The 139,591-nt window shown below is 51.1% G+C and overlaps 3 protein-coding genes across 4 annotated transcripts; all 3 read left to right on the top strand.

The window, feature by feature from the left end:
• Positions 1 to 4,960: 4,960 nt before the first annotated feature.
• On the top strand, positions 4,961 to 12,611 carry LOC103126303 (interferon-induced protein with tetratricopeptide repeats 1-like). The gene is made up of 2 exons (XM_007537198.3): positions 4,961 to 5,155; positions 10,679 to 12,611. Exons 1-2 carry the CDS (start codon positions 5,151 to 5,153, stop codon positions 12,138 to 12,140), a joined length of 1,467 nt encoding a protein of 488 aa, XP_007537260.3. The 5' UTR covers positions 4,961 to 5,150; the 3' UTR covers positions 12,141 to 12,611.
• Positions 12,612 to 20,722: 8,111 nt separating this feature from the next.
• LIPA (lipase A, lysosomal acid type) lies at positions 20,723 to 77,581 on the top strand. Of its 2 annotated transcripts, XM_060185208.1 has the most exons (10): positions 20,723 to 20,880; positions 26,552 to 26,663; positions 30,413 to 30,530; positions 43,393 to 43,591; positions 46,108 to 46,217; positions 46,684 to 46,820; positions 65,075 to 65,221; positions 66,658 to 66,729; positions 74,751 to 74,822; positions 76,001 to 77,581. In XM_060185208.1, the coding sequence occupies exons 1-10, from the start codon at positions 20,834 to 20,836 to the stop codon at positions 76,232 to 76,234; spliced, it is 1,248 nt and encodes a 415-aa protein (XP_060041191.1). In that variant the 5' UTR covers positions 20,723 to 20,833; the 3' UTR covers positions 76,235 to 77,581. The 2 variants fall into 2 exon arrangements, with proteins under 2 accessions (XP_060041191.1, XP_060041139.1); XM_060185156.1 differs by lacking the exons at positions 20,723 to 20,880; positions 66,658 to 66,729.
• Positions 77,582 to 85,774: 8,193 nt separating this feature from the next.
• Positions 85,775 to 117,175, top strand: BMS1 (BMS1 ribosome biogenesis factor). Its single transcript, XM_007538740.3, has 23 exons — positions 85,775 to 85,907; positions 90,390 to 90,571; positions 91,094 to 91,284; positions 92,466 to 92,545; positions 95,378 to 95,566; positions 96,442 to 96,584; positions 97,181 to 97,302; positions 97,582 to 97,772; positions 98,896 to 99,035; positions 102,144 to 102,631; positions 102,748 to 102,849; positions 103,881 to 104,035; positions 106,325 to 106,406; positions 107,669 to 107,742; positions 108,550 to 108,726; positions 110,995 to 111,183; positions 111,266 to 111,446; positions 111,603 to 111,661; positions 112,424 to 112,546; positions 113,165 to 113,312; positions 113,546 to 113,721; positions 115,424 to 115,585; positions 116,672 to 117,175. Exons 2-23 carry the CDS (start codon positions 90,396 to 90,398, stop codon positions 116,900 to 116,902), a joined length of 3,579 nt encoding a protein of 1,192 aa, XP_007538802.2. The 5' UTR covers positions 85,775 to 85,907; positions 90,390 to 90,395; the 3' UTR covers positions 116,903 to 117,175.
• Positions 117,176 to 139,591: the final 22,416 nt, after the last annotated feature.

Raw genomic sequence — 139,591 nt, 5'->3', positions numbered from 1 at the left:
CTACAATCCACAGGGACAAGGCATTGTCGAGAGGTCCCATCAAACTCTGAAGGCTCAACTAAATAAAGATAAAGGAGGAACATATCCCCCCAATATCCAGCTAGCAAAAGCCCCCTCACCCCCCCCCCTCTCTCTGGGCTCTCAGCTCTCCCTCTCTGAGGTCTCGTTCCCTGCTCTCCCCCCGCGGTCAGGTAGTGGGGACGGCCATTGCCGGCTGGCTCCACGTGGTCTGAACCAAACCCCCCCCATCCTATAATAAAGATTTGTGTACCCCTTTGCTCTGGATGTCTGCTCTCTTCTCCACGGTGCAGCCCGACACCAGACTGCCACAACAACATCTGGCGCCAGGGAAGAGAGTAGCTCCCAAATATGGGAAACGTGTATAAATGTTGTTGACTGTAAACCTCATTGATATGATCTGATCTGGGGCCCATATTCAGCTTAGGAGTCTGTGTGACCTCTGCATCCCTGTAGGTCTGAGCTCACATTCTGTGGTCATGAGTAGGAACATTCCAAGCTGCCCCAATATCAACCCATCCTCCTCAGGTGGAACAGAGTATGTTGTCCATCCTCCCTTCAGAGAATGGAACATTCTCTACCATTGTTGATCCAAGTTGAGGGCACGGTCCTATGAAGGGGCCCACAAGGGGGTCTATTTTGTTGTTCCTGATGGAGATGGCCGGTAACAAGGCAAGAGAGTCTAGGCCCATCATGTCTGTTTGGGAATCTCAGGACTCCCCGATTAGGGCCCCAACTGATGGAGTGGCCTGATAGTGACTAAAGAGTCATCCTTAAAGTCTGCCAGTCTCTTGCTCTTATTCAGCTTTTGCAGTCCTTGCTTTGCTAAGGTTAGCTTTGGAGTGAGTGAGAGAACTGTAATAGGAAGTAGGTGAGGAGGGTATCTAAGTCTAATTAGATACAATTTCATTAGTAATTTTATACAGATTCACTGCAGACTATTGTGTACTTCTGCTTTCAGGTATATATTTTGCCCTAGTTTATGCATACATGTGAACATATGCTCTATCTCAGGAGACCTGGACTATATCTAGGTTTTGGGACTCTGTTAGGAAGTGAACCACCTGGAATGAAATTAGAGAATACCATGAAAGGAAAGGTCTCACCTGAGTAATGAGGGTGAAGGGTTGACATTCCAAGTCTGATATCTCCAGACACAGTCTGAAGTGAAGCATGCTGAAACGGTACTGGTTGCATTCATTAGGTTGGGATTGGTGGATGCAATATCATTTGGTATGAATTGAGAGAAGCCTGCAGGAAAGTGAGCCCCACACTAGAGGTTCCAGGACTGGGGGAAATATAGGCTCTAAAGAGGAAGCGGGTGGATCCTGCTGTCTTAGGGTTTAAGAAGACAACAGATAGTTATTGCTATAATCATATTATTTGGCAATTGTGTTAACTTTGAAAAATCCCTGTTAGGATTTGCTGTATCATTCACAATATCACCATAATTTATGTCCTTTGACATTATTTGTGTATAGCTGTGCCACCGGTTGCTTCTGTCTCCCTGGTCTAGTGTTTTGAGAGAGTCAACATATCAAAGACTCAGCCTATGTATTAAAAAGACTCAGTCTGTGCTTTAAAAAGTTTGAGACATTCAATCGATTTTTCTCCTCTCATATTAATTAGTGATTTGTATGACTACAGATTAATAGGAGTGTACATAAGCACCATTCTCACCACCAAAAGACTGAGCCCTATCCCATTCACAACCACCACCACCACCCCACCCCACCCCACCCCAGGAAGCCAAACATCCACCCTCACCCTCACCCTCACCCCAGGGTTTTTACTTTGGTGCCCTACTCCAAATTCAGTCAAATCCTGCTTTTAGTTTCCCTTTCTGTTCTTCTTTCTCAACTTCTCTTTATGCGTGGGATCATCCCATACTGGTCTTTGTCTTTCTGACTTAGCTCACTTAACATAATTCCTTCTAGCTTCATCCAAGATGGGTCAGAGAAGGTGGGTTCATTGTTTTTCATAGCTGCATAGTATTCCATTGTGTAACTATACCACAACTTTCTCAGCCACTCATCTGTTGTTGGGCACCTGGGTTGCTTCCAGGTTTTGGCTATTATGAATTGTGCTGCTATGAACATAGGAGTACACACATCTTTTTGGTTGGGTGTTATGGAGTCCTTGGGGCATATCCCCAGGAGAGGAATTACTGGGTCATATGGAAGGTCCATGTCTAGCCTTCTGAGAGTTCTCCAGACTGCTCTCCACAGAGGCTGGACCAATTTATATTCCCACCAGCAGTGCAGGAGGGTTCCTCTGTCCCCACAGCCTCTTCAGCATTTGTTGCTGCTGTCCTTTTTTATGTATGCCATTCTCACAGGAGTGAGATAGTATCTCAATAATGTCTTTATTTGCATTTCTCTGACAATCAGTGACCCGGGGCAATTTTTCATATGTTTGTTAGCCTTTTGGATTTCCTCTGAGGTGAATGTCTTGTTCATATCCTCTGCCCATTTTTGGATGGGGTCATTTGCTTTTTTGGTGCTAAGTTTGCTGAGCTCTTTATATATTTTGGTGATTAGTTTCTTGTCTGATGCCTGGCAAGTGAAGATCTTCTCCCATTCTGTGAGGGGTCTCTTTGTTTGTTTAATAGTTTCTTTGGCTGTGCAGAAGCTTTTCAATTTGATGTAGTCCCATTGGTTTGTGTCTGCTTTAGTCTTCTTTGCAATTAGGTTTATTTCATCAAAGATGTCCTTAAGGTTGAGGTGGGAAAATGTTCCACCAATGTTTTCCTCTAAGTATTTGATAGTTTCTGGTCTAACATCCAGGTCCTTGATCCATTTGGAGTTCATTTTTGTTTCTGGTGAGATAAAGCAGTTCAGTTACATTCTTCTGCATGTTTCAACCCATTTTCCCTCAAGAGAGGAATTACTGGGGCAATTCCAGCAGCATTTATTGAAGAGAGCGTCCTTTCTCCATTTAATACTTTGGGCCCCCTTAGCAAAGATCAGATGCCCATAGGTGTGGGGCGGTCCTGGTCTTTTCATGTGGTGATCCTGGGTAACGCACTTGCAGACTTTGAACTTTTGCCTATTTCCTTAGCAAGACTTCTCCCACTATACAGCCCCACCTCTAGCCCACTGGGGTGTAGCTCTTCTCCTGAGTTTCCTGGTCAGTTCTCTGTCCCCTGATGTCAGCATAGGATCCTCCCCCTGCTGCTCCAGCTTCTGAGGGGAAGTAGCAATGGAGACTCACTGTTGCATTTGGTGAGTCTTAGGGGATCCCCTCCTCCCTTCAACCATCTTTTTGTTGGTGAAACAGACCGGAGGTAGCTCCTCAAACGGCAAACTGCCAGAATGTTACCAGTGCCCCAGGAGTCCCTCCTTAAGCTCCTCTCTGTCCATGAACCACATGTGTTTGCACTCACCGGTGATTTGGTGGGTTCCCAAGTTAGTTCTAGCTCTGTCTTATTGTGGCCCAGGTGGTCTCCTTTCATATTCCTAGTTGCTCATCTGTTCTATTCTTACCATAAAGGTTCCCGTTTATTGAAAATTTGCTCCATATCTTGGCAGCTTTCAGCCACCAATTTGCAGATGCTACTATGACTTCCTGGGCAGAGGCCCTCACCCATGTGTCCTGGAGCCTCCCCTCCCCAGAGCCCTGCCCCACTAGGGACAGACAGACACAGGCTGGGGGTGTGGCTCCACCTGCCAACACCCATGTCCAGCAGAGAAGCAATGACAGAAGCCACAACTCCCACCTTCTGCTCCCCATAGAGAACCTGGGTCCCTGCTCCCAGAGGGATAAAGAACAGGGAAGCTTCCAATAAAGGGGATGGGACAGGGGACTCTGGTGCTGGGAACTGTGTGGAGTTGTACCACTATTATCTTACAATATTGTTAATCGTTATTAAATCACTAATAAAAATTGAAATAAGGTAAAAGTCCTGAAAATCCACATTTCTTCAGTAAACTGAAGTGGTGCTTCTCCTGGCAGCCAGCCTGAAGGGCAAAGATACAAGCAGTGGGCATTGTGTTCGTCATGTGGGCTCCGGGCCACCGCCATCACTTTCCTGCTACTGCTGGCTATCTTGGGAGGTGAACAGACCACGGAACCGTGCAGAATGTATTCTCAGAAACGCTGTGGAGACTATGGAAAATTCAAGGAGGTGTGTCTGCAAAGGAAGAAGAGCTTGGTTCAGCACCCACACACGGTGCCAGGCTAACTGGAGGGACTGTCCACCCAGCTCTGTGGGCAACAGTCTAGGAAGCAGAGCAGAGCTCAGGGACAAGATGGCGACGGTCTCTAAGGTCCCCAGCAGTGTCCTCCAGTTGGGAGATGCACAAAGATCGGCTGTCTCCCCTCCCACTCCGCAGAAGTAAGACAAACAAACAAACAAAACCCCCCGGGGGTGTCAATGAGTTCCCTCTCACCTGTGTAAAGGCAGAAGGCGCTGCACAGAGGACACAGCTCTGCAAGCTCACGTGCTTCCCACTGGGAATCTCTAGACAAAACTGGTATCCACCCAGTGATCCACGAGCAGGGTTTCACGGCACGTGGTTCTGCAGAATCCCAGTTTCGGAATCCCCTACTCTTTCAAAAATGTTATTTTGGGGGCATGGCAGTGACACACCTGGCTGAGTGCACACAGACCCCAGTTTAAGCCCCTGGTCCCCACCTGCAGGGGGGAAGCTTCCCAAGGGTGAAGCAGGGCTGCAGGGGTCTCTCTGTCTCTCTATTTCCCCCTTCCCTCTCAACTTCTGGCTGTCTCTGGCCGATAAATAAATACAATTTCATTTTTTTTTCAAAGTACTTGTAAAATAGCACTACTGGAAACATGTCCAGGGACCCCTGTATCAGGAGTCAGGCTCCTGGGCCCCCCAGGTCTCCACCACTTCCCCCAGGGTCCGCCAGTCTGTCCTCACCCCTCCCCGCCCAGAGCAGTCAGAGCCTGTGTGAGCAGCCATCCAGCAGCAGGGCTCTGAAGGCTCAGTTTCCATTTCCCCCGCTCGCTCCAGGGATCCTCAGAGCTCAGCGGTAGTTTTGGTTTCCTTTTCTCTTTCATAAAAACTCAGAGGAAGGGCTGGCGCCCAGGGCTGAAACCTCCCCACTGTTTGTTTGTGACTGAGAAGCAGAATCGAGGAGCCGGAGCACAGCTGCCTGGAGCAGCCACCATGAGGTGAGCGCCCCGGCTTTGCTGCAGGCATGCGGAGAGCCTCTCAAGTCCTCTGCACAGGGCTTCCAGGCCCAGGCTGTTCCCTGCACGCTCAGACGTTAGCGTCATGGATCTCATCCAACCACGGATCTAACTGGCCTGTTCAGGCATTGTTATTCTCGGGCACTTTCTTTTTTTTTTTTTTATAGACAATTTTCTTTTTTTAAAAAAAATATTTATTTATTTATTTCCTTTTTGTTGCCCTTGTTGTTTCCATTGTTGTTGTAGCTATTATTGTTGATGTCGTTGTTGTTGGATAGGACAGAGAGAAATGGAGAGAGGAGGGGAAGACAGAGAGGAGGAGAGAAAGACAGACACCTGCAGACCTGCTCCACCGCCTGTGAAGCGACTCCCCTGCAGGTGGGGAGCCGGGGGCTCAAACCAGGATCCTTATGCCGGTCCCTGCACTTTGCGCCATGTGCGCTTAGCCTGCTGTGCTACTGCCCGACTCCCACTTTTTTTAAAACATTTTTTTGTTTATTTATAAAATGGAAATATTGACAAGACCATAGGATAAGAGGGGGACAATTCCACACAGCTCCCACCACCAGAGTTCCTGTCCCATCCCCTCCATTGGAAGCTTCCCTGTTCTTTATCCTTCTGGGAGCCTGGACCCAAATTCTCTATGGGGAGCAGAAGGTGGGAGTTGTGGCTTCTGTCATTGCTTCTCCGCTGGACATGGGTGTTGGCAGGTGGCTCCACACCCCCAGCCTGTGTCTGTCTGTCCCTAGTGGGGCAGGGCTCTGGGGAGGGGAGGCTCCAGGACACACGGGTGAGGCAATGTCTTGGGCACTTCTGATATGGAGTCAGGCAGCTTAACAACACATGTATAGACAAACATATCCCCAGTTGAAAAACAGAGAAGGAAGAGGAGGAAGAAGAGGAGGAAGAAGAGTAGGAGTAACAGGAGGAGGAGGAATAGGAGGAGGAGGAGGAAGAGAAGGAGGAGAAGGAAGAAGAGGAAGAGGAGGAGGAAGAGGAGGAGGAGGAAGAGAAGAAGGAAGAAGAGGAGTAACAGGAGGAGGAGGAAGAGGAAGAGAAGGAGGAAGAGGAGGAGGAGGAAGAGGAGGAAGAGAAGGAGGAAGAAGAGGAGGAGGAGGAAGAGGAGGAAGAGGAGGAGGAAGAAGAGGAGGAGGAAGAGGAGGAGGAGGAAGAGGAGGAGGAAGATGAGGAGGAGGAAGATGAGGAGGAGGAAGAGGAGGAAGAAGAGGAGGAGGAGGAAGAGGAGGAAGAAGAGGAGGAGGAGGAAGAGGAGGAGGAGGAAGAGGAGGAGGAGGAAGAGGAGGAGGAGGAAGAGGAGGAGGAGGAAGAGGAGGAGGAGGAAGAGGAGGAGGAGGAAGAGGAGGAAGAGGAGGAAGAAGAGGAGGAGGAAGAGGAGGAGGAGGAAGAGGAGGAGGAAGAGGAGGAGGAAGAAGAGGAGGAGGAAGAGGAGGAGGAGGAAGAGGAGGAGGAAGAGGAGGAGGAAGAGGAGGAGGAGGAAGAGGAGGAGGAGGAAGAGGAGGAGGAAGAGGAGGAGGAGGAAGAGGAGGAGGAGGAAGAGGAGGAGGAGGAAGAGGAGGAAGAGGAGGAGGAGGAAGAGGAGGAGGAGGAAGAGGAGGAGGAGGAAGGGGAGGAGGAAGAAGAGTAGGAGTCACAGGAGGAGGAGGAATAGGAGGAGGAGGAGGAAGAGGAGGAGGAGGAAGAGGAAGAGGAGTGGGGTGGGGGAGGAGGAGGAGGACACCGAGGGTCCCCACCCAGTGACCAGTAACCAGTGACCAGTAACCAGCTGCAGCAGAAAGAGGACTTTTCCTTGGGCCTAGGGGAGGCAGCCAGCAGCAGGCACTCTGACCACCAGCCAGATGCGAGCAGCGCAGGCCGGGCCTGAAGCAAAGTCGCCAAAAGCCCCACTGCTTTCCTTTTTATTTGTTTTATTATTTATTGTTTTTTATTGTTGTTGTAGTTATTATTGTTGTTGTTGTTGATGTCATTGTTGTTGGATAGGACAGAGAGAAATGGAGAGAGGAGGGGAAGACAGAGAGGGGGAGAGAAAGACAGACACCTGCAGACCTGCTTCACCGCCTGTGAAGCGACTCTCCTGCAGGTGGGGAGCCGGGGGCTCGAACCAGGATCCTTACGCCAGTCCTTGCGCTTTGCGCCACCTGCGCTTAACCCGCTGCGCTACCACCCAACCCCCTCCTTTTTAATTTTTTAATTATCTTTATCCATTATGGGATAGAGACAGCCAGAAATTGAGATGGAGGAGGAGACAGAGAGACAGAGAGACGCCGACAGCCCTGCTTCACCACTTGCAAAGATTTCTCCCTGCAGGTGGGGACCAGCGGCTTGAACCCCGGTCCTTGTGTGCTGTGATGTGCGCTCAACCAGGTGCGCCACCACCCAGCCCTCTGCTGCATTTCTTTCTTTTGTTTCATATGTCTGATGAATCTGAATTAGAAATTCGTTTCTGTGGTTATTTCAAAGCCCGCTCACTGCATGTACAGCTGCAGCCACGGGTGGCTCAGCCCTGCTGTGGGGAGCCGCTTGTCTTTCAGAGCTGGGAGGACACTCGCCAAGGCTTCTGAGGTCCCGCAGACACTTCCCACGTGTGTGCTGTGACCAGGGAGGCCCGGCTGCAGGCGTCTGTGCACTGTGCTGACATGCCCTGTGTGTCACGCCCAGCCTGAGCAGCCTATCAGCAACAGAAAGAAGACGGTCTAGAATAAGTCCTATTAGAGGAGACCTCACTGGGGTGGGGACCTGGGGTGAGGACACACCAGGTAGAGTGCACGTGTTACAGTGTGCAGGGCCAGGGCTCAAGGCCCCACCTCAGGAAGGGAAGCTTCAGCAAGGGGGAAGCAATGCCACAGGCGTTTCTGTCTCTCTCCCTCTCTGTTCCCTCCCCTGTCTTTTTCTCTCTGTATGTCTCTGCCCAATAAAAGCAATCAATAAATAAATGAATGACTTTTGGGGGGTCAGGCAGTAGTGCAGCGGGTTAAGCGCACATAGTACAAAGCACAAGGACCCGCAAAAGGATTCTGGTTTGAGCCCCCGGCTCCCCACCTGCAGGGGAGTCGCTTCCCAAGTGGTGAAGCAGGTCTGCAGGTGTCTGTCTTTCTCTCCCCCTCTGTCTTCCCCTCCTCTCTCCATTTCTCTCTGTCCTATCCAAAAAATGGGGGCAGGGGAGGAATGGCACAGAAGCAGTAGATTCATAGTGCAGAAACAGAGTCACAGCTATAACCCTGGACGCAAACATAAACATAAATAAATAAATAAAAATAACTTTTCTAAAAAGGCTGCAGGCACTCTGCATGGGAATGCTTCGTGTGTGGCTGTGTGTAAATCATGAGGGATGCTGGCATACAGCTGGTTACCTGTTCAAGGGACATTTTGAGGCGGAGAAAATGACACTGGAAATCACTGCCAAGACAGTGGAGCCTTCCTGGGGACGTCCCTAAGTTAAAAGTATTAACTTCCTCATAAAAATGTCGGTCACATAAATAGATACGTCAAGTACCATGTAGTAGATGTGCAAGGAAATTATATCAGTACTAGCGATCTTGATTTGTTTTTGTCGTAAGTGAGTCTTCAATGCTCTGGGCTGACTTTTTCAGGTAGAAAGAGAGAGGGAGAGGGAGAGGGAGAGGGAGAGGGAGAGGGAGAGGGAGAGGGAGAGGGAGAGGGAGAGGGAGAGAGAGAGGGAGAGAGAGGAGGGCTGGGCAGTGGCACACTGGGTTAAGCACACACACTACCAAGCACAAAAACCCAGGTTCCAGCCCCTGCTCCCCACCTGCAGGGGGACACTTCACCAGCAGTGTCTGTCTTTCTCTCCTTCGCCATCTCCCCTTCCCTCTCAATTTCTCTCTGTCCTGTCAAATTAAAAAAGAATGATGAAAGAAAGAAAGAAAAAGAAAGAAAGAAAGAAAGAAAGAGAAAGAAAGAAAGAGAAAGAAAGAAAGAAAGAAAGAGAAAGAAAGAAAGAAAGAAAGAAAGAAAGAAAGAAAGAGAAAGAAAGAAAGAAAGAAAGAAAGAAAGAAAGAAAGAAAGAAAGAAAGAGAAAGAAAGAAAGGGCTGCCAGGAGCAGTGGATTTATAGTGCTGGCACCAAGCCTCAAGGATAACCTGGGAGGCCAATAATAATAATAATAATAATAGAATAGAGAGAGAGACCACAGCACCAGAGCGTTCTCCAGTGCTGTGGGAGCCGGGCTCGAGCCCAGACTGCACACACAGCAAGCCAGGCCTGCAGGTCAAGTGGGCTGCCCTGACAGCCTGGGCCCAGCGCTAGTCTGCGCAGCCATTCTGGGGCTGGCCTTGTGACGGGCACGCGCTGGCGTCTGCTGTGGCCTCAGCGTCCGGCTCCCTCATGAGCACAGCCACGTGCCCCCTGCCGGACTCCGACCAGACAGGCTTGGTGCAGAAGGTGCTTGACGCTCACTGCACGCCCCCGTCCATCACTCGTTACAGCGACGTCACACCAGCCAGAGGCCCAGGACATTGGGCCACTTCCCACCATGAGAAAAAAATATACTGGGGCCAGGTGGTGGCGCACCTGGTTGAGCGCTCACATTACAGCGCACAGGGACCCTGGTTCAAGCCCCCATCCCCACCTGCAGGGGGGAGAGCTTTGTGAGTGGTGAAGCAGGGCTGCGGGTGTCTCTCTGTCTCTCTCCCTCTCTGTCTCCCCCTCCCTCTCAACTTCTGGCTGTCTCTATCCAATAAATAAATAAATAAATATAACTAATTCAAAAAGACCTTGCAGGAGCAAAGGCTGCAGCTCATGTCGGATTGGCACAAGCATTCAGTGCCCAGTGAGGAAGGGCCCTCTCTTCCGTGAGGGCTCAGAAGCAGTGTGTGGAAGGTGATGCAGGCGAGACTGGAAGCTGTCTTGACCCCTGAATCACCTGACAGTCAGGATGCGGGTGCACTTGGCCGAGCCTGGGTTCAAGACCCCAGTCCTCACGCGGGTGGGACGGAGCTTCACAAGCAGTGAAGCAGGGCTGCAGGCGTCTGTCTCTCTCTCCTCTGTCTCCCTACTTCGTTTCAGACTCTCTCTGGCTCTACCCAAGAAATGAATATTTAAACATTTGATTAAATAATAACTCTTGTCGGTAAAGAACCTGCCTGAAGAGAGCCGCCTTCAGTAAGGAAAATAGATTTTCCCTCTTTGTGGCCATCGAACTCGGAGCGTCAGTAGAGGCTGGGTGTCGGGTGGGAGTCATCAGGTGAGGTGCTCGGTCCCAGCAGACGCTAATGGCGGGCGCCTGGCGGTGGCACACGTAGCTAAGCACCTGGTACCCACACTGGCACCTGGGCTCGAGCCCCAGTCCCCCCCCCCCGAGGGGGAAACCTTCACAAGCGGTGAAGCAGGGCGGCAGGTGTCTCTCTTTCTCTCCCCTTCTCTCTCAATGTCTCTCTGTCCTGTGCAATAAAATGGGAAAAAACGGCCTCTGGGAGCAGTGGATTCATAGAGCCCCAGCGATAACCAAACCGTTGTGGCCTGTCCCCACAGTGTGGAGTCAAACAGGAGCCGCCTGGAAGACAGCCTGCATCAGCTGAGATGTCACTTCACTTGGGAGTTGCAAATTGAAGACGATGAAATGCATGATCTAGAAAACAGAGTCTTCGACCAGATGGAGTTCTTGGACACCCAGTGCGGCATGCACAACCTCCTGGCCTACGTCAAGCACCTGGAAGGCCGGGATGAGGAGGCTCTGGGGAGTCTGCGGGATGCCGAGGAGGCCATGCCACAAGAGCACGGCCATGGGCCAGATGTGAAAAGTCTGGTTACCTGGGGAAACCTGGCCTGGCTGTGCTACCACACGGGCAGACTCGCAGAAACCCAGAGTTACCTGGACAAGGTAGAAGCCATCTGCAGGAAGTTTTCAGGTCAATCCAGCTACAGAATGGAGAGTCCTGAGATGGACTCTGAGGAAGGATGGGCTTTGCTGAAGTGTGGAGCAAAGAATTACGAACGGGCAGAAGCTTGCTTTGAAAAGGCTCTAGAAGCGCAGCCTGAGAATCCTGAATTCAGTGCTGGGTATGCAATTGTCATCTACCGTCTGGATGGCATAAACAGGACATCGCTGAGCCTGCAGCCCCTGCAAAAGGCCCTCCGCTTAAACCCAGAAAATGTGTATGTTAAGGTTCTCCTGGCCCTGAAGCTTCAGGATCTCAGACAAGAAGCTGAAGCAGAAAAGCACATTGAAGAAGCGCTCAGCAGCACATCTTCACAGACCTATGTCTTGCGATACGCAGGCAAGTTTTACAGAAGAAAAGGCTTTCTGGATAAAGCTCTTCACCTCTTTAAAATGGCCTTGCAGGCCACACCTTCCTCCGCCTTACTGAACCACCAGATAGGGCTCTGCTACAGGGCACATGTCTTGCGAATCAAGAAAGCCGCCAACTGGAAGCCCCGAGCACTGGACAGAGAAAAGGTTGAGAAAATAGCAAGGTTAGCCATACGCCATCTGGAATTTGCCGTGGAGCAAAAACCCACTTTTGGGATTGCCCACGTGCACCTGGCCGAGATGTACACAGAGACAGGCAACTACAGAAAGGCTGAAGAGACTTACCACAAAGTCCTGAACATGACGTCACTCAAAGAAGAGAAGCTGCAGGAGGTCCACTTCCAGTATGGCCGATTTCAGGAATTTCAAAGGAAATCTGAAGTGGACGCAATTGTCCACTACCTAAAGGCAATCAAGATAGAAACACCGTCGTTTTCAAGGAATAAGAGTATCCAGTCTTTGGAGAAACTGGCTCTAAGGAGACTTCAGAGAAATGCATTGGACGCAGAGGGTCTGAGCTTCCTTGGGTTGATCTGCAAACTGAGAGGAGACTTGAGTGAGGCCGTGGGGCAGTATGAGCGAGCCCTGAGGCTGCTGGCCGGGAGGCCCCAGGAGGGCGACAGTCACAGCCCACAGGGGGAAGGTCCACCTGCCCGGGACCGGTCCACCGGGGGTGGCCGCTGAGGTCAGAAGGGCGGGAAGGGCCTGGGGCTCCGAGACCCTGCTGCACCAGGCCAGGTGCCACACAGGGGTGGGGGTGTCGCAGGTGTGGGGGTGTCGCAGGTGTGGGTGTGGGCGTGGCTGGGGAGGGAGGGGCTGGCGGGGCTGCCAGGGACTAACACACCTGTGGGCTGGAGGGCTGCCTAGGTGGGCCAGCCATCACCTCCCTCTCCCTCTTTCTTTACTTCCCTACCCCTCTCTCTCTCCCCATCTCTCTCCCTCCCTCCCTCTCTCCCTCCCTCTCTCCCTCCCTCTCTCACTCCCTCTCTCTCTCCCTCTCTCCCCTTTCTCTCCCACCCTCTCTTTCCCTCTCCCTCTCCCTCCCTCTCTCTCTCTCTCCCTTGCTCTCCCCCCCACATGCACTCCAACATGTGGGGGCTCTCCATTTTTGTGAATAAACTTTAAAATTCCTGAAAACCCTGTTTTCTGCTCAGCTCTTTGTTGGGATTATGCATGAGGAGGCTTTGCACAGGTGGGAGCACTCGTCCCCCCAGTACAAGTCTGTCAGTCGCTCCTAGGAAGGAACTGTCAAAGGGCAGCAGGGGGCCGGGCCATGGCGCACAGGGACCCAGGTCCCATCCCCTGCTCCCCACCTGCAGAAGGGACACGTCACACGTGGTGAAGCCGGTCTGCAGGTGTCTCTGAGCCTCTCCTCCATCTTCCCCTCCTCAATTTCTCCCCGTCCTAGCAAAATAAAATCATTTACATTTTTTAAAGGACACTAAAATAAATAAAAACAAAGCAAGTTGCTCTGATTAAAAAAATAACAAAAGAAGAAGGCAATCATCAAACAGTAAAAGGAGGCTCCCTCCTGTCCAGGGCAGAGGCCTGCGCTCACCAGCTTCATGGGGAGCAGGGACAGTGCAGTGCTGTGAGCAGCGCCTGCCTCCTCAGCCTTGGTGATCCAGGGAGGTGTGTTGTCACAGAGCAAGATGAAGACTGTTTCTCCTCAGCCTTGGTGATCCAGGGGGTGTGTTGTCAGAGCAAGATGAAGGCTGATTCTCCTCAGCCTTGGTGATCCAGGGTAGTGTGTTGTCAGAGCAAGATGAAGGCTGATTCTCCTCAGCCTTGGTGATCCAGGGTAGTGTGTTGTCAGAGCAAGATGAAGGCTGATTCTCCTCAGCCTTGGTGATACAGGGGGTGTGTTGTCAGAGCAAGATGAAGGCTGATTCTCCTCTGCCTTGGTGATACAGGGGGTGTGTTGTCAGAGCAAGATGAGGGCTGATTCTCCTCAGCCTTGGTGATCCAGGGTAGTGTGTTGTCACAGGGCAAGATGAAGGCTGATTCTCCTCAGCCTTGGTGATCCAGGGTAGTGTGTTGTCAGAGCAAGATGAAGGCTGATTCTCCTCAGCCTTGGTGATCCAGGGGGGTGTGTTGTCAGAGCAAGATGAGGGCTGATTCTCCTCAGCCTTGGTGATCCAGGGTAGTGTGTTGTCACAGGGCAAGATGAAGGCTGATTCTCCTCAGCCTTGGTGATCCAGGGTAGTGTGTTGTCAGAGCAAGATGAAGGCTGATTCTCCTCAGCCTTGGTGATCCAGGGTAGTGTGTTGTCAGAGCAAGATGAAGGCTGATTCTCCTCAGCCTTGGTGATCCAGGGTAGTGTGTTGTCAGAGCAAGATGAAGGCTGATTCTCCTCTGCCTTGGTGATACAGGGGGTGTGTTGTCAGAGCAAGATGGAGACTGATTCTCCTCAGCCTTGGTGATCCAGGGTAGTGTGTTGTCAGAGCAAGATGAAGGCTGATTCTCCTCAGCCTTGGTGATCAAGGCAAGTGTGTTGTCACAGAACAAGATGAAGACTGATTCTCCTCAGCCTTGGTGATCCAGAGTAGTGTGTTGTCACAGAACAAGATGAAGGCTGGTTCTCCTCAGTCTTGGTGATACAGGGAAGGGTGTTGTCAGAGCAAGATGAAGACTGATTTTCCTCAGCTTTGGTGATCCAGGGAGGTGTATTGTCACCGGGCAAGATGAAGGCTGGTTCTCCTCAGTGGGTCATGCGTTCTGAGTGCGGCCAGGCAGCAGCTGCTGTTCTGCTGTTCCAAGCTACTCACAGCCCTGTGCTCATGGCTCCATTGCTCACGCCCCCAAGGAGAACAGCACCTACACATGTTGTGGGAAGCTGGGTGACCAAGTCATGGGGTGAGGTGGGTAGCGGCCAGGTGGTGGCGCACCTGGCTGAGCTCACATTGCAGTGCTCAAAGACACAGGTTCAAGCCCCTGGTCCCCACCTGCAGGGGGGAAGCTTCACAAGTGGTGAAGCAGAGCTACAGGCATCTCCGCCCTCCACCATTCTTTCTTTTCTTTTCTTTTCTTGCCTCCAGGGTTATCACTGGGGCTGGGTGCCAGCACTACAGACCCACTGCTCCTGGAGGCCACCTTCTCCCATTTTATCGGACAGGACAGAGAGAAATCGAGAGCAGAGGGCGATATAGAGAGGGAGAGAGAAAGACAGACACCTGCAGACATGCTTCATCACTCCTGAAGCTTCCCCATGAAGGTAGAAAGTGGGGGCTCGAACCCAGGTCCTTCTGCAGGTCCCTGTGCTTAGTACTGTGTGTGTTTAACCAGGTGCACCACCTCCTGCCCCCCATTCTATAGATATAGATAAAGATATACAGATGCAAAAATGGGCCAAAAATGTAGATGTAGATATAGATAGGAAGTGATAGATCAAAAGGCAGCCCATATCTGTGACCTTGGGAGAGCCACTGCAGTTCCCAAAGGGGAGAACAGGACACAGAGCTCAGGTGGTGGGAATGGTGTGGAGTCAGACGCCTCTAGCCTTATATCTTATAAATCAGTATTAAATCACAACAAAGGAGATTTGCGTTCACAGCACAATCAAGAAAACAGTATAGATTTCTCTGGCAGCCACTTTTTTTTGCCAGATTACACTTTTAAGTATTTTATTTTTGCTGGCTTATTTTCCTGCTCAATAAACATTAACAACAAACTCTTAAATAGAACTGCCCTGGAAAGCATTACGTTGGATCTCTGAAACTCTGTGTCAAAGAGAATGAACGGATGTTACAATGGTTAAAAACAAAACAAGAAATCTAGGTCTGGAAACGGTTCTCTGTCTCTGGTCCTGCTCTGGTCTTCTGTCACCCGTCCTGTTCCCACCCTGGCTGAGGACGCTGGCCTGCTCAGAGGGATGAGACTGCGGGGACACACCCCTGCTGCCCTGCCCAGCCAGGACCCAGCCGAGAACAGAGGGGCAGCTTCCTGAGCTGGAGTGTCAGCACTTCCTGTTGTGCCTGACACGGGTGGGTCTTGAGGATTAAGCAGGTGAGCTCCACTCCGGTCAGGGTCAGGGCACTGAAGTGGCCATGCTGGGCTCCGGTTCTCTCTGCTTTGTCTTCCTCCCTAAACATGCCCTGCATTCCTGACTCGGGTGGCATCTGAGAGCCAGGTCTCCAGGGCTGCTGCCCCTTTCTCTGACTGAGAAAGGACAAGGCACAAGCCCGGGAGGTGGCGCAGTGGATAAGGCACCGGACTCTCATGCAGGAGGTCTGGAGTTCGATCCCCGACAGCACACGTACCAGAGCGATGTCTGGTTCTTTCTCTCTCTCTCTCCTATCTTTCCCATGAACAAATAAATAAATCCTTTTTAAAAAAGGACAGAGCGTCTCACCCCGGGCCAGTCTGTCCTTCTGACTGCAGTCTGTGAGTCGGACATCGGGACATCACAGCAGTCTGCCTTCCATGAGGGAGAGATGCAGACATGGCAAAGGACCCCAGCCCGGTCACCTTTCGCTGGGTGGTCCCGGGGTCCGCAGTGTGGGACCAGGGCCACATGTGTCAGCTCCAGACCCATCTGCGCCCATCTGTGGCCTGGGGTGGGTGCCGGCCAGGCAGGCAGGGTGCCGGGAATGCGGGAATGCAGGCGGCGTCACGCTCAGGGCCCGGGGACCTGGGCGACCTGAACACTCGGACTTTGTTCCCGTGGGCTAGTCAGGACGCACGGCGCCCGTCTGCAGCTCTCCTGTGGACACGCAGGGTGTGGCCGGGGGCTGGCAGAAGGGCTGCGTGGTCTTGGAAGGGCTGCGTCCTTGGGGACATAACAGACCAGCCAAAAACCAATTTCATTCAGCCAGTCATTTTGTTCCGGTCAGTTCACTGTCGACGCGATTCCGTTGAATCTTCTCAGAAGGGCCACATGTGTGGCTCGTTGCCTCCAGGGCTGTCTCTGGGGCTCGGTGCCAGCACCATAAATCCACTGCTCCTGTGGCCATTATTTTTTTTAATTTTATTTGACAAGACAGAGAGAAATTGAGAGAGAAGGGGAGAGAAACTGCAGGCCTGTTTCACCACCCATGAAGTGTGCCCCCTGCAGATGGGGAGCTGGGGGCTTGAATCCAGTCCTGGGATCCCCACACAGACATGATGGGCCCAGGCCTCTCACAGACCCCTCTCTCCACCATCACTGTCACCTCCCTCAGGAACGTCAGCACAAGCCCTCCTGGGGCCTCTCCAGGACCTGCCCTCACCTGGCAGAGCAGCCATGGTGGGGACTCCCCACTCTCTGAAGGGAGGCTGGTCAGCCTGCTCTGCCCCTCGAGGAAGACGGGTCCTGAAGTGAGAGCAGCCTAGAATGTTCCAGCTGTGACCATGATCTGTGAGCACTTTAAAAATATTCAGTCCCAGGCGGGGGAGACAGCATAATGGTTCTGCAAACAGACTCTCATGCCTGAGGCTCCTAAGTCCCAGGTTCAATCCCCAGCACCACCATAAGCCTGAGCTGAGCAGTGCTCTGGTGTTTCTCTCCCTCTCTCTCTCTCTCTCTCTCTCAAAAAAAAATTAATAAAAAAATTTTTTTTAATAAAATAAAATAAATATTCAGTCCCTAATTTTAGAAACATGTGCATGTTGGGGAAAAAAATACATTGTATTTCACTGATGGATTTCACTTTCTGTCTGTTGTGTCCAATTACAAAAGAAAAAGTTATTGTTATGTGGAAAACTGGGAAATGTTATGCATGTATAAACTATTGTATTTACTGTCGAATGTAAAACATTAATTCCCCAATAAAGAAATTTTTTAAAAAGAAGAAATAGAAATGTGATTCCTGTGCTTGGGAACAGTGGGAACAGGTGTGCTTAGCCAGTGTGCCCCTGCCTGCCCCTGCATGATGCCTTTTTCTATTTTGAAAGTAGTTTTACTTAAAGCGACAAAAAGCAGTTAGGACTTCAGGACCTGACTATAACAGCAGCATCATAGCCCTCCTTGGTCAAACTCTCCCAGGGCCAGGCTGCCGCTGCTGCCGGTGGGAAGGCGCCCTGACCAGGGCCTCTCGGGGCTCCCACAGCAGAGGCTGCAGGGAGCAGAGGGTCCAATACCGGTCCGGCCTTTGGTGCTTTTTTGCTGGGTCATAGCAGCCTTTGACACAGTTTCGACAGGGAATGGGCGGTTAGTACTATTTAGTGATGCTTGTCTTGTGAAATCGCTAGATGGAAAAATGGACTTCAGCTTCTATTTTGATCGGCTGACTTTCAGCGTGGTGTGGTGTGGTGTGTGAAAAGCACGAGTCATTCTGATGTGGAATCCTGAAATCTGATGCACGTGAACCTGCCCCCCCAAAAAATCCAAATTAGACAGAAGCAAGAAAACAGTTTTTAAGAGTTTTGAGAACTCTGGTGGTGACCTCTGGGCGTGGGGCACAGAACCTCAGTGGTGGGCGTGGTGTGGAACCACATACTGGCACCTCACAATCTTATAACAAACTATTAATAACAAAAAAGGGAGCCAGGCGTAGCGCAGCAGGTTAAGCACAGGTGGTGTAAGGATCCCGGTTCGAGCCCCCGGCTCCCCACCTGCAGGGGGGTCACTTCACAGGTGGTGAAGCAGGTCTGCAGGTGTCTGTCTTTCTCTTTCCCTCTCTGCCTCCCCTCCTCTCTCCATTTCTCTCTGTCCTATCCAACAACAACATCAATAACAACAACAATAACTACAACAATAATAACAAAAAAGGTCAACAAAAGGAAATATATAAAAAAAAAAAAAAACCATGCGTCAGGGACCTGCTGGTAGTGCAGCGGGTTAAGTGCACACAGCACGAATCACAAGGACCTGCACAAGGATCCTGGTTCAAGCCCCCGGCTCCCCACCTACAGGGAGGTCCTTTCACAGGCGGTGAAGTAGGTCTGGAGATGTCTCTCTCCCCTTCTCTGTCTTCCCCTCGTCTCTCCATTTCTCTCTGTCCTATCCAGCAATAACAACAATAGCAATAACAACAAGGGCAACAAAATGGGGGAAATGGCCACAGGAGCAGTGGATTCGTGGTGCAGGTACCGAGCCCCAGCGATAACACTGGAGGCAAAAATAATAATAATAATAATAAATCATGAGTCATGGTAAAACTTACTGAGTTAGGGTGGATGGCAGTTTCTTTCTGCATGGGTGTTGGTGGTCCTATCTGTCCCTGAGCTGAGCTGTCTTGGGTCACACCGTCGAGGAAACAGACTCTGAGATCAAGAGCTGCTAAGCAGTCTGTGTGTGTGGGGCGTGCCAGGCCTCCTCGGCACGTGTGCTCTGCAGGCCCGCAGCCAGCGGTCCCACTGTTGTACTCGGGCAAGACCACGGGAGGAGGAATTAAGTTTTCACACAGCCTCATAATGTTACTTTCTAAAATCAGTTTTACTGCCATGCCTTAGGAACCTAGTCACTTTGCAATCAGTTGGAGTAGTAAATAGGTTTCTGTTTCTTTGCTTCACTTAGGAGGTCCGCAGGCTGACGGTCTTGGCTGGTCACCTCACCCCTGGTGTCTCAGTGCTCCATATTCAGTAGTGAAAAAAAGATGCTAGGAAGATGGCTTTGCATCAGTCAGGCACAGTGCTACTCGCTCTCTATGGAACACACAATCTCTTCTCAGCTGTACAGGCCACGGGCGTTAGGCTAGGTGTAGGAGGTGACGGGACTGGGGGGCTCACCTGGTTAAGTGTGCACATTACATTACAGCTCACTAGGACCCAGGTTCAAGCCCCCAGCCCCCGCCTGCAGGGAGGAAGCTTCACAACCAGAAATGCCCATCTGCCTCTCTTCCTCTCTGTCTCCTCCTCCCCTCTCAATTTTTCTGTCTCTATCCAATGAGAATAAATAAATACATAAATAGGCCAGGCAGTGGTGCACCTGCAGGGGGAAAGCTTCACAAGTGGTGAAGCAGGGTTTCAGGTGTCTCTGTCTCCCTTTCTCTCTCTCTCTCTCCCTCCCTCCCTCTTTCCCCCTCCTCTCTCAATCTCTCTCTCTCTCTATCCAATAATAAATAAGTGGGCCCCTTGGAATATACCTAAAATAAACTTCCTAGCTTCTTCCCACAGGAAAACGCCTAATTTCAACTTCTCTATTCCTACCTATGGGTTCCTGTTTATTAAACAATTTGTCCTGCTTTATATTTTACTGCCTTTCAGCCACCGAGTTGCAGATGCTGCCATGACGCCATCCTGACTTCCCTGGGCAGACGCCCTCACCCGTGTGTCCTGGAGCCTCCCCTCCCCAGAGCCCTGCCCCACTAGGGACAGACAGACACAGGCTGGGGGTGTGGGTCCACCTGCCAACACCCATGTCCAGCGGAGAAGCAATGACAGAAGCCAGAACTCCCACCTTCTGCTCCCCATAAAGAATTTTGGTCCAGGCTCCCAGAGGGATAAAGAACAGGGAAGCTTCCAATGCAGGGGATTGTACCTGTTATCTTACAATCTTATTATTCATGATTAAATCACTAAGAAAAACTTTTAATAATAAATAAATGAGCCAGCCAGTGGTGTGCCCGGTGGAGTGCACACATTACCGCGCACAAGGACCCGGGTTTCAGCTGCTGGTCCCACCTGCAGGGGGGAAGCTTCATGAGTGGTGAGTCTCTCTGTCTCTCCCTATCTCCCTCTTCCCTTTTAATTTCTCTGTTTCTATCTAATAATACATAAATTTAAAAGAGGAGGAAAAGAAGGAGGAAGAAGAAAAAGAAGAAGGAGAAGAAGAAGAATGGAAGGAGGGAAGGAAGGAAGCAAGAAAGAAAAAAAAAGAAAGAAGAGAGAGATTAAGAAAGAAAGAAAGAAAGAAAGAAAGAAAGAAAGAAAGAAAGAAAGAAAGAAAGAAAGAAAGAGAAAGAGGGAGTCTGGCGGTAGCACAGCGGGTTAAGTGCGCAGGTGGCCCAAAGCGCAAGGACCGGCCCCGGTTCAAAACCCCCCCCCCCCACACCTGCAGGGGAGTCGCTTCCCAGGCGGTGAAGCAGGTCTGCAGGTGTCTGTCGTCTGTCTTTCTCTCCCTCTGTCTGTCTTCCCCTCCTCCCTCCATTTCTCTCTGTCCTATCTAACAATGACGACATCAATAAAAACAACAATAAATAACAAGGGCAACAAAAGGAAAAATAAACATAAAATTAAAAAAAAAACTGAAAAAAGAAATAGAGAGAGAGAGAGATTAAGAAAGAGCGAGGCAGCCATGCAGGAAGTGCAGGGACCGGCCCCAGCAGCAGGGAGCCCGCAGGCCATCTGTGTCCCCAGGAAGCAGGGACCCTGTGGCCTCGCCCCCAGGCCCGCCCAGCGCAGGTCCTGCTGGTCCGGGGCGGAGTCGGCCCTGGGCTGATGGCTGATGGATGGCTGGTGGCTGAGCTCTGAGCACACTGCCTGGGCGGCCTGCTTCATCCCGCAGCCTTGCTGTCCCCATGGCGTCTGGACCGCAGAGAAGTGCCGAGAAGGCTCTGGGCTGCAGGTGAGCACGGCCAGGTGAACGCTGGCCAGGTGTGGGGTAGCAGCTCGTGGCCCCCACCCCCAGGGCCCTGGGGGTCTCAGGGGCTCTGCGGACGGTGGCCTGGCAGCTGCACCCCGCTGGCCCCCAGGCTCCCGGCATCTGTCCGCAGGTGCCTGTTCTGCGCAGCCCCAGCTGTCCTCACTGACCTGGAGCTTCCCGCCTTCCCCAGATGCCTTGTTCTCCTGGCAGCCAGGAAAACATGGGGTGCTCTCCGCAGTCTCGGCTGACTGTGCCTTCCTGGTTTCTCCTCCTCCAGGCTATCATCTATCCCTCTATCTGTCTGTCTGTCTATCTATCTAGCCTACCTCTTGGCCTTGAAACAGATGGCATGATGGACAGCTCACTTTGGCATGGGTCCCCGGGAACACTGTAATGCCGGCCAGACCAGGCCATCCTGAGTACTTAAGCAGTTGTCACTTGTTTCCAGTACTTCCCTGACCTTGGATGAATCCCAGTTTCCTGTCAAGGGCATGATTGCAGGGTCTGGTCTGGTGGAGACGTGATCAACACAGCAAGTCGGAGTCACTGCCCCTGTCGCCCGGCTCTGGGCAGAGCTGAGACGGCAGCTGGCACTGCCAGCGCCATGAGTCTCACCATGGAGGGTTTGCCTGTCTCCAGGACTGCGCTTTGTGGTCCCAGGGTTCAAAGTGTGCATTCTGTGACTCAGGCGTGCCTGAAACTCAGGTCCTGGAGGTTGAGCCGAGAAGGCACTGGCTCTGCTCCAGACCAGGGTGAGGTCAGCGCAGAGGCGTGCACGGGACTGTTAGGCTGCAGAGAGCATCCCCAGAGCGGCTGTGGCAGCCCAGAGAAGCACCCTGAGGCTTGGGATTCTTAGGACAGCCGCTCGGCTCTGGCCGGCTCTGGCCTCTCCCCAGATGCCTGCGGACAGGTGGTCAGGCCTAGGAGGGGCACTGAGTGGGGGTCTCTGGCAAATGCTCCTTTGCTTTTCAAGTGTGACTGCATCTTTGGTTTTCCCCCGGCAGTCTCCTTCTCCCGAGTAAGTGGACAGTGGGGGTGTTTTTGGACAGTGGACAGTGGACGTGGGGGTGTTTATGATAAAGGTGGCCTAGACCTCCACAGCCCTTCCATGAAGAAATGTCGGTTAATAAGTAAAAGAAGTGGATTTGTCAGTGCAGACTCAAGACAACTGTGTTATTTTTATTTTTTCCTTGATTGGGGGGATTAATGGTTTATAGTCAACAGTAAAGTGTTTTTTAATTTTTCTGGTGTTATATTTATTTATTTATTTATTTATTTACTGGCTAGAGACAGCCAGAAATCAAGAGGAAAGGTGGTGGTAGAGATGGGGCGAGCCAGAGAGACACCTGCAGCCCTGCTCCACCGCTTGTGAAGCTCTCCCCCTGCAGGTGGGGACCAGGGGCTTGAACCTGGGTCCTTGTGCATTGTAACATGCACTCAACCAGGTGCACCACCTGGCCCGACTGAATAAAACATTCCCTCCCCCTCCTGCCTAGAAGCCCCAAGTCCACCACTGCTAAAGAAATAATTTCAGCACCAGTGAGAATTGCATCAAGAAAAGAAAATAAATTTATTTGCTGTCTCCTGAGAAACCATTTCTTCAGACCTGTAGAAACTTCAGCTTACGCAGGTGTCTTTTAAAAAACAGCTGTATTGTGTTACTGACAGAAGAGCTGACATTAGTCCAGTTCTGTGGGCTCTCCTACTTGTCCGATGTGAAAGCGCCTGTACATACAGTGTAGTACATACAGGCCATCACTCCCCAGAAAGTCACTGTGTCTAGTACCCTCTGGAATGCTTTTTAAAATTTGTATTTATTTTATGGTTGGAGAGAGTCAGAGAGAAATTGAGAGGTGAAGGAGAGATAAAGAGAGACAGACAGAGAGACACCTCTGCAGCCCTGCTTCACTACTCATGAAGCTTTCTGCCCTGCAGGTGGGGACCAGGGGCTTGAACCCAGGTCCTTGTGCCCTGTGACGTGTGTGTTCAATCAGGTGTGCCTCCGCCTGGCCCCAGCCTCCCTGTAAGCTTTCCCCCTTTTCCTCTCAGCCGAGACCGTCACTGATCTGCTCTTTGTTGGGCCAGATCGTGTGGTTAGTCAGAGATTAAACTGTTGTCTTCCTCCTCTTTCGTTATTATTGCTGAGAAATGGCATAAGCTGCCATCTCACCTACTTGGAGCATTTGAGCTTTCTCCTTTCTGATTATCACCCACATGTTGTTGTAAACACTTGTTTTTTTATTATTTTATTTATTTATAAAATGGAAACACTGACAAGACCACAGGATAAGAGGGGTACAATTCCCACCCCCAGAACTCCGTATCCCCTCCCCTCCCCTGATGGCTTTCCCATTCTCTATTCCTCTGGGAGCATGGACCCAGGGTCACTGTGGGATGCAGAAGGTGGAAGGTCTGGCTTCTGTCATTGCTTCCCCACTGAACATGGGTGTTGACAGGTGGATCCACACTCCCAGCCTGCCTCTCTCTTTCCCTAGTGGGGCAGGGCTCTGGGGAAGCAGAGCTCCAGGACCCATTGGTGGGATCGTCTGTCCAGGGAAGTCTGGTTGGCATCATGATAGCATCTGGAACCTGGTGGCTGAAAGAAGAGTTAACATACAAAGCCAAATAAATCGTTGACTAATCATGAACCTAAAGGCTGGAATAGTGCAGATGAAGCTTTGGAACACTTGTGTTTACGTCTTTGCATGAGCATCCTGGAATTTTGCATATAGTGATCAGCCAGGAAGAGAAAGATGCAGATGGCATGGTCTCACTCACGACAAAGTTGAGTAATAAGAATGGGGGTGGGGGGATACAGAGCAGAACTGTGAGTGGGTTTGGTGTATTGCACCAAAGTAAAGGACTCTGGGGGGGGGGGCTTTCTGGTGCCTAGTGGTGGGGGAGGGATTTTACACAGGGACCAAGGACCATGTTCACTGCTGACTGTAAGCCATTTTAACCCCCAATAAAAAAAGGAAATTTAATAGTATGTAAAGAAAAATAGTTGTAATACCTGAAGTAAGAACAAATTAGAACTGGAATGAACTAGGCTTTGGGGTGCTGGCAATGTTTTTTTGTTTTTGTTTTTTGATTTCTTTATGGGAGGATTAATGGTTTACAGCTGACAGCAAAATACAGTAGTTTGTACATGCATAACGTTTCTCAGTTTTCCCCATAACAATTCAGCTCCCACTAGGTCCTCCTCTGCCATCCTGTTCCGGGACCTGAACCCTCCCCCCACCCACCCCAGAGTCTTTGACTTTGGTGCAGGACACCAGCTCCAGTCCACGTTCTGCTTAGTGTTTGCCCTTCTGATCTGGTTTCTCAACTTCTGAATGTGAGTGAGATCATCCCATATTCATCCTTCTAAACAGTTCTGCCAATATTTATCCAAGTCCTTGATCCACTTGGATTTACTTTTGTGTTTGGTGAAATATAGTGGTTCAGTTTCATTCTTCTGCATGTTTCAAATCAATTTTTCCAACACCATTTGTTGAAGACTCTGCTTTCCCCATTGAATAGTCTGGGCCCCTTTGTCAAAGATTAGATGTCCATAGGTGTGGGGCCTCACTTCTGGGCTCTCAATTCTATTCCACTGGTCAGTGTGTCTATTCATGTTCCAGTACCAAGCAGTTTGGATGACAATGGCCCTATAATACAGTTTGAGATCTGGGAGTGTGATACCTCCAGTTCTGTTTTCTTTCTTCTCAAGATTGTTTTGACAATTCTAGGACTTTTCTGGTTCCAGATAAACATCTGTAGCCTTTGTTCTATTCTAAAAAATGTGGTTGAGATCTAGATGGGGATAGCACTAAATTTGTAGATGGCTCTGGGTAGTATATTCATTTTGATGATGATATTAATTCTGCCAACCCATGAACATGAAATATTTTTCAATCTCTTTGTGTCTTTTTCAATTTCCTTGAGTAGTGATTCATGATTTTCAGTATACAAGTCTTTCACTTCTTTGGTTAGGTTTATTCTTAGATATTTTATTGTTTTTGTTGCTATAGTAAGAGGAACTGATTTCTGGATTTCAATTTCTTCTGACTTAGTGTTTGCATAGAGGAATGCCACTGACTTTTGAATGTTAATTTTGTAGCCTGACACCTTACTGTATTGCCTGATGATTTCCAAAAGCTTCTTGCTGGATTCCTTAGGTTGTATGTATACTATCATGTCATCTGCAAATAGGGAGTTTGACTTCTTCTCTTCCAGTCTGTATCCCTTTAATTCCTTGCTCCTGCCTGATTGCTATGGCAAGAACTTCCAACACTATGTTGAATAGTAATGGTGATAGAGGGCAGCCCTGTCTAGTGCCTGATCTGAAGGGAAATGCTTCCAGAGTTTCCCCATTGAGTATGATGTTGGCTGTAGGTTTGCTAATATATAGACTCCACTATCTTGAGAAATTTTCCATCTATTCCTATTTTTTGTAGCGTTTTGATCATAAAGGGATATTGTATTTTGTCAAAGGCTTTCTCTGCATCTATTGATACGACCATGTGGTTTTTGGTCTTGCTTTTATTTATGTGGTGGATCACGTTGATTGATTTACGTATATTACGCCAACCTTGCATCCCTGGGATAAACCCCACTTGGTCATGATGAATAATCTTTTTAATATACTGCTGTCTAGAATTTTGTTCAGTATTTTAGCATCTATGCTCATCAGAGATATCAGTCTGTAGTTTTATTTTTCTTTCTTTCTTTCTTCCTTTCTTCCATTATTTTTTTTTTCTGTGTCCCTGTCTGCTTTTGATATCAGAGTGATGTTGGCTTCATAGAAGCTGCAAGGCTGGCAATGTTCTCTTGTGATTCTTACCAGTCTTCTTGTGGACATATTCTCGTTACATTATGTAAATTCATTTGCTTGCACACTGGAAAACTATGCAATTTGTCATATACATTTCAATTAAACACCAACAAGACATTGAAAAATAAATAAACATAAAAATGAAAATGGGTAGCAAACCCAGGCAGTCCCCTCAGCTGAGGTTCACCAGCGAGTGGTGTGTACCATCACTTCCCTTTGGGTACTTGCTGCCTGTGAGCTTTGAGGCATCGCTTCTAGAGACTAGGACTTTGCCGAAGGGGGAGGGTCTCGGCAGGAGAGAGGGTGGTCGTCTCCTTGCTTTCCTCTCTGGCTCTCTTTCATTTGACCTTTGTGGCTCCGGTGACAGGTCTTAATCCTGAGTTGTGGTTTTGGTTGAAAGAAGTGGGTGAATAAAGGAAGATAATTGCTCTTGTTGACTGAATCCAAAAAGGTTTCAAACACGGGAGGCGAATAACAGGGAACTATCAGGGGCAGGAATTTCGCAAATCTCTTGTCTTTCTTGGCCATGGCTCTTTTGTGTTCCCCCAAATCTCCAATCTCTCCAATCTCTCTCTCGGATGAATCTTGTGGGGAGGAGATATGTGGGAGTGCTGGATTTCCATATGACCATATGAGCTGGGGGTGGGTGACGGGTGGGGACGCTTCCTATAAAACTCATTCCTCTTTTCTGTTTCCAGCTATGACTGGAATCTCTTGCCTCACACCAAGCCTTTACCTAACCTTTGCCTGCACCAAACCTGGGCCGGGACTTGCAATGGGAGTGTCAATCTGCCAGTGTTGTTTTGTGCAACGGGGCTCAAAAAGCTGTCTTTACAGAACGGGAATGCAGCTCTTGGGGCTGGTGGTCTGCGTGGTCCTTGGGACCCTGCCTGCCCGGTCATCAGGAGAGGTGCTGACACACGTGGACCCCGAGACACAGATGAACGTGGTGAGTCCCTGAGGCTGGCTGGCTTTGAAAATGCATCTGTGGCAAATGTCAATAATGTCTTTTTTTCTTATTGGGGAGTCTAGTGGTTTACAGTCCACAGCAAAATACAGTCGTTGGTCCATGTGCCTCATTTCTAGTTTGCACATAACACTCTAACCCCCGACCCAGGTCCTCCTCTGCCATCACGTCCCAGGACCTGAACCCCTCCCCCCAGAGTCTTTTTCTTTTTTTAATTTCTTTATTGGGATATTAATGTTTTACATTCGACAGTGAATACAATAGTCTGTACATGCATAACATCTCTCAGTTTTCCACATCACAGTACAGCACCCACTAGGTCCTCTGCCATCCTTTTCCAGGACCTGGACTCTCCCCCCCACCCACCCCAGAATCTTTTCTTTTGGTGCAAAACACCATCAATATATTTTTTTCATCTCATTTCTGATAACATGAAGCCACAACTCTAATATTTTTATATCCATCTGCTCTCTGACTCATGATTCAGTTTGCTATACTCAATATTTGTATATTTTATAAATATGTATTTTGTTAAAAAATGTGTATTTACGAATCTCCATTTACTATTGAAACTACTTCTTAGTGAGATAAACAGCCCTACCATACACATACTGATGTTTTTTTTAATTTTATTATTTTTTTAATTTTATTTATTTACTTTCCCTTTTGTTGCCCTTGTTTTTATTGTTGTAGTTATTATTCTTGTCGTTTTTGGATAGGACAGAGAGAAATGGAGAGAGGAGGGAGAGACAGAGAGGAGGAGAGAAAGACAGACACCTGCTTCACCGCCTGTGAAGCGACTCCCCTGCAGGTGAGGAGTGGGGAGCCGGGGGCTCGAACTGGGCTCCTTAGGTCGGTCCTTACCCTTCGTGCCATGTGTGCTTAACCCGCTGTGCTACTGCCCGACTCCCCACATACGTATGTTTTTCCACTGTTAAGTCTCATTGAATCTGTACACATAAGTGTTAAATCTTTATAAGATGTCATTACAAAGAGCAGCTTTAGTGACTCATTGAGCAAAGACCGCAGTTAACTATGTTCAGGGTACGTAGTTTAATGTGAAAATCAAGGGGGGTGAGAAAGATCTTAGAATAAATAAGCAAAATTGATGACGGTAATGCCCAGAGACTGTTTTATCGTTATTATTATTTATTTATGACACCAGGGAATGAACTCAGGCTGTCACTCATGATAGCGCTACTGGGCTCAAGGTATCCCTTCTCCTTCCTCCTGTCTTCCTTCCTTCCTTCCTTCCTTCCTTCCTTCCTTCCTTCCTTCCTTTCTTTCTTTCTCTCTTCCTTTTTCTTTTTTTGAGAGAGAGAGACCTCAGCATCTCTCTAATATCTGTGGAGCTACCCTGGTGCTGTCCACGGGGTCCCCTTGTGGAATCAGGGCTCAAACCCAGGACCTTGTAGAAAACAATGCCTTTTCTCTACCAGATGAGCTATTTCTTGGCCCCAAGAAAACAACTTTTTTTAAATTTTTTTTTATTTAAGAAAGGATTTATTAACAAAACCATAGGGTAGGAGGGGTACAACTCCACACAATTCCCACCACCCAATCTCCATAACCCACCCCCTCCCCTGATATATTTCCCATTCTCTAGCCCTCTGGGAGCATGGACCCAGGGTCATTGTGGGTTGCAGAAGGTAGAAGGTCTGGCTTCTGTCATTGCTTCCCCGCTGAACGTGGGCGTTGACTGGTCGGTCCATACTCCCAGCCTGTCTCTCTCTTTCCCTAGTAGGGTGGGTCTCTGCCCAAGAAAACAACTTTTAAAACAGACACTGCAGTGAGCTAAGTGCAGAGTCTAGCAACCTTACAAGTGTAGTTGTATGGCAGTTTGTTGAAAAGCATTGTTTTTATTTTTAATGGAAATAAATTCATCATGGGCTCAGAGAGGGTGGCTGCTATCAAGGTCTTAAGGTTGAATTTTATTTCCTTTTCCAGTTATCTTATTTTATGCACTTTATGGATTTTTGCCTGTAAGAATAACAAAATTGGGGTCAGGTGCTGGCACACTTAAGTTGAGCACACAAGTTACAGTGCTCAAGGACCTGGGTTCAAGTCCCCGGTCCCCACCTGCAGGGAGAAAGCTTCAGAAGTGGTGAAGCAGGGCTGCAGGTGTATCTGTATCTGTATCTCTCCCTCTCTGTCTCTCCTCCCCTCTGTATTTCTCTGTCTCTGTCCAATAAATAATAAAAAATAAATGTTTAAAATACTTACTGAAAAGTGGTAAAGTTAAATTCTTTCAGGTACTTATGGTAGAGAGCATAATGAACACCTGTTTCGATCAAATCACAGGGGAGCTGAGGGCCTCTTAGCTCATTAATCTCCTGTGTAGCCGCTATCCCACAGACATTCCCTATCAACAAGTGAACTTTATTCTAATTTCTCATCTATTCTTCATAAGTCCACTCTAGTGTACGTTTATTAGGCCACTGGGAAAACTGATAAGTGTCTCATATGCTTTAGTAGGCTAGAAATGGTGAGTTGTAATAACACTGAAGAAAAGTGACATGTTGCAATGTTATGTTAAAAAAGTAAAAAAAGAAAGAAAGAAAATAAGGAACGAACGGTGATGTGTTTAAAAACCAAACGGAACCAACCAAAAAATACGGTGTGTTTATCTGTACCTGGGAGGCAGAGGGGGGACACAGGTGCTCCAGGCTGAGGTCAGACCAGACACTCTTGGCAGAGTGCTGAGAATGGCGGGAAGCAGGTGGATCCCAGCGGGCCGGCCGGACCCCTCTCGGGACACATGTGGAGGACTCACACGGGACAGAGGCCGCGTAGTAGGTTGAGCAGGCCGGAATCTCTTCTTTGTCTTTTTTGCTATTTAGACGTAGAAATGATTCATTTCATGAACAAGTGTAGTCTTAGAGCAATGTATTGAAAGGTGCTATTGTATTTTTGATGTATAAAACTGTTCTGGATTTCACAAAATATTAGCAACTTTAAACAGTGTTAAACGGTTGGCGTTTTTCCCTTCATCGTAACAAATTATTACCGGAAAAGAAACTGAATGGTTTTTTGATGCCAAGGACTGACCTTTATTATTTAAATAATATTTAAATATATATTTATTATTTAATATATAAATATATATATTTATTATTTAAATAATAAATATATGTATTTTTATTTTTTAGAAAGAGCGTTCAGTGGTATGGTTCTCTTTTATGTGTGATTTCATGGTAGAGAAAAACTGAGCTGTGAATTTCACTTTCGTAAAAAAGTTTGTTCTTTTGGGAAACCAATCTATTCTTTCAGTAGCAGCCCAGCCTTATCATTTCAGGTCAAAATATTCTGTTTTTAAGATTTTATCTATGCACTTATTAATGAGAAAGATAGGAGGAGAGAGGGAAAGAACCAGACATCACTCTGGTGCATGTGCTGCTGGGGATCAAACTCAGGACCTCAGGCCTGAGAGTCCAGTGCTTTATCTACTGTGCCACCTCCCAGACCACCAGATCAAAATATTCTTAGGCTTATCAAAAAAAGCAATACAGGTTTTTTGTTTGTTTGTTTGTTTGTTTTGCTAAAAGAATCTATGTTAAAAATATCCTTCATTCCCAAGTCAGCTGAATCAAGCCACCCAAGTCGAGTGACAAGTCCAAGACAGTTGGTCTCCTACTAAAGCCTGTCATGGGGCCGTCTTCTCCCTTGCCTGGTAACTTGGGAGGTCTTGCTGGCTTTTGCTCCTAGATTTTCATGGCCCTTTCTGTCCCTAGAGTGGAATCATCTCTCACTGGGGCTTCCCCGTTGAGGAGCACTTCGTTGAGACAGAGGACGGATACATTCTTTGCCTTCACAGAATCCCTCACGGCAGGAAGAACGGAGCTGACACAGGTGCGTGCCTCTCCTGCAGAGTTTGCAATGTGGCTGACTGTTTTCCCTTCACTTTATTGGAGAAATGATTGGCTAGACTGCTGTTGCCAGTTCACAGGCTGGTAGCCCCCCCATGCCTGACAGATGTCGGCATCTCTCTCTCTCTCTCTCTCACACACACACACACACACACACACACACACACACACACACACACACACACACACGAGGTGAGGGAAGGGTCTGTCTGTCCACGTGCCATTTTGTGCTTCTGGGGAAGACTCCATGTGCTCGACTGAGCTGCCTCCACAGCCCCCTGCACGGCATCATTTTTAGACCTCAGTACTATCAATACAAGTACCACACTTGTGGTGGGGGAGACAGCATAATGGTCACGCAAGCAGACTTTCACGCCTGAGGCTCCAAAGTCCCAGGTTCAATCCCCTGCACCATCATAAGCCAGAGCTGAGCAGGGCTCTGGTTAAAAAGAAAAAAGGGAAATAAAGGTATCACACTTATATGAACCGTAAAATATAAAATCCATAAATTATAAAATACTACTTCTTTAAAAGCAGTAAGGGTAAAAGTCATCTGCTTTCATATTTTCCATAAGGGGTCAGAGGTCATATTTGTGTCAGGAAATACCAATGTCTTTTATGCATAATAAGAAAATATTTTATTGGTGCATGGTAGACAGCATAATGGTGATGCAAAGAGACTCCAAAGTTCTCATGCCCGAGGCTCCAAAGTTCCAGATTCAGTCCCTGCACCACCATAAGCCAGAGCTGAGCAGGACTATGGTTAAAAAAAAAAAGAAAGATTTTATAATATAGGTTGGTGTATTGCATATTAATTGCATATTAAACTTATTGACAAAAGTATCAGGGAAGGAGTAATTTTATTCTCTCTACTTGGATTTGACAATATGACAATAAACCAACTTTTCTCCTTGAGTTCAGTAACTCACATTCGGTATTTATGTTAAAGAAATAATCAGAAAAATTCTTAAAGATTTCAGTACACCTTTGTTCATATCTTTGTTATAATAAAATTTTGAGAATTTAAAAAACAACATTTTATTATTTAACCAATAGTGTTCAGTTAAGTAGATAACTTTTATTATCTGCTGCTTAATTTTTTGAATATGCGATGAACTCTAGCAGTTCATCAATCAAGGTTAGAAAGACACACTGTGGAAGGGCACTCTTCTGTCTCATCTTCTACCTTTCAGATTCATTTTTAAGTTCTCTAACTCTGAGAAATCTCCTTGGAAAGAAACCTAAACATATGTAATCATTTCTTTCAGGCTTCCTTCCCTTTTATCTTTTTTTTTTAACTTTTTTATTAGTGTTTTAATAATGATTGACAAGACTGTAAGTTCACAGGAGCACAATTCCACACAGTCCCCACCCCCAGAGCTCCCTGTCCCATCCCCTCCATTGGAAGCTTCTCTGTTCTTTATCTCCCTGGAAGTCTGGACCAAAGATCTTTATGGGGAGCAGAAGGTGGGAGTTCTGGCTTCTGTCATTGCTTCTCCACTGGACATGGGTGTTGGCAGGTGGCTCCACACCCCCAGCCTGTGTCTGTCTGTCCCTAGTGGGGCAGGGCTCTGGGGAGGGGAGGCTCCAGGACACACGGGTGAGGGCGTCTGCCCAGGGAGGTCAGGATGGCGTCGTGGCAGCATCTGGAACCTGGTGGCACCTGCTCTGCTTGTCTTTCTCAGCACAGTCTCCCCTTTTATCTTTTTAAAAATGTATTTACTTACTAATTACAGAAGAGGAGGAAGGGGGTGAGGAGGAGGAGGGGTGTGGGAGGGACCAGAGCATCGCTCTGGCAGATACAATGCCAGGGACCAAACTTGGGACTTTGTGTGGCTGGGCTCTGGCACGGATGGTCCTTGGATTGCGCGTGGCGTCTCTGGGCCTCCGACAGTGGGTCCTGTGCTCGAATGCCGCCCTGCCTCCCTGGCCTCGAGCAAGGCCTTTAATACACTTAATGGCCAAGATAGCCAGTGCTGCTTTGAAACTTGATTTCTGACTCGAGCTATTTGTGGTGTATAGATAATGCACTATCAGCTGTCCTCCTCACAGCATTCCACAAGACGAGTAGTGACTTACACTGAAAGCTTCCTCTTTCTCTCTCTCAAAACATGTTTTATTCTGGGGTGAACATGTGGCCTCGGCTTCCTTCCTAAAACAGACTTGAACCCTGGTTTCACATCCCTATACAGAAATAAATGTGCTGGTTTTATTTCCCTTTTTTCTTTGTGGAGCTGGGACCTTGAGCTTAGACTGTCCCCCTCTTCCCCGACTGTGTGTGTGAAAGGTCAGAGCCTACGCCCTCAGCCCTCTGGCGTCATCCTTGGTTTTGTCCTTGGTTTTGTCTTTGGGGCGGCAGGGCACACGGATCCCCAGTCACTTCCAGTTTCCAGGAAGAGGGTCTGGGAGCCCCTGGCACTGCGTCTGCACCAGTGCCCCCGTCCTGTGCCCTCCATCTGTGGACACGGCCAAACGGCCAGGAGGAGCTCACCATTCTCCTTCTTTAGTCTTTACTACTAAAAAGATCATTTCCTCTTTTGACTTTGGTGAAAGCCTTTACTAAATACCAGTTATATTTTTCTTTCCTTTGTTTTTTTTAGATTAGTATTTATTTATTAAGGAGAAATATAGGAGGAGAGAGAGGAAGAACCAGACAGCACCCTGGTACATGAGCTGCCAGGGATTGAACTCAAGACCTCGTGCTTGAGAGTCCAGTGCTTTATCCACTGCACCACCGCAAGGGGGAAGCTTCATGAGAAGGGAAGCAGGACTGAGGTGTTTCTGTTTGTTCCCTCTCAACTTCTCTCATCCTGTCAAGTAAAAAAGAAGAAGGAGGAGGAGGAGGAGGAGGAGCAGGAGCAGAAGGAGAAGGAGAAGGAGAAGGAGAAGAAGTGGAAATTGACCTCCAGGAGCAATGGATTATTAGTTGGTAGTGCAGGACCCGACCCCAGAGATAACCCTGGTAGCAACAGGAAAACAGACAATAGCAGCAGTGTATCATGAGCGCCTTCCAGCTGCCCTGGCCGCACAGAGACCTTGCGGAAGTTGAGGGGCACTGGGAGGCTGCCGTGTCTGCCAGCTGTGTCAGACATTGCCGTTTGTCCTGTTGACTGGGCACAGGCTTGCGTTGACTCCACAGTCACAGTGTCAGTGATACCCACTTTCTTAGTAAGTACTGCAGAACTGTGGTCTGGCATTCTCAAATCTGAATGAGGCAGGTCCTTTTGTTAAATACACCTTGGATTTCAGCTAGTGAACACCACTCCAAAATGAAGCTCTCGGGCTGGGGAGATAGCCTAATGGTTATTCAAAAAGATTTCCACGCCTGAGGCAGCAAACGTCCCAGGTTTAGTCCCCAGCACCACCATAAGCCTGAGCTGAGCAGGGCTTTGGTACAAACAAAAACAACCCAACAACAACATAATGATGCCCTCTGCATACTACCTTGGCTTCTCTTTATATATTGCGATTCGTGTGTGTGTGTGTGTGTGTGTGTGTGTGAGTGTGTGTGTGTGTGAGTGTGTGTGTGAGTGTGTGAGTGTGTGTGTGAGTGTGTGAGTGTGTGTGTGAGTGTGTGTGTGTGTGTGTGAGTGTGTGTGTGAGTGTGTTGTGTGAGTGTGTGTGTGTGAGTGTGTGTGTGTGTGAGTGTGTGAGTGTGTGTGTGAGTGTGTGTGTGAGTGTGTGTGTGTGTGAGTGTGTGTGTGTGTGTGTGAGTGTGTGTGTGAGTGTGTGTGTGTGAGTGTGTGTGTGAGTGTGTGTGAGTGTGTGTGTGTGTGTGTGTGTGTGTGTGTGTGTGTGTGTAAGAGTGTAAGAGGGAGAGGGAGAGACACTCGGGCCTCCTGCCCACATGATCTCACTGCTCAGTGTTCTGGATCATTTCTTCTTTCATCGCATGGGGAAGAGAGAAAGAGAGAGAGAGAGACAGCACAGCACCCAGGCTTCCCCTGCTGCTGGACCTGCACCTGGGTGGCAATATGGCAGTGCAGGTGCCCTACGTGATGGGCCCTCGCCAGAGCCTCTCACTCATGCTAGTCCTGTGTGTATCTGCTATCTTATCTCCCTTGAGTGCCTGAGCAGGAAGGAGACAGGCTTTTCTAACCCCCCTCGATTCTGCCTGGGGCTGGCTGACTTCCCTGTGTACCCCCACCCCTTTCTGCAGCTGCTCTTTGCAGTCAGATGGGTGTTCCACTCCCTTCCTAGCAGCTGGGGGTCTCTTGGCTGCCCCAGTGACTCCCCAGGCTCACCAGGCGGTGGTCTTCACAACCATGGTTCTTAACCAGGGTGAGGCAGCAGACCTCTGGGAAAATAGCGTGGAACTCACACTTCTGCTCCTGCAGATTCTACGAGTTGTAGGGAGTCTGTGAGCCCAGTAAAGAACCTCTCCATTGGGCGGAGTGTACATAGCACAGCGGTTCTGCAAAGAGACTCTCATGCCTGAGGCTCCAAAGTCCAAGGTTCAATTCCCCCCCGCCCCCCCCCCCCCCCCCCCCGCACCACCGTATAAGGCAGAGCTGAGCAGTGCTCTGAGTAAAAAAAAGAATTCCTCTAATTACTTACCTGGTCAAAGTGCCACTAGCCAGGCAACTGAGAACAGGCTCTTCTTGGCTGTTGGTAGAGGGGGGCTGTCCCTGGAGGAGCGGCATCTACTCTGTGCAGCTTCCTCAAGGCTCTGGCCTACAGCAAGGACTCCGTTTGCATCTGCAAAGCCTTACTGCAGAGAGTCCAGGGGCATCAGCACTGGCTGGACGTCCCAGTCCTGCCCAGCCCGGGGCGGAACTATGGATTTTGCAGGCTTCACACATTCCCCATGGACTTCAAGGGGACCACCGTGGACTTGCGAACCGTCAGTACCCTCCTTATACTAAGTCCACGTCAGGTTCAAAGGCGGAGGGGTAGAGAGGAGGGCAGGGAGACCAGCTGAAGGCCTGGAGCGGGGGCGCTGGCCAGGCTACCTCCAGACGCACTGTCCTTGTGCCGGAGAACCCAGCCTTGCGTGGTACACAGCTGACCGTCATGGGTCCAGGGGTCATGTAACGAAGATGAGGAAGTGCATGGCCAGGATGGTTGGGGCCGTGGCTCTGTAGAATTCAGGCTTTGAATTCCTGTGTGAGGCCCTGAGCAGAGCCCTGGTGCTCCATACAGCAGAGTGATAGCTCTGCCTCTCTCATCCAAATAAAATTTAAAAAAATAATTGATTGTAAAATAATGAAGCAAGGGGATACATAAAGGTCTTGCCTAAAATACAGCAGCTAGAGAGACTTAGTACTTTCCCCTTATGGTCACTTTATTTTATTTTTAATTTTGTGTTAGTGGTTTAATCATGATGAACAAGATTGTAAGATCACAGGGGTACAATTCCACACAGCTCTCACACCAGAGTTCTGTGTCTCATCCCCTCCACTGGAAGCTTCCCTGTTCTTTATCCCTCTGCCCTGCCCACTAGGGAAAGACAGACACAGGCTGGGGATGTGGATCCACCTGCCAACATGTCCAGTGGAGAAGCAATGACAGAAGCCAGAGCTCCCCCCTTCTGCTCCCCATAAAGAATTTTATGTCTCCCAGAGACGTGATTTACTCTTTCCTGACTAGGAAATAAGTGGCCCAGTAAAACACCAGCAGTCGAGCATTTTTATTTGAGGCTCTGCATCTGCTGGGGTGCTGAGCGCAGCGACACTCTGCAGCGCCAGTAATGGCCTTTGGCACACGTGTTCAGGCCTTAGCACAGACTGCCACAGGTGGCCTTTGGCTGTTTAAATGAGAATCGAACATAGCCAGCTTGTTTGAATAAGTCTTTGAAGTGTAGAGCCCTTGGCCTGTCCTTCCCTGGGCCTGTTTAGGATTCTAATCAATTTCTACATATTTTGTTCTTCCTTTGTGGTTTCGAAAGAGCTTGTTTTTCTCTTAAATAACTGCAGCTCTCTAACAAGCCCCACAGGCCTTGACAGGCCAGAGACCCCTCCCTCCCAGCAGCAGTGGGCACACGTGGGGTCGGCCGTGGGGCCGGGCTGCTTGTCTGAGGCACGGTCTCCTGACGGGACTGTGAACGTCAGTGTCCTGAGGACGCTGGTGTCCTCTCTTCAGGCTGAGACCGGAGGCAGGCATCTGATTCCTGCTGGTTGAGGACTCTGAGCCGTCTCCCTCCTCCAATTCCCCCTCACCTCACACCTGAGCAGGCCTCTGGCTGCGTATTCTCACAGCTCACTGACGTTTCCTAAGAGCAGCTAGACAACTAACAGAAAATAATATCGATGTACTATGTGCTATGAATTAGTACACAATTGAAATAGGTCAAAAAGTTAGTCAAGGGGCCAGGCGGCAGCGCAAGGACCGGCCTAAGGATCCCGGTTCGAGCCCCCCAGCTCCCCACCTGCAGGGGAGATGCTTCACAGGTGGTGAAGCAGGTCTGCAGGTGTCTGTCTTTCTCTCCCCCTCTCTGTCTTCCCCTCCTCTCTCCATTTCTCTCTGTCCTATCCAACAACAATGACATCAACAACAATAACAACAACAAAGGCAACAAAAAGGAATAAACATTTTAAAAATCTTAAATTTAAAAAAATTTTTTAATGTCTTTATTTATTTATTGGATAGAGACAGCCAGAAATTGAGACTAGGAGGGGAGAGGGAGAGAGACAGAGAGACACCTGCAAACCTGCTTCACCTCTTGTAAAGCTTTCCCCCTGCAGGTGGGGACTGGGGGCTCAAACCTGAGTCCTTGTGCACTGTAATATGTGTGCTCAATCAGGTGTGCCAACACCCGGCCCCCTAAAATTTTTTTAATTCACACCTGTTAATATTAGTGATGGAAAAAAGAATCCTAGCCTACTGGAGTTTAAATATCTATTGGTATTGACTGGAGTTTAAATATCTATTGGTGTTGACTGGAGTTTAAATATCTATTGGTATTGACTGGAGTTTAAATATCTATTGGTTTTGACTGGAGTTTAAATATCTATTGGTATTGACTGGAGTTTAAATATCTATTGGTGTTGACTGGAGTTTAAATATCTATTGGTGTTGACTGGAGTTTAAGTATCCATTGGTGTTGACTGGAGTCTGGATATCTATTGGTGTTGACTGGAGTCTGGATATCTATTGGTGTTGACTGGAGTTTAAATATCTATTGGTATTGACTGGAGTTTAAATATCTATTGGTGTTGACTGGAGTTTTAATATCTATTGGTATTGACTGGAGTTTAAATATCTATTGGTGTTGACTGGAGTTTAAATATCTATTGGTGTTGACTGGAGTTTAAATATCTATTGGTGTTGACTGGAGTTTAAATATCTATTGGTGTTGACTGGAGTTTAAATACCTATTGGTGTTGACTGGAGTTTAAATATCTATTGGTGTTGACTGGAGTTTAAGTATCCATTGGTGTTGACTGGAGTCTGGATATCTATTGGTGTTGACTGGAGTCTGGATATCTATTGGTGTTGACTGGAGTTTAAATATCTATTGGTATTGACTGGAGTTTAAATATCTATTGGTGTTGACTGGAGTTTAAATATCTATTGGTATTGACTGGAGTTTAAATATCTATTGGTGTTGACTGGAGTTTAAATATCTATTGGTGTTGACTGGAGTTTAAATATCTATTGGTGTTGACTGGAGTTTAAATATCTATTGGTGTTGACTGGAGTTTAAATATCTATTGGTGTTGACTGGAGTTTAAATATCTATTGGTGTTGACTGGAGTTTAAGTATCCATTGGTGTTGACTGGAGTCTGGATATCTATTGGTGTTGACTGGAGTTTAAATATCTATTGGTGTTGACTGGAGTCTGGATATCTATTGGTGTTGACTGGAGTTTAAATATCTATTGGTGTTGACTGGAGTCTGGATATCTATTGAAAGAGAACAGTGAAAACACCTGGTTTCAATATCTTTTGTTGACATATGGAGTCCGACATATAGATAAGCAGAGAAAACTACGTGACTGAGAGAGACAAGGGGGGAGGAGAAGAGATGTGAGAAGGGCCTCTCCCTCCCCCTGGCCAATGGTCTTCTCTTTTTCTTTTTGGTAAAGTTTTACTTTTTGTTTTCCTGACACAGTTGTGCATTACCATTTGTTCTAAGGATATGTTATTTTCAGACTCTTTCTTTCACTGTGACAATCTGCTCAGTGCTCCTGATGCGCATACATGCATGCCTACGTTCACGATTCCCTGAAAAGCCAGCACAGCCCCTAGCAACCTTTTGATGCCAGCCAGAGGTCAGACAGGGGCGCCTCTCCACTGATCACCCCTCTTTGGGCACCTGCAGTTTGAGCACAGTTGTGGCTTGGTCGCAGATCTTGTAAAACATGAGTGTTCCCAGTATCCCTGCTTCCTTACTCAGGGCGAGGGCCTGAGTTAGACTTCAAACAAAAACAGGTTATTTACTTCTGAGAGCGAGAACCAGATCATCAGTCTGGCACCAAAGATGTCAGGGATTGAACTCAGCACTTCACGCACCAGTTCAGCCCTCGGTCACTGTGTCACCTCTGGGTCCGTGGGATTTGTCAAATCAGCCAGTTTGAGGAAACACTGACTAAACACTGACTAAGGCTTGGCTTGCTGGAAAGACTAAGTGCTAGCAGCATGCGTGATGGTCTTGCTTGGATGTGAGAGCAATCTGGGCGCAGGTACCCAGATCCCAGCCCATCATCCAAGTCCTTTTGACGGCTGAATATCAACTTCCTGTTCTTAGGATTTCGGCTCCGTGGTGGAGCTCCCCAGAGTTGCCCTTCACGTAGGTGTTGTGACACCTTCTGTCCTTGCCCAACAAGGTGACCCTGCTTAGGGGAGACTCCTAATAGGAATGCCCTACATCCACTCCAGTGGAGTGATGAATCTTGTCAGGAGTTATTATTTGTCGTGGTGTGTTGCGGGGGAGAGAGAAGAGACCGGAGCGGAGCGGGAACACAAAGCTTTATTCACGCGGACGCCCCAGAAATGGGCGAGAGCAGAGTGGTTTAGGCCACATGGAGCTAGCAAAATGGCCGCCTCCCACTATCCTAGCAGCCCTTCTCTGGGTCAGGTCCCGGAGGAGAAAAGGGGAGCGAGAGAGAGAAAGCGGAAGCAGGAGGGCTTTTATGGGAGGAGAAATTCAGGAAGTGGCAAGTCAGACGGGATTGGCTAGGGAAGGGGGTGGAGAAAGGCAAAAGGCATGCTGGGAAGGTGGAGGCATCCTTAGCAACTGTTGTGATGGTTTTAACTGAATTAGCAATGCCCTGAGGGGATAACGTGGTGGATAATAATATAATCATTAAATAATACTTGCATGGAAATAGAGTGGTTTGAGGGTCCTGCCAATGTTCGGCCACATCTGCACAATCCCCCAACAATTACTGTCACCGCTGAAGTTTGTGTTTTTGAGCTTTTTGTGAATTCTTTTAATTCCCTCAACTGGTTTATGTTTAGAGAAGGCAGGGAGCCCACTTTCCTGTGAGCCTTGGACATGAAGTTTCCACAGGGAATTTAGTCAGATGGACAAACTGAAACTAGCCTTTGCAGGCAGGGAGCACACAGAACCCCCCACTTTAGGTCTGTTTGCATTCTGTCCCTCCCCTGCTGAGCAAGTCACCCACACAGCCCGGACACAGCAAAGGGCTCCCACCCCACCGCATGGCCTCCCCTTGAAGGGTGCACCCTTTCCCCCACCAGGGGACAGTGGCGTGGCGTCCCACAGCGCCTGACTCTGAGGTGCTGTTCATGTGGTCAAGCTTGTGAACAGTGTTTTCTGAGGGTGTCTAGAGAGACCGTCTTGCATCAAACTGTCATTTAAAAGAAAGCGATCTTGGATGGACCTTGAAAAAATCATGTTGAGTGAAATAAGTCAGAAACAGAAGGATGAATATGGGATGATCTCACTCTCAGGCAGAAGTTGAAAAACAAGATCAGAAAGAAAACACAAGTAGAACCTGAACTGGAATTGGCGTATCGCACCCAAGTAAAAGACTCTGGGGTGGGTGGGTGGGGAGAACACAGGTCCAAGAAGGATGACAGAGGGCCTAGTGGGGGTTGTATTGTTATATGGAAAACTGGGAATGTTATGCATGGACAAACTATTGTACTTACTGTTGAATGTAAAACATGAATTCCCCAATAAAAAAATAAATAAATAAAAAGAAAGCGATGTTTTGATTGATGGGGTGTGCAGCAGTGCATGAACAGAAGTGAAAAGGGTTGACTCACTTCTTATGCATCCTGGCAGATCATTCTTGCCATTCTTTCTTGGTGCTTTCCACTCCTCCTCACCTGGAGGCGTCCTTTCTGCGCTTATACGGCGTCCACAAGTGGCCCTTAGCTCGGGGCTTTGTTTCTTCTCCCCTTGAGGTTATGTTCTGTGCTGCCCCCGCCCTTGTTGTCATGACTGGCTTAGTCACTGCACTGAGAGGAGTGTCACTGCACCATGCTTATCTCCAGGGTTTCTCTACTATAAAGACTGACACAAGGCAAAGTGAGCTTGGTCAGTTGGGCCCCTGGGTCCGTCACCAGGCCAAGCAGTTATCTCTCTTATCCCGCCCAGTTATTATTACTCATGGGCCTGAAACTCAGACTAAGCTGCTTGAACTTCTGAACTTCTCTTGCACGCAAGACATTTTACCAAAAGCTCTTCATAAATTTTTTTTTAATTTATAAAAAGGAACCATTGACTAAACCATAGGATAAGAGGGGTACAGCTCCACACAGTTCCCACCACCAGAACTCCGTATCCCATCCCCTCCCCTGATAGCTTTCCTATTCTTTATCCCTCTGGGAGTATGGACCCGGGGTCATTGTGGGATGCAGAAGGTGGAAGGTCTGGCTTCTGTCATTGCTTCCCCGCTGAACATGGGTGTTGACAGGTGGATCCATACTCCCAGCCTGTCTCTCTCTTTCCCTAGTGGGGCAGGGCTCTGGGGAAGCAGGGGCTCCAGGACACATTGGTGGGGTCGTCTGTCCAGGGAAATCTGGTCAGCGTCATGGTAGCAAGTGGAACCTGGTGGCTAACAAGAGAGTTAACATACAAAGCCAAACAAATTGTTGACTAATCATGAACCTATAGGCTGGAATAGTGCAGATGAAGAGTTGGGGGGCCATAAAATATTTTTATGTTCTTGCTCACTGTTCCCTATGAGGCATGTATTACATCAGGAATGTGATGAGTTTCAGAGGAGACTGAGACACATTGCCTGTGGCGTAGCTCCAGTGTCTGGAGAGGGCAAACATGAATCCAGGTCTGTCTGCGAGTAAAACTCACAGCAGCGCAGTGCCAGCAGGTGGCTTCTGATTTCCTCCTGTTTCTCTTCTCTGCTGTCAAGATGCCTGGCACTCAGCTGGTGCCCAGCCAGTGCCCACTGGCCAAGTGGGGGTGTGGTCTCGACCCCGTGCAGGCAGCCCAGGGACCGGATTCTTCACTCCACTCTTTTCCCTGCCACATCCTTATTTCAAGCGCAGTTTGGTGGAATGCAGTCCGTGTGTGTGTGTCTTGACACACGTGTTGATACACGAGTATGTCTGTGTACTGAACAACGCAGGCACGTGAACACGTGTGTCTCATACTGACGAACTTGCATGTAATCTTGTATCTTTGTTGTTGTTTTTTTTTTTCATTAAGCTTGATTGTGGAAAATACAATCACTGGAGCAAAGTGTGAAGAAGGAATATATTGGGGCTGTGTGGTGGTGCAGCTGGTTGAAGACATGTCACAATGTGCAGGGACCCGGGTTCAAGCCCCTGGTCCCGACCTACAGGGGGAAGCTTCATGAGTGGTGAAGCAGGGCTGCAGATGTCTCTCATTCTCTCTCCCTAGCTCTCCTTCCCTCTTGATTTCTCTCTATCTCTATCTAACAATAAATAAAATCTTGAAATAAATAAAATATTTTAAAAGAATATATTATAGTGGTCCATGTGGTGGGGCAGTGGATAAAGCATCGGGCTCTCAAACATGAGGCTCCAGGTTCAATCCCCAGCAGCACATATATCAGAGTGATATCTTGGTTCTTTCCCTCTCTCCTCTTATCTTTCTTATGGATAAATAAGTATTTTTAAAATATTTATTTATTTATTCCCTTTTGTTTCCCTTGTTGTTTTATTGTTGTAGTTATTATTGATGTCGTTGTTGGCTAGGACAGAGAGAAATGGAGAGAGGAGGAGAAGACAGAGAGGGGGAGAGAAAGACAGACACCTGCAGACCTGCTTCACCGCCTGTGGAGCGACTCCCCGTGCAGGTGGGGAGCCGGGGGCTCGAACCGGGATCCTGACGCCGGTCCTTGTGCCTTGCACCACGTGCACTTAACCCGCTGTGCTACTGCCCGACTCCCAATAAATAAAATATTTTAAAGAACATATTATAAATTCTTTTTCATGGTTAAGTCAGTGTCTATGACTTCTGGACACACAAAAGCAGTCTCGTTTCAGTGCCTCCTGGGCAACACTATTTTAAGGAATTCTTTTTACTTTATTTCTTTATTGGGGAATCAATGTCTTACAGTCAACAGTCAGTACAGTAGTTTGAACATGCACAACATTCCCCAGTTTCCCATTTAATAATACAACCCCCACTAGGTCACTTATCATCCTTCATGGACCTGTATTCTCCCCACCCACCCACTCCCACCCCAGAGTCTTTTACTTGGGTGCGATACACCAATTCCATTTCAGGTTCTACTTGTGTTTTCTCTTCTGATCTTGTTTTTCAACTTCTGCCTGAGAGTGAGATTTAAGAATGTCTTGACCGACACCGTCTGCTTGCTCAGTCTCCTAGTCGGCTTCCGGCTGCCGGGCCTTAGAGCCTGGAGCCTGGAGCCTGGAGCAGCTGCCATGCGGTCGCCCTTGTTCCGAGGGCAGCTCTGCTCACTGCCAACGCGCGTGTCCTCCAGGCCCCAGGCCTGCGGTCCTCCTGCAGCACGGCCTTCTGGCGGACGCCAGCACCTGGGTCACCAACCTGCCCAACAGCAGCCTGGGCTTCCTCCTGGCCGACGCCGGCTACGACGTGTGGATGGGCAACAGCCGCGGAAACACCTGGTCGCGGAGGCACCGGAGCCTGTCCCCCGACCGGGACGAGTTCTGGGCCTTCAGGTACGTGGCGGCCTCGTGGTGGGGCTCCGCTGTGGGTGTCCCCACGGCTGGCGGGAGGGGCGCAGGGTCCGGTCCAGGGAAGGTCTGGGGCCTCGCTATGAATGCAGCAGGTAGCAGGCCAGTTGTTCGTAAGCGGCTGCCTTCTGCGACTTCGACGTGGTCGGCAATATCGAGCTCTTTGGGCATCCCTGCTGGCGTGGGGGCTGCTGGGAATGTGTGTGCCGTGGCCTCCTTCCTTTTATCAGTTAGCCTCCTTCCTTTTATCCTCCTTCCTTTTATCAGTTAGCCTCCTTCTTTTTTTTTTAAATAAATCTTTTTTTGTTGGCTTTTTTTATTATCTTTATTTATGTATCAGATAGAGACAGCCAGAAATTGAGAGGGAACGGGGTGATAGACAGGGAGAGAGATAGAGAGACCCCTGCAACACTGCTCCACCACTCATGAAGCTTCTCCCCTGCAGGTGGGGACCGGGGGCTTGAACCTGGGTCCTTGCGCACTGTAACACATGCGCTTAACCAGGTGCGCCACCACCCGGCCCCAGCCTCCTTCCTTTCATCAGTTAGCAGCCGGAGGTTGGCGTGGCCATACCCGGATTCCCCTCTTTCAGGGCTCCCTTCTGTCTGTGCCGAATAACCGCCCAGCCAGGGCACATGCTCATAAGTCCCGTGTGTCTGCTTCCTTTGTCCAAATCGAGGGTGACCAGTACCGAGCCATGAGTACCCACTGGACGGGGGACGGGGTGCAGAGGCAGAGGCAGAGCCTGGCGGGCTGCCCGTGGCGGCGGCTTACCCAGCTCGCGGTGCCAGGTGCTGGGATGGTCACCCCGTCACCCGGTCACCCGGTCACCCCGGGGAGCCCGCAGGCTCTCCTCCCCCTGGCGGCCCAGAGCCGGCCTAAGGCTGCAGGACGCGGGACGGGAGCGCTCACCAAAAGGCACCTGCGGGAACATTATGGCTTCCATTTTAATAATAGCGAGAAACATGTCAGAGCAATAGGAGGTCAGCTTACTAAACAAGGACCAGTCCTGGGCAGATGTGTCCAAGAGTGGAGCTTCAGCAAACATTAAAGAAAGGCTGCAACTTACACAAAAATACCTTGGTGGGACAGACGTATTCTAACATTCTATGAGATATATTTATATATGTCCCATTTCTAACCATTTACAAAGAAAAATAACGCTCAGTCTGAAGACTTGGACCTGAATGCTTATGATGACTTTATAGTCCATGACTGAAACCAAGCACATATTCATTTTAAATAATTGAGTAAACAAATTGTGAGAGAGAGAAGAGAGGGAGGGAGAGGGGGAGAGAGAGAGCGCAGAGCACTGAGCCAGCACAGGCGGTGCTGGGAATTGGACCGCAGGCCTCACGAGAGCACGTGCTGTTCCGGGAAGCATCCCCACAAGACGCACCGTGGCACACGCTGTGTGGTAGCAGACATTGGGGAAGGACAAACTGTCCTCTGGTGGTGAGCGGGCAGCTCCTGGAGAGCATCATGGACACCAAGCGCAGCCTGAGAGGGTGTGGGGCAGCACAGGAGGAAACCTTCTGCTTCCCCAGACTTCTAGAAACCTCCAGACAGGTGAAGCCAGCTCAGGGTTAAATACAGTGACAGCTGACTCTCAAGGCTGAGGGGAGACAGGCCCGGGAGCTTCTGCAGAGGCTGAGGAGAGAGAGGCTGAGGAGCTTCTGCAGAGGCTGAGGAGAGAGAGGCTGAGGGGAGAGAGGCTGAGGAGCTTCTGCAGAGGCTGAGGAGAGAGAGGCTGAGGAGCTTCTGCAGAGGCTGAGGGGAGAGAGGCTGAGGAGCTTCTGCAGAGGCTGAGGGGAGAGGCTGAGAAGCTTCTAGAGGCTGAGGAGAGAGAGGCTGAGGAGAGAGAAGGAGCTTCTGCAGAGACTGAGAAGAAAGACTGAGGAGCTTCTGCAGAGGCTGAGGGGAGAGAGGCTGAGGAGCTTCTGCAGAGGCTGAGGAGAGAGAGGCTGAGGAGCTTCTAGAGGCTGAGGAGAGAGAGGCTGAGGAGCTTCTGCAGAGGCTAAGGGAACAGAGGCTGAGGAGCTTCTAGAGGCTGAGGGGAGAGAGGCTGAGGAGCTTCTGCAGAGGCTGAGGGGACAGAGGCTGAGAAGCTTCTAGAGGCTGAGGGGAGAGAGGCTGGGGAGCTTCTGCAGAGGCTGAGGGGACAGAGGCTGAGAAGCTTCTAGAGGCTGAGGGGAGAGAGGCTGGGGAGCTTCTGCAGAGGCTGAGGAGAGAGGCTGAGAAGCTTCTGCAGAGGCTGAGGAGGGAGGCTGAGGAGCTTCTGCAGAGGCTGAGGAGAGAGGCTGAGAAGCTTCTGCAGAGGCTGAGGGGAGAGGCTGAGGAGCTTCTGCAGAGGCTGAGGAGGGAGAGGCCGATGAGCTTCTGCAGCAGGGCTGCTGTCCCCTCATGTGTTGGGTGTGGGGCGTCCTCAGGTCACAGGGCAGCCCGCCTGCTCTCCAGTCTGCACGCAGTATCCCCGGGAGAGTCCCTTTCTGTGATTTCAGCTTCGATGAGATGGCCAATTATGACTTACCGGCCTCGGTCGACTTCGTGCTGAGCAGAACTGGCCAGGAGCAGCTTTTCTACGTGGGCCACTCCCAAGGCACCTCCATCGGTATGTATGTGAGAGACGGCAGGCCAGCTGGACAGGGAGCCCGGCAGTCTGCACTAGACTGAACAGGAAGTGTCACACAGGAAGTGCAGAGGTTGCTGCTGTCTGTCCTCCTGAGCTGAAATGGCTGCAGGAAAGGAGTCCACAGGTTGACCGCTGTTGAGATCAGGGTGAGCACAGCACCACACCGGCGGGTGTGGAACCAGGTCGAGACGCAGCCGCTCAGACTGAAGCGGGCTGGGTGACAGGGTCGGGGAGCAGGAGGGCCGCCTCGGCCGCCTGGTTCCTCCCTGGCACATCTAGGTGGAGACTCTACACAGCTCAACTGACCTGTTTAGTGCGACTCTGCGTCTGCACCCAGGGCCGCCCTGAGGGGCTGAGGCTCCCGGCTGTGGTGGTTAGCCCAGCACCAGCCCCCCTTCAGAGAAGACCCCAGAGCCGCAGCTGCTGTCCCTCCTCTCACCCGCAGGTTTTGTGGCATTCTCACGGAAACCAGAGCTGGCCAGAAAGATCAAGCTGTTTTTTGCCCTGGGTCCTGTAGCCTCACTCGACTACTCCACGAGCCCTCTCTCTAAACTGGCATACCTCCCAGAGTTTGTCGTAAAGGTACCTGGACACCCTCTCCTTTCCTTGATCTTCTAGATTTCATGTTCTTGTCTAAAGACTGATCACCACAGGAGATTCTGCTTGCAGCCTCCTCTGTGTTTTTTGAGCAGACCAGTGGGCTTTCCTGTCTCCAGTAGACCAGTGGGCTTTCTCTCTCCCCAGTAGACCAGTGGGCTTTCTCTCTCCCCAGTAGACCAGTGGGCTTTCTCTCTCTCCAGTAGACCAGTGGGCTTTTTCTCTCTCCAGTAGACCAGTGGGCTTTCTCTCTCTCTAGTAGACCAGTGGGCTTTCTCTCTCTCCAATAGACCAGTGGGCTTTCTCTCTCCCCAGTAGACCAGGAGCTTTCTCTCTCTCCAGTAGACCAGTGGGCTTTCTATCTCTCCAGTAGACCAGTGGGCTTTCTCTCTCTCCAGTAGACCAGTGGGCTTTCCTGTCTCCAGTAGACCAGTGAGCTTTCACTCTCTTCAGTAGACCAGTGGGCTTTCTCTCTCTCTGCAGTAGACCTGTGGGCTTTCTCTCTCTCCAGTAGACCAGTGGGCTTTCTCTCTACAGTAGACAAGTGGGCTTTCTCTCTCTCCAGTAGACCAGTGGGCTTTCTCACTCTAGAAGACCAGTGGGCTTTCTCTCTCTCCAGTAGACCAGTGGGCATTCTCTCTACAGTAGACCAGTGGGCTTTCTCTCTCTCCAATAGACCAGTGGGCTTTCTCTCTACCCAGTAGACCAGTGGGCTTTCTCTCTCTCCAATAGACCAGTGGGCTTTCTCTCTCTCCAGTAGACCAGTGGGCTTTCTCTCTCTCTAGTAGACCAGTGGGCTTTCTCTCTCCAGTAGACCAGTGGGCTTTCTCTCTAAAGTAGACCTGTGGGCTTTCTCTCTACAGTAGACCTGTGGGCTTTTTTGTCTCCAGTAGACCAGTGGGATTTCACTCTCTCCAGTACACCAGTGGACTTTCTCTCTCTCCAGTAGACCCGGAGGCTTTCTCTCTCTCTAGTAGACTAGTCGGCTTTCTCGCTCTCCAGTAGACTAGTCGGCTTTCTCTCTCCCCAGAGGACCAGTGGGCTTTCTCTCTCTCCAGTAGACCAGTGGGCTTTCTCTCTCTCCAGTAGACCAGTGGACTTTCTCTCTCTCCAGTAGACCAGTGGGCTTTCTCTCTCTCTAGTAGACCAGTTGGCTTTCTCTCTACAGTAGACCAGTGGGCTCTCTCTCTCTCCAGTAGACCAGTGGGCTATATCTCTCCAGTAGACCAGTGAGCTTTCTCTCTCTCTAGTAGACCAGTGGGCTTTCCTGTCTCCAGTAGACCATTGGGATTTCTCTCTCTCCAGTAGACCATTGGGCTTTCTCTCTCTCCAGTAGACCAGTGGACTTTCTCTCCAGTAGACTAGGAGGCTTTCTCTCTCTCTAGTAGACTAGTCGGCTTTCTCGCTGTCCAGTAGACTAGTCGGCTTTCTCTCTCCCCAGTAGACCAGTGGACTTTCTCTCTCTCCAGTAGACCAGTGGGCTTTCTCTCTCTCCAGTAGACCAGTGGGCTTTCTCTCTCTCTCTAGTAGACCAGTTGGCTTTCTCTCTACAGTAGACCAGTGGGCTTTCTCTCTCTCTAGTAGACCAGTTGGCTTTCTCTCTACAGTAGACCAGTGGGCTCTCTCTCTCTCTCCAGTAGACCAGTGGGCTATATCTCTCCAGTAGACCAGTGAGCTTTCTCTCTCTCTAGTAGACCAGTGGGCTTTCCTGTCTCCAGTAGACCATTGGGATATCTCTCTCTCCAGTAGACCATTGGGCTTTCTCTCTCTCTAGTAGACCAGTAGACTTTCTCTCTCTCCAGTAGACCAGTGGGCTTTCTCTCTCTCTCTAGTAGACCAGTTGGCTTTCTCTCTACAGTAGACCAGTGGGCTTTCACTCTCTCCAGTAGACAAGTGGGCTTTCTCTCTCTCCAGTAGACTAGTGGGCTTTCCTGTCTCCAGTAGACCATTGGGCTTTCTCTCTCTCCAGTAGACCAGTGGGCTTTCTATCTCCAGTAGACCAGTGGGCTTCCTCTCTCTCCAATAGACCAGTTGGCTATCTCTCTCTCCAATAGACCAATGGGCTTTCTCTCTCTCCAGTAGACCAGTGGGCTTTCTCTCTCTCTAGTAGACCAGTGGGCTTTCTCTCCAGTAGACCAGTGGGCTTTTTCTCTCTCCAGTAGACCAGTAGGCTTTCTCCCTCTCCAGTAGACCAGTGGGCTTTCTATCTCCAGTAGACCAGTGGGCTTTCTCTCTCTCCAGTAGACCAGTGGACTTTCTCTCTCTCCAGTAGACCAGTGGACTTTCTCTCTCTCCAATAGACCAGTGAGCTTTCTCTCTCCAGTAGACCAGTGGGCTTTCTCTCTCTCCAGTAGACCAGTGGACTTTCTCTCTCTCTAGTAGACCAGTGGGCTTTCTCTCTCTCCAGTAGACCAGTGGGCTTTCTCTCTCTCTCGTAGACCAGTGGGCTTTCTCTCTCTCCAATAGACCAGTAGGCTTTCTCTCTCTCTACAGTAGACCTGTGGGCTTTCTCTCTCTCCAGTAGACCAGTGGGCTTTCTCTCTCTCCAGTAGACCAGTGGGCTTTCTCTCTCCATTAGACCAGTAGGCTTTCCTGTCTCCAGTAGACCAGTGGGCTTTCTCTCTCTCCAGTAGACCAGTGGGCTTTCTCTCTCTCTACAGTAGACCTGTTGGCTTTCTCTCTCTCTAGTAGACCAGTGGGCTTTCTCTCTCTCCAGTAGACCTGTGGGCTTTCTCTCTACAGTAGACCAGTGGGCTTTCTCTCTCTCCAGTAGACCAGTGGGCTTTCTCTCTCTAATAGACCAGTGGGCTTTCTCTCTCTCTAGTAGACCAGTGGGCTTTCTCTCTACAGTAGATCCGTGGGCTTTCTCTCCAATATACCAGTGGGCTTTCTCTCTACTCAGTAGACCAGTGGGCTTTCTCTCTCTAGTAGACCAGTGGGCTTTCTCTCTCTCCAAAAGACCAGTGGGCTTTCTCTCTCTCCAATAGACCAGTGGGCTTTCTCTCTCTCCAGTAGACCAGTGGGCTTTCTCTCTCTCTAGTAGACCAGTGGGCTTTCTCTCTCCAGTAGACCAGTGGGCTTTCTCTCTACAGTAGACCTGTGGGCTTTCTCTCTACAGTAGACCTCTGGGCTTTTTTGTCTCCAGTAGACCAGTGGGATTTCACTCTCTCCAGTACAGCAGTGGACTTTCTCTCTCTCCAGTAGACCAGAGGGCTTTCTGTCTCTCTAGTAGACTAGTCGGCTTTCTCGCTCTCCAGTAGACTAGTCGGCTTTCTCTCTCCCCAGTAGACCAGTGGGCTTTCTCTCTCTCCAGTAGACCAGTGGGCTTTCTCTCTCTCCAGTAGACCAGTGGACTTTCTCTCTCTCTAGTAGACCAGTGGGCTATCTCTCTCTCTAGTAGACCAGTTGGCTTTCTCTCGACAGTTGACCAGTGGGCTTTCTCTCTCTCCAGTAGACCAGTGGGCTTTCTCTCTCTCTAGTAGACCAGTGGGCTTTCTCTCTCTCCAGTAGACCAGTGGGCTTTCTCTCTCTCTAGTAGACCTGTGGGCTTTCTCTCTCTCCAGTAGACCAGTGGGCTTTCTCTCTACAGTAGACCAGTGGGCTTTCTCTCTCTCACAAGTAGACCTGTGGGCTTTCTCTCTCTCCAGTAGACCAGTGGGCTTTCTCTCTACAGTAGACCAGTGGGCTTTCTCTCTCTCCAGTAGACCAGTGGGCTTTCTCACTCTAGTAGACCAGTGGGCTTTCTCTCTCTCCAGTAGACCAGTGGGCTTTCTCTCTACAGTAGACCAGTGGGCTTTCTCTCTCTCCAATAGACCAGTGGGCTTTCTCTCTACCCAGTAGACCAGTGGGCTTTCTCTCTCTCCAATAGACCAGTGGGCTTTCTCTCTCTCCAGTAGACCAGTGGGCTTTCTCTCTCTCTAGTAGACCAGTGGGCTTTCTCTCTCCAGTAGACCAGTGGGCTTTCTCTCTAAAGTAGACCTGTGGGCTTTCTCTCTACAGTAGACCTGTGGGCTTTTTTGTCTCCAGTAGACCAGTGGGATTTCACTCTCTCCAGTACACCAGTGGACTTTCTCTCTCTCCAGTAGACCCGGAGGCTTTCTCTCTCTCTAGTAGACTAGTAGGCTTTCTCGCTCTCCAGTAGACTAGTCGGCTTTCTCTCTCCCCAGAGGACCAGTGGGCTTTCTCTCTCTCCAGTAGACCAGTGGGCTTTCTCTCTCTCCAGTAGACCAGTGGACTTTCTCTCTCTCCAGTAGACCAGTGGGCTTTCTCTCTCTCTAGTAGACCTGTTGGCTTTCTTCTACAGTAGACCAGTGGGCTCTCTCTCTCTCCAGTAGACCAGTGGGCTATATCTCTCCAGTAGACCAGTGAGCTTTCTCTCTCTCTAGTAGACCAGTGGGCTTTCCTGTCTCCAGTAGACCATTGGGCTTTCTCTCTCTCCAGTAGACCATTGGGCTTTCTCTCTCTCCAGTAGACCAGTGGACTTTCTCTCTCTCCAGTAGACTAGGAGGCTTTCTCTCTCTCTTTAGTAGACTAGTCGGCTTTCTCGCTGTCCAGTAGACTAGTTGGCTTTCTCTCTCCCCAGTAGACCAGTGGGCTTTCTCTCTCTCCAGTAGACCAGTGGGCTTTCTCTCTGCAGTAGACCAGTGGACTTTCTCTGTCTCCAGTAGACCAGTGGGCTTTCTTTCTCTCTCTCTCGTAGACCAGTGGGCTTTCCTGTCTCCAGTAGACCATTGGGCTTTCTCTCTCTCCAATAGACCAGTGGGCTTTCTCTCTCTCCAGTAGACCAGTGGGCTTTCTCTCTCTCCAGTAGACCAGTGGGCTTTCTCTCTCCATTAGACCAGTAGGCTTTCCTGACTCCAGTAGACCAGTGGGCTTTCTCTCTACAGTAGACCAGTGGGCTTTCTCTCTCTCCAGTAGACCAGTGGGCTTTCTCACTCTAGTAGACCAGTGGGCTTTCTCTCTCTCCAGTAGACCAGTGGGCTTTCTCTCTACAGTAGACCAGTGGGCTTTCTCTCTCTCCAATAGACCAGTGGGCTTTCTCTCTACCCAGTAGACCAGTGGGCTTTCTCTCTCTCCAATAGACCAGTGGGCTTTCTCTCTCTCCAGTAGACCAGTGGGCTTTCTCTCTCTCTAGTAGACCAGTGGGCTTTCTCTCTCCAGTAGACCAGTGGGCTTTCTCTCTAAAGTAGACCTGTGGGCTTTCTCTCTACAGTAGACCTGTGGGCTTTTTTGTCTCCAGTAGACCAGTGGGATTTCACTCTCTCCAGTACACCAGTGGACTTTCTCTCTCTCCAGTAGACCCGGAGGCTTTCTCTCTCTCTAGTAGACTAGTAGGCTTTCTCGCTCTCCAGTAGACTAGTCGGCTTTCTCTCTCCCCAGAGGACCAGTGGGCTTTCTCTCTCTCCAGTAGACCAGTGGGCTTTCTCTCTCTCCAGTAGACCAGTGGACTTTCTCTCTCTCCAGTAGACCAGTGGGCTTTCTCTCTCTCTAGTAGACCTGTTGGCTTTCTTCTACAGTAGACCAGTGGGCTCTCTCTCTCTCCAGTAGACCAGTGGGCTATATCTCTCCAGTAGACCAGTGAGCTTTCTCTCTCTCTAGTAGACCAGTGGGCTTTCCTGTCTCCAGTAGACCATTGGGCTTTCTCTCTCTCCAGTAGACCATTGGGCTTTCTCTCTCTCCAGTAGACCAGTGGACTTTCTCTCTCTCCAGTAGACTAGGAGGCTTTCTCTCTCTCTTTAGTAGACTAGTCGGCTTTCTCGCTGTCCAGTAGACTAGTTGGCTTTCTCTCTCCCCAGTAGACCAGTGGGCTTTCTCTCTCTCCAGTAGACCAGTGGGCTTTCTCTCTGCAGTAGACCAGTGGACTTTCTCTGTCTCCAGTAGACCAGTGGGCTTTCTTTCTCTCTCTCTCGTAGACCAGTGGGCTTTCCTGTCTCCAGTAGACCATTGGGCTTTCTCTCTCTCCAATAGACCAGTGGGCTTTCTCTCTCTCCAGTAGACCAGTGGGCTTTCTCTCTCTCCAGTAGACCAGTGGGCTTTCTCTCTCCATTAGACCAGTAGGCTTTCCTGACTCCAGTAGACCAGTGGGCTTTCTCTCTCTCCAGTAGACCAGTGGGCTTTCTCTCTCTCTACAGTAGACCTGTGGGCTTTCTCTCTCTCCAGTAGACCAGTGGGCTTTCTCTCTCTCCAGTAGACCTGTGGGCTTTCTCTCTACAGTAGACCAGTGGGCTTTCTCTCTCTCCAGTAGACCAGTGGGCTTTCTCTCTCTAGTAGACCAGTGGGCTTTCTCTCTCTCTAGTAGACCAGTGGGCTTTCTCTCTACAGTAGATACGTGGGCTTTCTCTCCAATATACCAGTGGGCTTTCTCTCTACTCAGTAGACCAGTGGGCTTTCTCTCTCTAGTAGACCAGTGGGCTTTCTCTCTCTCCAAAAGACCAGTGGGCTTTCTCTCTCTCCAATAGACCAGTGGGCTTTCTCTCTACCCAGTAGACCAGTGGGCTTTCTCTCTCTCTAGTAGACCTGTGGGCTTTCTCTCTCCAGTAGACCAGTGGGCTTTCTCTCTACAGTAGACCTGTGGGCTTTCTCTCTACAGTAGACCTGTGGGCTTTTTGTCTCCAGTAGACCAGTGGGATTTCACTCTCTCCAGTACAGCAGTGGACTTTCTCTCTCTCCAGTAGACCAGGAGGCTTTCTGTCTCTCTAGTAGACTAGTCGGCTTTCTCGCTCTCCAGTAGACTAGTCGGCTTTCTCTCTCCCCAGTAGACCAGTGGGCTTTCTCTCTCTCCAGTAGACCAGTGGGCTTTCTCTCTCTCCAGTAGACCAGTGGACTTTCTCTCTCTCTAGTAGACCAGTGGGCTATCTCTCTCTCTAGTAGACCAGTTGGCTTTCTCTTGACAGTTGACCAGTGGGCTTTCTCTCTCTCCAGTAGACCAGTGGGCTTTCTCTCTCTCTAGTGACCAGTGGGCTTTCTCTCTCTCTAGTAGACCAGTTGGCTTTCTCTCTCTCCAGTAGACCAGTGGGTTTTCTCTCTCCCCAGTAGACCAGTGGGCTTTCTCTCTCTTCAGTAGACCAGTGGGCTTTCTCTCTCTCCAGTAGACCAGTGGACTTTCTCTCTCTCTAGTAGACCAGTGGGCTATCTCTCTCTCTAGTAGACCAGTTGGCTTTCTCTCGACAGTTGACCAGTGGGCTTTCTCTCTCTCCAGTAGACCAGTGGGCTTTCTCTCTCTCTAGTAGACCAGTGGGCTTTCTCTCTCTCTAGTAGACCAGTTGGCTTTCTCTCTCTCCAGTAGACCAGTGGGCTTTCTCTCTCCCCAGTAGACCAGTGGGCTTTCTCTCTCTTCAGTAGACCAGTGGGCTTTCTCTCTCTCCAGTAGACCAGGGGGCTTTCTCTCTCTCCAGTAGACCAGTGGGCTTTCTCTCTCTCCAGTAGACCTGTGGGCTTTTTCTCTCTCCAGTAGACCAGTGGGCTTTCTCTCTCTCTAGTAGACCAGTGGGCTTTCTCTCTCTCCAATAGACCAGTGAGCTTTCTCTCTCCTCAGTAGACCAGGAGCTTTCTATCTCTCCAGTAGACCAGGGGGCTTTCTCTCTCTCCAGTAGACCAGTGGGCTTTATCTCTCCAGTAGACCATTGGGCTTTCTCTCTCTCCAGTAGACCAGTGGATTTTCTCTCTCTCTACAGTAGACCACTGGGCTTTCTCTCTTTCTACAGTAGACCAGTGGGCTTTCTCTCTCTCACAAGTAGACCTGTGGGCTTTCTCTCTCTCCAGTAGACCAGTGGGCTTTCTCTCTACAGTAGACCAGTGGGCTTTCTCTCTCTCCAGTAGACCAGTGGGCTTTCTCACTCTAGTAGACCAGTGGGCTTTCTCTCTCTCCAGTAGACCAGTGGGCTTTCTCTCTACAGTAGACCAGTGGGCTTTCTCTCTCTCCAATAGACCAGTGGGCTTTCTCTCTACCCAGTAGACCAGTGGGCTTTCTCTCTCTCCAATAGACCAGTGGGCTTTCTCTCTCTCCAGTAGACCAGTGGGCTATCTCTCTCTCTAGTAGACCAGTGGGCTTTCTCTCTCCAGTAGACCAGTGGGCTTTCTCTCTAAAGTAGACCTGTGGGCTTTCTCTCTACAGTAGACCTGTGGGCTTTTTTGTCTCCAGTAGACCAGTGGGATTTCACTCTCTCCAGTACACCAGTGGACTTTCTCTCTCTCCAGTAGACCCGGAGGCTTTCTCTCTCTCTACTAGACTAGTAGGCTTTCTCGCTCTCCAGTAGACTAGTCGGCTTTCTCTCTCCCCAGAGGACCAGTGGGCTTTCTCTCTCTCCAGTAGACCAGTGGGCTTTCTCTCTCTCCAGTAGACCAGTGGGCTTTCTCTCTCCCCAGTAGACCAGTGGGCTTTCTCACTCTCCAGTAGACCAGTGGGCTTTCTCTCTCTCCAATAGACCAGTGGGCTTTCTCTCTCTCTAGTAGACCAGTGGGCTTTCTCTCTCTCTAGTAGACCAGTTGGCTTTCTCTCTCTCCAGTAGACCAGTGGGCTTTCTCTCTCCCCAGTAGACCAGTGGGCTTTCTCTCTCCCCAGTAGACCAGTGGGCTTTCTCTCTCTCCAGTAGACCAGTGGGCTTTCTCTCTCTCCAGTAGACCAGTGGGCTTTCTCTCTCTCCAGTAGACCAGTGGGCTTTCTCTCTCTCTACAGTAGACCAGTGGGCTTTCTGTCTCTCCAGTAGACCAGTGGGCTTTCTCTCTCTCCAGTAGACCAGTGGGCTTTCTCTCTCTCTAGTAGACCAGTGGGCTTTCTCTCTCTCTATTAGACCAGTGGGCTTTCTCTCTCTCCAGTAGACCAGTAGGCTTTCTCCCTCTCCAGTAGACCAGTGGGCTTTCTATCTCCGGTAGACCAGTGGGCTTTCTCTCTCTCCAGTAAACCAGTGGACTTTCTCTCTCTCCTGTAGACCAGTGGACTTTCTCTCTCTCCAATAGACCAGTGAGCTTTCTCTCTCCAGTAGACCAGTGGGCTTTCTCTCTCTCCAGTAGACCAGTGGACTTTCTCTCTCTCTAGTAGACCAGTGGGCTTTCTCTCTCTCCAGTAGACCAGTGGGCTTTCTCTCTCCCCAGTAGACCAGTGGGCTTTCTCTCTCCCCAGTAGACCAGTGGGCTTTCTCTCTCTCCAGTAGACCAGTGGGCTTTCTCTCTCTCCAGTAGACCAGTGGGCTTTTTCTCTCTCCAGTAGACCAGTGGGCTTTCTCTCTCTCTCGTAGACCAGTGGGCTTTCTCTCTCTCCAAAAGACCAGTGGGCTTTCTCTCTCTCTACAGTAGACCTGTGGGCTTTCTCTCTCTCCAGTAGACCAGTGGGCATCTCTCTCTCCAGTAGACCAGTGGGCTTTCTATCTCCATTAGACCAGTAGGCTTTCCTGTCTCCAGTAGACCAGTGGGCTTTCTCTCTCTCCAGTAGACCAGTGGGCTTTCTCTCTCTCTACAGTAGACCTGTGGGCTTTCTCTCTCTCCAGTAGACCAGTGGGCTTTCTCTCTCTCCAGTAGACCTGTGGGCTTTCTCTCTACAGTAGACCAGTGGGCTTTCTCTCTCTCCAGTAGACCAGTGGGCTTTCTCTCTCTAGTAGACCAGTGGGCTTTCTCTCTCTCTAGTAGACCAGTGGGCTTTCTCTCTACAGTAGATCCGTGGGCTTTCTCTCCAATATACCAGTGGGCTTAATCTCTACTCAGTAGATCAGTGGGCTTTCTCTCTCTAGTATACCAGTGGGCTTTCTCTCTCTCCAAAAGACCAGTGGGCTTTCTCTCTCTCCAATAGACCAGTGGGCTTTCTCTCTCTCCAGTAGACCAGTGGGCTTTCTCTCTCTCTAGTAGACCAGTGGGCTTTCTCTCTCCAGTAGACCAGTGGGCTTTCTCTCTTCAGTAGACCTGTGGGCTTTCTCTCTACAGTAGACCAGTGGGCTTTCTCTCTCTCTCCAGTAGACCTGTGGGCTTTCTCTCTCTCCAGTAGACCAGTGGGCTTTCTCTCTACAGTAGACCAGTGGGCTTTCTCTCTCTCCAGTAGACCAGTGGGCTTTCTCACTCTAGTAGACCAGTGGGCTTTCTCTCTCTCCAGTAGACCAGTGGGCTTTCTCTCTACAGTAGACCAGTGGGCTTTCTCTCTCTCCAATAGACCAGTGGGCTTTCTCTCTACCCAGTAGACCAGTGGGCTTTCTCTCTCTCCAATAGACCAGTGGGCTTTCTCTCTCTCCAGTAGACCAGTGGGCTTTCTCTCTCTCTAGTAGACCAGTGGGCTTTCTCTCTCCAGTAGACCAGTGGGCTTTCTCTCTAAAGTAGTCCTGTGGGCTTTCTCTCTACAGTAGACCTGTGGGCTTTTTTGTCTCCAGTAGACCAGTGGGATTTCACTCTCTCCAGTACACCAGTGGACTTTCTCTCTCTCCAGTAGACCCGGAGGCTTTCTCTCTCTCTAGTAGACTAGTCGGCTTTCTCGCTCTCCAGTAGACTAGTCGGCTTTCTCTCTCCCCAGAGGACCAGTGGGCTTTCTCTCTCTCCAGTAGACCAGTGGGCTTTCTCTCTCTCCAGTAGACCAGTGGACTTTCTCTCTCTCCAGTAGACCAGTGGGCTTTCTGTCTCTCTAGTAGACCTGTTGGCTTTCTTCTACAGTAGACCAGTGGGCTCTCTCTCTCTCCAGTAGACCAGTGGGCTATATCTCTCCAGTAGACCAGTGAGCTTTCTCTCTCTCTAGTAGACCAGTGGGCTTTCCTGTCTCCAGTAGACCATTGGGCTTTCTCTCTCCAGTAGACCATTGGGCTTTCTCTCTCTCCAGTAGACCTGTGGACTTTCTCTCTCTCCAGTAGACTAGGAGGCTTTCTCTCTCTCTCTAGTAGACTAGTCGGCTTTCTCGCTGTCCAGTAGACTAGTTTGCTTTCTCTCTCTCCAGTAGACCAGTGGGCTTTCTCTCTCTCCAGTAGACCAGTGGGCTTTCTCTCTGCAGTAGACCAGTGGACTTTCTCTGTCTCCAGTAGACCAGTGGGCTTTCTTTCTCTCTCTAGTAGACCAGTTGGCTTTCTCTTTACAGTAGACCAGTGGGCTTTCTCTCTCTCCAGTAGACTAGTGGGCTTTCCTGTCTCCAGTAGACCACTGGGCTTTCTCTCTCCCCAGTAGACCAGTGGGCTTTCTCTCTCTTCAGTAGACCAGTGGGCTTTCTCTCTCTCCAGTAGACCAGGGGGCTTTCTCTCTCTCCAGTAGACCAGTGGGCTTTCTATCTCTCCAGTAGACCTGTGGGCTTTTTCTCTCTCCAGTAGACCAGTGGGCTTTCTCTCTCTCTAGTAGACCAGTGGGCTTTCTCTCTCTCCAATAGACCAGTGGGCTTTCTCTCTCCCCAGTAGACCAGGAGCTTTCTATCTCTCCAGTAGACCTGTGGTCTTTCTCTCTCTCCAGTAGACCAGTGGGCTTTATCTCTCCAGTAGACCATTGGGCTTTCTCTCTCTCCAGTAGACCAGTGGATTTTCTCTCTCTCTACAGTAGACCAGTGGGCTTTCTCTCTTTCTACAGTAGACCAGTGGGCTTTCTCTCTCTCTCCAGTAGACCTGTGGGCTTTCTCTCTCTCCAGTAGATCAGTGGGCTTTCTCTCTACAGTAGACCAGTGGGCTTTCTCTCTCTCCAGTAGACCAGTTGGCTTTCTCTCTCTCCAGTAGACCAGTGGGCTTTCTCTCTCCATTAGACCAGTAGGCTTTCCTGACTCCAGTAGACCAGTGGGCTTTCTCTCTCTCCAGTAGACCAGTGGGCTTTCTCTCTCTCTACAGTAGACCTGTGGGCTTTCTCTCTCTCCAGTAGACCAGTGGGCTTTCTCTCTCTCCAGTAGACCTGTGGGCTTTCTCTCTACAGTAGACCAGTGGGCTTTCTCTCTCTCCAGTAGACCAGTGGGCTTTCTCTCTCTAGTAGACCAGTGGGCTTTCTCTCTCTCTAGTAGACCAGTGGGCTTTCTCTCTACAGTAGATCCGTGGGCTTTCTCTCCAATATACCAGTGGGCTTTCTCTCTACTCAGTAGACCAGTGGGCTTTCTCTCTCTAGTAGACCAGTGGGCTTTCTCTCTCTCCAAAAGACCAGTGGGCTTTCTCTCTCTCCAATACACCAGTGGGCTTTCTCTCTACCCAGTAGACCAGTGGGCTTTCTCTCTCTCTAGTAGACCAGTGGGCTTTCTCTCTCCAGTAGACCAGTGGGCTTTCTCTCTACAGTAGACCTGTGGGCTTTCTCTCTACAGTAGACCTGTGGGCTTTCTGTCTCCAGTAGACCAGTGGGATTTCACTCTCTCCAGTACAGCAGTGGACTTTCTCTCTCTCCAGTAGACCAGGAGGCTTTCTGTCTCTCTAGTAGACTAGTCGGCTTTCTCGCTCTCCAGTAGACTAGTCGGCTTTCTCTCTCCCCAGTAGACCAGTGGGCTTTCTCTCTCTCCAGTAGACCAGTGGGCTTTCTCTCTCTCCAGTAGACCAGTGGACTTTCTCTCTCTCTAGTAGACCAGTGGGCTATCTCTCTCTCTAGTAGACCAGTTGGCTTTCTCTCGACAGTTGACCAGTGGGCTTTCTCTCTCTCCAGTAGACCAGTGGGCTTTCTCTCTCTCTAGTAGACCAGTGGGCTTTCTCTCTCTCTAGTAGACCAGTTGGCTTTCTCTCTCTCCAGTAGACCAGTGGGCTTTCTCTCTCCCCAGTAGACCAGTGGGCTTTCTCTCTCTTCAGTAGACCAGTGGGCTTTCTCTCTCTCCAGTAGACCAGGGGGCTTTCTCTCTCTCCAGTAGACCAGTGGGCTTTCTATCTCTCCAGTAGACCTGTGGGCTTTTTCTCTCTCCAGTAGACCAGTGGGCTTTCTCTCTCTCTAGTAGACCAGTGGGCTTTCTCTCCAGTAGACCAGTGGGCTTTCTCCCTCTCCAGTAGACCAGTGGGCTTTCTCTCTCTCTAGTAGACCAGTGGGCTTTCTCTCTCTCCAGTAGACCAGTGGGCTTTCTCTCTACAGTAGACCAGTTGGCTTTCTCTCTCTCCAGTAGACCAGTGGGCTTTTTCTCTCTCCAGTAGACCAGTGGGCTTTCTCTCTCTCTCGTAGACCAGTGGGCTTTCTCTCTCTCCAATAGACCAGTGGGCTTTCTCTCTCTCTACAGTAGACCTGTGGGCTTTCTCTCTCTCCAGTAGACCAGTGGGCTTTCTCTCTCTCCAGTAGACCAGTGGGCTTTCTCTCTCCATTAGACCAGTAGGCTTTCCTGTCTCCAGTAGACCAGTGGGCTTTCTCTCTCTCCAGTAGACCAGTGGGCTTTCTCTCTCTCTACAGTAGACCTGTGGGCTTTCTCTCTCTCCAGTAGACCAGTGGGCTTTCTCTCTCTCCAGTAGACCTGTGGGCTTTCTCTCTACAGTAGACCAGTGGGCTTTCTCTCTCTCCAGTAGACCAGTGGGCTTTCTCTCTCTAGTAGACCAGTGGGCTTTCTCTCTCTCTAGTAGACCAGTGGGCTTTCTCTCTACAGTAGATCCGTGGGTTTTCTCTCCAATATACCAGTGGGCTTAATCTCTACTCAGGAGACCAGTGGGCTTTCTCTCTCTAGTATACCAGTGGGCTTTCTCTCTCTCCAAAAGACCAGTGGGCTTTCTCTCTCTCCAATAGACCAGTGGGCTTTCTCTCTCTCCAGTAGACCAGTGGGCTTTCTCTCTCTCTAGTAGACCAGTGGGCTTTCTCTCTCCAGTAGACCAGTGGGCTTTCTCTCTACAGTAGACCTGTGGGCTTTCTCTCTACAGTAGACCAGTGGGCTTTCTCTCTCTCTCCAGTAGACCTGTGGGCTTTCTCTCTCTCCAGTAGACCAGTGGGCTTTCTCTCTACAGTAGACCAGTGGGCTTTCTCTCTCTCCAGTAGACCAGTGGGCTTTCTCACTCTAGTAGACCAGTGGGCTTTCTCTCTCTCCAGTAGACCAGTGGGCTTTCTCTCTACAGTAGACCAGTGGGCTTTCTCTCTCTCCAATAGACCAGTGGGCTTTCTCTCTACCCAGTAGACCAGTGGGCTTTCTCTCTCTCCAATAGACCAGTGGGCTTTCTCTCTCTCCAGTAGACCAGTGGGCTTTCTCTCTCTCTAGTAGACCAGTGGGCTTTCTCTCTCCAGTAGACCAGTGGGCTTTCTCTCTAAAGTAGTCCTGTGGGCTTTCTCTCTACAGTAGACCTGTGGGCTTTTTTGTCTCCAGTAGACCAGTGGGATTTCACTCTCTCCAGTACACCAGTGGACTTTCTCTCTCTCCAGTAGACCCGGAGGCTTTCTCTCTCTCTAGTAGACTAGTCAGCTTTCTCGCTCTCCAGTAGACCAGTGGACTTTCTCTCTCTCCAGTAGACCAGTGGGCTTTCTCTCTCTCTAGTAGACCTGTTGGCTTTCTTCTACAGTATACCAGTGGGCTCTCTCTCTCTCCAGTAGACCTGTGGGCTTTCTCTCTACAGTAGACCAGTGGGCTTTCTCTCTCTCCAGTAGACCAGTGGGCTTTCTCTCTCTAGTAGACCAGTGGGCTTTCTCTCTCTCTAGTAGACCAGTGGGCTTTCTCTCTACAGTAGATCCGTGGGCTTTCTCTCCAATATACCAGTGGGCTTAATCTCTACTCAGGAGACCAGTGGGCTTTCTCTCTCTAGTATACCAGTGGGCTATATCTCTCCAGTAGACCAGTGAGCTTTCTCTCTCTCTAGTAGACCAGTGGGCTTTCCTGTCTCCAGTAGACCATTGGGCTTTCTCTCTCTCCAGTAGACCATTGGGCTTTCTCTCTCTCCAGTAGACCAGTGGACTTTCTCTCTCTCCAGTAGACTAGGAGGCTTTCTCTCTCTCTCTAGTAGACTAGTCGGCTTTCTCGCTGTCCAGTAGACTAGTTTGCTTTCTCTCTCTCCAGTAGACCAGTGGGCTTTCTCTCTCTCCAGTAGACCAGTGGGCTTTCTCTCTGCAGTAGACCAGTGGACTTTCTCTGTCTCCAGTAGACCAGTGGGCTTTCTTTCTCTCTCTAGTAGACCAGTTGGCTTTCTCTCTACAGTAGACCAGTGGGCTTTCTCTCTCTCCAGTAGACTAGTGGGCTTTCCTGTCTCCAGTAGACCATTGGGCTTTCTCTCTCTCCAATAGACCAGTGGGCTTTCTCTCTCTCCAGTAGACCAGTGGGCTTCCTCTCTCTCCAATAGACCAGTTGGCTTTCTCTCTCTCCAATAGACCAATGGGCTTTCTCTCTCTCTAGTAGACCAGTGGGCTTTCTCTCTCTCTAGTAGACCAGTGGGCTTTCTCTCCAGTAGACCAGTGGGCTTTCTCCCTCTCCAGTAGACCAGTGGGCTTTCTCTCTCTCTAGTAGACCAGTGGGCTTTCTCTCTCTCCAGTAGACCAGTGGACTTTCTCTCTCTCCAGTAGACCAGTGGACTTTCTCTCTCTCCAATAGACCAGTGAGCTTTCTCTCTACAGTAGACCAGTGGGCTTTCTCTCTCTCCCAGACCAGTGGACTTTCTCTCTCTCCAGTAGACCAGTGGGCTTTCTCTCTCTCCTGTAGACCAGTGGGCTTTCTCTCTCTCCTGTAGACCAGTGGGCTTTCTCTCTCTCCAGTAGACCAGTGGGCTTTCTCTCTTTCCAGTAGACCAGTGGGCTTTCTCTCTCTCCAGTAGACCAGTGGGCTTTCTCTCTCTCTAGTAGACCAGTTGGCTTTCTCTCTAGAGTAGACCAGTGGGCTTTCTCTCTCTCCAGTAGACTAGTGGGCTTTCTCTCTCTCCAGTATACCAGTGGGCTTTCTCTCTTTCCAGTAGACCAGTGGGCTTTCTCTCTCTCCGGTAGACCAGTGGGCTTTCTCTCTCTCTAGTAGACCAGTTGGCTTTCTCTCTAGAGTAGACCAGTGGGCTTTCTCTCTCTCCAGTAGACTAGTGGGCTTTCTCTCTCTCCAGTATACCAGTGGGCTTTCTCTCTCTCCAGTAGACCAGTGGGCTTTCTCTTTCTCCAGTAGACCAGTGAGCTTTCTCTCTCTCCAGTAGACCAGTGGGCTTTCTCTCTCTCCAGTAGACCAGTGGGCTTTCTCTCTCTCCAATAGACCTGTGGGCTTTCTCTCTCTCCAAGAGACCAGTGGGCTTTCTCTCTCTCTAGTAGACCAGTTGGCTTTCTCTCTCCAATACACCAGTGGCCTTTTTCTCTCTCCTATATATCAGTGGGCTTTCTCTCTTCAGTAGACCAGTGGGCTTTCTCTCTCTCCAGTTGACCATTGGCCTTCCTATCTCCAGTAGACCAGTGAGCTTTCTCTCTCTCCAGTAGACCTTTGGGCTTTCTCTCTCTCTAGTAGACCAGTGGGATTTCCTGAATCTTGTAGACCAGTGGGCTTTCTCTCTCCAGTAGACCAGTGGGATTTCTCTCTCTCTAGTAGACCAGTGGGCTTTCCTCTCTTCTTTGTCTCCCCACCTCCCTTCACCCACATGAATTCTAAGCAGTCCAGGAAGGAGATTATTTTTTTCTCTAAAGGGACAGAATTCATATTCATAAAACTCTTTCAATTGCTGTTCTGGCAAGAATATATGGCTCTCATGAAACTGAACTTTCCAAATTATTTAATGGAAAACAAAAGTGTAAATGGAAAAGACATCAAAATGGAGTGAACAGGATTAAAAATGTATAATGCCAACTCCTCTTCTTCTGTGTGTCCTGTTCTGCTTGACTTGACTCTTCAGCAGAGTCTGGGAGCTTCTGCTGCACACGGCCAGCTTGATATCTGTTGTCCGTGCAGAACAGAACTTGGCTGTTATTATCCCGTTCAGTGACACACCACCCAGCTAGCAAGTTCTAGTGAGGAGCCACAAAGTGAATGCAGGCGGGGCTGGAGGTAGCTCTCCTGGAGAGTGCACACTTTACCATGAGGGTCCAGGTTCAAGCCCCGGCTACCAACTGGGCCACCTACACAGGGCGAGCTTCATGGGCAGTAGAGCTCTGCTGGCCACAAAATAGCTCACTTGCGTAGTGCACCCACCTGTGTTGCCATGTGTGTGCAGTCCAGGGTTGAGCCTGACCACCACATTAGAGTGAGTTTGTTGCTATGGTAAGCCTTCCTCTCTCTCTCTCTCTCCCTCTCTCCCTCTTTCCTCTCCCTCTCCCTCTCTCTCTCTCTCTCTCTCTTTCTCTCCCTCCCTCTCTTCCTCTTTCCTTCTCTCTCTCTCTCTCTTTCTCTCCCTCCCTCTCTCCCTCTTTCCTTCTCTCCCTCTCCCTCTCTCTCTCTCTCTCTTTCTCTCCCTCCCTCTCTCCCTCTTTCCTTCTCTCTCTCTCTCTCTTTCTCTCCCTCCCTCCCTCCCTCCTTCTTCCCTCTCTCCCCTTTCTGGATATCTATATGAAAAAGTCAGCCCAGAGTACTGAAACCTGGGAAAAACAGCAACAAGAAAATCGAATAGTAGAGAGGATCTGAGTCACCACTGGTGCACCTGGTTAAGTGCGCACGTTACAGAGCACTCAAGGACCTGGGTTCAAGTCCGGGGTCTCCACCTGCAAGGGAAATTTCATAAGTGGTGAAACAGAGATGCAGGTCTATCTACCTACTATCTATCTATCTATCTATCTATTCATCCATCTATCTGTCTATATCTCTCTGTGCCTCTATCTCCTCTTTCCCTCTCGAGTTCTCTCTCTACAAAATAAATAAAATATTTAAAATGGAGGGAGAGTTGTGGGCCAGGCTTGAACCTGGGTCCTGTGCATGACAAGACAAGCACACTGTCCAGACAAGCTCTCTAGCAGGCATGCTGGTCTGGGGAGTGGGAACTACTGTGCATCGCTCACAGATTTCAGTGTGGCATGAGAACCAGAGATGGACACTGGTGAGAACCACACACAGCCCACATGCACCGCATGCCATGGGCCGAACACTTAAACGGTTAGGATGGGCTCTTTCACAAAGCTGGAAAAGAACGAAATAAGCGGCCGTGGGGCCGATCCTGTCCCAGCTGCACTGCCCTAGTTAGACACATCGCTGGTCCTTCCTCAAAGCCCAGCCTCTCGCAGTCAGCTGGGAGGCTTCCCGCTGCAAGTCTGCAATGGCGTGTCTGGTTTCCTGCCTTCTTTTCTTGGGAACCTGAACACTTCGCTCCGGTGTCTTACGTGCCTTAGTGAGACACAGCATAGTGTCCTGGTTCGAACACACTTGTCCCCATCGCTCTCTGCGGGCTGCCTGTGGGGACCCCTGGCACTTGTCTCTGCTTCTGAGGTGGGTCCTGGGCGTGTGTGCGCCAGAATGGATCGCGGAGCTATTCTCAGCTTTCATTATGTTCTAGGACTTATTTGGGGTCCAGGAGTTCCTTCCCCAGAGCAGGATGATGAAGTGGCTCAGCACACACTTTTGCAACCACGTCATTTTGAAGGAGCTCTGTGGAAATGTATTCTTCCTTCTGTGTGGATTCAATGAGAGAAATTTCAATATGGTATGTACGACACAATAAGGACGCTTGCTCGCAGCCTTCAGTGATGCCCATCGGCACATTCCTCGTTATTCTGGGAGAGATCCAGGAGAGACGGGAACCAGCTCCCTTAAGACGTGTAAGGGGCCGGGTGGTGCACCCAGTTGTAACACACTTGTAACAGGGCACAAGGACCCGGGGTTCGAGCCCCCAGGTCCCACCTGCAGGAGGAGAGCTTTACTGTTGGTGAAGCAAGTCTGCAGGTGTCTGTCTCTCCCTCTCTCTACCTACCCCTCCCTCTTGATTTCTGATTGTCTCTATCCAATAAATAAGTAAAGATAATTTAAAATATAATAAACAAAAAAAAGTGTTAAGAACAGGTCTGGTTAAACGCACATACTGCCTGCAGGGGCACACTTCAGGAGCAACGAAGCAGGGCTGCAGGCCTCAGTCTCTCTCTTTCCCTCTCCCTCTCTCTCTCTCTCTCTTTCTCTCACTCGTTCGCTCTCTGTCTCTCACTCTCTGTCCTCTCCCCTCTCAATTTCTCTTTGTCCTATTAAGTATAATGGAAAAAAAGAAAAATATAATGGATAATATATAATGGATAAAAATAGAAAAAAAGAAAAATATAATGGATAAAATATAATGGATAAAAATATAATGGATAAAAAGAAAAAAGAGGGGGTGGGGAAATGGCCACCCGGAGTGGTAGGCTTGCAGTGGCAGCTCTGAGTCCCAGTGATAACTCTGGTGGCAGAGAGCAAGAGAATAAGGATCAGCTTTGGCAAGAGCCGGGCAAGGCTGCTGCTGCCTTTGACTGGCCGTCAGCTTCCTACAGTGAGGTGATTTAGAAGCTGTTGCATGAGGAGACCTGTCACGATCTAAATCGTATTTCTGTTTGTACTGTTGATTTTATTTCTTTGGAAAAATTGCTGTCAGTGCGCATAACTTGCTAAATAATTATCTGGATGCCTACGTGCATGCCTACGTATCTGCCTGTTGTCTACCCCAGGCCTTTGGCCGGCTCTATGCTGGTGTTTCTAAATGTATTTGTTCCTGATGTTGCATTTTGAAAATGGATTTTGCAGTTCTGGGATGAAGACTCTAGGGGATAGTTGACATGAAATTGACCTGTCCTGTTTCTGATAAGAACGGTGAGGTGTGGTTGCTACATAAAGTGGGGTAGATTCACAAGAGTGTGGAGGAGAAAGCAGACAGGACCGGTGGTCTGAGCCCTCGCCACCCGGCGGTCGCCTTGCAGCTGGCTCTCCTCCACGTCTGTGTGTCTGGCTGTACGTAGCTTACGGGCCGTATCTGTAACCAGACATTTTAGTTTGCCTCTTCTTGACCGTACGTATTTGAGGCTGTAACTCTGGCACTTGCTTTGAAATGAAAAGAATCGAATGCGTGCTATCAAAGTCTTTTCTAACTCTCTTTCTCCTCACGTTGTTGATTTGAAGTCTAGAATTCCAGTCTACGCAACACACTGTCCTGCAGGGACGTCTGTGCAAGACTTGCTGCATTGGGCCCAGGTAGGAATGTTGGCATGAGTGGTGTCCTGTGTGGATTCCTGTGTGGAGTCCTGTGTGGAGTCCTGTGTAGAGTCCTGTGTGGAGTCCTGTGTGGAGTCCTGTGTGGTGTCCTGTGTGGAGTCCTGTGTGGTGTCCTGTGTGGAGTCCTGTGTGGTGTCCTGTGTGGTGTCCTGTGTGGTGTCCTGTGCGTGGATTCCTGTGTGGAGTCCTGTGTGGTGTCCTGTGTGGAGTCCTGTGTGGAGTCCTATGTGGAGTCCTGTGTGGTGTCTTGTGTGGATTCCTGTGTGGTGTCCTGTGTGGAGTCCTGTGTGGAATCCTGTGTGGTGTCCTGTGTGGTGTCCTGTGTGGAGTCCTGTGTGGTATCCTGCGTGGAGTCCTGTGTGGAGTCCTGTGTGGTGTCCTGTGTGGAGTCCTGTGTAGAGTCCTGTGTGGTGTCCTGTGCGTGGAGTCCTGTGTGGTGTCCTGTGTGGAGTCCTGTGTGGAGTCCTGTGTGGTGTCCAGTGCGTGGAGTCCTGTGCGTGGAGTCCTGTGTGGAGTCCTGTGTGGAGTCCTGTGTGGAGTTCTGTGTGGTGTCCTGTGCGTGGAGTCCTGTGCGTGGAGTCCTGTGTGGAGTCCTGTGTGGTGTCCTGTGTGGTATCCTGTGTGAAGGCCTGTGTGGTGTCCTGTGTGGAGGCCTGTGTGGTGTCCTGTGTGGAGTCCTGTGTGGAGTCCTGTGTGGATTCCTGTGTGGTGTCCTGTGTGGTGTCCTGTGTGGAGTCCTGTGTGGAGTCCTGTGTGGAGTCCTGTGTGGTGTCCTGTGTGGAGTCCTGTGTGGTGTCTTGTGTGGAGTCCTGTGTGGAGTCCTGTGTGGTGTCCTGTGTGGAGTCCTGTGTGGAGTCCTGTGTGGAGTCCTGTGTGGTGTCCTGTGTGGTGTCCTGTGTGGAGTCCTGTGAGGAGTCCTGTGTGGTGTCCTGTGTGGAGTCCTGTGTGGAGTCCTGTGTGGAGTCCTGTGTGGTGTCCTGTGTGGATTCCTGTGTGGAGTCCTGTGTGGTGTCCTGTGTGGTGTCCTGTGTGGAGTCCTGTGTGGTGTCCTGTGCGTGGAGTCCTGTGTGGAGTCCTGTGTGGTGTCCTGTGTGGTGTCCTGTGTGGATTCCTGTGTGGAGTCCTGTGTGGTGTCCTGTGCGTGGAGTCCTGTGTAGAGTCCTGTGTGGAGTCCTGTGTGGTGTCCTGTGTGGAGTCCTATGTGGAGTCCTGCGTGGTGTCCTGCGTGGTGTCCTGTGTGGTGTCCTGTGTGGAGTCCTGTGTGGTGTCCTGTGCGTGGAGTCCTGTGTGGAGTCCTGTGTGGTGTCCTGTGTGGAGTCCTGTGTGGTGTCCTGTGTGGAGTCCTGTGTGGTGTCCTGTGTGGAGTCCTGTGTGGTGTCCTGTGTGGAGTCCTGTGTGGAGTCCTGTGTGGAGTCCTGTGTGGTGTCCTGTGTGGTGTCCTGTGTGGAGTCCTGTGTGGAGTCCTGTGTGGAGTCCTGTGTGGTGTCCTGTGTGGAGTCCTGTGTGGAGTCCTGTGTGGTGTCCTGTGTGGAGTCCTGTGTAGAGTCCTGTGTAGAGTCCTGTGTGGTGTCCTGTGTGGAGTCCTGTGTGGAGTCCTGTGTGGAGTCCTGTGTGGTGTCCTGTGCGTGGAGTCCTGTGTGGTGTCCTGTGTGGAGTCCTGTGTGGAGTCCTGTGTGGAGTCTTGTGTGGAGTCTTGTGTGGAGTCCTGTGTGGAGTCGTGTGTGGAGTCGTGTGTGGAGTCCTGTGTGGAGTCCTGTGTGGAGTCCTGTGTGGTGTCCTGTGCGTGGAGTCCTGTGTGGTGTCCTGTGTGGAGTCCTGTGTGGTGTCCTGTGTGGTGTCCTGTGTGGAGTCCTGTGTGGAGTCGTGTGTGGAGTCATGTGTGGAGTCATGCGTGGAGTCCTGTGTGGAGTCCTGTGTGGAGTCCTGTGTGGTGTCCTGTGCGTGGAGTCCTGTGCGTGGAGTCCTGTGTAGAGTCCTGTGTGGAGTCCTGTGTGGTGTCCTGTGTGGAGTCATGCGTGGAGTCCTGTGTGGAGTCCTGTGTGGTGTCCTGTGTGGTGTCCTGTGTGGATTCCTGTGTGGAGTCCTCTGTGGTGTCCTGTGCGTGGAGTCCTGTGTGGAGTCCTGTGTGGAGTCCTGTGTGGTGTCCTGTGTGGAGTCCTATGTGGAGTCCTGCGTGGTGTCCTGCGTGGTGTCCTTTGTGGTGTCCTGTGTGGAGTCCTGTGTGGTGTCCTGTGCGTGGAGTCCTGTGTGGAGTCCTGTGTGGTGTCCTGTGTGGAGTCCTGTGTGGAGTCCTGTGTGGAGTCCTGTGTGGTGTCCTGTGTGGTGTCCTGTGTGGTGTCCTGTGTGGTGTCCTGTGTGGAGTCCTGTGTGGTGTCCTGTGCGTGGAGTCCTGTGTGGAGTCCTGTGTGGTGTCCTGTGTGGAGTCCTGTGTGGAGTCCTGTGTGGAGTCCTGTGTGGTGTCCTGTGTGGAGTCCTGTGTGGTGTCCTGTGTGGTGTCCTGTGTGGTGTCCTGTGTGGAGTCCTGTGTGGAGTCCTGTGTGTTGTCCTGTGTGGAGTCCTGTGTGGAGTCCTGTGTGGATTCCTGTGTGGTGTCTTGTGTGATGTCCTTTGTGGTGTCCTGTGTGGAGTCCTGTGTGGTGTCCTGTGCGTGGAGTCCTGTATGGAGTCCTGTGTGGAGTCCTGTGTGGAGTCCTGTGTGGTGTCCTGTGTGGAGTCCTGTGTGGAGTCCTGTGTGGATTCCTGTGTGGTGTCTTGTGTGGAGTCCTGTGTGGTGTCTTGTGTGGAGTCCTGTGTGGATTCCTGTGTGGTGTCCTGTGTGGAGTCCTGTGTGGAGTCCTGTGTGGAGTCCTGTGTGGTGTCCTGCGTGGTGTCCTGTGTGGAGTCCTGTGTGGAGTCCTGTGTGGAGTCCTGTGTGGTGTCCTGTGTGGTGTCCTGTGTGGAGTCCTGTGTGGAGTCCTGTGTGGTGTCCTGTGTGGAGTCCTGCGTGGTGTCCTGCGTGGTGTCCTTTGTGGTGTCCTGTGTGGAGTCCTGTGTGGTGTCCTGCGTGGTGTCCTTTGTGGTGTCCTGTGCATGGAGTCCTGTGTGGTGTCCTGTGCAGGCCTCAAAGCGCCTCTCTCTCTGCGAGCCCCTTACCAACAGAAGGACCATCTGTCCACAGAGCAGAGCTGTCCCTCACCCAGCCACAAAGCCCGTTGACAGACCCGCGGGTATGGACGTGCACAGTCAGTCAGAGGCCTCACCCAGTGACCTCTTCCCAGCTTGCGTTGCTCTGGAGTCAGGCACCGCACCTTTGCCCGAGCTCTGTCACCCTCTCAGCATAGTTACTCTGAGACTTGGCTCTGCTGTCAGAGGCGTCAGGCTTCTCTGACCCCTGAATGGTCATGTCAGGTGTTCAGCCATAAAAGTCGATGAGTAACCAGAAAGTAGCTATATCTTCCAGTGAGAATTGAACCTTTGAAAGTTGAAGATATTTTCATGTTATATTACCATTCAGCGCTTAAATCTTTTTTAAGTTTTTTTTTTTAATTTCTTTATTGGGGGATTAATGTCTTACTTTCAACAGTGAATACGATGGTTTGCACATGCATAACATTTCCCAGTTTTCCATATAACAATACAACCCCCACTAGGTCCTCTGTCATCCTTCTTGGACCTGTATTCTCCCCACTCACCCACCCACCCCAGAGTCTTTTACTTTGGTGCAATACGCCAACTCCAGTTCAGGTTCTACTTGTGTTTTCTCTTCTGATCTTGTTTTTCAACTTCTGCCTGAGAGTGAGATCATCCCATATTCATTCTTCTGTTTCTGACTTATTTCACTTAACATGAATTTTTCAAGGTCCATCCAAGATCGGCTGAAAATGGTGAAGTCACCATTTTTTATAGCTGAGTAGTATTCCATTATGTATCTAGATCTCAACTTGCTCTGCCACTCATCTGTGGTTGGACACCTGGCTTGCTTCCAGGTTTTGGTTATTACAAACTGTCAGCACTTAAATCTTTAGGTCAATGAGTATAAACACTTCGTCAGGACACCCCATCTGCATGCAGACATACATAAGTGTGGGTGTGGTGCTATTTAGTTTTAATTTCTGGTCCTGTCTCACTGAAGATGAATTCTGAACACTCGTGGTGGCTTTTCTCTTGCTGGCTTATTGTATTTACAAGTGTTGTGCCTGTCAACGTGATGCTGTGTATTTGGCCAAAGGTCCCTCATGACACTCATTTCTTCCTCATTTCTTCCATCTACCTGTCACTCCCGGGTGGTCAGAAAAGTCACGGTGCATTTCTGCAGAGAAAAACATAGGAAAAATGCCTCGTGGCTTTTTCAAGGACCCAATATAATCATTTCACACTTCCTTCCTTGTTGCAATTCTCTTTGAAGTGAATAATTTAAAGTCCTAAAACTAAAGATGCCAAGTTTAGAAGTTCAGGCTGAGCTTAATGCAAGCTTCTCCTTTTTTATATTATATTTATTGATAGTTACTAATAGTTTGTTACAAGATTGTAAGACTTGAGGGTCTAGTTCCACACCACACTAACCACCAGACTTCTGTGCCCCCCCACCACCACCACCCAGAGATCACCTCTGGAGATCTCACAAGTCCCACAGCCTGCTTGCTTCTGTCTGTTTGGATGAGGAGGAGGCGGAGGAGGATGATTGACAAGTTCACAGAAATCAGCTCTCTGGATTCCACATAGGAGTGAGGCCACCTGGGAGTGTCTCTCTGCTAGTTCCCTCCACTCAGTTCACTCACTAAGCACCTGAGGGTGTCTCTCTGCTAGTTCCCTCTACTCAGGTCACTCACTAAGCACCTGGGGGTGTCTCTCTGCTAGTTCCCTCTACTCAGTTCACTCACTAAGCACCTGGGGGTGTCTCTCTGCTAGTTCCCTCTACTCAGGTCACTCACTAAGCACCTGGGGGTGTCTCTCTGCTAGTTCTCTCTACTCAGTTCACTCACTAAGCACCTGGGGGTGTCTCTCTGCTAGTTCCCTCTACTCAGTTCACTCACTAAGCACCTGGGGGTGTCTCTCTGCTAGTTCCCTCTACTCAGTTCACTCACTAAGCACCTGGGGGTGTCTCTCTGCTAGTTCTCTCTACTCAGGTCACTCACTAAGCACCTGGGGGTGTCTCTCTGCTAGTTCCCTCTACTCAGTTCACTCACTAAGCACCTGGGAGTGTCTCTCTGCTAGTTCCCTCGACTCAGTTCACTCACTAAGCACCTGGGGGTGTCTCTCTGCTAGTTCTCTCTACTCAGTTCACTCACTAAGCACCTGGGAGTGTCTCTCTGCTAGTTCCCTCTACTCAGTTCACTCACTAAGCACCTGGGGGTGTCTCTCTGCTAGTTCCCTCTACTCAGTTCACTCACTAAGCACCTGGGGGTGTCTCTCTGCTAGTTCCCTCTACTCAGTTCACTCACTAAGCACCTGGGGGTGTCTCTCTGCTAGTTCCCTCTACTCAGGTCACTCACTAAGCACCTGGGGGTGTCTCTCTGCTAGTTCTCTCTACTCAGTTCACTCACTAAGCACCTGGGGGTGTCTCTCTGCTAGTTCCCTCTACTCAGTTCACTCACTAAGCACCTGGGGGTGTCTCTCTGCTAGTTCTCTCTACTCAGGTCACTCACTAAGCACCTGGGGGTGTCTCTCTGCTAGTTCTCTCTACTCAGGTCACTCACTAAGCACCTGGGAGTGTCTCTCTGCTAGTTCCCTCGACTCAGTTCACTCACTAAGCACCTGGGGGTGTCTCTCTGTTACTTCTCTCTACTTAGTTCATTCACTAAGCACCTGGAGGTGTCTCTCTGCTAGTTCCCTCTACTCAGTTCACTCACTAAGCACCTGGGGGTGTCTCTCTGCTAGTTCCCTCTACTCAGTTCACTCACTAAGCACCTGGGGGTGTCTCTCTGCTAGTTCCCTCTACTCAGTTCACTCACTAAGCACCTGGGGGTGTCTCTCTGCTAGTTCCCTCTACTCAGGTCACTCACTAAGCACCTGGGGGTGTCTCTCTGCTAGTTCTCTCTACTCAGTTCACTCACTAAGCACCTGGGGGTGTCTCTCTGCTAGTTCCCTCTACTCAGTTCACTCACTAAGCACCTGGGGGTGTCTCTCTGCTAGTTCTCTCTACTCAGGTCACTCACTAAGCACCTGGGGGTGTCTCTCTGCTAGTTCTCTCTACTCAGGTCACTCACTAAGCACCTGGGAGTGTCTCTCTGCTAGTTCCCTCGACTCAGTTCACTCACTAAGCACCTGGGGGTGTCTCTCTGTTACTTCTCTCTACTTAGTTCATTCACTAAGCACCTGGAGGTGTCTCTCTGCTAGTTCTCTCTACTCAGCTCACTCACTAAGCACCTGGGAGTGTCTCTCTGCTAGTTCCCTCTACTCAGTTCACTCACTAAGCACCTGGGGGTGTCTCTCTGCTAGTTCCCTCTACTCAGTTCACTCACTAAGCACCTGGGGGTGTCTCTCTGCTAGTTCCCTCTACTCAGTTCACTCACTAAGCACCTGGGGGTGTCTCTCTGCTAGTTCCCTCTACTCAGGTCACTCACTAAGCACCTGGGGGTGTCTCTCTGCTAGTTCTCTCTACTCAGTTCACTCACTAAGCACCTGGGGGTGTCTCTCTGCTAGTTCTCTCTACTCAGGTCACTCACTAAGCACCTGGGGGTGTCTCTCTGCTAGTTCTCTCTACTCAGGTCACTCACTAAGCACCTGGGGGTGTCTCTCTGCTAGTTCTCTCTACTCAGGTCACTCACTAAGCACCTGGGAGTGTCTCTCTGCTAGTTCCCTCGACTCAGTTCACTCACTAAGCACCTGGGGGTGTCTCTCTGTTACTTCTCTCTACTTAGTTCATTCACTAAGCACCTGGAGGTGTCTCTCTGCTAGTTCCCTCTACTCAGTTCACTCACTAAGCACCTGGGGGTGTCTCTCTGCTAGTTCCCTCTACTCAGTTCACTCACTAAGCACCTGGGGGTGTCTCTCTGCTAGTTCCCTCTACTCAGTTCACTCACTAAGCACCTGGGGGTGTCTCTCTGCTAGTTCCCTCTACTCAGGTCACTCACTAAGCACCTGGGGGTGTCTCTCTGCTAGTTCTCTCTACTCAGGTCACTCACTAAGCACCTGGGGGTGTCTCTCTGCTAGTTCCCTCTACTCAGTTCACTCACTAAGCACCTGGGGGTGTCTCTCTGCTAGTTCTCTCTACTCAGGTCACTCACTAAGCACCTGGGGGTGTCTCTCTGCTAGTTCTCTCTACTCAGGTCACTCACTAAGCACCTGGGAGTGTCTCTCTGCTAGTTCCCTCGACTCAGTTCACTCACTAAGCACCTGGGAGTGTCTCTCTGCTAGTTCCCTCGACTCAGTTCACTCACTAAGCACCTGGAGGTGTCTCTCTGCTAGTTCTCTCTACTCAGGTCATTCACTAAGCACAGTCACCTCCAGTGCCACCCATTTTGTCCCCAGGACTCTGTAGCGTCCCATGGTGCACTGCTCTGGCCAGTCACCTGGTGATGGGCATCTTGGCTGCCTTGCGTTGTGCTGTGCAAGCTTGACCTCTGTTTTCTCCTGATCGGTCTGGGGGTATATATGTGCTCAAAGGCCGTGCCGAGAAGCCCTTGCCTGATCTGTGTGCACTAATGGTTCGCACTGGCAGATGCGTGTACAGGTGACCTCAGCCTGTGTCTCATTCTGCCGATCACATGTGCGTGTAGTGGCAAACGCAGGAGCCAGCCCCTCCTCCTAGAGGTGTTTATGAGATCGAATCTCATCCTGCCTTTGACTACACAGAACAGCGGCCTAGCAGCCCTTGTAGTCCAGAACATCACCTGTACTTGCCACACATCCGGGCCAGGCAGTAGGTCACAGAGAGCCGGCCACACCATGCCGCTGATCTTAGGTGACAGTCTGGCAGTGAAGCAGACACCCGGCTCTCTGTAGAAGATGCATTTCAGAGGAAGCAGCTGAATTCGAGCAAACTTTCCTGTCAACTAACTTTGACCAAATTACCTTTCCAGATTTTCAAGTCTCACAAGTTCCAAGCATTTGACTGGGGAAGTCCAGCCAAGAACATGCTCCACTACAACCAGGTAAAGTCTCCTATGTCTTTGCAATGCAAATGTTTGAATTCTCGTCAAAGAAACTGGCCATGGGGATCCTGCTTGGCAAAGCCTTGTGGGCAGTGGGGGGGGGGGGGCAGCTGAGGCAGCCGGGTTTCCCTGCTGAGCCCCTGCAAGCCGGGCTTCCTGTTGGCCCCACAACCCACCCTGCCCCGGCTGGCTCTCCCAGGCTCTGTGAGCCACACCCCATGTCGCTCCGGAATGGAGTTTACATCCAGCTGGTCCTGACCCACGACGTGGTCTCTGCCTGGAGGGGCACAGCCAGTCCATATTTCTTACGTCTTTCCTTCCACATTTCAAATAAAGTTCCCACCTTTTTGCTAAGTATCCCAAAGGGTAAGGCACTTTACTTTTATTTTTTTCCTTATTTCTCATGACAGCCGGGGCCCTGTGAGGCAGATGCTATTATGTCCGACTTTGAAATGGAGGCTTAGAGAAATTCTGTCACTGTGTTGCATCCCAGGGAGGGGAGGGAAAGTAGGAATGTGGGGCTTCCAAAGCTCGAGCAAACAACGAGGTTCTGTGCGTGCACATCAGCTGTCTGAGAGAACAGTGCCTTTCTTCTGGAGGGTCTGACAGAGGTTGTCGCATTCAAGGTGACAGTGTGATAACTGGCTGTCACACAGTCAGTATTCCTCCATTGGTGTGTGTGTGAGTGTGTGTGTGTGTTTATGGCAGGGGCGGAGGGAATCTAGCTTCTTTCTGTTTGGGTGTCAGTAACTTGAAAAGTAATCTGGGAAGTCGGGTGGTAGCACAGCGGGTTAAGCGCACGTGGCACAAAGCCCAAGGACCAGCATAAGGATCTCAGTTCGAGCCCCCAGCTCCCCACCTGCAGGGGAGTCTCTTCACAGGCTGTGATGCAGGTCTGCAGGTGTCTGTCTTTCTCTCCCCCTCCTGTCTCCCCCTCCTCTCTCCATTTCTCTCTGTCCTATCCAACAATGACGACAACAACAATAATAACTACAACAATAAAACAAGGGCAACAAAAGGGAATAAATATTTTTTTAAAAAAAAGAAATCTGAGTGAATTTTGAAGTTTAGTCGCTTGTATTCAGATCAAACGTGCTGGTGCTCAGTGGAGAAGGTGTGAGTTTTGACTTTGCAGAGCAGGACACTCACAGCGAAGCTTCCTGCGGCTTTGTTCTTAGACTCGCCCCCCCAGCTACGACGTGAGGGACATGCTGGTGCCCACCGCTGTCTGGTACGGGGGTCACGACTGGCTCGCCGACCCCAAGGACGTCAGCATGCTGCTGCCCCGCATCACCAAGCTGGTGTACAGCAAGCTCCTTCCGGAATGGGAGCACCTGGACTTTCTCTGGGGCCTGGACGCCCCTTGGCGACTCTACAGCAGAATCGTGAGCCTGATGAGGAAGCACCGGTGAGGGCAGCACTGAGGGGTGGCCCCCGGCTCAACCAGCAAGACCTGCTAAGATGTGTTTGCTCTGTGCTCAGAAATAACCACTGCTCTTTCCCAAGGCTTTTGTCTTCCTGTATTCTAGCAAATGATGGTCCTCAAAATGCCCCGGCTCTTTCTGGGAGGGTCTGGGAACGGGGAGACTTTGTGTCTGCTCACGACTGGGTGTGAGGAGGAGAGTCCCGGCCCTTGCCTTCTCTTGACTAGACCTGCCAGGGGTCGCTGGCCTGTGAGAAGGAGTCTCCTCTCTGCTCACCCTTGCAGTCGGCAGTGCCTGCTTCTCAAGCGCAATTTGAAGCAGCCTCCCAGCTCCCGGCGGTGTTTGCTGACTTATGCACTCAAGTTTTTAGACTCTGTTGTCCACCTGCAAATCACCTGACCCCGATCTGAGAGGGTCCCGCTGAGGGTACCATCTCCGCGCCTCAGCTGACTCGCCCAGGGCAATGGCCTCGTGTTCAGGAGTCTGTAAGGACCCTTCTGCTCTCCTGAGCCGGTGCAGAGTCAGATCCAGAGACCCCCCCCCGGCTGCACCGGCTACAAGGACCCCCTAATAAGGGGGTTGGGCGGTGGTGCGCTGGGCTAAGCGCAGATAGTACTAAGTGCAAGGACCCGCTCAAGGATCCCGGATTGAGCCCCCAGCTCCCCACCTGCAGGGGAGTCGCTTCACAGGTGGTGAAGCAGGTCTGCAGGTGTCTGTCTTTCTCTCTCCCTCTCTGTCTCCCCCTCCTCTCTCCATTTCTCTCTGTCCTACCAAAGAAAATGGGAAAAGTAGCCTCCAGGATTTGTAGTGCTGGTGCCAAGCCTCAGCGACAACCCTGGAGGCAAAAAAAAAAAAAGGAAAGATGCCCAGGTGCGTCTCACCGCACTCCCCTGAGGTAACCGTGATTCTGCAGACACTTCACTGCAGCCGAGCAAAAACATTCCCGGATTCTTCAGAGACAGATGACGCTGATCAGGACTGACTGGCTTTTGGATGGCGCCCTCCTCACATGCTTGCCTGCTTGCACCCCCTTCTCTGAGGAGAGCTGAACGAGGCCTGAAGGAGGCCATCCCAGTTCTGAGGCCTGTGGGCCCCAGGGCCTCGTGCCCAGCTCATTTTCATGCCCCACAGGGAGCGTTTCAAGACTGAACTCAGGGACTCTTCTCGCCTTTCCGGCTGGCCTGTGTCCACATTGCTGGCGCCCAGGGCAGGAAGCTCACTCTGCTTTCCCTCCGTCTGGCTCTGTTCTCGTGCACACGGGCGGGCAGGGTGACACGGAGATGCTTTTCCGATGAATTTGCTTTGCAGGAAATAATAAAGAGCTTTGTTCTATCAGCTGATGTGTGCCAACAAATTAATACCATTTCGTAGCATTTGAAAACATCTTATTTAATGGGCCTGAAGGGGTGTGTCTATGTGTAAGTGTGTGTGTGTGAGTGTGTGAGTGTGTGTGTGAGTGAATGTGTGTGTGTGTAAGTGAGTGTGTGTGTAAGTGAGTGTGTGTGTGTGTGTGTGAATGTGAGTGTGTGTGTGAGTGTGTATGAGTGTGTGTGTGAGTGAATGAGTGTGTGTGTAAGTGAGTGTGTGTGAGTGTGTGTGTGTGAGTGTGTGTGTTTGAGTGTGTGTGTGTGTATGTGTGAGTGTGTGTGAGAGTGTGTGTGTGTGAGTGTGTGTGTGTGAGTGTGTATGTGAGTGTGTGTGAGAGTGTGTGTGAGTGAATGAGTGTGTGTGTAAGTGAGTGTGTGTGAGTGTGTGTGTGTGAGTGTGTATGTGTGAGTGTGTGTGAGAGTGTGTGTGTGTGAGTGTGTGTGAGAGTGTGTGTGCGTGTGAGTGTGTGTGTGAGTGTGTGAGTGTGTGTGTGTGAGTGTGTGTGTGTGTGCGTGAGTGTGAGTGTGTGAGTGTGAGTGTGTGTGAGTGTGTGTGAGTGTGTGTGTGAGTGTGTGTGTGAGTGAATGTGTGTGTGTGTAAGTGAGTGTGTGTGTAAGTGAGTGTGTGTGTGTGTGTGTGAATGTGTGTGTGTGAGTGTGTATGAGTGTGTGTGTGAGTGAATGAGTGTGTGTGTAAGTGAGTGTGTGTGAGTGTGTGTGTGTGAGTGTGTGTGTTTGAGTGTGTGTGTGTGTATGTGTGAGTGTGTGTGAGAGTGTGTGTGTGTGAGTGTGTGTGTGAGTGAATGTGTGTGTGTGTAAGTGAGTGTGTGTGTAAGTGAGTGTGTGTGTGTGTGTGAATGTGTGTGTGTGAGTGTGTATGAGTGTGTGTGTGAGTGAATGAGTGTGTGTGTAAGTGAGTGTGTGTGAGTGTGTGTGTGTGAGTGTGTGTGTTTGAGTGTGTGTGTGTGTATGTGTGAGTGTGTGTGAGAGTGTGTGTGTGTGAGTGTGTGTGTGTGAGTGTGTATGTGAGTGTGTGTGAGAGTGTGTGTGAGTGAATGAGTGTGTGTGTAAGTGAGTGTGTGTGAGTGTGAGTGTGTGTGAGTGTGTATGTGTGAGTGTGTGTGAGAGTGTGTGTGTGTGTGTGTGAGTGTGTGTGAGAGTGTGTGTGCGTGTGAGTGTGTGTGTGAGTGTGTGAGTGTGTGTGTGTGAGTGAGTGTGTGTGTGTGTGCGTGAGTGTGAGTGTGTGAGTGTGAGTGTGTGTGAGTGTGTGTGAGTGTGTGTGTGAGTGTGTGAGTGTGTGTGTGTGAGTGTGTATGTGTGAGAGTGTGTGAGTGTGTGTGAGTGTGTGTGTGAGTGTGTGTGCGTGAGTGTGTGTGTGTGCGTGAGTGTGTGTGTGTGTGAGAGTGTGTGTGTGAGTGTGTGTTTGTGTGTGTATGAGTGAGTGTGTCTGTGAATGAGTGTGTGTGTGAGTGTGGAGGGTGAGAGTGTCTCCTAGCCAGGACTGGCTCCATGCAGTCAGCTGGGACAGAGTCGGCAGGGGCCTGTCCTCCCAGGTGGGAAGCTGTGTGCGGGACCCGGGTCCGAGGACTGTGCTCTGGCTCCTCCCTGAGCAGCAGAGGCGTCTGGAGGCAGCAGAGCCATGGCCGTGCTGGGTCCTGTGTGGTGTGTGCCACGGCTCAGTCAGCTTGAGGGCAGACACGTTCACTTTTAACTATTGGAGAGAGAAAGAGAGACCGAGAGGGTGGGGGAGACTGAGAGAGAGACAGAGACCCCTGCAGCCCTGCTTCTCCACTCCTGAAGCATCCCTCCCCAGGTGGGAACTGGGGACTCAGACCCAGATCCTCGTGCAGGCTGATATGAGCACCTTCAGCCACGGCGAGCTGGCCCCGGAGACCGGCCTTGGTGTCCAGCGCTGCTGCACAGAATTGCCAGAGGAGGGTGGCATCCTGGAGCATGCCCATGCATGCCCAGGAGAACGTGGCGTGCGAGTCTTCAACACTGCAATATGCCAGTGAGCGGGGGCTACGTTCTCCTTTTAAGATGCTTTCCTTTTCCTATTTTTTAATCTTATTTATTTGTTTATTACTGGATAGAGGCAGAGAGAAATTGAAGGGAAAGGAGGAGAGAAAGAGATAGAAAGAGGCAGAGAGAGATACCCGCAGCCCTGCTTCACTGCTCATGAAGCTTTCTCCCGCAGGCCGGGGCCGGAGACTTGAACCCGGGTCCTTGTGCACTGCAACATGAGTGTTTAGCCAGATGCATCACGCACGCCTGCTTCCTTTGTATGGACTTACTTCTTTCACCTCTTTTGCAAACTTTTTTCCTATTTTCATCTCTTCTTTCCTCCCCCTCTCCTTGTTGTTATGGACAGAGACAGAAAAACGGAGAGGGAAGAGAGAGCTAGAAAGGAAGAAAGACCCCTGCAGCCCTGCCTCACCTCCAGAAGTTCTCACCAGTGGGGCCTCTACAAACTTTGCTTTCTTTCTTTTTTTATTTAAGAAAGGAGACATTAACAAAACCATAGAATAAGAGAGGTACAACTCCACACAATTCCCATAACCCGATCTCCATATCCCACCCCCTCCCCTGATAGCTTTCCCATTCTCTATCCCTCTGGGAGCATGGACCCAGGGTCATTGTGGGATGCAGAAGGTGGAAGGTCTGGCTTCTGTCATTGCTTCCCTGCTGAACATGGGTGTTGACAGGTGGATCCATACTCCCAGCCTGCTTCTCTCTTTCCCTAGTGGGGCAGGGATCTGGGGAAGCAGAGCTCCAGGACACATTGGTGGGGTCGTCTGTCCAGGGAAGTCTGGTTGGCATCTTGCTGGCATGCAGAACCTGGTGGCTGAAAAGAGAGTTAACATACGAAGCCAAACAAATTGTTGACCAATCCTGGACCCAAACGCTGGAGTAGTGCAGATGAAGCGTTGGGGGTATTCCCTGCAGGCTTTTGTTGTTGCTTGTTGGTTTTGTTTTGCCTCTAGGTCATTGCTGGGGCTTGGTGCCTGCACTACAAATCCACTGCTCTGGAGTCTATTTTTTCCCCTTTTAGTTGCCCTTGTTGTTTTATTGTTGTTGTAGTTATTATTGTTGATGTTATTGATGTCCTCGTTGTGGGATAGGACAGAGACAAGTGGAGAGAGGAGGGGAAGACAGAGAGGGGGAGAGAAAGACAGACACCTGCAGACCTGCTTCACCACCTGCGAAGCGACTCCCCTGCAGGTGGGGAGCCGGGGGCTCGAACCGGGATCCTTAAGCTGGTCCTTGTGCTTCGCTCCACATGTGCTTAACCTGCTGTGCTACCTACCACCTGACTCCCGCCTTTGCAAACTTTTCTGAGGATTTTGTTCATTACATGAGGCAGCCTCGAGGTGGAAATGGTACAGAGCAATTCTTGCTAGAGCTGGGCCATAGTACACAGTAGCCCTTGGTCCTGATATAGTTCCCCTTTGCAATTATTATTATTAATTATTATTATTATTATTATTATTATTATGTAGAGACAGAGAAATTGAGAGAGGAGGGGGAGAGACAGAGAGACCCCTGCAGCCCTGCTCCACCACTCGTGAAGCTCAAACCCCCCCCCAGCAGGCGGGGACCGGGGGCTTGAACCCGGGTCCTCGTGCGCTGTGATGTGAGCGCTCAGCCAGCTGCGCCACCCGGCCCCCACCTGTGGCATCCCTGTAGTCGCCGCTGTCTCCACACAGTTCTGCTTCATCACGGGTGAGCAGCACGGAGTGGTCTGGAGCTTGTTTCCTGAGGACGGTTAGTGCTGACTCTCTCTCCTCTGAGACTGTGACTGGCAGCTGTGCTATCTGACAGAGCGGGGAGACCGCGACGCTGCCTAGCGTCCTGCCACCTGGGTCTGGGATCCGCTCCCCTGAGGAAGTCAGACCAGAAAACAAAGCCCACACTCTGTATTCTCCACAAGAGGGCGACCTGGGCTTCACTCGCAAAAGCCTTTTTTCATAAGGCTCCCTAGGGAAAGGCTCCTCCTCCTCCTTCCTCTCCCTCTCCCTCTCCCTCTCCCTCTCCCTCTCCCTCTCCCCTCCCTCTCCCTCTCCCCTCCCTCTCCCTCTCCCTCTCCCTCTCCCTCTCCCTCTCCCTCTCCCTCTCCCTCTCCCTCTCCCTCTCCCCTCCCTCTCCCTCTCCCTCTCCCTCTCCTCCTCCTCCTCCTCCTTCTTTTTGTCTCCAGGGTTATTGCTGGGGCTCTGTGCCTGCACTGTGAATCCACTGCTCCTGGAGGCCTTCCCCCTCTTTTGTCACCCTTGTTGATGTCGGCGTTGTTGGATAGGACAGAGAGAAATGGAGAGAGGAGGGGAAGACAGAGAGGGGGAGAGAAAGACAGACACCTGCAGACCTGCTTCACCGCTTGGGAAGCGACTCCCCTGCAGGTGGGGAGCCGGGGGCTTGAACCGGGATCTTTACACCAACCGGTCCCTGCGCTTTGCGCCACGTGCGCTTAACCCGCTGCGCTGTTTCAGCCTGTGGTTTCTTCCCCCAGAAAGGCAGAGAACATGGTCGCTTTATGAGCCAGTCGGTGACTGATGACTGGGAGGACCTGCCATATCTGTGGCCGTTTCTATCCAGGGTTGTGACTAGTTCTTGCCATGCGCACGATATTGGGGAAATGCTCACTGAGAATAATTATATTACAATGTGAGATGAAAATAAAAGTTGCCCTCCCAGGCAGACGCCCTCACCCGTGTGTCCTGGAGCCTCCCCTCCCCAGAGCCCTGCCCCACTAGGGACAGACAGACACAGGCTGGGGGTGTGGGTCCACCTGCCAACACCCATGTCCAGCGGAGAAGCAATGACAGAAGCCAGACCTCCCACCTTCTGCTCCCCATAAAGAATTTGGGTCCAGGCTCCCAGAGGGGGAGAAATGTCAGGGGAAAATGAGCAGAGGGCTCTGAGCCCCAACTCTATCAGGACCCGGAGAGAGAGAGAAGGGGGAAAAGGGAGGGGCATTTGGATGGAGTAACAGGTGTAGATGTGACTGGGAAAGGAAGAGAAAGCGGTACCATGAGGGATAAAACAAGAGGGCAAATATATATAAATATAGAGAGATACTTACAGGGAGGCGGGCGGTAGCGCAGCGGGTTAAGCGCAGGTGGCGCAAAGCGCAAGGACCGGCATAAGGATCCCGGTTCGAACCCCGGCTCCCCACCTGCAGGGGAGTCGCTTCCCAGGCGGTGAAGCAGGTCTGCAGGTGTCTGTCTTTCTCTCCCCCTCTCTGTCTCCCCCTCCTCTCTCCATTTCTCTCTGTCCTATCCAACGACGACAACAACAATAATAACTACAACAATAAAACAAGGGCAACAAAAGGGAATAAATAAATAAAATAAATATTAAAAAAAAAAGATACTTACAGAAATAACAGGTCAGAGGAAAGGGTCACTCCAGGAAACTCCTAGAGGGTGTGACGGGGGATTCAGTCTTTAGAATCCAGGCGTAGAAGTCAATCTTAAATACCCACGTGGCTGAACGATATGTCAACACCTTGCACCAAAGGCGTATCTGAAGATGATTAAGGTTCTTTGCTGAGTCATGATTGGTCATAGTCACTGTGGCTTGGTTTCACCAAGTTAGCCACAGGCCTCAGAATGATTTATTGATTTATTTATTTATTGGGGGATTAGTGTTTTACATTTGACAGTAAATACAGTAGTTTGTACATGCATAACATTTCCCAGTTTTCCATATAACAATACAACCCCCACTAGGTCCTCTGTCATCCTTCTTGGACCTGTGTTCCCCCCACCACCCACCCCAGAGTCTTTTACTTTGGTGCAAGACGCCAACTCCAGTCCAGAATAATTCTCAGCGGAATATACAGTGTTGCTGGGATGCAGAATGAGATGAACCCTGGCCAGGCGGGGGCAGACAGCGCAGTGGTTATGCAAAGAGACTCTCCTGCCTGAGGCTCCAAAGTCCCAGGTTCAGTCCCCCAGCACCTCTATCAGCCAGAGCTGAGCAGGGCTCTGGTAAAATAAATACATGGATTAACTAACTAATTAGAAATTAATCCTTGACGTAGAGCTGTAAACAAGCTCACCAGCTCACCGTCCTTCCCGGCGCCTCACCGTGAGCACCCACCCCAGTTCTCAGCCTGAGTCACCCGTGTCCGCGACCCTCACCACGGGAAGGGTCGCGCCTCACGGCCGGGGCTCCCTGGGGCACGAGGGGCGCTGGCCACGCCTGACCGCGTCTAGGCCTGCAGCTGGGACGGCTCTCCCTTCCCGTGAGTGTCTTCTGCAGACCAGCCGCGGCGGTGCACTCCCAAGGCCTGGCAGCATCTCTGCAAGCGGACGGGTCACAGCGATGGCCTTGCCCCGCCATCACACCTGTGGTGGTGCACACAGGAAGCCGTCCTCACACATAGTGCTTGCTTGCTTTTTACAAATGATTTGACTGGGGGGAAACAGTGAGAAAGCAAAGCCAGCAGGGTGAAGGAAGGAAAGCATAGAAGCGGCCTAGATGTCCCTCCTCAGGTGACTGTTTAGAGAAGAACGGGACACACACTCCACGGAATACTCCTCTGCAGTGAAAAAGGTGATGTTGTGTCCTTTGGGACAAAATGGATGGAACTGGAGGTGATGAAGCTTTGCAAACTAAATAAAGAGATGAAAGACAACCACCAGATGGTGTCACTCATAGGTGGAACCTGAGAACTGAAACACATGAACTTGAAAAAAAATAAAGAACTTTTTATTATTTGTATTATCTTTATTTCTTGGGGGAGAAAGAGAAGTTGAGCGGGGAGGGGACACAGAGGGAGAGAGACAGAGACACCTGCAGGCCCGCTCCAGCGCTCGTGAAGCTCCCCCGCAGGTGGAGCGCGGGGCTCGAACCCTCGGGCACTTTTTAAATCCTTTTTTTCCCTTTGTTTTTAGCAGAGCCCTGCTCGGCTCTGGCTTATGGCGGCTCTGGGGATTGAACCTAGGACTTTGGAGCCTCGGGCAGGAGAGTCTGTTTGCATAACCACTATGCTATCCACCCTCCACCCCCTTGTGCATTTTTTTCAGAGCTCTGGCGGGTGGTGGAGCTGAGAGTGTCGAGCCTGGGCCCTCGGAGCCTCAGGCAGGAGTCTTCTGCAGAGGCATTATAAGTCTCTCAGTATTACTACTATCGTTTAATTTTATTTACTTTTTTAACCAGAGCCTGCTCAGCTCTGGCTGATGGAAGTGCTGGGGATTGAACCCACTGCCTTAGAGCCCCCGGGCAGGAGAGTCTTTTGCAGAACTATCATTATTATCGGCTGTTATTTTTGCAGAACTATCATCATCATCATCATTATTATTACTGTTGTTGTTATTTCCCCAGAGCTCTGGCAGAAGGAGGAGCTGGGGATTGAACCTGGAGCCTTGGAGCTTCAGGCAGGAGAGTCTTTTGCAGATCTATCATCATCATTATCATTATTATCATTATTATCATCATTATTACTAATTTCCCCAGAGCGCTGACGGAGGAGCGGGATCGAACCCGGATCCTCTGAGCCCAGCAGAGCATCGGCCCCGCCCTGAGTGTCCTTCCTGTGTCAGGAGAGCTGGGCGGGCCGCGGTGTGGGCGGGGCCTGGGGCGTGACTTTAGTGTGGGCGGGGCCTGGGGCGTGACTCTGGTGTGGGCGGGGCCTGTGGCGGGTCGCGGTGTGGGCGGGGCCTGGGGCTTGCATTGGGTGTGGGCGGGGCCTGGGGCGGGCCTCTGGTGTGGGCGGGGCCTGGGGCTTGCATTGGGTGTGGGCGGGGCCTGGGGGCGGGTCTCTGGTGTGGGCGGGGCCTGAGCGTTGCATTGGGTGTGGGCGGGGCCAGGGCGAGCATTGGGTGTGGGCGGGGCCTGGGCGTTGCATTGGGTGTGGGCGGGGCCGGGGGCGGGCCTCTGGTGTGGGCGGGGCCTGGGCGGGTCGCGGTGTGGGCGGGGCCTGGGCGGTGCATTGGGTGTGGGCGGGGCCATGGGGCGTGCACTGGGTGTGGGCGGGGCCTGGGGCGGGCCTCTGGTGTGGGCGGGGCCTGGGCGGGTCGCGGTGCGGGCGGGGCCTGGGCGTTGCATTGGGTGTGGGCGGGGCCTGCACGGGGAGCCGAGCCGCAGTCCCGCCCACAGACTCCTCAGCCAATCCTGAGCGCAGCCAGGCACTTCCTTCCGGTTTGTCCTGAAAATCCGTCCCTCCGCGCCCAGCCCGCGGCCCCTTTCTGCTGTTCCCGCGGCTTCCGGCGGAGAGTTGAGTCCGCGCACACGGCGCATTTCCGCTTCCGCCGGCATCGGCGCGCGTGGCTGGAGCGGCGCTCGGGAGCCAGGTAACTTGGCGGCCCGGGCGGGGGCCGGCGCGGCGGACCGCGGGGCTTTGCGGCCCGGGTGTGGCGGGCGGCCCCCGCAGCTGTCACTTCCCGGAGACTCGGGGGAGGTGCCCGGGGCTGAAGGAGTTCCGAGCTCCCGGCCGGCGGGACGGGCTGCTGCTACACAGACTGCCGGTCGGCACGCGCGGGGCGGGGCGCAGGGAGGCGGGGGTCAGGGGTCAGGGAGGCGGGGTCAGGGGTCAGGGCTGAGGGGCCCGGGAGCTGGGGAGGCTGTGAGGGGAGCGGTGCCGGGGCTGCCCGCCGGTGAGGGGCTGAGGGCCGCGGGCGCCGCCAGGTCTCGCCCGTCAGTCTCGCCTCCCGCTCCGGCCTCGGGGGCGACCGCCGGGGTTACGGCGCCTCCTCGCTGCCGCCCCGCCCCGCCGCCTGAAGCCTGAAGCGGGTCTGCACTGCCCGGCCGGCCGCCCGTCGCTCCGTCTGTGTCTCCGTCTCCGTCTGTGTCTGTGTCTCTGTCTGTGTGTCTGTGTCTCCGTCTCCGTCTGTGTCTCCGTCTGTGTCTCCGTCTCCGTCTGTGTCTCCGTCTGTGTCTCTGTCTCCGTCTGTGTCTCCGTCTCCGTCTGTGTCTCCGTCTCCGTCTGTGTCTCCGTCTCCGTCTGTGTCTCCGTCTGTGTCTCCGTCTCCGTCTGTGTCTCCGTCTGTGTCTCCGTCTGTGTCTCCGTCTCCGTCTGTGTCTCCGTCTCCGTCTGTGTCTCCGTCTGTGTCTCCGTCTCCGTCTGTGTCTCCGTCTGTGTCTCCGTCTGTGTCTCTGTCTGTGTCTCCGTCTGTGTCTCCGTCTGTGTCTCTGTCTGTGTCTCCGTCTGTGTCTCCGTCTCCGTCTGTGTCTCCGTCTGTGTCTCTGTCTCCGTCTGTGTCTCCGTCTGTGTCTCCGTCTGTGTCTCTGTCTGTGTCTCCGTCTGTGTCTCCGTCTCCGTCTGTGTCTCCGTCTCCGTCTGTGTCTCCGTCTCCGTCTGTGTCTCCGTCTGTGTCTCTGTCTCCGTCTGTGTCTCCGTCTCCGTCTGTGTCTCCGTCTCCGTCTGTGTCTCCGTCTGTGTCTCCGTCTGTGTCTCCGTCTGTGTCTCTGTCTGTGTCTCCGTCTGTGTCTCCGTCTCCGTCTGTGTCTCTGTCTGTGTCTCCGTCTGTGTCTCCGTCTCCGTCTGTGTCTCCGTCTGTGTCTCCGTCTCCGTCTGTGTCTCCGTCTGTGTCTCCGTCTGTGTCTCCGTCTCCGTCTGTGTCTCCGTCTGTGTCTCCGTCTCCGTCTGTGTCTCCGTCTGTGTCTCCGTCTGTGTCTCTGTCTGTGTCTCCGTCTGTGTCTCCGTCTGTGTCTCTGTCTGTGTCTCCGTCTGTGTCTCCGTCTCCGTCTGTGTCTCCGTCTGTGTCTCTGTCTCCGTCTGTGTCTCCGTCTGTGTCTCCGTCTGTGTCTCTGTCTGTGTCTCCGTCTGTGTCTCCGTCTCCGTCTGTGTCTCCGTCTCCGTCTGTGTCTCCGTCTCCGTCTGTGTCTCCGTCTGTGTCTCTGTCTCCGTCTGTGTCTCCGTCTCCGTCTCCGTCTGTGTCTCCGTCTCCGTCTGTGTCTCCGTCTGTGTCTCTGTCTCCGTCTGTGTCTCCGTCTCCGTCTGTGTCTCCGTCTCCGTCTGTGTCTCCGTCTCCGTCTGTGTCTCCGTCTGTGTCTCCGTCTGTGTCTCCGTCTGTGTCTCCGTCTCCGTCTGTGTCTCCGTCTGTGTCTCCGTCTGTGTCTCCGTCTCCGTCTGTGTCTCCGTCTCCGTCTGTGTCTCCGTCTGTGTCTCCGTCTGTGTCTCTGTCTGTGTCTCCGTCTGTGTCTCCGTCTCCGTCTGTGTCTCCGTCTCCGTCTGTGTCTCCGTCTCCGTCTGTGTCTCCGTCTGTGTCTCTGTCTCCGTCTGTGTCTCCGTCTCCGTCTCCGTCTGTGTCTCCGTCTCCGTCTGTGTCTCCGTCTGTGTCTCCGTCTGTGTCTCCGTCTCCGTCTGTGTCTCTGTCTGTGTCTCCGTCTGTGTCTCCGTCTCCGTCTGTGTCTCCGTCTGTGTCTCCGTCTCCGTCTGTGTCTCCGTCTGTGTCTCCGTCTGTGTCTCCGTCTGTGTCTCCGTCTGTGTCTCCGTCTCCGTCTGTGTCTCCGTCTGTGTCTCCGTCTGTGTCTCCGTCTCCGTCTGTGTCTCCGTCTGTGTCTCTGTCTCCGTCTGTGTCTCCGTCTGTGTCTCCGTCTCCGTCTGTGTCTTTGTCTCCGTCTGTGTCTCCGTCTCCGTCTGTGTCTCTGTCTCCGTCTGTGTCTCCGTCTCCGTCTGTGTCTCTGTCTCCGTCTGTGTCTCCGTCTCCGTCTCCGTCGGGTGTGTTTGTTTACTGATCGTTTGGAAAGACAGGAGGAGAGAGAGAGAGAGGGAGGGGGGAGAGAGAGGGAGGGAGAAGGAGAGAGAAAGAGAGAGGGAGGGAGAGAGAAGGGGGAGGGGGAGAGAGGAGAGGGAGAGACGGAGAGGGGGGAGAGAGAGAGAGGGAGGGAGAGAGAGGGAGAGGGAGAGAGCCGGAGAGGGAGAAAGAGAGAGGGAGAGAGCGAGAGAGGGAGGGAGAGAGCGCGAACCGGTGTCTCTGGCTCGGGCGCTGCCTGGGGCTTGAACCCCGGGCTTCACGCTTGGGAGTCAGGCGCCCCACCCCCGCGCGGGCCGTTTTCACAGAGGGCGGCGGTGGCGGCTGCGGGCGCCGAGCTTTCTGGCCCTGGGGTCCGGGGTCCGCGTGCTGCGCCGTGTGCGGCTCCTCAGCGCCGTCAGGTCCCCACGGCCGCTCGGCCTTTGGGATCCGGCAGCCGCAGGGGCAGCTCGTGGCGCCCCGATGCCTGGTGGTTTTAGTATTTATTTATTTTCCGTTTTTGTTGCCCTTGCTGTTTTTCATTATTGTTGTGGTTATTATTACTGTTGTTGATGATGTCGTCATTGTTGGGCAGGACAGAGAGAAACGGAGAGAGGGGGAGAGACAGACAGACACCTGCAGACCTGCTTCACCGCCTGGGAGGCGACTCCCCTGCAGGTGGGGAGCCGGGGCTCGAACCAGGATCCCGACTCCGGTCCCCGCGCTTGGCGCCACCTAAGCTCAGCCCGCTGCCCGGCCGCCGGCTCCTGGGGTGGGTCTAGGCCCCCGGTTCTCGTTCTTGTGAAAGCGCGTTGCTTCTCGTGAAAGCGCCTTGCGTGGGCCGTGGGCGCCTGAGCGAGCGAGCAGAGGCCCCGACTAGAGGCCCCCACTAGAGGCCCTGACTGACTAGAGGCCCCTGACTAGAGGCCCTGACTAGAGGCCCCCACTAGAGGCCCCCACTAGAGGCCCTGACTGACTAGAGGCCCCTGACTAGAGGCCCCCACTAGAGGCCCTGACTGACTAGAGGCCCCTGACTAGAGGCCCTGACTAGAGGCCCCCACTAGAGGCCCTGACTGACTAGAGGCCCTGACTGACTAGAGGCCCCCACTAGAGGCCCTGACTGACTAGAGGCCCTGACTGACTAGAGGCCCCCACTAGAGGCCCTGACTGACTAGAGGCCCTGACTGACTAGAGGCCCCCACTAGAGGCCCTGACTGACTAGAGGCCCCTGACTAGAGGCCCCCACTAGAGGCCCTGACTGACTAGAGGCCCTGACTGACTAGAGGCCCCTGACTAGAGGCCCCCGACTAGAGGCCCTGACTGACTAGAGGCCCCTGACTAGAGGCCCTGACTGACTAGAGGCCCCTGACTAGAGGCCCCCACTAGAGGCCCTGACTGACTAGAGGCCCTGACTGACTAGAGGCCCCTGACTAGAGGCCCCCGACTAGAGGCCCTGACTGACTAGAGGCCCCCACTAGAGGCCCTGACTGACTAGAGGCCCTGACTCACTAGAGGCCCCCACTAGAGGCCCTGACTGACTAGAGGCCCCTGACTAGAGGCCCCCACTAGAGGCCCTGACTGACTAGAGGCCCTGACTGACTAGAGGCCCTGACTGACTAGAGGCCCTGACTGACTAGAGGCCCCTGACTAGAGGCCCTGACTGACTAGAGGCCCCTGACTAGAGGCCCCCACTAGAGGCCCTGACTGACTAGAGGCCCCCACTAGAGGCCCCCGACTAGAGGCCCTGACTGACTAGAGGCCCCTGACTAGAGGCTCCTGACTAGAGGCCCTGACTGACTAGAGGCCCCTGACTAGAGGCCCCCGACTAGAGGCCCTGACTGACTAGAGGCCCCTGACTAGAGGCCCTGACTAGAGGCCCCCGACTAGAGGCCCTGACTGACTAGAGGCCCCTGACTAGAGGCCCTGACTAGAGGCCCCCACTAGAGGCCCTGACTGACTAGAGGCCCCCACTAGAGGCCCTGACTGACTAGAGGCCCTGACTGACTAGAGGCCCCCTACTAGAGGCCCTGACTGAGTAGAGGCCCCCACTAGAGGCCTCGGTCCTCAGGCTGCTGCTCCCGCCCTGCCCCGCCCGCTCAGGTCACCATGGAGGCGAAGCAGCAGAAGAAGCACAGGAAGAAGAACAGCGGGCCCAAAGCCGAGAAGAAGAAGCGCCGGCACCTGCAGGACCTGCAGCTGGGAGACGAAGAGGATGCCCGCAGGAGAAACCCCAAGGCTTTCGCGGTGCAGTCCGCCGTGCGCATGGCCCGGTCCTTCCACAGGTGCGCCGGGTGGCTCCGAGCGGGGGACGCGCTTCCCGGGCTGTGGAGGTGGTGAGGAGCCCAGCCTCGCGAAGCCGGAGTGCTCGCCGCCCTGGTGCCTTTACCGGCCACGGCAGTCTTGGCCCTGGCCCAGGGGAGAGCTTCTCCTTGTGCTGGCTGGCTCGTAAACTTTGCTGCACGATTTCTGTGGCGGTGGGTGCACTTGCTTTTTTCAGAACAGGCTTCATATAATCGTAACATGTTGGCTCAGTGAGTGCCACCGCACTGCCTTCTCCCACAGCCCCTGTTGTTGCTCAGTCTGGCTCCTGCTTCTGTCTGCCCCTTGTTCCCAGTCTGAGCCACAGGCAGCTGGCGATGCAGTGGGTGCAGCTCGTGAAGGTGCGCACAGTTGTCGACACTGTCCTGTTAAAGTCGACTTGCTACGTGCTTCTGAAGTCATATTTGGATTGAGGTCTGTATTAGTTATATCTTCAGAATCTTTACATTTTCAAAAAGAATTTTCTTTCTCTTGTTTCAAACTAGGACTCAGGATTTGAAGACGAAAAAGCATCATATTCCGGTTGTCGATCGAACCCCACTAGAGCCCCCACCGATAGTAGTGGTGGTGATGGGGCCTCCAAAAGTTGGAAAGAGCACTTTGATCCAGTGCCTTATCCGCAACTTCACCAGGCAGAAGCTGACGGAGATCAGAGGTCCTGTGACAGTCGTATCAGGTAGGAGGCTGGCCGGGCGTTGCCATCCGAGGGCCATTTTCTTGACTAGAAAATGTAAAGTAAGGCCACATCATGTTACCTGTCTGATACTTTCACTGAGCTGACCGCAGTTTCACAGAAGGGTCGGCAGAGATGATAATGGTGTGAAGTATATTTGGATCTACCAAGTACGGCCCCTGCAGACTTGACTGGCCTAGGGATAGGAGCAGGGAGGGAAGGGTCTGGTCATCGTGAGCACCCTTCGTCTGCTAGGTAATGTGTACCTGCACCAGGTGTGCCTGCCCACTCTCATGAAGCAGCATTCCTGTGGCAGTGAGCAAGTGAGTGAGTTTGACTCTTGCTGTGAGAACTTGTCTGCTCAGAGTACGGTGATTTTTCTCTCTAAAGGAAGATGAGACAGTTTTACTGTATGGCAGTGGCAGAATCTGAAAGCTCTTATAGCAATAATATAATTGGACTGAGACTTTATTTTAAAGACAATCTTCTCATGGTGCAGGACAGAGTCACACCTGGAGAACCGCACGTGTCCCAACCTGCAGGAGGGAAGCTTTGCAAGCAGTGAAGCACATGTTTTTGTCTCTAATCTCCCCACTCCCTTCTCAGCTTCGTCTCTACCCAATAATCTTTTTTTTTAAAGATTTTAGTTATTTATTAATGCAAAAGATTAATAGAGAGAGAGAAAGAACCAGACATTCCTCTGGTATATGTGCTGCTGGGGACCGAACTCAGGACCTCATGATTTAGAGTCCAATACTTTATCCACTGCACCACCTCCCAGACCACTAGCCAATAATCTTTTTAGTTGACTGATTCAGAAGTAGCAGTTGTTCCATGAGCGTCCTGTTGCATTAGGTTTAGGGGTGCTTTTAGCTATTGTAGGAACACAGGAAACCAGAAATAGTTGCTTCGGTCCTGCTGAACGGCACGGCCAGTTATGGAGCCTGCTTGTATGCTTTTCTAGCTGCTATCTCTCCCTTGTGAGCACTTTACAAGAAAGCCAAAATGCAAGTTTTTCATTTTTCTCCTCTGAAAATGAACTTCCTACATACATATATATATATATGTTCATACCCACGTGCATGTCGTATCAATGGTACTTTGTTGGATGCAACTTAAGATGATAGGATTAGTGAACAGATTTTTTTTTTTTTTAAGTGCATTTTTCATCTTTTCTCTTGTAGGCAAAAAGCGCAGACTTACCATTATTGAGTGTGGTTGTGACATTAACATGATGATTGATTTGGCTAAAGTAGCAGATTTGGTAAGTCACTGGGGCCACATGGGCTTGTGACAGGGACTTGGAGCATTCTGAAAATCTCACATTGAAGGAAAGAAAAGTTAGCGATTATACAAAGGAATGGTGCGTGTGATCAGGGATACAGTAGATGTGTTTAAATTGGTGCTGAGAGTGTAATGAGTATTATAAAAATGGAATGTGCACAGTGAAATGTGAAGAATATAAAAGGAAACCACAGACAGACAAGCTATAGTAAACGCTGACAACAAACCTCACTGAAACAGACATGCATGGGCTTCACAAACATATCATTTCTCAGACCCTTAAATGGGCACTATCATGATAGCTGTCTACATTCCCTCAGCCGAGCCCCCAGAATACCTTACAGATTGCTCAGGGAAATCTTTGCTTTGGTGCTAAAGCCTCTGTTCACAACTTTATTCGTTGCTTTATTTCATGAAGTTAATAGTGCCTGGACTGCCCTCAAGTCTGTAGAATTCAACAAGGTGGGCAGACCTTCACATAGGGAAATAATGCTCTTTCCTTCACACTTACAGAAGTGGGAATGGGCACTATTAGCAAAAATAAGGCAAGATGATGAAGGCTAGGATAAAGGAGCCTGGGTTTTTGACCACTTGGAGAGTTGTTTGATGAGAGTGCTATAGATTTTTCCCCCCTATTCAGGGTCTTCTAAAATATAAAGTAAAAAATTATTTTACACAGGGAGTAGAACTGCTTTTTTTTTTAATAGCAGAAAGCTAAATAAATCTCTCTCAGATTTTGAACTTGCAATGCTATTATTATAAAAGTAAGTATGTGGTTGATCTAGGTGCTAAACAGTACCCTAGTCCTGTGCACTTCAGATGAGCTAGTTCAGTGTACGGCTGTACAGGGCTCAGCTTCTCTTATGGAAGACATGTCGAGTCCTTAGTTTTGGAATCTTGTACAGGTTGAGAAAGGTACTTTTCTCTTTGCATATCTTCATTTTTATTTTTGTGTTCACTTGCCTTGGGGAGTATTTATAAAGGCGTGTTGTGTGGGGCCAGGCAGTGGTACACCCGATGGAACACACACGTTGCTATGTGCAAGTACCTAGGTTTGAGCCTTCGTTCCCACCTGCCGGTGGGGGAGGGGGTGTTTCATAAGCGGCAAAGCTTGTCCGCAGGTGTGTCTCTCTTCCTCTTTGTCTTCCTCCTCCCCTTCCAGCTGTCCTCTGTCCTGTCTACTAAAAAGGATGGGGGGGGGGTGGGAATAGCCAACAGGAGTGGTGAGGTGGAGTCACTGCAGACACCGAGCCCCAACAGTAATCGTGGTGGCAAAGTATAAAAGTGTTATAACTCAGTTGGGTTTTTTGTTTGTTTTTTTGTGGACTAGCACAGTGAACCCAGGGCCGATATAAGCAAGATGATGCTGAACCACCTCCCTCTGGCCCAATTTTCACTCTTTACTTTATGTCATGGGGCCTCCCAGCTACACTATACACAGGGTTTCCCTGGTGCTGCCTGCCCACCGCACTTCGCTGTGCTGCTGGTGACCAGATGAGGGGCCATGTGCACTTTGTCTCTGAGCCGCCTCCCAGACCATCAGACCTTTTAAGTCTCCTTGTATTCCATATAAGCACCGTGATTTATTTAAATTCATGTTTGCTATTGTTCTCTGGGTTGTGATAAGCTTTTTGAGTCCAGCTAAGCACACAACACCTTGACTGGTGTGTGTGTCTGTGTGTCCCCGAGTATCCCCGTCTGTGGCTGGTGTGTGTGTGTGTGTGTGTGTGTGTGTGTGTGTACACGCGCCTGTGTGTGTCCAGCGACTTTTATAACAGATTGCCGGGCCGTTTCCTCTCCTTGCTGTCTTTGAATACATTCATTCATAATTGGTGTGCTTGCTTATTTCCTCTTCTCCCAGCTGTCTCCTTGGCACTCCTGCTAGCCCAGCAGGTCACAGCTACCCCATCCTACCTCAGCCTGTGGTAACAGTGGGTAGGGAGAGCTGTATGTTGACCCACCACTGAGTTTTAGGTTATTTATGCGTGCTCCATGGTTTTGTCAAGGATTTTTATTGGTTCCTATTTTTAATTAGCTACAGAAAGATGAGAGCAGGGTGTCTGTTTAATGTCTTTAGCAACCAACTCTAAAGTGATTTTGCATGTTTGAAGAGTTTTACACTTTAAAACTGATAGTATCTGCTTATGTTTTCTTGTAGACTGCCATTTTACTCAGTTCTGAACTTTTCTAGCTTGTAAGCATTTAGGTTACATTTTCACATATAAGTAGACTTTTCCCTAGTACAAATCTTTTTTTCTGTGACTAGACTGAAATTCAAATGTTTGGGTTTTATACATGGTTTTGAAGTTTTTATTGATTATCACTTCTACTGGAGTGTTGGATGGCAGCGATCTGTTATTTGGTTTCCTGTTTTAGGCTTGTCACTAGGCTAGAAAATAACTTAGAGAAAGCTTTAGTTCCTGAACTGAGGGCAACATTAGATGCGGCGTTTTCTGAGTTACTGCTCTACAGCCAGAGCCTGGGAAGTGTTGTGTATCGTGGTAGATAGTGTCACCTGGCTGTCAGCCATGCAGGGGTGGCATTCTGAGACTCCCTAAGTGGTCAGCTCATTACTTGGCTAGAGTTGGCAAGCTTTCTCTGTAGTGGGCCAGGTGGCAGAACTGTTTGACTCCCTGAGTCCTCGTTTTTGTTTTAACTGTTAAGATTCTGCAGTTTAGGCCAAAACCTGCTGTAGGATGTTTGTAAATGCACTGATGTAACTGGCTGCCAAGAAAATGTGGATTTTACTGCAAGTGAATTTGGCTTAGGCAGAGTAGGTCACTGCTGACGGGCGGCTTTCTTCTCCTTTTAGGTTTTGATGCTCATAGATGCCAGCTTTGGGTTTGAAATGGAAACATTCGAGTTTCTGAACATCTGTCAAGTACACGGCTTCCCTAAAATCATGGGTGTTCTCACCCACCTAGATTCCTTCAAGTACAACAAGCAACTGAAGAAGACAAAAAAGAGATTGAAACACAGATTCTGGACAGAAGTCTACCCGGTAGGAGGATCACTGTTGAATAAGGGCGCTGTGACCCTTGAAGCTAGAATGAGTGGGAGATTGGTGAACGTCCCCTTCTGTATCTGTGTGTAGTCCCTGGCAGAGCGCCTTAAGCCCGTCATTGTCCATACCCTTTGGGCCTCTCAGCTGCCTCCTGACCCCCAGTACCAGGCAGGAAGTGGCATCTCTGAAGGTTCCTCTAGTCATGGCAGCAGGAACATAGGGCACAGACTTCTCCCCCTGTGCCTGTGGGCCACAAGCCTTTCCTCTGCTGAGAAGCCCACTGCTTCTTACACTGTGGTTCTCTGGGGAGTGGCTACTGCTTGACCGGAAAGCGATCTTGAAACCAAATGTACTTGCATTTGTGCTCTTGCTTTTTTTAAGCCAGTGTGCGGCTCAGCTCTGGCTTCTGATGGGACGGGGGATTGGACCTGGGAACTCAGCGTCTCAGGCATGACAGGCCTTCTGCACAGCCATTATGCTGTCTCCCCCAACCATGCTTCTCTTATGCTTTTTATTAGAGGAGTCCTGGAAGAAGCCAGATGAGTTTGGAACAGTTGGTACGTGCTTTGCAGGAAGTCTCCATTTTCCTCTTTTTTTTTTAAGTATTTATTTTATTTTTATTTATTTGATAGAGACAGCCAGAAATTGAGAGGAAGGGGAATATAAAGAGGGAGAAAGACAGCACTATTCCACACTCATGAAGCTTTCCTCCTGGGGGCTTGAACCGGGTCCTTTGCACACTGTCAGGTGTGCTCAGCCACCACCTGGCCCTAGAAGTCCCCTTTCTCAGGATCAGTGAACAGACCTTTATTTTGGTGCAGTGTTTGCAAGGATCCAGCTGAAATTTAATTGATTTCTTTATTACTGTTTAGGGTGCCAAGCTGTTCTACCTGTCTGGAATGGTACATGGAGAATATCAAAACCAAGAAATTCACAATCTGGGGCGTTTCATTACAGTTATGAAATTCCGGCCTCTTACCTGGCAGACCTCTCACCCTTACATCTTGGCAGACAGGTAACAGATTAATGTGAACTCTTCCTTGGCCATCAATTTAAAAGGTTAGAAAAGTAACAGCAATGGAGTGATTATGTGCTTGTGTCAGGGTAGTTGGGGAAATACATGGGATGTGACGCTTCCGTCCCTCAGGCAGTGGTGGGGCGTGATGCCCCCATTCCTCAGGTCGTAGGTAATATTACTTATGTGTGCCCTGAACTGTTTTCTTTCTGCTGCTGCTTTTTGTTTGCTGGTTAGTTTGTTCAGTCTCGAATGCCTTTCTACCCCGCAAAATCCACACCACAGTAAGTCTCTAGATGAGGATTTGATCCTGTTCCACAAAGGGAATTGCTTTTACTTATCCCTGAGTCCAGTTGAATGCCCACTTCTGGTGCCTTAGTGGTGGGATGTGGAATTAAGTGAAGGTGAGAAACGGTGTGGTATGGCGTTTGCTCCATATCTTGTAGATGGGAACTGAGCTTCCTTATTTCAGAATTTGCTCTGATTTTCCAGTGTTTAATGAACCGTGGGTAAATGTGATAACACATTGATCTATGAAAGGAGGTATAAGAATGTTAGCATTTGATTCTGCCATGTGATTGGGTTTATTTCTCTAGGATGGAAGATTTGACAAACCCAGAAGATATCAGAACAAATGTCAAGTGTGACCGGAAGGTGTCTCTCTACGGTTATTTAAGAGGAGCACATTTGAAGAATAAAAGCCAAATCCACATGCCAGGTATCCCTTTGCTGTAAAATCTACTGCACATATTTATAGATCTTGGGGCTGCCCTTTTTTCTCAGGAGGGCCGAAAAATGGCCAAGAAAGATGTCTAGCTCCTCTGTGGTTCAAAAGAGGTTGAATGAACCCACTCTCCTCTGCTTTGATGGTAGCATTGAGCTAGAGACACGAGTGTCAGACAAGGCCCTCATCGTGTTTGAAATCTTTTCAGCTGTGGTCCGTTTCCGTTCCGAGTTGGTACTGTCAGCGGCCGGTCTTCCTGTGTTCCTCTTCCAGGTGTGGGAGATTTTGCCGTGAGTGATGTCAGTTTCCTCCCAGATCCCTGTGCGCTTCCAGAACAACAGAAGAAACGCTGTTTAAATGAGAAGGAGAAGTTGGTCTATGCCCCCCTCTCTGGAGTGGGCGGCGTGCTGTATGACAAAGACGCTGTCTACGTGGACCTGGGTGGGAGCCACGGCTTTCAGGAGGTGACGGAGTCAGCTTTGGTCTTCACACAGACTTCTGTTAGAGGCCACAGTGTCTTAGGAAAAGTCCTGTCCTTCCTGCCTCGCGCTGCACAGGGACCCCAGAGGGTGCACTGCAAGCCACCTGCACCTCCTGCCTCTCTCACTGTCCAAAATCAGTGCATCCTGCTGCTTTGGGGCGTTTCTTTTTGCCTGCGCATGTGCATCAAGGGCATGTTCTGCCTGGTTAGATTGTTGCATGTGACTGGCACACGTGCCGTTTGTGTGCATGAGAAAGGGCTTTTGTTCTGTAGGGTCCAGCTATAGACGTCTTTGCAGCTCATTGGAGGCAACCAGAAATGTACGATTGCTTTATTCTTCATTGTTCGTAGAGCTTTTTTCCTCCAGGTTTTGCTTTACAGCTGTGTGGCCACTTGCTGTCTGTGACCTAACCTGAACCAGCCTGAAGCGCTGTGGGGCTGCCTGTTGCCCTGACCCTGCACTGCAGAGAGCACCCTCACGCATGAGCTGTCTGTGACCTAACCTGAACCAGCCTGAAGCGCTGTGGGGCTGCCCGTTTCCTCGGCCCTGCACTGCAGAGAGCACCCTCACACATGAGCACTTTTCTTCCCTTGGGATGTTTTTTATGCAGTAAATTCCTTGAAGTGAAAAAAGTTTTAAAGATTTTGTTAAAATTCATTTTATTGCTTCATATGCGATGGAGAAGTTGACTGTTTAGGAGAGAAAAGTCAGAGCCCCACTCTGGCACAGGCGGCTCCGGGGACCGAGCCAGGGACTCAGGCAGGCGTGTTCTGTGCTTTGCGAGGGAAACTAAAAACAGCGCTTTTTTTTTCACAGACTCCAAGTTTTTTATTTCTTTGATTATTTTACAGTAGAATTGTATTAAACCAAAACATTTTTTTAATTGAAACCTAGATTATCAAGTTGTCTACTCCAATGAGATTTGTTAAAGTTTTGTGACAAAGAAAATACTTCTAAGCATTTTTTTTCCCCTTTGACAGCAAGAAAGGCTTTCTCGTGAAGTGTGTCTGGGATAAGTCTTAGGAACTGGAGGAGAGGATGCACTGTAGAAAGCTTCTCAGCTGCCTCAGACTCCTCACGCTCCTCACTTTGCCTCTCCTGACAGGACGAGGCCAGGCCCACCCATGAGCTGGTCCAGAGTCTCATTGCCACTCACTCTACCATTGACGCTAAGATGGCTTCCAGCAGAGTCACGCTTTTCTCTGATTCCAAACCATTGGGGTCTGAAGATATAGATAATCATGGGTAAGTTTGCTTTTTTTTTTTTTAAACTAAAAGTATTATATTTAAAGATGAATTCATCATCTGTGGTACTGCTATCTTGCTTCATGTCACTTTGGATTCTTTTGGTTTCCTTTGTTCTGAGTGCTCTCAATTTATTGTTGCATGGAAGAAAGTTCTGGAAATAGTAGCAGAATCATTTAAAAAATACTCAAATGAGAGAGATACATAGAGAAAGCTAGAGGCACACCAGAGCCCTGTTCAACTTTAGCTGATGATGGTGCTGGGGATTGTCCCTACAGCCTCAAAGCCTCAAGCTTGAAGGTCTTGCATAACCACTATGCTATCTCCCGGCCACAGAACCCACTTTTTTTTTTTTTAAGTAAAGTTTACTTACATTGTGAAAAACAGAAAAACTGAGAGGGATGGAGAGGTAGATAGAGAAGGGAGAGAGAGAGAGAGAGAGAGAGAGAGAGTGAGTGAGTGTGTGTACTTGGGTCCTTTTGCGTTCCTGTAACATTGTACTTTACCAGGTGCGCTGCCACCTGGCCCCAAATCCACCTTTTTAAGACCCCAAGGATTCTTCAGATCACAAAACATTTTCCATTGTTTGCTTTTTGTTTCTTAGGGGATCAGAATTCACTTTCTTGCAGTGGTCAAAAAAATAATGTCAGGAAGCTTGTTCACAGAGTGTCCTGAAACCACGCGACTGCTCTCCTGTGGGTCAGTTCCCACTGATGGCTTGTAGTGAATGGTTTTCATCCTGGTTGTAGTGAATGGTTTTCATCCTGGTTGGAAACTTGGATTCTGTGCACTCACCTAGTGGAGCGAGCAGAGCACACACGGACCTTACCGTTATTCTTGTAGTGTAGTAATGTGCTGTTCATTACGCCAGGTCTGCTGCATTGCTTGATGTTGTGGTCTATTTACATAATCATTGTTTTGTCTGAGACAATTAGTCTGCAAATGACTGTGGTTATCTGTTTCAAAATTCATTGTTAATATATTACAGACTTTTTTCCTCTAAAAAGTCACTGCTGTCCTTCATCCAGTTACCAGGTAGTATGGTGATGGTCATGTGCATTATGCCTACTAGTTTTGGTTCTGAGAAATTAATCTGTTTTCTAGTGTCGAAATTTGGAGTTGTGGTGAGCAAATACAAGCAAATACAATACGATGCCTAGAAGGTAGGAAGTGATCAGTTAGATCTGAATCATCACTACCAGGTTCAGGGAGACAGCATAATGGGTGTGTGGAAGGGCTTCCGTGCTTCAAGTCTCAGAGTCCCAGGTTCAGTCCCCTTGCACCACCATAAACCAGAGCTGAGCAGTGCTCTCATACATGATGATGATAACTAAATAAAATTCCTATTTAAAAACTCCCCACCACCAGTGCTATTAACTGTTGTCACTTTAACCATGCAGTCACCCATACCTGTGTGAATATTCTCTCTGCAAATAGCTAGTCAGCCGCCTCCCCATGTAGTCAGACATTCCCTGCCATGTAGTCAGACAGCCCCCTCCCCATGTAGTCAGACAGCCCCCTCCCCATGTAGTCAGACATTCTCTGCCATGTAGTCAGACAGCCCCCTCCCCATGTAGTCAGACAGCCCCCTCCCCATGTAGTCAGACATTCCCTGCCATGTAGTCAGACAGCCCCTCCCCATGTAGTCAGACAGCTCCCTCCCCATGTAGTCAGACAGCCCCTCCCCATGTAGTCAGACAGCCCCCTCCCCATGTAGTCAGACAGCCCCCTCCCCATGTAGTCAGACAGCCCCCCCATGTAGTCAGACAGCCCCCTCCCCATGTAGTCAGACAGCCCCCTCCCCATGTAGTCAGACAGCCCCCTCCCCATGTAGTCAGACAGCCCCCTCCCCATGTAGTCAGACAGCCCCCTCCCCATGTAGTCAGACAGCCCCTTCCCCATGTAGTCAGACAGCCCCCTCCCCATGTAGTCACACAGCCCCTCCCCATGTAGTCAGACAGCCCCCTCCCCATGTAGTCAGACAGCCCCCCATGTAGTCACACAGCCCCCCCATGTAGTCAGACAGCCCCCCCATGTAGTCACACAGCCCCCTCATGTAGTCAGACAGCCCCCCCATGTAGTCAGACAGCCCCTCCCCATGTAGTCAGATAGCCCCCTCCCCATGTAGTCACTCAGCCCCTCCCCATGTAGTCAGACAGCCCCCTCCCCATGTAATCAGACAGTCCCCTCCCCATGTAGTCAGACAGACCCTCCCCATGTAGTCAGACAGCCCCTCCCCATGTAGTCAGACAGCCCCCTCCCCATGTAGTCAGACAGACCCTCCCCATGTAGTCAGACAGCCCCCTCCCCATGTAGTCAGACAGACCCTCCCCATGTAGTCAGACAGACCCTCCCCATGTAGTCAGACACCCCCCTCCCCATGTAGTCAGACAGCCCCCCCCCCCCCCCCCCCGGTATACATTGACACTTTGAGCACTTCGTCTTTCTCTTTCTCTACAGTTCTTTAGTCTGATCACCGTTTTGTTATGGACACCTAATGCATCCGTTCTCTCTTTAGTGCAGTGTGACATGCTTTGTTTTTCAGTTTTGTATCTCCTGCTCTGAAGTCGCCTCCTACTTCTGATTCACTGATTTCCAGTCTTACCGTTTTTTCACCAAGCACAGCCCTAGTCATCTGTTGGTCTCTAAGGCGAATTGGTTCCAGGACTCTCCTGGCTACCCAACCATTTTGGTGCTTACTTCCTCTGTATGGAACACTTTGGTGTTTGCACTGGCCCACACGTCCTCATGTGCACGTTCGGTCATTTCCCAGTTTTTAAATCCCCTTTGTTATTATCCTACTACTGTCATTCTTCCTGCGGCCACTTCTCTCGCGCGTTTTTTATATGTCCTGTTATTTGACTCAGTGAATATTATACATATATGATTGGATAGAGACGGAAGTTGAGGGGGAAGGGGGGAGAGACAGAGGCACCCCGCAGTCCTGCTTCACCCCTCGTGAAGCTTTTGCCCTGCAGGTGGGGACACTGGCATGGCTCGTGCTTAACCAGGTGCGCCCCACCTGGCCCCTCCGTGTAGTGAGTTGATTTCTCTAGATACTTGTCTGCTATACAAATGAAAGGACGTTCCCATCCCTTGGCGGTGTAGGGTGTGGATGCCGAAAGAGGAAAGACAGGTGGACTCGGAAACAGGCCGAGTGCGGCGGAAAGCCATTTTTGAAGACGAAGACGAGGAGTCTGGAGATAGTGGCGAGGAGGATGAAGAGACGTCTGAGGGTGAGGGGTCAGAAAATCCCGCCAGTGGCGACGAGACAGAAGATGAGGGCGCCCCCCGGCCTGAGAGGAAGCATGCGACCAAGAAGGGCGTCAAGAGGCCAAGGCTGGAGGTGGGAGAGGACTCGGAGGTGGACCTGCCGGCGTTCGCGGACAGCGACGACGACCTCGAGAGGGGCCCGGAGGACGGGGAAGGACAGGAGCCCGAGGAGGCATCTGTGGGAGGTTCCTCTCTCAGCGCAGAGAGGGAGTCTGAAGAGCCCAAGGCCGCCAGCTCCGTGGACGGGGCCAGCGATGAGGAAGACCTGCTCAGGGAGGACGGCGACCTCACCGAAGCTGGCAGCTGCACCCTGGAGACCTCAGGTGAGCTGCCGCCACCGCTGCTGTCCTACTGCCAGCTCCCTCGCCGCGTGGTCTGAGGGACTCGGGTGCCCTGCCGGCAGGCGGGCGTGCCTGACGCTGGGGCTGCTCTTTTTCAGGAGCGCTCAGGTGGAAGGAGGACCTCTCCAGGAAGGCGGCCGAGGCCTTTCTGCGGCAGCAGCAAACAACCCCAAACCTCCGGAAGCTTATTTACGGAGCAGGTAAGAGTTCGGGTTCTGGCCTAGACACACTGGGAGGGAAATCTGGCGGCCGGCGGCAAGGGGTGTCTCGTCTCTCTTTCTATCTTATCTCCTCCTCTCAATTTCTCTTTCTAGCCAGTAATAAATTAATTGATTTTTTTCTTTTTTTAAATTTCTTTATTGGGGAATTAATGTTTTACATTCAACAGTAAATACTATAGTTTGCACATGCATAACATTTCCCAGTTTTCCACATAACAATACAACCCCAACTAGGTCCTCTGTCATCCTTTTTGTATTCTCCCCACTATCCACCCCAGAGTCTTTTATTACTTTGGTTCAGTTGACATTTTTTTAAAAGAAAATTTGTTGGAGGATTTGAGTAGCACTTCTACGTCCATGAGGTAATCCCAGCTGTCATAGCCGATAGTTAGCATTTTTTTAAACTATCTCTAACTAGAGATATGGGCCATAAAATCAGTCATATGAAATAGCTTTGTGGGTTTGCCACAGATCTTTTGATAAGAAAACTATCCACTGTGGCATTTCGAATTCTCTGACCATGGTCCTTGTGAGCATTTATTTTTTAGAATTTATCATCAAAAATATTTGTATATAAAGTTGTTTTTTTCCCCTTCTGAGCATAAAAGCTCTGTAGTTCATTCCATTTTCCCTCTCACCATTTGTTCTCTGATTTGACATCAGCCTTGCATGCCGGCTGCTCCGTATCGCAAACCAGAGCAGCGCGTGCAGGCTGGGTAGCGGGTCAGGTGTGTACCGGTTACTCTCCGGGGCTCTCCTGGCACTCCTGTGTGCTAGAGACTCGGTATTGTTGGAGTTCTGCCTTCAAAGGCCTCCTCCCCTCGTTCTCGGTGTCCTGCCTGCTCAGTGCCGCGCAGGAGGACAGAAGCCTCACGTCAGGGTCCGGCGGGTCCCGGCCTCTGTCTCTGGCTGACGGGGCCAGGGATCCCGCGGAGCACAAGCAGGGACAGGGTTTCTCGTCCTCTGTGGTGAGTGTGTTCTCTCTTTTGTCATCACTGTGGTGGCCGTAGTGGCAGAAGATGATGAAAAGGAAGATGACGCTGCGGAGGAGCTGGGAGGTTTGTTTCGTGTGAGCCGGCCTTCCAGAGAATGCAGGCACAAGGCTGACTCTGTGGACTGCTCCAGGTTCCCTGTGGAGACTCCCCACGACTGGGACTTGGAGGAGGTAAGCGGGCGGGTCCTCGCCTTCTCGGGATGCTTCAGGGAGTGTCCTGGAAGGGCCGTCGCCCGCCACCACCTATCCCTTACCCTCAGACAGGCCGCTTCCGGGTGTGGCTGGACAAGCGCCCTGACTTGAGTCACACGTGCACGGATTGGGAAAGAGGAGGCCGGTCCGCCTCTGGTGCCGAAAGCAGTGCTGACTTGTCTTAAAGCGCCGCTCCTGAGATGGCGAGACAGTTAAAACATTTCGTGTTTTATAACTCGTACCTACCTAAAGTCTCTGCTCTTTGGAGGCAGCGCTCGCCGGCCGCACTGGAGTCCACGTAGTTCTGATTCCTCTGTCTGTCCTGCTCTCTGCCCTCCTCGGCGCAGGCTCTGTCGGACGGATGACCTTCAGCGGCCCGCGCTCACCGTTGGGTCACCCACGCGGCTCTTGCTGACCGCGCGCACTTACGTCCGTGTCCGCGTCTGTGGCAGAGCCTCGAGCAGCCCGTAGGGAACAGGGAGGCCGTGCTTAGCCTGGCAGGGCAGCGCCGAGACTCCATCCCTCCCTCTAGTCTCTGGTCCTCGCCCCGCTCAGGAAGCGTGACTCCGCTGCCCGAGGGACTCCTTTCTTCCCCTGCCAGTCTTCGCCCGCACACACCACAGTGGAGTCTCCCGGGTGTGAGTCACCTCTGCCCTGCTCTTGCCCTGCACGGCACTGGCCCGAGGAACGAGGTGTCCGCTGTGTCGGGCTTCTCCCGGTTTGGGTCTGGATCGGTGAGCGTCCCTTCTGGACGGGCCCCGCTCTGCCGTGTGTCCCTAGACGCGGGTACACACGGGCTGGTAAACGTGACTGTGGGAGCTGCCGCGGGGACTGGCCGTCGGGCAGGAAAACAGGCTCATCCCCACCAGAGCGCTGCTCGGCTTCGGCGCGTGGCCGGCAGCACAGGGACTGAACTCGGCACCCGGGCTGCCGTGCTGTGCTCACCATGACTCTTTCTCCAGAACCCGCTTTGCCTTTCGTTACGAGTGACTGTTACAGCACTGGGAATGGAGCCTCGGCGGGGCCCTGAGGGAGTCGGTGCCGGGGCGCTGCTGCACTAGCCGGGGGCTCTGGGGTGAGCGGCTCAGAGTTCACTGCCGAGGTGCGGCGTCACGAGGCCGCCGTTGGGTGGTTTCCCGCCGCAGGACTCGACCCTGCCGCCTGGGGCTGCCTGCTCTGCTGAAGTAGCCCGTAGCTTGTTACTAACCTGGCCTGTGGTTTCTCTCAACCCCTGAAGTTTCACTGGAATTTAGAGTCTAAATAACCAGTGGCGAGCTGCCCTGTGCACAACACGACCAGAAGTTTGATCATGTTTTACTTGGCGTTTATATTTGGTAAAAACTGCTTGATGGTGTTTGGTTTCGTTTAAAATTGCCACCAGGGCTATCACCATGCTCGACGCCTGACAACAAGTTCACTGCTCCTGGCGGCCATTTTCATTATTTATTTGTAGGGGTGGAGGCACTAGAGACACAGCAATTGCTTCCACTGTTATTCTTATTTAATGAGCAGAGCACTGCTTGGCGCCGGCTTGTGGAGGTTCCGGGGCTTGAACCGGGACCTCGGAGCCTCAGGCAGGAAATCTTTGCAGAGCCACTGTGCTACTATGTTGGCCCCCTTAACTCTGTTCCTTCAGCCTCTTCTGAAAACAGCTCTGTCCTCTGACCAAACGCTGGCGTTGGCTTCTTTTCCAGCTTCCGTGTACAGCTGAAATTGTCTTTGTCTCTTCTGCCTGGCCTGTTTCAGTTAGTCCGGTGCCCTCAGAGCCCATGGCCAAGCTCACTGCGCTTTCTGGCTAGTTTCTATTGCGTGTTAGATGCCGACATAGTCAGTGTTGTGTGGGGTGTGTGGCATGTGTGTACATGCACACGCAGTTACGCAGTGTGCACCAGATGAAAGGCAGTCGGTCACACACGCTCCTTTCTCCCGCCATAGCCGGGCACGCGTGCTGTTCCCTGGTGGTTCTGCCGTGACAGGCACACGGGTCTTCTGAAGGTGGCGTCTTTGTTTTCTTTGGAGGCATGAACAGTTGACAAGGATTCCTTCTGCTGTCTCCTTGCTAAAAGTTATTTCTTGTCCCTTTGCAGATAGGCATCCTAACATGTTTGGGTTAATATCTCACGATTGTGGTGTACATCTCTGACGCCAGCAATAGTGAACATTCCCCACGTGCCTGAGGGCGCATGTCTGAGGGCGCATACCACTTTTTACGAGTGTTGTTTCCAGCTGAATTGAGAATGTCAGCTAAGTGGGACTTTTCTGTGTCAGGTCATGGACAGTATCAGAGATTGCTTTGTGACTGGCAAGTGGGAAGATGACAAAGATGCAGCCAAGATCTTAGCAGAAGATGGTGAGTCAAGTCCTCAGAAAAAAAAACTACTTTCTGCTTTTTTTGTTTTTCCTTCTTCCTCTATTTAAAAGTCAAGTTGATCAAACAGTCACTGAGGGAATGCTTTGGGAAACTAGTAGAAGTTACAGTAACGTGCTGGCTCTTCCCCTTACTGTTTGTCTTTTTCTGCCCCTGCTATGACGTTTTTTGTTACTATTACCTTTATTTATTTATGGGATAGAGGCAGCCAGAAATCGAGAGGGAGAGAGACAGAGAGGCCTGCAGCCCCGCTTCACCGCTGTGAAGCTTCTCCCCTGCAAGTGGGGACTGGAGGCTGAACCCGGGTGGGCCTGTGCACTCAGTCAGGGGCACCACCATCCAGCCCCCAGTGTTGATCTGGAAGATCAGTAGGGTGATTGATGGATCATACATTTGTTCCAAATATTTCTTGCATGTGAAATGTTCTAATGTTACACTTATTTTCTCTTCTGTTAATAAAGATAGTACACATTGTAGACATTTTAAACTAAAAAGTACTTTAGATAGCTTGATGTCATCTGACCTGCAGAAATAACCTTTAAAGTAACCATTTGAGGCATTCACTTTCAGTTGCTTAAAAATAATGTGTATAAGGGGGCCAGGTGGTGGCCTACCTGGTTGAGTGCATATGTTACAGTCCACAAGGACCTGGGTTTGAGCCCTGGTCCCCACCTGCAGGGGGAAAGCTTCACAAGTGGTGAAGCAGGCCTGCAGGTGTCTGTCTCTCTCCCGCTCTGTCACCCCCTTCCCTCTCGATTTCTGGTTGTCTCTGTCCAAATAAATTAATAAAGATAATTTTTAATTAATGTGTATAGGAGTTGGGTGGTGGCTCACCCAGTAGAGCTCATGTCACCATATGTAAAGATCCAGGTTCAAGCCCCTGGTCCCCACCTGCAGGGGAGAAGCTTCACAAGCAGTGAAGCAGGGCTGCAGGTGTCTCTCACCTTCTCTGTCTCCCCCTCAGCTATGGACCCATGCACATCCCCTCTGTGCAGCTCTGTCTCTTCTCTAGAGACAGAGACAGACAGAGAGCTTATACTCCGGACCTCTTGGCATTCCTCGGAACAGATAGTGAGGTAGTAACGGTTAGGCAAGAAAAAGAAGCCCGGACATCCCCTTCGGGGGGTGTGGTCAGAGGGACCTGAAAGAGAAGTCCGGCTGCGGCCCACAGCCCACCAGGTACCAGGTGGCACTTGAGCGGCACGTGCAGGCCTTCCTCAGGGACTCTCGGGTGTCTTCCCCAGAGGAGCTCTACGGTGACTTTGAAGACCTGGAAACTGGAGACGTGCACAAGGGGAAAGCGGACCCGGAGTCTCAGGTATGCCTTTCCCTTGGGTCAGCGGCCCTCAGCCACCGATCCTTGGTGAGCGTTGGACTCTGGGAGAAGCCTCTAGGAAACAAAGTGCTTCTTGTCTGTGACTTACAGGCTGGGCAGACTTCTTCCTAGACAGATGGAGGTGGGGACAGATGGAAGGAAGGCTGCTGCTGTGTTCTTCATGCCATTACATTTCCTCATCGCTGTCAGCTTTAAGTGCTGCCTCATTGGCTTCCCCTCCTCCCTTCTCTTAAATTTAATTCTTTAAACAGCGAGTTTCCTTTATCCCTACTGGTGTTTAAGTCATAGTGACTTAGCCATAGGTCAGTTCCACTCTTTACCCACCAACAAAGGGCCGTGCCCCAACCCCCGCCCCCACACACCCTTTTATCACTTCACCAAAGCACTGCTCACCTGGACTGGTGTTGAACCTGGACATTGGAAGCCTCCAGCGTGGACATCTCTGCGTAACTGTTAAGCTCTCCTCCCATACCACCTGCTTGCTTATTTCCAAGCCATTTTTCATTGGTGATTAATAGTGGTTCACAAGACTAAGACTAGAGTATAGCTTCCCCTTGTGAGAGTTATCTGGGTTGAGGCGTCTGCTTTCTTGATAGTTATTTTGACGTAAGGAATAGCAGTTAGTTGTAATACAGTCTGAATGTCTCTTGTGTTAAAAAATGAAGACTTTTCTATTCATGATGATCACTACTCAGATTTTTGCAAATCAAAATTAGCTTTTTCATAATCTGCTTTAAATAAAAGATCTCTACAAACTTTCACAAAATTTTATCTTATGGGAATTTTCAGATTGACAGCGTAGAGGAAGAAGTTAAGGAAGAGGTTGACCCCACTGAAGAGGAAAGCGCCAAGAAAAAGCATCTGGAGAAGAAGAGAAAGTTGAAGGAGATGTTTGATGCCGAATATGACGGAGGAGAGAGCACCTACTTTGATGAGCTGAAAGGGGAAATGCACCAGCAGGCACAGGTCAGCACCTTCCCTGCCCGCCAGTGCGCTGCTCCCTGCTCCGCTCCCGTGCGTCTGCGCGGACACCTTGTGGAGTTGCCGTGAGCATGTGTCTTCATGCCACCGTCTGGTGTCCCTTCAGCAGGAAATTCGCGAGGAAGGTAGAGGCGGTGATTCTGTGCCCAGACTAGGTGCTGAGGAGGCACAAGTGACTGGGTGGCGGCCACTTGAGAGACTTCACAGGACAGCTACTGGGACGGTGGATTAGAGCCAGCAGGCGGCTCCTGGCCCGCACTGATGTGTGCACACAACATGCAGCGTCTGCAGGGAGAGTTCTCTAAAGCTGTCTTGGTCAGAGCCCAGAGGATGCTTGGGGTACAGGCTAGGTGCAGAAATCAAGGGTGGAGCTGAGCAGGCCGCTGGGGCTCAGAAGCTCAGTCTGGGGAGACAGGAGAGCACCTGCCGATGGCAGCTCTTCAGTTATGCTGGGGCGAGCGGAGCACAGGAACCTCGATGAGGGCTTGGTGGTGCGTCCTGTCAGGCTCAGTGCAGCCGATAGGCTTTGCTCAACCCGGCCCTTCATCTACTCAAGGAGGTTTCCGCCTGTCAAGTGTTTAGTGTCATGGTTCAAGGTCTCTGTTGGCCTTTGACAGACAACTAAGAAATGTAAGCTAGTGGTGAAGCCTTTGCTTTGGGCCGTTTGTGATTTAAAATCACCCGGAGCCCTGTGGGCTATTGTAAAAGGTTTTAATTTTTACTCTTGCATTTTCAGTAGACTTGTGTAGAGCAGGAGGGGTGTGTGTGGTTGTGTTTGTGTGTGTGTGTTCTACATACCGCAGAAATGAATCACCTTAGAGTGCTGTAATATTGAGGTGACACACTGTGGGGTGGCCAGGGGTTGGCGAGTAGTGAGAGAAGGTAAAATTCTGTACATGCTTTCTTTGAACGGTCGGTGATAGTGTTTCCTGGCGAACTGAGTGTGAGGCATGTGAGGGGGAGATAAGATAGAGGAGTGTCAGGCTGGCGGGGAGGAGTTCTGGAGAAGGGATTGCCGAGGGCTTTGATTTGTCATCCTTGGCATCTAGATGATACTTAGAGCCACGGAAGCCTGGCGTGACTGCAAGGGTGGGTAGAGGGAGGAGGGGAAGAGACCAGAAGTAACAGCAGAACTTGATTATAAGGCGCGCAGAACAGGAGGAGGGTCGGCGGTAGGAACTGAGCAGTCACAGGAGGAAAATCGAGGAAATCCAAGAACACAGGGTACGTTGGGAGCCAGCGTCTGAGCCATAATGAATGCCTTCAAACCCTGATTTGCTAGTTAGGAGGAAGGAAAGTCCGGCTCTGGCTTAGGAGAGTGAAGGTCTCTGGTGACGGCAAGCCTCTGTATGGGGGTGCGGGCTAGCTGCTCGCAGAGGGAACTGGAAGACTGGAAGCAGAGAGACTGTGGCATCTTGCTTCATAGAGAAGCATTGAACTGGGATAGTAATCGGAGGAAGTCGCTTCTATTTTTATTTTTTTATTAAAAAAATTTAGTACCTTTATTTATTTGATAGAGACAGCCAGATATTGAGAGGGGGAGGGGAGATGGAAAGCAAGAGAGACGCCTGCAGCCCTGCTTCCAGGTCAGAGCCAAGCATGGCGCTTGAGTTTGGAGAATTTCTCCCTCGCCCCTCTTCCACGCACTGACCACACTTGTCTGGACTCACCTGTGGTTAGGAGTTTCAGGAGAGATCTGGTTGTATTTTGCTGAGTGTTGAGATTTTTTTTCCCGTCGTTTTTTCTAGCGGGAGAGTGATCTGAAACACCTGCTCCACAGCCACACCTCCAGATTGCATTTTTAGTGTGAGCGAGTACAGGCAAGATGTGTTCGAATCAGTTCCGGCCAGGCGAGGGATTTCTAGTACGCGAGTGGAGTTGTCAACATGGGAGCGTGATGTTAGAATCAGTTCCAGCCAGGCGAGGGATTTCTAGTACGTGAGTGGAGTTGGCGACATGGGAGCGTGAGTGCTAATTAGCAGCCGTCCACTAGGACCTCCTGTGACGGTGCTGGGCTTGTGGCTGTCTTCAGTCCAGAAGAAAGCAGCTGGGACAGCTTCTGGACAGACTAGAGATGAAATGTGTTATTTATAATAATCATAATGAAGCCTAAATAATCCTATTCATGGCATCTTTACTTAGAAATTGCTTGTGTCTTATTGTTAGTCTGTTAAATTTTCGTGAAGCTTATTAAGTCTATGAAGGCTTTCAACTTGTGAGTTTTTATTGTTGGTTTATCCTCTGCTGAATTAGCTTAATCGGGCCGAGTTTGAAGATCAAGACGATGAAGCCAGAGTTCAGTATGAAGGATTTCGACCTGGGATGTATGTTCGGATTGAACTGGAGAATGTACCCTGTGAATTTGTACTGAACTTTGACCCACATTACCCACTTATTTTGGGCGGTTTGGGCAACAGTGAAGGCAATGTTGGATATGTGCAGGTAGGCACCTCTGCTGCGTGTCTTGACAGCTGGGGTCTGGGGACCTGCCTCCACCAGTAACTGAAACTTCTCCCCCCCTCAGATGCGTCTGAAGAAACATCGGTGGTATAAGAAAATCCTCAAATCCCGAGATCCGATTATTTTCTCTGTAGGGTGGAGGAGGTTTCAGACCATCCCGCTCTATTATATCGAAGATCACAACGGCAGGCAGAGGCTTCTGAAATACACCCCACAGCACATGCACTGCGGCGCCACCTTCTGGGGTAACGTTGGGTCACCAGGGTGTGCTTGCGGAGGAGTCGGAGCTTCCTTATTGGGCTCTGCTTTGCTCTTCACATGAAATCCCAGTTCAGAAGATCAGTGGTCACTGGGGGCCAGGGCACAGCTTTGACACTGACCCTGTGTGTGCTCTCTTCAAGGTCCTCTCACGCCACAAGGAACCGGCTTCCTGGCAATACAGTCTGTCAGCGGCATCATGGTAAAAAATATTTATTTTTAGGATGTATACTAAACTCCTAGGTTTTAGTTTGCCTGTATCTTTCTAACTAGGGGGTGGGAGTACAGGAGAGTGAGGAGAAAGGGAAGCACTGTCTCCTTCCGGGCGATTCCAAGAAAGGCAGACGGTGTCTGGCCTCTCCACAGAGTAGCACCCGGTACTCACTCTTCACATGGGCTCACTGTGCATCCCCATGCTGATTCTGTTAGGTGGTCTTGAGCTTACTGCTGAAGTGAAAGTCTGAGTCGTGTGTGTGTGTGTGTGTGTGTGTGTGTGTGTATTATTAGGTGTAGATTGCCTGCCTCTGGACTTGCTTTCTGAGAAGTATCTGAGCAGTGCTCACCATGCACCAAGTACTGTCTGTACTAAGTGCTCAGGGTAGTCAGGCTACCTACCAGGTAGAAGATTCCACCCCAATAAAGGGCACAGTGGAGAGCCGAGAAAGCCTGGCCTCGAGGCCCAAGGCCCAGTTTGCAAGCACTGTAACGAAACTCCCGTGCTCCTGGTCATTCCAGAGTCGCTTCTCACTGTGAAATCATGCTTCCAGGCAGTCACTTTGGGAGAAGTACTGAAGATGGTGTCATGAGTTTGGCACATGTGTTAATTATTTGGGGGCTGCTTTTGTTAGTGTTTTCCACATGTCGACATTTCTCTTGTTTTTAGCTGCTTATAAGGAAATGTACTGCGGTGGTTTAGTGCACCATACAATTACTCTTACATTCAGATCTGTGTTGAATCTTTCAGCCAGATTTCCGGATTGCTGCCACTGGAGTCATCCTTGATCTGGATAAGTCCATAAAAATTGTGAAGAAATTAAAGCTCACAGGTTTTCCATTTAAAATTTTCAAGAACACCTCATTTATCAAGGTGTGTATACCTGTTTGTATTACTGCTAAATGAGGAATGGAATGCTGGGTTTTGTTTTCTGTTAAGGGGGAAAATCATGGGTTAGTCAAACAGATCAGCAGAGAAATAGAGGAAGCATTTTGCAGAATATTTGTTGGCAGGGCGTATCGAGAGTGTCTTCTGTGTAATATTGTAGTTTGAGCTACGTATTACGATTAGTGGTGAAGGCACTTCCATTACAGACACAGCTAAGATTACAGTGTGTTCTTATGATACAAAGTGATAAGAACCTCTAGTTCTCTGAATGTCCTGCGTGCATGTGCCTAAGACAGGATTTGAACTACAGGCCTGTGGGGTAACAACTCAGGCTGTCTTGGCCAGTGTAGTTCTGATCTCCCGGGTCTGCTCTCTACAGAGACCAGTGGTGTGCATAGCAATGGCGTGCGTCACAGTGCGATCCTGTGTGAATTTGAGAGATAGAATTGTATTCTTCCTAACCTAGTAATTCTGCTGTTGGGGGGGTGCGTTTTATTATTTTATCTCCCCTGCCTAGTGAATTACTTTTTAACTGAAGATGTATTTATCAAGTGACGTGTCTAATTTTGTGACTATGTGTGTTTTTTATACATTCGTCTGTAGGGGATGTTTAATTCTGCCTTGGAAGTGGCCAAATTTGAAGGTGCTGTGATTCGAACCGTCAGTGGGATAAGAGGACAAATCAAGAAAGCCCTCCGGGCTCCGGAAGGAGCTTTTCGGGCCAGTTTTGAAGACAAGTTGCTGATGAGTGGTAAACACTTTGTGCTGTGTTCAGAGTCACCTTGCTGCTCTCTGCTGACTCCTCGCCCGTGTAGGCCAGAGGGTGGAGCAGTGCCACAGTTTAGGAGCCCTTTGGTTCACACCTGCTCAGAAATAGTTGATTCAGTGGAAAGTCCCTTGGGTGTTGTGCTCTCTTGTTGGGCTCGTTAAGGTCAGTACTGAATGTATCTTTGAAAATGTTAAGGCAAATTCCCTCTCTTCTAGATATTGTCTTTATGAGAACATGGTATCCTGTTTCCGTCCCAACCTTCTACAACCCAGTGACATCCTTGTTGAAACCCATTGGTGAGAAAGACACCTGGTCAGGAATGCGAACAACGGGTCAGCTTCGACTCGCAACTGGCGTCAAACTAAAGCCCAACAAGGATTCTCTGTATAAGGTGTGCTGGGACAGCTGGGTGCCGTGTGTGTGTGTGTGTGTGTGTGTGTGTGTGTGTGTGTGTGTGTGTGTGTGTGTGATCTTCTCAGCAGCTGGCTCTCCATTATGCTCTCAGTTTTTGCTGGAGCAGTGGTTTGTCTTTTAGTTTGATAGCATTATGGAATCTTTGGCATATGTAGTGTAGAGAACACAGATTACAAGTGCTGGCATACCCAGGTCACCGCCACGTGGGTCAGAGGATACAACTGTCAGCTTGACGGGACACTTCCTGACCCCCATCACCATCCTGCCTCTGCCTCTACACAGCCACCTTTCTCCCGGTATAATTTGTTCTTACTGTTTTGGAGTTTGATAAGCACCTCGTCCACTGTCCTTCCTGGCTCCTCTCGTTGTGGATCCCTGGATCCATGCGGGCCTTGCGCAGTGCTCCTTCCTCAGTTGTGGATCCCTGGATCCGTGCGGGCCTTGCGCAGTGCTCCCTCAGTTGTGGATCCCTGGATCCGTGCGGGCCTTGCGCAGTGCTCCTTCCTCAGTTGTGGATCCCTGGATCCGTGCGGGCCTTGCGCAGTGCTCCTTCCTCAGTTGTGGATCCCTGGATCCGTGCGGGCCTTGCGCAGTGCTCCTTCCTCAGTTGTGGATCCCTGGATCCGTGCGGGCCTTGCGCAGTGCTCCTTCCTCAGTTGTGGATCCCTGGATCCGTGCGGGCCTTGCTCCTTCCTCAGTCGCTACTGCTGAAGACTCCATTCTGCGGCCACGGTACTTTCCGTGGCTGCCTGTCTCCTCTTGGGAGCCACTGTAATGGTGCCCTGAGCACTTAGTGAGCCTCAGTTTGCATGTACCTCTCTTTCCACGGGTCCCCAAAATGGGGTGACTGGCTACAAAGCTTCCGTGTGCTCAGTGTTAGGCATGAGGGGCCTACCAGCTTATTAGAACTAGGGGGCAGAGGAGATAGCACAGTGGTTATGCACACAGACTCGCATGTCTGAGGCTCCAAAGCCCCAGGCTGAGTCCCCTGCACTACCTGAGCCAGAGCTGAGCAGGACTCTGGAGAAACCACCGCCTGGTGCCAGTCACTGCTCTTACCTTTGCTCTCTGCTCTCTTTCCTGCTGTAAGTTCCCAGTGATGGGCTGGATTCCAGATCCATTCAGATTTCTCTGAGAACTCCCTTATTTTGTTGCACGTTGACCTGTGAGGACTTGTTCTGATATGGAATCTGCTTTGTAATGAGGGCAGTGAGGCTATTGGTCTGTCATTCTGGTAAGAACGGGAGTCTCTCAGATATCTTCCTACCAAGAAGCATTATTGAGTCATCTTTCATGACAATACCTCAAAACACACTTCTGGATATGTACCTGCGGTCCGCTTGTGGGGCTTCATGAGTGGCAGAGCAGTGCTCCGGGCATCTCTACCCCCACCCCCCACTCTGTGAGGAAAGTCAGAAATGGCCACTGGGTGATGGGGTGGGGTGCACGGAGCGTCAGCTGTAGGCACTTTGGCTGTCGACTGGAACCCCCACCTGCAGGTCTGGGGTCTCCTCTATCTTCCCATCCTCTCAATTTCTTTGTCTTATCTAATAAATTAGAGAAAAGAAATGGCCACCGGAAACGGTGGATTCGTCGTACTGTCAGCATCGAGCCCCAGCAACTAGAGGCAAAGCAAAAAATTAAATATCAGACTAGACTTTCTCTGTTTTTCTTTGTAGCCAATCGTGAGGCAGAAGAAACATTTTAACACACTGCACATCCCGAAAGCCTTGCAGAAGGCCTTGCCGTTTAAGAGCAAGCCCAAGACCCAGGCGAAGGCAGGCAAGACACCCAAGGACAAGCAGAGACCGGCCGTCATCCGGGAGCCTCATGAGAGGAAGGTACTGGCGGTGGGGTTGGCGGCGGGCCGCTTCCGGTGTCTCACTGGACGTGGACTGTCAGTGGCACCCGTGGCATTCCTCTTACAGACTCATGTCCCATCAAATTCTACGTTAATAAGCTCATAACAGACTTTGGTTCAGCATGTATCCTTCTAGTTCAAGACACATTTTACTGTGTGTGTGTGTGTGTGCGCGCGCGCGTGTGCGTGTGTGCGTGCGCGTGCATGTGTATGCGCACATGTGCACACGCGCTTCTCTCACTTCTTTTTTAGAATTTTTTTATTACTGATTTAATAATGCTTAACAAGATTGTGGTATAAAGGGTACAGCTCCCACCACCAGAGTTCCCTGTCCCACCCCCTCCACTGGAAGCTTCCCTCTGGGAGCAGGGACCCAATTTCTTTATGGGGAGCAGAAGGTGGGAGTTCTGGCTTCTGTCATTGCTTCTCCACTGGACATGGGCTTTGGGTACTGATGGAGTTGGAGTTCAGGGCCCTCTGGTCATCTCCCCCTGACATTTCTCCCCCTCTGGGAGGATGGACCCAGGGTCATTATGGGAGCAGGAGGTGGGAGTTGTGGCTTCTGTCATTGCTTCTCCGCTGGACATGGGTGTTGGCAGGTGGATCCACACCCCCAGCCCGTCTCTGTCTTTCTCTAGTGCATCTGCAGCTTGGGGGCACCCGCTCTGCTTGCCTTTCTTTCTTACTTTTTTTTTCTTAATCTTATTTATTTATTTACTTATTATCTTTATTGGGTAGAGACAGGTAGAAATCGAGAGGGTAGGAGAAAGAGAGACACCTGCAGCCCTGCTTCAGCACTTGCAAAGCTTTCCCCCTGCAGGTGGGGACTGGGGATTGAACCTGGGTTCTTGAGCGTTATGGCACGTGTGCTCAGCCAGGTGTGCCACCACGCGGCCCTCCACTTGTCTTTCTCAGCACAGTCGTCACTAGGTTCGACTCTTAAGAGTCGTGGGTTGACTCCAGATTTGATCCAGGGAGGTGAGGTGTGTAGGTTCCCTGAGACTTGAGAGCAGCTGTGTTGCACGTGCCCGGCTCTTCTGAGGCCCGCTGTCTTGCCCCCCGCCAGATCGCCGCCCTGCTGGATGCGCTGAGCACGGTGCACAGCGAGAAGATGAGGAAGGCGAAGGTGCAGCGGCACCTGCGCAACAAGGAGCACTTCCGCCTGAGGCAGAAAGAGGAGGAGGAGAAGCTGAAGCGGCAGAAGGACCTCAGGAAGAAGCTGTTCCGGATCCAGGGCCAGAAAGAAAGGCAGAACCAGAAGTCCAGCCTCAAGGGGCCTGCGGAGCCGCCCAAGTGAGCTGCGCCGAGGAGAGGGTCGCAGGAGTGACCTGCGGGCGTGGGCGGCCTCCGGCTCTGGCTAGTGAGCTACCGGCCAGGGGAGCGAACCAGAAAGACCCGGGCCACACCTCTGAAGGGCGGAGTGAGGACTGCTGACTGCCAGGTTTGAAGTGATGCACTCTGTGGGCTTGCTGACCCTCACACTCTACCGACTTCTGTCAGTTTTGGGGTTGGTTGGGTTTGTTTTGTTTTGGCCCCAAAATATCATTAAAGTATTTTCCAATTATTTTCAGTTCAGTAGTTTTCTTAGTTTTGAATGTTTGACAGTTGTGAATGACTGTTTATTCTGCCACCTTCATCGTGAGTCTCCCAGAAGGGGACATAATATTAGCCAGGCACCTGACCATGAGTGGGAAGTTTTAGAGAAAGGTGGACTTCTCGTCGCCGTATATTATATTCCTTGCCCCTCCCTCCCTTTCTTCCTTTTTGTTGGTGAGACAAATTGCAAGGGAAAGGGAAGATTGAGAAGAAGAGAGATAGAGGGACCAGGTGGTGGCGCACCTGGTTAAGCACACACATTACAGTGTGCAAGGACCCTGGTTCAAGCCCCTGGTCCCCACCTGCAGGGGGTTGGTCCACAGGGTTGCAGGTGTCTGTCTCTCTGTCCCTCTCTATCTCCCCCTTCTTTTTCTATTTCTCTCTGTCTCTATTCAATAATAAAGAAGAAGAGAGACAGACACATGCAAGCCCTACTTCACTGACTGAAATTCACCCCCACAGGCGGTGCTGGGACTTGAACCCAGTCCGTGCACATTTTCATATTTTCTGGATCCCATTATGTAATTATCCCTGTTGTGGCCTCTCCAAACATTTGGGTTCCCTTTTTTTTTTTAATGTTTGTTTATTCCCTTTTGTTGCCCTTGTTTTTTTTATTATTTTAGTTGTCGTTGGATAGGACAGAGAGAAATGGAGGGGAAGACAGAAGGGGAGAGAAAGACACCTGCAGACCTGCTTCACCACCTGTGAAGCGACCCCCCCCCCCCCCCCGCCGGTGGGGATCTGGGGGCTCGAACCGGGATCCTTTTGCTGGTTGTTGCACTTCGCGCCACCTGCGTGGGTTCCTATTTTAGCGCGCCATCTTATGATGCACTAAAAGCACAACTTAAAAACAAGAACAGTGACTCCAGACATCTTCACAGATGAAGATACTGAAGACGTGCAGCTAGCACTGGTGGAAATATGAACTGTTAAGCTTTCCCAGGGGACAGACACTGCAGCTGCCTGCTCAAATGCTTGAAAACCTGACAGGACACATGTCCGTTCTTCCTCACCTAGGGGGTGCCCAGAGGGGATGGGAATCCTGTGACGGACTGACAGTCATCAGGGACTCTGAAGAGGAGAGGAAGACTGCTCAGGAAACGCACTCAGGAAACACGGTGAGGAAGGACGGGGTGTCGAGTATCTGGATTTTCTTCGTTTAGTTTATTTGGACTGCCTAACAGAAATCCTTTCTTACAGTCTGAGCATTTATTGTATAAAGTAGCATCACATCTGTATATATTTCCTGAATATTTCTTCGGACAGCTTTCATTATTTTTATTCTCTCTTGAACCCAAACAACCGTGAGCCTTTTTCCTTTGTCCTTTTTATCCTACTTACAACCTTCACTTGAATACATAAGTCTCCCTCTAAAGACCACCTTTGTTGACTTCCACACTTTTATATGATCATCTTATACGAGTTGAAATATTGCCTGGTTTCCGCTGTAAAAGTATCATATTTCCTCAATGTATTCCGAACATTGTCTTCTTAATAATATTTGTAGTTTTAATCTTTTTTTATCATCTTTATTTACTTACTGGATAGAGACAGCGAGAAATAGAGGGGTGGGGGAGATAGAGACGGAGAGACACCTACAGCTCTTGTTTCACCACTTGAAAGACCTTCCCCCTGCAGCTGGGGCCTGGAACCCTGGTCCTTGCACATCGTAAGGTGTGCACCCCCGCCCAGCCCCTAGCATTGATGGTTTCACTGCCAGCTGCTGAGGGACGTTGGCGTGTACGGCAGCTGTGAGTATCAGTGTTCCAGGCCACCCAGGCGAGCCGGACAAGGACATCTGCTGTCTCGTGGGCTGAGCTTTGCTGTCAGAATGAGCTGGCGGGACCCTGTTCTTCAGCGGCTCCGCGGACCTGGCTGGCGGGACCCTCTGCGGAGCCGCCCCTGTAGCTTTCTGCTGGCTCGGGCTGCATGGACGGGGCGGCGCAGGGCGGGCCGTCTCAGGTGACCATCCGCTCTTGCTTCTGGGCGGCAGTGCCGCGGGGTCAGTGCTAGTCTGTCTCGGGCTGGGGGCAGCTTGACGAGTGGCACTTACGCCTGGGGTGGGGGCGCTGCTAGCTTGGCTTGTTGCTTGTTGTTCACGGGAAACTGCTGATGTGACCTCGGCTCACACAACACGCTCCTGCCTGCCCAGTACGCCTTCACACCTCCTCGGAATGTGCTGCCACCCCTCAGCCCCTGCCAAAACACCAGGCCCTTTCCACACAGTCTGCAGGCCCCCACGCCCACCTGATCGGCTTGCTTGCCCGACTCCACAGTCCAGGGCCAAAGGCTGCATTGGTTCTGCTGGCCCCTCTGTCTTGCTTCTGTGTCCCCACCGGTGAGGCATCTGCATCCAATTGGTGGCCGGCTGGCTCCCAGCTGCCTCTTCTGCACCAGCCTCTAGACGGACAGGTGGACAGCCAGGCCCTTCCCCCAGGGCTGCTGTTCTGAAGTGTGTGCCCCGCCTCCTGCCCTCAGCCTCCCGCTGCGGCGGCCCAGTCTGCCCCCTTGTCCTGCTGTCCTGCTCTCCCGGGCGAGGGGTCTAACAAACAGACCCTGCACCTTCCCCGCCTCCACCCCACGCCGCCCAGAGTGCACTGAGGTGTGTGAGGCCAGTTCCACATGTGGCTCGGGGTGGGCTTTCTGGAAGCTGGGAATGACGTTCTTCACATGAGCCAAAAGCTGAAAGCAGCCTGACATACCTGTCAGCCCACAAATGGATAAACACACAAAAATGCAGGGGCCGGGCGGTGGCACACTGGGCTGATTGTATGTCACAGTGCACGAGGACCCGGGTTCAAGCCTCTGGTCTCCACCTGCAGGGGGAAAGCTTTGCGGGTGGTGAAGCAGGGGTCTCTGTCTCTTCCTCTCTATCCCCCCTCTCCCCTCTCAACCTCTCTGTCTCTATCCAATAATAAAGAAAATTCTACGTAAAAATCGTATACAGACAAAATATTCTTCAGCCTCTGAAAGGAAGAAAATGTCTGTTAGAACTAGAAGAATCTTAAAGATAATTAACATGTCGGACACAAAGAAACAAACGCGATTCCACTCACTACAAGGTGTCGGGACAGACAGGTGCCCAGAGAGCAAGTGCAGGTGCGGCTACAGCTCTGGGCAGGGGCTTCTCCACAGAGGGTTTCCGCCAGAAGGGGGCGCGCTCTGCTGAAGACTGCAGGGGCAGCTGCACGACGGTGGTGGACGGAGGGCTCTTAGCTGCGCATCTGAACTTGGCCAAGTGGCTGTTAACCGCAGGCCAGGAAGGCGTGGGCCGGGCCGTCGCGCAGCTCCCAGCTCCGGGCAGAGCACAAGCTTGGCAGGCGAGGCCCTGCGCTGCCTCTTCACATCAGCGAAACACAACTAGCAAATGGCGTGAGTCCTGGGCTGGCCTGTTTCAGATCCTGCCTTTATCATCGAATTGTTCGGTCTTTCTCAGGTTATCAGAACTCCTTCAGTTTTTCTTTTTAAAATTATTATTAATGATTTAATATTGATTTACAAAATTACAAGGTCACACGGGTACAACTCCACACTGTTCCCACCACCAGAGCTCAGTGTCCCCACTCCCTCCACTGGAAGCTGCAGCAGTTCTGATGTTACAGATATGGGTTGACTATTATTTCTATAGCCATCTGTTAATGTTTGTATATATCTGCTCATTTTTTAAATTATTTATAAAAAAAAGAAACACAAAACCATAGGATAAGCGGGGTACAACTCCACACAATCCCCACCACCAGAACTCCGTATCCCATCCCCTCCCCTGATAGCTTTCCCATTCTCTATCCCTCTGGGAGCATGGACCCAGGGTCACTGTGGGATGCAGAAGGTGGAAGGTCTGGCTTCTGTCATTGCTTCCCCGCTGAACATGGGTGTTGACTGGTGGATCCACACTCCCAGCCTGTCTCTCTCTTTCCCTAGTGGGGACAGGGCTCTGGGGAAGCAGAGCTCCAGGACACATTGGTGGGGTCGTCTGCCCAGGGAAGTCTGGTTGGCATCATGGCAGCATCTGGAACCTGGTGGCTGAAAAGAGAGTTAACATATAAAGCCAAACAAATTGTTGAACAATCATGGACCTAAAGGCTGGAATAGTGCAGATGATGAGTTGGGGAGTCTCTTTTGTAGATAGCTAGTAGGCATATTTTAGTTATATTTCAAAGGGCCTGTGACTATACTAGTTGTTTTTTTTTTTTTTTTGTCCCCTGAGCCTGAAATGTGATTTATAGCAACTATCTATTGCCTTCTTAAGCCCTAAGACAACAGGAACCTCCCCCTTCCTCTTTAGAGCCTATATTTCCCCCAGTCCTGGAACCTCTAAGGTGGGGCTCACTTTCCTACATGCTTCTCTCAATTCATACCAAATAATATTGCATCCACCGATCCCAACCTAATCAATGCAATGAGTACCACCCCAGCATGCTTCAATTCAGACTGTGTCCAGAGACTTCAGGTGTGGAATGACAACCCTTCAGCTTCATTACTCAGGTAAGACTTTTCCTTTCATAGGATTCTCTAATTCCATTCCAGGTGGTTCACTTCCTCACAAAGTCCCAAAACCAGATATAGACCAGGTCCCGTAAGATAGAACATATGTTCACGTGTCCATAAACTAGGACAAAATATATACCTGAAAGCAAGAGTACACAATAGTCTCCAGTGAGTCAGTATCAAGTTCCTAATGAAATAGTGTCTACTTAGACTTAGATACCCTCCTCACCTACTTCATATTACAGTCATCTCACTCCAAAGTTAACCTTAGCAAAGTAAGGACTGCACAAGCTGAATAAGGGCAAGAGACTGGCAGACTTTAACGATGACTCTTTAGTAACTGTCAGGCCACCACATAAGCTGGGGCCCTATTCAGGGAGTCCTGAGATTCCCACACAGACATGTTGGGCCTAGACCTCGAATAAATCCCTCTCTCCATTGTTACCAGTCACCTCTATTAGGAACAACACAACAGACCCCTTTGTGGGTCTTTCATAGGACCTTGCCCTCAACTTGGGTCAACAACGGTAGAGAATGTCCCATCCTCTGAAGGGAGGCTGGACAACATACTCTGTGCGACACCTGAGTAAGATGGGTCCTGATATTGGGGCAGCTTGGAATGTTCCTACTCATGACCACAGAATGTGAGCTCAGATCTACAGGGATGCAGAGGTCACACAGGCTCCTAAGCTGAATATGGGCCCCAGATCACATCAAATCAAGGGTTTACAGTCAACAGTATTTACACCCCTTCCCCATATTAGGGAGCTACTCTTCCCTGATGCAGCTTTCTGGTCCTTTTTCCAGCCTGACATCACCTCCATTCTTTTAAAGGTCCTATTTTTCTCCTCTCCAAGTCACACCTACACCTGTTACTACATCCGAATGCCCCTCCTTTTTCCTCTTCTCTGGGTCCTGATGGAGTTGGAGTTCAGAGTCCTCTGGGCATCTTCCCCTGACATCTCTCCCTCTGGGAGGATGGACCAAAGATCTTTTTTTTTTTTTTTTACTTTGTGTCCCCCCCACCCCTGTGAAGTTGAACATCTACCCTCACCCTCCACCCAAAGATTTTCACTTTGGTGCTCTACTCCAAACTCAGATTCTGCTTTTGAGTTTCCCTTTCTGTTCTTGCTCAACTTCTATTTATGGCTGGGACCATCTCATACTTGTCTTTGTCTTTCTGACTTAGCTCACTCAACATAATTCCTTCAGAATTCTCTATTTGGAGCAGAAGGTGGGAGTTCCGGCTTCTGTCATGGCTTCTCCACTGGACATGGGTGTTGGCAGGTGGATCCACACCCCCAGCCTGTGTCTGTCTGTCCCTAGTGGGGCAGGGCTCTGGGGAGGGGAGGCTCCAGGACACAGGGGTGAGGGCGTCTGCCCAGGGAGGACAGGATGGCATCATGGTAGTGCCTACAGCCTGGTGGCTGAAAGGCAGTGAGATATAAAGCAGGACAAATATTTAATAAACAGGCAGCTGAAGGTAGGAACAGCGCCGATGAAATTAGGGATCTTCGTGTGGAAAGAAGCTAAGAAGTCTATTTTAGGTACGTTCCAAAGGGCCTCCGACTTCCATAGTTTTTGCCCGAGTTTGATAGCAAGCATGGAGCTGGACAAAGACAACGTCTGGGAAGGTGGTGTCAGAGTTTAGGGCAGGGACTCGGCTCCCGTCTGTGAAGCAGCTGCTGTGCCCATCTTTAAGCCTGGCGCTGGGTGGGGGTCATTACTGGCAGGACAAGCTACCCTGACTACTGTCAGTAGTGGCTGGTGCTGTTCCTGGGTGCTTCCTGGAGAACGTGGAGAAGGAAGGAAGGCAGGCAGGCGGGCAGGCAGAGAGGAGTGGGAGCTCAGCTCTCCCTTCATGCTCACTCCAGACCTCTGCCACCCACACACCCGCACCCTCTTCTCTGCCATCCTGTCCTGCCCGTTTCTCAGCCCCCCAACAACAGCCCACAACAGGCCGTGACGGCATCTCCCCACAGCCTCCTCTGGCACCGTGTGGCGTCTGTCTGTGGAGGCCCCGGCTTTCCCTCTGGCTATGGTCCTGAGGGGCCTCGGCTCAGTGGTGGAGCACAGGGATGCTTCACTGCCCCTCGGCCGCCCCCGCCAGCCGCTGCCCCCACCAGGAGCCCCCCCAGAAGGCCACCTTCCTCTCTGCCCTGTGGAAAATCCACAGATGCCGTGGCCGTGGTCACCTCGTCCCCATCTGTCCAGTGAGTAAAGTCAGAGCTCAAGCATCCATCTAGGTGGAAGCCAGGAAGGCCCGCCCAGGTGTGAGAAGGAGTGAACGTGGGACGGGCAGACAGCACAGTGGTTCTGCAAAGAGACTCTCCTGCCTGAGGCTCCAAAGTCCCAGGTTCAACCCCCACACCACCACCAGCCAGAGCTGAGCAGGGTGCTGGGGAGAGGAAGGAAGGGAGGGAGGGAGGGAGGGAGGGAGGGAGGGAGGGAGGGAGGAAGAAAGAAAAAGGAAGAAAGAGAAAGAAAGGGAGAAAGGGGGATTATGGATGGGATGGGGTAGATAGCATAATGGTTATACAAAGAGGCTCTCTTGATAGGCTCCAAATGTTCAGTCCCCCACACCACCATCAGCCAGAGCTGAGTAGTGCTCTGGGAGAGAGGAAGAGAGAGAGAGAGAGGAGAGAGAAAGAGGGAGAGAAACGGAGAGGGAGGGGGAGAGAGAGAGAGAGAGGGAAAGGGAGAGGGAGAGGGGAGAAGGGAAAGGGAGAGAGAAAGTGGGAGAGAGAAAGGGAGAGGGAGAAAGGGGAGAGAGAGAGAGGAAGGGAGGGAGGGAGGGAGAGTGCAGGCATGTGGGGTGGTGCTGAGCAGCAGGAGAGAGTAAGAGTTCCTGATTCCTGAGCAGGTGTGCGTTGTGTGCTCCCAGGCCTGTGGGCACTGTGGCTTCTATGTGTTCAGACTGAAGGCAGCCATGTGCCAGCCGTGCAACCGTGTGCCAGTCCTGCAGCCCATGTGTCAGCCATGCAGCCATGTGCCAGTCCTGCAGTCTGTGTGCCAGCCGTGCAGCCATGAGCCAGCCATGCAGCCCATGTGCCAGCCGTGCAGCCCGTGTGCTAGCCGTGTGCCGGCTGTGCAGCCCATGTGCCAGCCTTGCAGCCCGTATGCCAGCTGTGCAGCCCGTGTGCCAGCCATGCAGCCCGTGTGCCAGCCTTACAGCCCATGTGCCAGCCTTGCAGCCCGTGTGCCAGCCATGCAGCCTGTGTGCCAGCCGTGCAGCCCGTGTGCCAGCCATGTGCCAGCCGTGCAGCCTGTGTTCCAGCTATGTGCCAGCCGTGCGGCCTGTGTTCCAGCCTTGCAGCCCGTGTGCCAGCCGTGCAGCCCGTGTGCCAGCTGTGCAGCCTGTGTTCCAGCCGTGCGGCCTGTGTGCCAGCCGTGCAGCCTGTGTTCCAGCCGTGTGCCAGCCGTGCAGCCCGTGTGCCAGCCATGCAGCCCGGGTCTCAAGCTAGGCTGGGGGACCCCACCTGTGCCCATGGGCCTGGGGAGCCCCAGGGCCTCTTATCCCACAGCAGCTGCACAAGGGAGGCAACAGAGGGCACTGCAGGCACACGGTGTGCTGCCTAGGCCAGCTCCCCACAGCACCCTGCACACAGCACCCTCCACACAGCACCCGCACACAGCACCCGCACACAGAACCCTGCACACAGCACCCGCACACAGCACCTGCACACAGAACCCTGCATACAGCACCCACACACAGCACCCGCACACAGAACCCTGCACACAGCAAAAGCACACAGCACCCGCACAGCACCCTGCACACAGCACCCGCACACAGCATCCGCACACACAGCACCCGCACACAGCACAAGCACACAGCACCCGCACAGCACCCTGCACACAGCACCCGCACACAGCATCCGCACACACAGCACCCGCACACAGCACCCGCACACAGCACCCTGCACACAGCACCCGCACACAGCACCCTGCACACAGCACCCACACACAGCACCCGCACACAGCACCCTGCACACAGCACCCGCACACAGCACCCACACACAGCACCCGCACACAGCACCCTGCACACAGCAACCACACACAGCACCCTGCACACAGCACCCGCACACAGCACCTGCACACAGCACCCGCACACAGCACCCTGCACACAGCACAAGCACACAGCACCCGCACACAGCACCCTGCATACAGCACCCGCACACACAGCACCCGCACAGCACCCGCACACAGCACCCACACGCAGCACCCGCACACAGCACCCACACGCAGCACCCGCACACAACCCTGCACACAGCACCCGCACACAGCACCCGCACACAGCACCCTGCACACAGCACCCGCACACAACCCTGCACACAGCACCCGCACACAACCCTGCACACAGCACCCGCACACAGCACAAGCACACAGCACAAGCACACAGCACCCGCACACAGCACCCTGCACACAGCACCCCCACACAGCACAAGCACACAGCACCCTGCACACAGCACCCGCACACACAGCACCCGCACAACACCCGCACACAGCACCCACACACAGCACCCTGCACACAGCACCCGCACACAGCACAAGCACACAGCACCCGCACACAGCACCCTGCACACAGCACCCGCACACACAGCACCCGCACAGCACCCGCACACAGCACCCTGCACACAGCACCCGCACACAGCACCCGCACACAGCACCCTGCACACAGCACCCACACACAGCACCCGCACACACAGCACCCTGCACACAGCACCCGCACACAGCACCCGCACACAGCACCCTGCACACAGCACCCACACACAGCACCCACACACACAGCACCCTGCACACAGCACCCGCACACAGCACCCTGCACACAGCACCCACACACAGCACCCGCACATACAGCACCCTGCACACAGCACCCGCACACAGCACCCACACACAGCACCCTACACACAGTACCCCCGCACAGCACAAGCACACAGCACCCTGCACACAGCACCCACACACAGCACCCGCACACACAGCACCCTGCACACAGCACCCGCACACAGCACCCTGCACACAGCACCCTGCACACAGCACCCACACACAGCACCCGCACACACAGCACCCTGCACACAGCACCCGCACACAGCACCCTGCAAACAGCACCCACACACAGCACCCGCACACACAGCACCCGCACACACAGCACCCTGCACACAGCACCCATACACAGCACCCGCACACACAGCACCCTGCACACAGCACCCGCACACAGCACCCGCACACAGGACCCTGCACACAGCACCCATACACAGCACCCGCACACACAGCACCCTGCACACAGCACCCATACACAGCACCCGCACACACAGCACCCTGCACACAGCACCCGCACACACAGCACCCGCACACACAGCACCCTGCACACAGCACCCGTACACAGCACCCGCACACACAGCACCCGCACACACAGCACCCGCACACACAGCACCCACACACACAGCACCCGCACACACAGCACCCGCACACAGCACCCACACACACAGCACCCGCACACAGCACCCACACACAGCACCCGCACACAGCACCTGCACACACAGCACCCGCACACACAGCACCCTGCACACAGCACCCGCACACACAGCATCCGCACACAGCACCCGCACACAGCACCTGCACACAACCCTGCACACAGCACCTCGCACACAGCACCCGCAAACAGCATCCTGCACACAGCACCCGCACACAGCACCCTGCACACAGCACCCGCACACAGCACCCTGCACACAGCACCTGCACACAACCCTGCACACAGTACTTGCACACAGCACCCTGCACACAGCACCCGCACACAGCACCCTACAGATGGCACCCTGCAGAAGGCACCCTGCAGACGTGGGGGTCAGTGTCAGTCATGGGAGTCAGTGTCAGACATGGGGGTCAGTGTCAGTCATGGGGGTCAGTGTCAGACATGGGGGTCAGTGTCAGTCATGGGGGTCAGTGTCAGTCATGGGGTCAGTGTCAGTCATGGGGTCAGTGTCAGTCATGGGGGTCAGTGTCAGTCATGGGGGTCAGTGTCAGACATGGGGGTCAGTGTCAGTCATGGGGTCAGTGTCAGTCATGGGGGTCAGTGTCAGTCATGGGGGTTAGTGTCAGTCATGGGGGTCAGTGTCAGACATGGGGGTCAGTGTCAGTCATGGGGGTCAGTGTCAGTCGTGGGGGTCAGTGTCAGACGTGGGGGTCAGTGTCAGTCGTGGGGGTCAGTGTCAGACATGTGGGTCTGTGTCAGTCATGGGGTTAGTATCAGTCATGGGGGTCAGTGTCAGTCATGGGGGTCAGTGTCAGACATGGGGGTCAGTGTCAGACATGGGGGTCAGTGTCAGTCATGGGGGTCAGTGTCAGACATGGGGGTCAGTGTCAGTCATGGGGTTCAGTGTCAGTCGTGGGGGTCAGTGTCAGACGTGGGGGTCAGTGTCAGTCGTGGGGGTCAGTGTCAGACATGTGGGTCTGTGTCAGTCATGGGGTTAGTGTCAGTCATGGGGGTCAGTGTCAGTCATTGGGGTCAGTGTCAGACATGGGGATCAGTGTCAGACATGGGGGTCAGTGTCAGACATGGGGGTCAGTGTCAGACGTGGGGGTCAGTGTCAGTCGTGGGGGTCAGTGTCAGACATGTGGGTCTGTGTCAGTCATGGGGGTCAGTATCAGTCATGGGGGTCAGTGTCAGTCATGGGGGTCAGTGTCAGACATGGGGGTCAGTGTCAGATATGGGGGTCAGTGTCAGACATGGGGGTCAGTGTCAGTCATGGGGGTCAGTGTCAGACATGGGGGTCAGTGTCAGACATGGGGGTCAGTGTCAGATATGGGGGTCAGTGTCAGACATGGGGGTCAGTGTCAGTCATGGGGGTCAGTGTCAGACATGGGGGTCAGTGTCAGACATGGGGGTCAGTGTCAGTCATGGGGGTCAGTGTCAGACATGGGGGTCAGTGTCAGACATGGGGGTCAGTGTCAGTCATGGGGGTCAGTGTCAGTCATGGGGGTCAGTGTCAGACATGGGGGTCAGTGTCAGACATGGGGGTCAGTGTCAGACATGGGGGTCAGTGTCAGACATGGGGGTCAGTGTCAGTCATGGGGGTCAGTGTCAGACATGGGGGTCAGTGTCAGTCATGGGGGTCAGTGTCAGTCATGGGGGTCAGTGTCAGTCGTGGGGGTCAGTGTCAGTCGTGCGGGTCAGTGTCAGTCGTGGGGGTCAGTGTCCAGTCAGGGCTGCGGCAGGGAAGATGGATGGCCAACTCTGCTGTGCCCCTCCCTGCTCCTGCCCTGGGTCCTGAGCGGGACTTCCTTCCTCCTCCTGTCTGGCCCAGCCTGCCCTAATTCTCACAGAGAGAGCAGCGGCCCTTCTGGAAGCCGAGTCTTCCGGGCAGATTTGATTATGTCGCTAACACAATCAGGAAGTTTCCCCAGGATTTCAGCTGCTTTGCTCGCAGCCGGACCTGGTCCCAGGGCACTGCTGACCCTCGGCTCGCGGCTGGCCGTTGCTATCTTGGCTGCAAGGGCCCGAGAGGCCTCCAGCAACCAGGTGGCTCCTGGGAGAGGGGCTGCAACCCAGGCTCCTGGGAGCCTCCCAGAAGCCACATCACAGGTACTAAGAGCGAGGGGGTACCTGGCTCTGGTTTTATTCAGCAGGACCAATTCTCTTTTCTTAAATCTGTTTTTTATTAGTGATTTAATATCGATTTACAAAATTACAAGAAAAGGGCAGGTAGATAGCATAGCAAACAGACTCTTATGCCTGAGGCTAAACAGTCCCAGGTTCAATCCCCAGCACCACCATAAGCCAGAGCTGAGCAGTGCTCTGGTAAAAACTAATAATAATAGTAATTACAAGATAACAAGTGTACGATTCCCCACCGTTGCCACCACCAGAGCTCTGTGTCCCCATTCCTTCCATTGGAAACTGCAGTGGTTCTCCCAAGGTCACAGAGAGGGGCTGACTTTCTATCTATCTACTTATCTATCTATCTATCTATCTATCTTCCCTATGGTACTTCCTTTACTTCCTTTTTTTATTTATAAAATAGAGATATTGGCAAGACCATAGGATAATAGTGGTATAATTCCACACATTTCCCACCACCAGAGTTCCTCTCCCGTCCCCTCCACTGGAAGCTCCCCTATTTTTTATCCCTCTGGGAAGATGGACCCAAATTCTTTATGGGGAGCAGAAGATAGGAGTTTTGGCTTCTGTTATTGTTATTGATGTCATTGTTGTTGGATAGGACAGAGAGAAATGGAGAGAGGAGGGGAAGACAGAGAGGGGGAGAGAAAGACAGACACCTGCAGACCTGCTTCACCGCCTGTGAAGCGACTCCCCTGAAGGTGGGGAGCCAGGGCTCGAACCAGGATCCTCACGCCAGTCCTTGTGCTTTGCGCCACGTGCGCTTAACCCACTGCACTACTGCCCGACTCTCGATTCCCTATTCTTCATTCCTCTGGGAGGATGGACCCAAATTCGCTTCTGTCATTGCTTCTCCGCTGGACATGGGTGTTGGCAGGTGGATCCACACCCCCAGCCTGTGTCTGTCTGTCCCTAGTGGGGCAGGGCTCTGGGGAGGGGAGGCTCCAGGACACAGGGGTGAGGGTGTCTGCCCAGGGAGGTCAGGATGGCGTCATGGTAGTGTCTGCAGCCTGGTGGCTGAAAGGCAGTGAGATATAAAGCAGGACAATTTTTTTAATAAACAGGAGCCAGGAAGTAGGAATAGAGCAGGTGAGAATAGGGATCTTGGGGTAGCAGTAAGCCAGGAAGTTTATCTGAGGTATGTCCCAAGGGGTCCATGTCTTTAGTGACTTTACTTGAGCTTGATAGGCAGCATGGGGGTGGGGGAGAAATGTCTGGGAAGATGGTGTCAGAGTAGAGACTAGGGCTAGAAAGTTGGATTAGGGCAGAGAGTAGCTCCCAAACTTAAAGAAAATCTACAAATATAATTAACTGTGAACCCCATCAGTCTGACCCAGGGCCATGTCTGTTCACATTCAGCACAGGAGCCTGTGTGGCCTCCGAGTCCCTGTCAGTCTGAGCTCACAGTCCATGTCACAGCTGGAACATTCTAGGCTGCTCTCTTGTCAGGACCCGTCTTCCTCGAGAGCAGAGCAGGCTGACCAGCTTCCCTTCAGACCAGCCTCCTCCCTGCCATGGTTAGTCCACAGGCATCCCAGAGCCTTTGTCTAGAAAAATACTCAGATGAGGAGTCAGGCTGTGAAGAGAATTCTCCAGAAAACAGTTTTTTTCTGCATCAGAGTGAGGCTCTTCTTTGAACATTTTATGAGGGCAAATTTGGGAAGCATCCAGAAACCCTCTCCATCCTGGTAATGAGCTGTCATCAGAACCGGGCAGCCGTGCTGATTCTCCCGGTGTCCCCACAGGCCTCCTCAGTGTGTGTCTTCTGCGGGGGCTGTGCCCTCAACCAGGCCTGTAGCCCCTGGACTGGACCTGTCTCCTCAGCCTCGGCCTCCACGCCCTCTCCTGTGGGGCATCCTGGTCATCATGGACCTCTCTGTCTGCTGGTCTTTCGGTCTGTCTGTTTATTTATTTATTTATTCATTCATTCATTTTTGCCTCCAGGGTTATCGCGGGGACTCAAGTGGCTGCACTACAAATCCACTGCTCCTGGAGGCCATTATTTCCCATTTTATTGGATAGGACAGAGAGAAATGGAGAGAGGAGGGGAAGACAGAGAGGGGGAGAGAAAGACAGACACCTGCAGACCTGCTTCACCGCCTGTGAAGCGACCCCCCTCCCCCCCCCCCCCGCAGGTGAGGAGCCGGGGGCTCGAACGGGATCCTTACACCGGTCCTTGTGCTTAATACTGTGTGTGCACCACCCAGCCCTCTCCAAGGACCTTCTCTTGAGGGCTCTCTGCACAGCACCTCCTCACCGTGAGCCCCTGAGTCCCAGCTGGGAGGGTTCCCCGCCCGCCCGCACAGGCCAGCCACATTCTAGGTCCGCAGAAAGGCAGTCAGCAGAAGGAGTGTGCTCGGAGGAGGCTGCAGGTGGTGGGGTGACCCCTGGCTCTCTGGAGAAGCCCCCCTCCCCTCCACAGGGGAGTGTGGAGTCTGGGAGGGAGAGTCCAGGCAGGGCGGTGGGCACGACTCAGGGAAGCTGCCGGGCTAGCTGGAGGGGGGCTGCCCGACAGGAAGCGGTCGCCGTCCCCTTGTGCCCGGCCTCTCTGTGTGAGTCACCAGCTGGAAGCGCCTTCCTTTGCTTTAACTCAGGAGAGGACCCACGTCTCATCTCGGGCGCGCTGCCACCAGCCTGCCCTGCTGTGCCTTCCCTCCACGCAGCCCTGTGCTCTGGAGAAGGGGGTGGGGAGCACAGAACTCCGCTGCAAAGCACTTCCCGTCATCACCTTGAGAGTAAAAAATATGTCTTAGCAGAAGCAATGGGGGAATGTACTAGCCTGTCAGAAAGCCATCGCTCATCAGACTGGAGGCAGGAAAAGCAGAGGTCATCAATCGTGGGCAGTTCTCAGGGAGAGATTACATCATTTAGCGGCCCATCCTTACAGCAGCGCGAGAGTGGCCGTGAAGGCAGAGACAGGCGTCCTCCGGACGAGACTTCTAGCCCAGCTGTCAGGCTTGGGCAAAAATGCCTAAAGTCACAGGCCCCTTGGAACACGCCTAAAACAGACGTCCCAGCTTCTTCCTCCAGGAAGACCCCCAGTTTCATCTGCTCTGTTCCTACCTTTGGGTTCCTGTTCATGAGTCATTGTGTCCTGCCTTTTATCTTACCTCCTTTCAGCCACCAAGCTGAAGATGCTGCCATGACGCCCTCCTGACCTCCCTGGGCAGACGCCCTCACCCCTGTGTCCTGGAGCCTCCCCTCCCCAGAGCCCTGCCCCACTAGGGACAGACAGAGACAGGCTGGGGGTGTGGATCCACCTGCCAACACCCATGTCCAGCGGAGAAGCAATGACAGAAGCCAGAACTCCCACCTTCTGCTCCCCATAAAGAATTTGGGTCCAGGCTCCCAGAGGGATAAAGAACAGGGAAGCTTCCAGTGGAGGGGAGGGGACAGGGAGCTCTGGCGGTGGGAGCTGTGTGGGGTTATCCCCCTGTGGTCCCACAATCTTGTTCGTCATGATTAAATCACTAACAATAAAAAAGCTTCACTGAAGCCTCACGCTGCTGCTCTCTTGGCCTCCACCTCCCCATCCCCATGGTTCAGCTTCCTCTGCTGCATCTCCCAGAAGGAAGGGGACTCAGACCCCATGGTCGCCTGGCTCTCTGCGTCTGTGTCTGCAGGAGGCAGGCCGACGTGTGTCTGCTTGAGTGTGTGTGTGAGTGTGTGAGTGAGTGTGTGTGAGTGTGAGTGTGTGTGTGTGAGTGTGTGTGAGTGTGTGTGTGTGTGTGTGAGTGTGCATGTGCGTGTGTCCGTGTACACGAAACTCGTCTCTGTGCTTCAGAGACCCACACAGGCAGGTGTGTCACACAGAGGTACACACCATTGTTGCTCAGCTGTCATGGCTTTTGGCTTTCTTCTCTTTCTTTCTCTCTCTCTCATTCTCTTTCTTTCTTTCTCTCATTCTCTCTCTTTCTCTCTTTCTTTCTTTCTTTCTTTCTTTTTTTGCCTCCAGGGTTATCACTGGGGCTTGGTGTCAGTACACTGCTCCTAGAGACCATTTTTTTTCCATTTTATTGGATAGGACAGAGAGAAATGGAGAGAGGAGGGGGAGACAGAGAGAGGGAGAGAGAGACAGACACCTGCAGACCTGCTTCACCACCTTTGAGGCGACTCCCCTGCAGGTGGGGAGCCGGGGGCTCGAACTGAGATCCTTACCTGGTCCTTGTGCTTCTCGCCATGGGCACTTAACGTGTGAGCCACCACCCGGCCCCACATTTGTGTAGACTTTAAGACAAAGTCTGTGGTGATGTTTTTAGACAGTACTAGAAGGTGAATACACACATCACTATAGATGGAGCCCCTGTGCTGCTCTGTTTCCACACATTGGGGTGCTGTGCCTGGGTGCCAGCCTTCTGCGGGTAAAGCTCTAAGACTCGCTGCCACCGTGCCACCCCCATCCCGAGACCCAGATCCAGTCCCTTCCCTGCAAGTCTCGTCACATACATCTTTGGTGGCCTTTGAGGGAAGGATGGGGGAGAGGGCCTATTCCAGATCATTCGCACCAAACGTTTCCAACTTATTTATGGGGCCGGGCCATGGCGCACCTGGCTGAGCGCACATGTCACAGGGCACAAGGGCTCGGGTTCAAGCCCCCAGTTCCCACCTGCAGGGGGAAAGCTTCACGAGTGGTGAAGCAGGGATGCAGGTGTCTCTCTGTCTCTCTCCCTCTCTATCTCCCCCTCCCATCTCCATATCTGGCTGTCTGTATCCAATAAATAAAAATTTAAAAATTTTAAAAAGACTTGTGAGAACTCTAGTTGTTCTTTATGGGAGGTGGGAGGGTGAGGTGCACAGCCGTGGTGGTGGGTGTGGTGTGGAGCTGCTCACTGCTTTCTTACAGTCCTGTAACATACTCTTCATAACAGATAAAAGGATAAAAAGTAGTGCAAAGCAACAAGACCAAAAAATCACTGCCACTGCGACCGTGAGACAGGTCAAAGCGTGGCGGTGCAGCTGAGGGAACCAGCCGCATGCCGAGTGCCCCGTGGCCCATCCACATCTGGCTTGCCCGCCAGCTCCTTCAGCAAGTGACTGTAAATCGTGAGCTCTCACACTGGGGGCCTGAAGACGTCTTTCTTTTTATTTTATTTTTTATTTTAAATTTCTTTATTGGGGAATTAATGTTTTACATTTGACAGTAAATACAATAGTTTGCACATGCATAACATTTCCCAGTTTTCCACATAACAATACAACCCCCACTAGGTCCTCTGTCATCCTTCTTGGACCTGTATTCTCCCCACCCACCCACCCACCCCAGAGTCTTTTACTTTGGTGCGATACGCCAATTCCAGTTCAGGTTCTACTTGTGTTTTCTCTTCTGACCTTGTTTTTCAACTTCTGCCTGAGAGTGAGATCATCCCATATTCATCCTTCTGTTTCTGACTTATTTCACTTAACATGAATTTTTGAAGGTCCATCCAAGATCGGCTGAAAACGGTGAAGTCACCATTTTTTATAGCTGAGGAGTATTCCATTGTGTATCTAGACCACAACTTGCTCAGCCACTCATCTGTTGTTGGACACCTGGGTTGCTTCCAGGTTTTGGCTGTTAGAAATTGTGCTGCCAAGAACATATGTGTACACAGATCTTTTTGGATGGGTGTGTTGGGTTCCTTAGGATCTGTCCCCAGGAGGGGAATTGCAGGGTCATAGGGTAGGCCCACTTCTATTTGGCCACTTTTCTTTTTATTTCTTTTTCTTTTTTTTAACAAGAGCACTACTCAGCTCTGGTTTGTGGTGGTGGTGGTGGGGGTTGAATCTGGACTTTGGAGCCTCAGGCATGAGAGTCTCTTTGCATAACCATTATGCTATCTACCCCCACTTGACCCTTTTCAAATATAGTCCTGCCTTCCCTGTTGAAAAGTCTGCTGCAGGAGGGTCACATTTGTCTGTGGATAAGAGAGGGATTTATTCAAGGTCTAGGCCCATCCTGTCTGTTTGGGAATCTCCGGACTCCCAACTAGGGCCCCAGCTGATGGGGTGGCCTGATAGTGACTAAAGAGTCATCATTAAAGTCTGCCAGTGTCTTGTCCTTATTCAGCTTTTGCAGTCCTTGCTTTGATAAGGTTAGCTTTGGAGTGAGTGAGAGAACTGTAATAGGAGGTAGGTGAGGAGGGTATCCAGGTCTAAGTAGACACAATTTCATTAGGAACTTTATACTAACTACAAACTATTGTGTACTTTTGCGTTCAGGTATAAATTTTGCCCTAATTTATGCATACATGTGAACATATGCTCTATCTCATGGGACCTGGTCTATATCTAGGATTTGGGACTTTGTTAGGAAGTGAACCACCTGGAATGGTATTAGAGAATCCTGTGAAAACAAAGGTCTCACCTGAGTAATAAGGGTGAAGGGTTGACATTTCACTCCTGATGTCTCTGGACACAGTCTGAAGTGAAGCAAGCTGAGGTGGCACTCATTGCATTGATTAGGTTGGGATCAGCGGATGCAATATCATTTGATATGAATTGAGAGAAGCATGCAGGGAAGTGGGCCCCACCCTAGAGGTTCCAGGACTGGGGAAATACAGGCTCTATAGAGGAGGCAGGAGGTTCCTGCTGTCTCAGGGTTTAAGAAGACAGTAGATAGTTATTGCTATAATCACACTATTTGGCAATTGGGTTAACTTTGAAAAACCCTTTGTTAGGATTTGCTGTCCTTCCTTCCTTCCTTCCTTCCTTCCTTCCTTCCTTCCTTCCTTTCTTTCTGTTCTTTTAAATTTTTTTTAACTTTTATTTATTTTCCCTTTTGTTGCCCTTGTTGTCTTTTTTTATTGTTGTTGTAGTTATTATTGTTGTTATTGATGTCGTTATTGTTAGATAGGACAGAGAAATGGAGAGAGGAGGGGAAGACAGAGAGGGGGAGAGAAAGACAGACACCTGCAGACCTGCTTCACCGCCTGTGACGCGACTCCCCTGCAGGTGGGGAGCCGGGGGCTTGAACCGGGATCCTTATGCCGGTCCTTGCGCTTTGCACCACGTGTGCTTAACCCGCTGCATCACCGTCTGACTTTCTTTCTTTCTTTCTTTCTTTCTTTCTTTCTTTCTTTCTTTCTTCAACCAGAACACTGCTCAACTCTGGCTTATGGTGGTGCAGGGGACTGAACCTGGGACTTTGGAGCCTCTGGCATGAGAGTCTCTTTGCAGAACCATTATGCAATCTACCTCCACCCATGATAGACTATCTTTTTAAATGTTTTACTTATTTTATTTTTGAGAGAGAGGAAGACAGAGAGAGACACAGAGAAAAATACCAGATCACTGCTCATCTCTGGCTTATTGTGGTGCAGGGAATTGAACCTGGGACTTTGGAGCCTCAGGCATGAGAGTCTCTTTGCATCACCATGATGCCATCCACCCCCGCCCCACACTTCATTATTTAGAATGAAGTCGTGTGACTGCTTCTCAAGTGGCTTTTGCTCAAGTTATGCTATCTAGAAACACAGACTTTGTGCATTCCTTCCCATGGCTGCCCGCTGTGTACACTGTAAAAAGAGTTGAACAATTTCCACCAGACAGCATTTGGGCATTTAAAAATGTTGTCTTCTGTAGTGATCATTGAAAATGCTTACATATCTGCTTTTGCACTTGCAGGAGTTTTTCTAAAAGACAGATAGATACCTTGAAATGATATTGCTGGCAAAGATACATGTGTTTAATCATTTAATAGGTCTGTCCAGCCAGACTGCCTTCCAAACCAGCATGAGCGAGTGTAGACATCTCCTCTAAGTGCGCTCACTGTGTCCTCTGTCTGTCCACACGCCACGGCAGCATGAGTGAGTGTAGACATCTCCTCTAAGTGCACTCACTGTGTCCTCTGTCTGTCCACATGCCACGGCAGCATGAGCGAGTATGGACATCTCCTCTAAGTGCGCTCACTGTGTCCTCTGTCTGTCCACACACCACGGCAGCATGAGCGAGTGTAGACATCTCCTAAAAGTGTGCTCACTGTGTCCTCTGTCCGTCCACACGCCACGGCAGCATGAGCGAATGTAGACATCTCCTCTAAGTGCGCTCACTGTGTCCTCTGTCCGTCCACACGCCACGGCAGCATGAGCGAGTGTAGACATCTCCTCTAAGTGCGCTCACTGTGTCCTCTGTCCGTCCACACACCACGGCAGCATGAGCGAGTGTAGACATCTCCTCTAAGTGTGCTCACTGTGTCCTCTGTCCGTCCACACGCCACGGCAGCATGAGCGAGTGTAGACATCTCCTCTAAGTGCGCTTACTGTGTCCTCTGTCTGTCCACACGCCACGGCAGCATGAGCGAGTGTAGACATCTCCTCTAAGTGTGCTCACTGTGTCCTCTGTCCGTCCACACGCCACGGCAGCATGAGTGAGTATAGACATCTCCTCTAAGTGCGCTCACTGTGTCCTCTGTCTGTCCACATGCCACGGCAGCATGAGCGAGTGTAGACATCTCCTCTAAGTGCGCTCACTGTGTCCTCTGTCTGTCCACACTCCACGGCAGCATTTTGAGGGGAGAGAACACTGGCTGCTAAGTTTCCATCCTCATAACTTACAATGTTTGCCTTTGTCAGAAATTTATAACTATAACTTGCATTTTCTGTGCACCTCCTTTATTTTTCTTTTTAAATTTTTATTTGTTCATCACTGGATAGAGACAGGCTAAGCTGGGGAGGGAAGGAGGGAGAGGGATTCAGAGAGAGAGAGAGAGAGAGAGAGAGCTGCAGCCCTGCTTCACCACTTGTGAAGCTTCAGCTATGCAGGTGGGGACCAGGGGCTTGAACCCAGGACCTTGTGCCCTGTAATGTGCCACCACCCAGCCCCGTATACATCTTTCCTTAAGTTAAGAAGTACTGCACTGTGTGCCTATGCCGGGCTGGCTGGCTTCGAGGGCGGGAGAGAGAGACGACCAGGGACTCATGGCTGAGTGGTACGCAGTTCAGTCTTTATTCATGTGGAACGCAGCGCAATCTAAGCTCTCTCTCATCACAATCCTGTCCTCATATATCCTGAGGCGGAAGAGTCAGGTCTGAAGAGGATGTACAAAGGATAGGGAGTGGGGAGAAGGAAACAGCGTGAGAAACAGTGAGGATTAAACCAATGCCCTGCAGGCAGGGGGTGCTGAGTTAACAGTGGTGATGTAAACGGAATGCAGGGTTAAGCAGGGGGATTAAAGCAGTGACACAGAAGGGGTCTCAGGAGCAGAATTAGAAGCAGGCCCACAGTGCCCTGTCTTTTCTGCCCACTCATCTGCTGCTGGACATTCAGCTTGAGGGGACTGATGTTCAGTGAACGTGAGTGCGGACATCTTTTCAGACCAGGGGTTCTGCCTGTCTGGGTAGGCAGCTAGGGGTAAATTGCTGGGTCGTCTTTAGGCCTGTCTCAGTGACTTGAGTACTCAAGGCCGCATTTTCCCAAAGAAACGGGACATAATACCACTTGTTTAATGTCTCTTTTGTTTCCTCTGCCACTGGAGTCAGGTTTCTGAAGCATCTTTGAAGGCACTATTGTGGAGTCTTTATGTTTTAATTCATTCATTCATTTGTTTGTTTATTTTTCTTTACTGGGGGAGTCATGGTTTACAGTTGTTAGTCAATACGATAGTTTGTACAAGGACAAGCCGCATATCTTCAAAGTATAATGTCAAATCTGTAATACATTTGAGCAAATTTTTGTGCGTGGTGTGAGAGAGTAATTCACTTTAATTCTCTGGCATTTTCCCAACTCTACTTGGTGACTTCTTGCCTGTCTTATGCTGCTGGCTACTGTGTCATCAATTAGCTGTCCACATCTGCGAGGGTTTTCTTCTGGGCTTGTGTCCCACTGATCCAGCTATTTTTATGTCAGCATCACACTGCTTATGCTATGCTGAGTCTCCAGTGTAGTCTGAAGTCAGGGAGCACAGTGCATGTCTCTGTTCTGCTCTTCAGGATTACTTTGGCAATCAAGGGTCTTTTGTGCTCCCACACAAAGTGCTCTAGCATTTGTTCTATTTTTTTCCCTATAAATGAACCATTATTTATTCATAAAGTTTTGCTTTTCATTTCCCTTTTCTTTTCTTTTTAATTTTTATTTATAAAAAGGAAAACACTGGGGGGAGTCAGGCAGTAGCGCAGATGGGGACCAGGGGCTTGAACCCAGGTCCTTGTGCATGATAACGCGTGCTCAGCCAGGTTCTAAGAGCAGAGCTTGCTGGTGCGGCTGTGGGGACAGGGCTAACTTGCTGCTGTTGGGTTGCCTGAGGGTAACGGGCCACGTTACCCTCAGGTGAGCAGATCTGACACCTGTGTGTGAAAGTGTGCTCACCTGAGC

Source organism: Erinaceus europaeus, chromosome 1 (assembly GCF_950295315.1).
Source record: "Erinaceus europaeus chromosome 1, mEriEur2.1, whole genome shotgun sequence".
NCBI lineage: Eukaryota > Metazoa > Chordata > Mammalia > Eulipotyphla > Erinaceidae > Erinaceus > Erinaceus europaeus.
This window is presented reverse-complemented; position numbering and strand designations above follow the sequence as displayed.

What these genes read in the sequence shown, in the direction of transcription:
- LIPA (XM_060185208.1), top strand. Translation starts at nt 20,834, where the DNA reads ATGGCGTCTGGACCGCAGAGAAGTGCCGAGAAGGCTCTGGGCTGCAG. An exon ending in GAGAAGGCTCTGGGCTGCAG is followed by an intron (nt 20,881 to 26,551) that starts GTGAGCACGGCC and finishes CTGTCTTTACAG; the next exon opens with AACGGGAATGCAGCTCTTGG. An exon ending in GACGAGTTCTGGGCCTTCAG is followed by an intron (nt 43,592 to 46,107) that starts GTACGTGGCGGC and finishes CTGTGATTTCAG; the next exon opens with CTTCGATGAGATGGCCAATT.
- BMS1 (XM_007538740.3), top strand. Translation starts at nt 90,396, where the DNA reads ATGGAGGCGAAGCAGCAGAAGAAGCACAGGAAGAAGAACAGCGGGCCC. An exon ending in GGAGCCACGGCTTTCAGGAG is followed by an intron (nt 97,773 to 98,895) that starts GTGACGGAGTCA and finishes CTCTCCTGACAG; the next exon opens with GACGAGGCCAGGCCCACCCA. An exon ending in ACAAGGATTCTCTGTATAAG is followed by an intron (nt 113,722 to 115,423) that starts GTGTGCTGGGAC and finishes TTTTCTTTGTAG; the next exon opens with CCAATCGTGAGGCAGAAGAA.